Here is a 121,896-nt window from a genome sequence, read left to right on the forward strand (position 1 = left end):
TGAGTTTAAATTGTTTTCTTTTTCTAGAAGCAAAATGGTTCGTTGACTCAGAAATTTAGTTGATTTTATTTTATTCTCTTAAGAAAGTGGTAGGAACTTTTCATTAGGCGTCATGAAAAGATACTTTGACAGCAGAGGGGAAAATCTGTCTAACAAGTTGAGGGTACATAACGATGACCCCAACAGAGAATAATTATACAAAAGCTAAACGAAACCACTCTAATTGTGGTGATGGTAAGCGGCCGTATCATAAACTATTAGCAATTTTTGGGTTGCTATTTGTTGACATTTTGGGGCATTTTTTTAAAGAAGAATGTATGTATGTATATAAAACTTAGAATTTGCAAGTGTTTACAAAAACCATTCCAACTATTCTTGAACTTGCAGTTGCAAGTGATTTTAGAAAACATATAGAATTCGTATTTTCTTTTTGCATTGTACAGCTGAATAAGAGTTTGGAAGTTATCTCTTTTCTATTACCTCGCATTTATTGTTTAAAATAAAAATAAAATTTGTTTTTCTGATCAGCTAAAAACAGCAATCAGTCGTGCAACTTCACGAAATGATATATTGACAATTAGAGATGCCCTTGAGGTGTCTGGTGAAATGTTCAAGAAAGACCCCAATAATGTTCCCGATTACATCCAACGCCATCTTATTTCTCTATCTATATGGGAGGAGTTAAGGTGAGATTTACTTTCCAGTTTTGGTGGTATTTTTTGCTCCTTACGTCAGATTTCTAGTTTTCTGACATTTCTCCTCGTTTTTTTATTTATCAACAACCATATTCCTATTTCATATGTTGAGTTGAAGAAACTTCTTAATTACATTGGATTTTTTTTTCTGAAGCACCAATATGTGACATTGTAGATCTGTGGTTTTCCTTTTATTTTTTCAGTAGCATACCAGTATTCAGCTGGTTTATTCACGGAGTCCATCCTACCATGAAAAAGTTTATTTGTTATCAGGACTTTTGTTGGTTCAATCTCGATATTTGGTTTTGTGCAGGTTTTGGGAAGGTTATTTTGATTATTTGATGGAACGGTCTTCAAATAAGTAAGGATTTACATGGTTTATGCAAGAAAGTGCTGAATTAATTATTACTTCGCTGTTCTCTTATTATTTTGTATATGTGGCTGCTCTATATAATATTTTCGGCTAGGTGTACTTAAACCTCTGATTCGATTAATGGTTTCATTCCTTGAAGTTTCTCAAATACTTTTATTAGGACTTTATCTTTTGGGATGACATCATCGGTTGCTAACTTGCCACATCAAAGTTTCCCATGTGTTTCGATGCCAATCTGCCAGATTCTTCTTTAGTGATGTTTCTGTCTCCTCCTTATAAATTCCTTCCTTCAGATGATCTTTCAATTTTTTCCCAAATTTTGATGAGGCAGTTTAGACCCACCCAGGAGTTCTTTGTTTTTCACCAGAACTCCGTGGAATTCACAGTTTCGTTCCAGGGTCCACAAATATTAACATAAAAGGATGGAGTCCTCAAGATGAAATCCCATTTCTAATAGGATAGGAACATGGTCTTATACAATTCTTGATTCTTCGATAGTCTGAAGCCCATGAACTTCACTACCCATTTACTAGGTCCAACGTAGGGATTCCCTTCGGTTGGACCTAGTAAAGTTACCATTAATCATAAAATTTCCGCATAGTTCCAACTCGGCACAGTACTTTCTGAACATGCTTATACTCTTTGTTCTTCCTCCATCGAACTTCTCAAAGAACCAACTATCATCTCAAAATCGCCCCTTGATATTAGACCATCTACGGGCACTGGTTATTTGTATCTCCATACCATCTCCCAGATGTTCTCTAACTTGTTTTTATTCTATTTTATTTTGAATGCAGAAGCGCCAATTATGCATCTCAGGTTTCTGCACAGCTAATTGTTATGGCATCACATATGGTACTCCTCACCTTGACATTGTGTGTGAGAGTGAACAAAACGCTTGTTTACGCGATTTATCACTCGTTTTGAATTGAATCCCATCCCACCACACACACACAAAAGAATAAACAAAAACTTAATTCAGTTTTTTGCCTACTTGGAAGGCTGGACTTGGGCTTCCTGACACTGATGCTTGGTACATGATTGAGACAATTGCGGAGAAAAACAGCATTGGATACAAGCAACTCGTAAGTCAAATATCATTTTATCTGATTCATCATAATGTGCAAATGCATTCCAGAATTGTTCACATCGGCTACAACATGCATTCAATGTTTGCTTCAACGGCAATTAAGAAAAGTTCTGGAGATGGTTGGTTTTGCGTTACCGTACATATTTTCTCATTTACAAACCTACTTAATGATTTTCAGATAAAGCTCCGAGGTTTCTTATCCCATATCCAGCAGCTGCGCATTAGTTATTGGGGACTCTCTTCTGTTAAGTCTCAGTCCATATCTCCTCATGCATTGCCATCTCCACGCCCCAAAGATGGATCTGATCAGAATCAGCAACCTGCTGAGGCTTCTGTTGTTGGAAGAAGTTGGGTTCAGAGCATGTTCAGCAGGGATACATCTGCAAGGCTTAACTTGGGTCGTAGTGGCCGTTGGTCTTCTGATGGTGGGTGTCTCATATGTAGCTTTCATCAAGATTTTGTGGATTAATATTAGCGTGCAATCAAAGATTTTGTGTTGTTTGTTTTTTCCTTTTGCTTTTAGCCACAAGTGAGAGCGGTACTCCTCCACGACAAGATTTATCCTCAGCCGGGCAGAAAAAAGTTCAAAGCAATATTCGCGTTCTTAGGGGTCATAGTGGAGCTGTGACGGCACTTCACTGTGTTACGAAAAGGGAGGTGTGGGACTTGGTGGGAGACCGTGAGGATGCAGGTTTCTTCATTAGTGGTAGCACGGACTGCTCGGTAAAATCTTGATATCTCATTTTTCTCATCTTTGGGAAAACGATTTGTACTAGAGAGTTTGTATGGCATATGAATTATAAAGTGTTGAATCATATTGTTCAAAATTGCTCAGGTCAAGATATGGGATCCAAGTCTTCGTGGTTCTGAGTTGCGAGCAACTTTAAAGGGCCACACAGGGTACTTCGTCTAACTTCTTACATTTTCATTCTCAGGGATCAGTTTGATTTGCTTAGTCTTTTCACTATTCAATTTTACATATAGAATTCCTTTCTCTGTACCCATTTTTTGCAAGCCTACAGACCTGTTCGTGCGATTAACTCTGATCGAGTAAAAGTGGTTTCTGGGTCTGATGATCAGTCAGTGATTGTATGGGATAAGCAAACAACCCAGCTTCTAGAAGAGCTGAAAGGCCACGATGCACAGGTGTAATTCTATTTCTATTTTTATTTTTATTTTCAAAAAATTCCAATACAAGAGTTTACTAAAACGCTTGAATGAAATATATCGTAGTATGTTGATTTAGAAAAGAACTCATTTCAGTCTTTTTTAGGCTGGAACATTGAAATATTTGGAGGAATAAACTTGTGAAGACCAGTATAATTAACTAAGTAAATGGAGTCCGCAATGCCTGAATGTGTCATGTGTTGATCTTTGCAGGTCAGTTGTGTTCGTATGCTATCAGGTGAACGTGTCCTTACGGCTGCACATGATGGAACCGTGAAAATGTGGGATGTCAGAACTGATACTTGTGTGGCAACTGTTGGTCGTTGCTCTAGTGCAGTTCTATGCATGGAATATGATGACTCTACGGGAATACTGGCTGCTGGTGGTAGAGATACGTATGTCAATTCCTGAAACTATGTTGGTTTTGTGTATGTTGATTTAGAGGGTGGCAGAGCTATACTGTCAACTGTCTGAAATGAGATATAGTCTATAAAAATATTTTGAAATTGCATGGTCACTGACTTGTTATCTATGTACTGGATACTCGCATTTCAGAGTAGCAAATATCTGGGACATCCGTGCTGGCCGGCAAATGCACAAGCTTTTAGGTCATACAAAATGGATACGGTAAGTGGTGTAAAATAGACAGCAGTTTTTGTTTATTTGAAAAAAAATATCCATACAACCTTAAGGAACCAATATTTATAGGATCAAGATGTAGGAAATACAAGGCCCGAATAATAACTTTTGCAGGCTAGATAATAAAAATAATTAAAGAATAAGTAATTGTTTGAACCTAAATTGAAAAGCAAGTAGAACACTCCAGACACAGAGGGCAAGTGTCTTCAGCCACACTAGTGTAAAAATCACAATTTTTATTTTTCTTGGCTTCCTATTTTCACATCCTTAGGTAATTTAATGTGTGGGTCGGTCTAATACACATGGCATCCATGCAGCTCAATAAGAATGGTAGGAGACACCATAGTTACCGGTAGTGATGATTGGACCGCTAGATTGTGGTCTGTTTCTCGAGGAACATGTGATGCTGTTCTGGCATGCCATGCTGGCCCAATCTTGGCTGTCGAGTATTCTGCACTGGATAAAGGAATAATAACTGGTATTTAACTTAGCTACTTCACGTTACTAATGCAGTTAAAGTATATGGAAGTTTAAAATTAAAATAATGGCTACGTGTTTCCTTTCAGGTTCAACTGATGGACTTCTCCGTTTTTGGGAAAACGAGGATGGTAAATTATCTATATAAAATGTTGAAATTTATTGATGATATGATGTCTTTCACTCGTTTAACTTTCCTCCCACATCATCAAGTGTCAACTATAAACGTTCGTTCCTTGCAATGGAACTTTTTCCTTTTCTTGATCACGTGAAAGTGATGCAAAATTTTCTCGCTATATATGCAGGGGGTATTAGATGTGTGAAGAATGTCACCATTCACAGTGCTGCCATACTGTCAATCAGTGCTGGGGAACATTGGTTAGGAATTGGAGCGGCAGATAACTCTATGTCTCTCTTCCATCGGCCACAAGAGAGACTCGGAGGCTTCTCTAACACGGGTGCAAAAATGGCTGGGTGGCAGCTGTACAGAACCCCACAAAAGACTGCAGCCATGGTATAAAGTTCTTTTTTTTTTTTTTTAATTCTTAGGCGTTTTGGACTCTTTTGACAGCCTTTTTGTTATATTTATATATTTTTTCTTTTTATAATGTATCATTTTTATTCGATCCTAGGAAACGGTTTTTTTATCTTCTCTTTACTTAAATTGAGAAGACAGAAGGAAATTAGTAGTTGCCTAGTGACTCTCTTTACTCGGGACAATGAAGACAAAGCTAAAGAACTACATGCAATATTCAAATGTTAATTTTTTTTTTACCGTTGTACAACAATCTTTCTTGTCCACAGAGATCTTGTTTTTTCAGTTCTCTCTTGTTTCAATTTTGTTTTCCTTTTTTTTTAAAAAAAAAAGTTCTACATCTGAATGCACCTATTGCATGGATCCAGGTACGGTGTGCAGCTTCAGACCTCGAAAGGAAACGAATATGCACTGGTGGTCGTAATGGCCTTCTAAGGCTCTGGGAAGCAACGATCAACATCTGAGGCAACATTATCATTGTGAGTTCAAATCCTATGCTATAATATTCTGTATATCTCCTTCTTTTGCGTTCTTAAAATGTTTCCAAAAACCTTAGTGGTCTATGCCATTTGTTTGGTCCGCAGCATCTTTCAATTTGCATCATCAATTCATGCGGAAGTATGATTCAAAGAGTTGGCTAGCTTCACCTAAAAAGTATACTTGGTTGATGTAATATTTCAGCGGTGAAATGTACAGAAAAGTGAGTGCTCATTACAAGAAGGTGAAGCCAACCTCATGGAATGGAGAAGAAAGTGAATCAAAGCCCCAATATCAAGTGATTTTCTGTTTGGGGTAATAGCCAGATGTGGAATTTTGCAATCAACGGCTAACTTGATTAAATTAAGGATTTTAGATTTACTTTGTCTGTTTGTTCAAAATTTTCTTTGTTTTCATATTTACATATATTGGAATATACCGCAAGTATATAAGAGATAGGTGTGTTTGAAGGTGTAAGTGTGAGGTTTCAATCAAATTTTTGTAGCTATTGATGTCAAATTAGTGTGTTTGTTTAGAAAAGTGTTAAGACCTCTCATTCATAAAATCTATATACATTGGCATAGCACATTCTTCCCCCTCTTTACCCCTAAAGATATTGTATACTTTTCTTAACTCGACAATGGAGGTCATTTGGAGTTTTTACTGAGTAATAAAAGATTTACGAAGAATGGCATCATAAAACCTATCTTCACCTTTGCCTATTCCTCCACGATTTTTGTTTCTAGTAATTGTTCAAAAACATTAGGGGTCCATATCTAATACAAAGTTTGAAAGATTTCTATGATAGCTTGACAACCTAAAAGCATTGTGTTAAACTTTTATCGATACTCCCATATTTTCAAATGAGTTCGGCATTTCTATTATACCATATGAACTATAAAACAAGAGGAATATGAAACTCTATGAACTATATAAAACATGCAGTAAAATTTTTATCAATGTATTTTATAGATTATGAAATTTTGCATTAATTAATTATTAAATTTTCAAAGAAAAAATTGTTTCAATAATTTTCTAGAAATTGTTTCAACATTTTATCAAATTTGATTCCAAATTTTGTAAAATCAAGCCCATAAGTAAAACCCCAACGGCATATAAAAATTAGGTTAAATCTACATTACTTTTTCTCCCGCCATTTGTAAAGCTAAATCCTCTATCCATTACTTTCTCCTCCCGCCATTGTTGTCTCTTCCACTTTAATCCTTTTCCCAATTCTTCCACCATTTTTGAAATCTCTCCATTCCATTGAAGAAACACCACACGAAACACTATGAATATCGGTGCTTCTATATCTTCAGTCGCCGCCCTCCGCCTTCCTTTTTCCATCCATTCCTTTCGAACCTCCAGAACCCTCATTTCTTTCCCTTCTCTATCCCTCCTTCATTCTCCAACTTTCCATAACTTTTCTTCAATCACTTCTTCCATTACTGCGTCGATGTCCACTTCCTCGTCTCCGACCACAGACCAGCCGGCTTTAGATGACAAGAAGCCCGCGCCGCCGCCGAAGCCATGGCTCATCGTCGGCCTCGGAAATCCCGGGAAGAAGTACGATCGTACGCGCCATAATGTCCGTATGGTCCTTATCTCTGCTATATGAATTCGAAGTTTCTCTTATTGTTTATGTTTTGTTCATTTTTGCTTTTAGTGTGATTGCTTTTCCAGAAATTAGCCTTGATCTCGCTATAGAAGATTGTGCTTATTTTCTGTTTGATTTAATAAGTGTGGGGAAACCATTTAGGGGAGTTTCCGGAGCATGAACTTATTATTATCTTGGAGTAAATTAGGGTTTAATGTTGATTATGGATGTTATCTGGATGTTCTTTAAGAAGACGAATTGGAACACTATCAGTAGCTAATGCCATGACTGAATTTCCAGGTAGGTTTTGAGATGGTGGATGCTGTAGCTGAAGCTGAAGGGATATCCATCAGTAATGTTTCCTTCAAAGCTCTGATAGGGAAAGGTATGATGTATGCCAACAACATTTGGTTAGGACTTAGAAGTACATCTACCAGCAAGTCAGTTCGTTAGACTTAAACTAATTTGCTGGTAGATTATTGCCTCCAACCTTTCCTCTTTGAAGATTATATTTGGGACGAGATAGTCTGGTCATGAACTATAATTTGATAAAATAACAATTAGATTGTCTGTAATTAGACTTCCATTGAAATTTTAATTCGATTGCTGCATTCTCAATCCTTAATGAGCATGTTTCACTAAGATCCAGCTGGTTTTTCCTTTTTTGTTTGAAGGCTCCGTGGTTTGTGGTGTTTTCAATCAATGCTTTGCTTTTAGCTTTTGTTGATTGAAGATCTCTTGGAGTCCTCAGTGCTTTGGTCTTCAAGAAGCCTAAAAGTTTCTGTCTCTTTTGTTGTCTTTGTTCTTTCAAGCTGGTGTTCTTTTGTTCTTTCGGATACTTATTTTCTTTTCAGGCTCTTTGAAATTTTGTCGTCTTATTTTTTCATTGGGCACCTCGTTTCTTTTCTCTCCATTTGGGGGTTTGTATCCTCAAATATATATCTTCTTTTTGCATCTATCCGTTAGTTTGTTTCTTGTTAAGAAAGATAAAGCACGATTCACTTGTTGGAGTTTGTTTTACCAGAATTTTATTATAATGCAATTAAAATATATAGAAATAATCCAATGTTTCTTTCCCCCAAAAAATGAGTTATTGTCCAGGACAAAGTATTTGGGATCTTATTATTTTCCAGTCGTAGATTATTAAAATAGTGAAGAGCTTTTATGTTTACTTTTATTTCAGGTTTCATCGGGGATGTTCCGGTAATGCTAGCTAAGCCACAAACTTTCATGAATGCAAGTGGTGAGTCAGTAAGTAAGCTTTCTCGAGGATCTCATCCATTTTAGTTATTAGGTTTATCCTTCGGTCTCAATGATTGATTTATTATGCTATGCATTTAACCTTTGATCGCAGGTTGGTGCTATTGTTTCGTACTATAAGATTCCATTGAAGCAAGTACTTGTGGTAAATATTTTATTCCCCACGTACGACTATCAGTATTCTTGACGAGTGATATCTACTTTTGGGCTGTGGGGTTGGGATCTGTATGATTCAATTTTCCCCCTATCACATCTAATCCATGAATTGCGATCCATACAACAGATTTTTGATGACTTGGATTTGCCTTTTGCCAAGTTGCGGATGCTGCCGAAGGGTGGCCATGGAGGGCATAATGGGTAATTCCCTCTCTATCTCTCTGCAGAAAATATAATTCATTTTAATCCACAGTTTTGGTGTCTGCCTTCTGAGTTTTGTGGCATCTATTTTTCAATACCCTTAATAATACTAGGTAGAAAGTACAGCGGTGGATTTTCATATAATTTCTTCAGAGTTATGTTTCAGATCCTCTGCCTTGTTGTATATATATTAACAGAAGTTACATTCATTTAGTTAACGAGTGAGCTTCTACATAAAGTGTGAGAGTGGAGGAAGCTTGATTTACTACATGATGATAGTAGCTTTCTGTGGGCGTTTTGGCCAACCTGAGTCTATGCTCTGTATCTGAATAATTCTGACTTGTATTTTTTATTTTTTATTCTGCGAGGCAGTAGAGGCCGTGCATGTGTTTTCCATTCCGGAAAAAAAGAAGCATATTCCATTTCAATGAATTTTTGGTTGAAAGGTTGTGTTTTTTACAGAATTTTGTCCATACAAGGAAAAGTACACTTTCTTCAAATAAAATATTTACTCAAATAGTTTTGACCGCAAAAGTTTTTGTTCTATAAAGAATCATACTTTCTTCAAATCTGAAGATAGACTTTTGCTTTTGAATCTTTGCAGCTTTTAAGAGGAAGAAATAAAATTTAATTGAGTTGACTTGATAAGTAAATGTGAAAGTTGCCAAAAGATTAAAAGGTGCCATGTGTGCGCCTGATCCAAGAAAACTCAGTTCAAGGATCTAGGATTACTGGTTTTGATTGTATGATCAAGTTTGTAAATAAAATAATCATTAAGAAGTATAAACTTTAATTACTTTTGTGTCCGTGCCAGAATGAGGAGTATTATTGATCATTTCAAAGGCAGTCGTGATTTCCCTCGATTAAGAATTGGTACGTGTCTTAGGGCTCTGCTAACACCTCCACACTGCTTCTATATAATATCAGCTGTTAAATGGGTGAAAATATTCTAGGTATAGGAAGACCTCCCGGGAAAATGGATGCAGCGAATTTTGTTCTTCGCCCCTTCAACAAACAAGAACGAGAAGAGGTGTGTAAAATGGCATCATATTTCCACTAAATGAAGCTTGTTGATAATCGAACTGAGTTTAGTTTTAACCATCCAAGTGGAATCATCTCTTTTCAGTTGAACTTTACATTGCAAGTTGGCGCTGACGCAATACGGATTCTTTTGCTTGAGGGGTTCAACAAAAGCGCAACATTTGTCAATACCAACAAGCCTCTGGAACAAATAAGTTGAAAACATTCAATATTTAAACATTTTTATAGACTCTAAAAGGACTCCATTCTATTTATTGTATGTATCAAACTGCTTTATACACTGGCTGACTTCGCTACAGTTTCAACTACCAACTTCCGTGGGTGAAAAGCGTATTGCAGCAACAAAAACAATCAGTGTCGGATTTTGAACCCCATCTATGGTAATCACATTGTTTTTCTCTGTTTTCTTCCTTTTGGATTGAGATCTCTTAGACATAAAGTTGTGATCTTTGAAGATATCAATAAAGCTAAAAACCTCCCCCACCATGCAGAAAACCAACCGATAAAAGTTGAGCAAGGACATGAATTGATAAAAGGCAGAGCTACCTCTACCTAACTTTTATCGCTTTAATTATCTCATCTTAGCAATCACCAATGGACCAATGGTGTCTCTTTCTTTGCCCGTCTTGTCATCTTCTTCTATATGCATTTCGATGGTTGGCTGGCCATGTTATCTTCTCCAATTTAACAATTGATCTCATTCACATTCTCTTCTTCATGTTCGCCTGTGTTTTTCAGGTTTCTGTTGAATAGCTTCCCTATGGACTTACTTGCCTCATATGGAGTGCTTCCAAGTAGGTGAATCCCACAAAACTTTAAAATGTTGGTGATGGGTTTTAAAACGTAATAATTTCCTACTAACCATTTTCTACAATTCAATAGCACGTGGGGTTTAGGATTTGGAGTCGATGATTTAAATTTATAGCCTTTTGGCATATGATATAAACAAATGTTTCATGTTAGTTGTCTTTAGTTGGTTTTTATTATTTTGTGTCTTAATTTGGCTAAAGGTAGATCTTCTAAATGTGCAGCATTTTTTTTCCAAAATACTTTTCAGTTCAAATCTTTGTTTAAAAGAGTTGTCGGTTTTCAAGATATTGTTTGATTTTAAAAAAATGAGGTCTTTTGAAAAAAATTCAAGGGAACGTTTAGGGCACGAAGTTGGTTATAAAAGTCATAAGTTATGGTTGTGTTCTAATAATTTGTGTGTGAAATATGATTGTTTTAATTTGGATTAAAACAGTATGTGTTGAAGGTGTAATCTATTTTATTTTGAGAGTATAAAAATAGTATCTATCGTGTTAATGAAATGGTTATTATGGTTTTAGATAATTTTGGTCTCAAACATCTCAAAATAACTTTTTAAAACTATTTAAATAGAAACAATTTTCTTGAAAAACAATTCCTTTCTTTTTCTAGTTAATCTAAATAAATAGATTCTAGAATTGTAAATAGTAAATTTTTTACACTATATTTGAGAGATTTTGTCAGTCAGTCTGTGCGTTTTTATTTATTTTGAAGATTGTTTTTTTGAGTAGTTGTTTTAACTTAAGATCATTTTTGGATAACTAAACTAGTCCTTTTAAGTAAAACCCAGTCATCCAAAATTTATAGTCGTTACTCTTAAATAGGTGATGTAAATGATTATTATTTCAAAGGTTGGAGATAGAATAGGAAAAGATGTTTAATCATGCATGTTGGTAAATGTGAGTGTGAGTAGGTTCATGTTTGACTTTAAGCCCTCAATCCGTGAATTTGATACCATTTTCTTAAAGAGTAAAAAGAATATATCCAAATAGATATTTTGACACATGAACAAAATTGACCAAAGCTGACAAAGCCTACAATAAAAAATCAAATTAGTTTAGAACTGACAAGATGTATCAAAAATCAAATGGGGCAGATGGTCATAAATTTGACATTGTAGATTAAATCAGGTAGGCAATTATATGACGTATGCAACCTTGGAAAACTAACCTTTATGAAACTTTAATTTTCAGTCTTGTTTTTAGGTGGCGCAATTTTAACTTTTCACTCTAGACTTCATTTATTTTTGTCACCACTTCTAAAAATGCGTAAAGTAAAGTTTCCGATATCAATTTTAAGTCTACTAATATTAATGGTTAAAATTTTAATAAAGTATAATACTTCTTTTCTTTTGGAATGTGATTAAAGAAGAAGGGAGAATTGAATGTAAAATCAGTACGAACCTCTCCATCCCCAAATTTTAGACATTTGGGTAGCTCTTAGTTTGCATGCCTTCCTTCCTTCCTTCTCCTTTTTTTATATAAAATATCTTTTCAATTGATTTCATAAATGCAAAATTAATTTCCAACTTCAATGCTCTACTCTTTTATTTCTATCACAAATTTCTGGTACTATTTTTTCAATGCTAATTCATCCTTTCCTACTTTCTCATTTATGATTGATCTTTTCTCTCTTTCTATTATCTTGTAAGGTTAAAAATGTGTGAATTTTCAAAATATGAGTTCTCTCTCAATCCCATCCATATCTATGTTTTTGTTTTTCAAAAAATTGGATTAAAATGAGTAAAATTCATTGACAGAGAGATATAGCTTTTCCACCTTTTGTTGTAAAGAAAAAAGTGCTTACGACTTCCATACATAATATGACGTGTTATTGATTTATTATTTATTTCATGGAGTAATATGTTAATTTTTTCTAATATTTTTACTTAAGTTATATCAAATGGCTTTGAAGTTTTGAAGTTTAGAGCGTGGTAGGTTTTAATTTTTCTTTTGACCATTTAAAAACTTTATGTTTGTTAAATTTTAGATTGACTTCTTAAACAACTATTTCATTGACTTTTCTATCGATATGAAGTAAGAGAGATATAGCATGGGTAGAAATATAAGTAGAATTACATGGGGAATGACTCATTTTACTCTAGTAAAGTCTATTGGCATAATTGAGACTTATACCATTTTCACATGTATAATTTACTATTGTTGAAGTCTTATTCATACAATATTTCTCTTTCTTATTTCAACAACAAAAAAAAAAAAAGTTGACATAAGGTAAATTAATAACAAATATAAATTTAGAAGTGAAAATAAAAGGTCCAATATAGTGATATAACTGAAAAACCTACCCTAATCTATAGGTGTGTTTATATAATTGAACATGAACATTGTTCTTATACATAACACAAAGACTCTTTTAAGTTATATTCTAAGTCTTTCGAAGAATTTTAACAATGTCCTTTTATGCCTTATATTTCAAAAGTTTATAAGCAAGTGTAATATTACAAAATATAGGATAATAAAATTTAAAGCGATAAAGAAATTAATATAGTATTTGATTATTCAAGACATTCTAATTTTACCAACAATTTTGATAATAAAATAAACATGTAAAAGAAAAATATCAAAAAGAATTATACGAAGGGTTAAGAAAAAAGAAAAGTTATTATAAACGAAAAAACGGTTTGAAAAATTTATAAAATATATCAAAATTTTATATTTTATCAATGATAGATATTAATAAATATAAAAATTAGAAAAGGAAAAAAAATTGGGGAATGTCATTTTCTTTTCAAACATTCACATGAACCACCGCCCCCATTGTTGTCCTTTTCCAAACTGCAACTTGTATTTGTTCTTATTCATAATAAAATTTGGCATGTGCCCTATACTTTAATCAAATCAATCCAATCTAAGTTAATAACTTACCATTATTATCTAATTTCTTGTTTTGCAAAGAATATTTGGTTTTCTTCCCCACATGACGATGTTATCCCATGCAATTTTGTTTTACTTTTTGGAATAAATCAATTATAGCCTCTCTCAATTTCTTTTCTTTTTTAGAATTAAAATGAAGAATTGACATCCACATGCTTATTTTAGAACTTGTTTTCTATATGTTGCAAACTAGTGATGTGTAAAATGTCTTTCCAAAAGTTAAGAAGTTCCTTTTAACTTATTTAATAGCAATTTTAAGATTATAATATAATTTTGTTCCATTAGTTATTAAGTTATGTTTCATTTTAGTTTGCGAATTTGTTTAGGTATTTTTCCAATAAATATTAAAATTTGGTCCATTAAGTTAGTTCTTTTTTCTTTGTTGGTTTTTTTCTTCAAAGAATAGTCTTTACAAATACAATCTCCTTTATAGATTGTGAAAATATATCTATAATTTTATATAATACTAATATATTTTTTTAATACTACTTGGAGATGGAATAATTTGAATCCAAAGTATGGTTTAATTATAAGATTTCTAGTTCATTATGAATCATTATTATTACTTATATACACACTTCTTCCAAAAATTCCCTCCACTAGTGCGCCACTATTTCAAATATTAGTCGACATTACTTTTATTTTTAAATCTTTTACTTTTTATTTTTTATAAAAAATTGAAAATATATACCTAAAATATTTTCAAATATAACAAAATGAACCAAAATATTTAACAAACCTAACAACTTCGAAGATATCGATAGTCATTGATCGGTGTCCAATTTTCATCGATATCTGCCATTGACAAAATCTAAAGTTTTACGGTGTTTTATAAATATTTATTTTTACCGTTTTTTCAATTTATAGTAATTTTTCTATATATCTATAATTTTCATTAGCCTCAACTTAATTAAACTTTTTTCCTATATGTAGTTACGATAATTCTCGACTTTTCTTAGGTTAATTGACACATCTATTCATCTTCTATCTCTAATTTGTATTTAGAGAAGAAAACTCGTAAACTATATATATATATATATATATATATATATATATATATATATATATATATATATATATATATATATATATAATTTTCTTGTGAATTTTGCATCAAAACAAAGTTTAAATAATTGAATGAGAGTAGGAGTAGTGAAAGTAAATGAATTTACATTACTAAGTTAATTACTAACCATCTATTGAAGAAGAAAAATGAGTCAATAAATAAAGTTTTATTTAGGGTTGAGTTAGACCTCACCGACAATCACGCCACGTGGCCCCACACCCGATTTGAAATCGGTAGTCATTAATTCGTCCACAAAAAAACACTATCGTGGTCCTTGTTGCACCCTACCACTTTTTTACCTTTCTAAGTCATCCCTAACATTTTAGCATTTAATTATTCATTTATTATGGCTGTCTTCCACTCCAATTCAAAGTGAAAGTGTGGATCCCTCACTTTCCATTCTCCTAAGCTCCCCCCTTAGGTTTTTCTTCTTTGTTTTCATCTTTTCTTCTTCAATTTCTTCTTTTGTTTTTTTTCAATCCATAAATATATATCTCTTCTTCTAACCCCAGAAACATACTTTTACTAATTCTTTTCTTCCGTATAATTTAAATTTAGTATATTGATTACTTTACAAATTTGGTCATTTAGTTATTTTTGATACGTTGTTTTTTTTAAATAAGTTTATCTCGCTATTCGAGAACATAATAGTTTCTTTTTTGTTTTTTCTCTTTTTAACTACGAATACTATTATTGTTAATTATCGGTCAAGGTTCACTTGTATGACAAATTTATTTATAAAAGAAAATTTATAGCGTAAGTTTAGAGAGAGTACCTGCTAGTGTTAGAGTATTGAAAGAATGTCTCCTGTTTGACCTACCACAATGACCTAACAAAGTTTTATTAAATATACAATGTTTCATGTATGAAAATACTATAGTAACAAATATAAAATAAAAACATAATCAAAACTTTACCAACAATCTAGCTCAAACATCCCTAGTTTGAAACAACAAAGATTTGTTTCAAAAAAACAAAAAGTCAAACACGAAGTACGACAACTTATTTAAAAATCATTAGTCAATCACAAGAACTTTGGTACACGAAAACATCAAAATACCACAAAACACAACATAAAAGTTATAATCTATTAAATAAACAAATCATACCTCATCCCTTTTTCCATGTCAAATCCTCGAGATAACAACCCTTCTAATTCACCACTCTTCAATTAAATCATATGAAGATTAATCGATAAAACAGTAATTCTAGCTCACGTATCTTATAAACACAGTAATCAACATAGATTTATATATATAAGATGGTAATTGATACCTTTTAACAACTAATTAGGAATTGAAAGTTGCCCACAATTTTGTACTCTGGTTACTATACATGCCACTCAACAGAACCTTGAGAGTACAATTATGATTGATTTATGAAGAGCACATGGCCAAACCTTTCTCCAATTGATTTTTCCATGGCCCCATTTACTTATCCATATCCACCTGCCCCACCTTAAACAAACCCAAATTAATTTATAATTTCAATTCATCACAACCCTAATTTCGTAATTTCCCACACCCCCAAAAAAGAAGAGAGAAAAGAAAACCCTAATTTATAAATTTTCGAATTTCTAACATTTGTGGGGTGAAAAGCCTACGACCGAGTTTGCCAAATCGTAGTGGACACGTGTCCCTTGTTGCTGTACGTTCCCTATGATGGACAAAGACGACGTCGTTGGAGCGAACGCGAAGCAGAATGTTCCAACGGAATCCACCGGGATGAGGTAGTTCTTCGGCGGCAGCTGCAGAGACTTCCCGCCGGCAAATTCAAACGACACCGTCGGGATGGTGACTCGAGACTGTGACGACAGATCGTAACATGTGTCGAATAATGCGAATCCGTTTGTCTTCTTCAAGTACGGTGTGCGACTCACGAAGGCGTCACGGAGAGTGTTGTAGGCTTGAGTCTGTAGCCGAGTTATCGCAGTTCCTGAATCGACGATGATGCCGCCGTAACCGGAATCGTCCATTTGGAAGAGATTAGGAGGAATTGAGAGTAACTGACCGCCGACGCTCATTCCGGTGAGTCCGACGTAATAGAATGTATCGACTCTTCCGCTTTTGAGTAAAGGAGCATTCACCGAGTCAGTAGGTGCAGCGGAATTGAACTCGAGATCTGAAGACGAACTAGAGTCACGGTCGACGAGACAGTATGAAAACGACGACGCTTTCATCTGAGAAGTTAGGGATAATGATCCTCCGCCGAGTCCGAGCAATCCAGCCGATCCAACGAACAATCCTTCGTTGTCATGGCCGCAACCGACAGCAACATTTTTAATCATCCCGGAGTTACCAAACGTCAGCGTTTCAGTAACGAATTCGCCGACGGTGAACGAACCATCGCCATACGAGACCTGGTAAAGACACTTCGAAGCACGACAACCAGACGTTTCAAGAGCTTGACATTGCTGAGATTCACAAGGAAGTGAAGCGAAAGAAGACGAACTTCTGGGGTCAAAAATCGGGTCAGTTTGCTGATAACAATCCGTACAAGGCTGACATTGAAGCCAATTAATATCACTACCAGTATCAAGAACCATATAAAATGGCTTAGCCGGTTGTCCAACACCTAAGCGGGAGAAATACTCCCCGCTTCCTTGACTGGTACCAGAGACAATCGGAGTACTCAGATCCTCCGGCAGAATCTCTGTTTTCAACGGCTCAAGATCCGACCTCTTCAATTCACTGAGAGCAAATTCAAGCCTATCGTAGATCGATTTAACTCTAGAGGAATCTCGGGAGAGGCGGGAAAGAACGAGGCTCTTGTAGTCCTTATGTCCGGCATTGTGAAGAGAATCGCGAGGGTGAAGTTGAAGAGAGAAGGAGAAGGAAGAGTTGGAAGGAACAAGACGAACCTGCTGTTGGAAGGAAATGGAAGCCGTGGGGTCGAATTTGAGGACCTGGTTGGCTTGTTGGAGAGAAGCCGAAACGTCGAGAGAAGCAGAGGAGTGAGGAGAAAGATGTGAAGAGGAGCGGGAGAGAGCGAAGGGGAAGAGAGAGAAAAAGAAGAGGAAGAGGGAGAGGAGATTTGAAGTCGCCATTGTTAGGGAGAAAAAGTTTGAAGTGAGAAAGTAGAGTTTGAGAGATGGGGGTTTTAAAAAGGAAGTGAGGTTTTTATTAATTGGGAAGAAGATGGTTGAGTTTGGTTTGGGGTTGGAGGCAAAGGCACTGCTCCCTAGTTGGCATTATCTGTATAGAAAATTATTCAAAATTTTATATTTTCTTTTATTTATAAAATTTTCAAAAATTTGAGATCGCAACAGATTTAGTTTTTGAAAAATGTCGTTTTCGAAGTGAAAAATACATAAATAATTTCTTTTTTCTTTTCTGAAAAAAAAAAAAGAAGAGAAGAAAAAATATAAATATAAATTATAGACGTGATATATGCAGTCAATAATAAATGTCACCTACTCTAGTAGAGTCATGGACTTACCTTTCGATCACGAGGGCAAAAATAAATAACAATAAGGAAAACTGTGACAATTTTTTTTTTCAAAAAATCAATTTATAGCGCCTCTTATTTACATATTGCAAATATGATAAGTAATTAAATATATCATACATATCAAATGGTTGTCTATCGACTTTTTAAATTTTCTATTGTAGTTTAGAAAATGTAGTGACATGAATCTCTGTTATCATAATTTTTTTTTTGTTATTTTTACAAGTTCAAAATATTTGTGTTTTCTTTCTAAGAAAAAGAAAGTGAAGTGTGTTTGAAGTTGTTTAGAGTTTCTCGCTAATATGAAATCTTAGTATTGATTTTATGAAGTCAAGTGGATCAAACATCCCCTAAAGTATTTTTCTCAACATGTAAGTTAAGAGAGAGATGCATTTTTTCGGAAGGAACAATTTTGAGGTTTAGTTAGATAAATTTGTTTAGTTTAATTATAGCGTTTTATATATTTATGTGTTATTTTAGTCTGTATACTCTCAACTCAAGACTAACATGTTTACTTTTTCAAGGTACAGTGACCAAAATGCAAAATGTTGTATAAGGACAAAAATAAACATTATGAAATACAGAAATCAAAATGAACCAAAATCAAGAGTACATATCCTTTTGAGCAATTTTTTTATTAATAAAGTTTAAGAAGTTTAAAAGTGTGCATAGTTTGTTGAAAGTTATTAATATTCACCCACCATACTTAATAACGGATTCTTTTAAAAAGAATGATAAATACAATGGAGATACTTCGGTACCTTAGTTCACCTACTTCAATTATATGATAGAAAAGTCTATGATATTGCTCAACATTTTTCGAAGTTAATTTGTCATGCTATCATAAATAAGGAAAGAAATAATAGTAGTATAGGTTGGATATTGGACCTACCTGCAGCTGTTGCAGTAATTCAAGGGCAGTCCATGTTGAGTCCTGCAAGAGTTAGTGTAGCCCATTCATCTCTCTTTCAGCCCTGCGCCACTCTAGAAAATAAATTTCTCAATCTATTCGTATGATTTTATCTCATTAAATTCATAGGTGTATTGAAAAGCTTCGTAAAAGATGGAAAGCACTGTTATAGTCTCAAGAAAATGGTGAAGAATGCAACCTCTTAATCATGCACAAGAGTTCATAATTGATGTCTTCATCTACTAAGCTTGCTCAAATAGTATTCAAACCTTTCAAAAGTAGTTTATGTGAAAACAAGGTGATTTCTACAAACTGGAAACTCCAGCTGTTCTGAACTACTTCCCATAACTGGGAGGACTGGAACTGGAAAATCTGTAAATATAGAGTTAAAGCAACAGACGTCTCAATCTATATCAAGAAATCAAGCAACAGAGAGAACATTCTTAGGAATCTTCTCAAGGTATGCATGAGAGTGGGACCGAAGGAAGAACTTGCGAATATTTACTCAAACTAAGTCCTACCAAGTAAAAGTAAGATCCCACTCTATGCATTGCATCCATAAGAGCACAAAAAGCCACATGGAAGTCGAGTAAAGAAAAAGTTTAATGAAAGGAAGATGTGTTTGTGTACACAACTCATAACATAACTAGAGTGATAATTGTATTCATCAATTGAAGTTTGTTTGTTTATAAAGTATCTCTATTTATGTACATAGGTGCAACTTGCAACATTGTAGCAGTTGAGGACATGCAATTTTAATATGGCTGATAACTAAGGGGGGAAAAAGAGTACATTACACAATCTATGTTTCTTATTCAACAACCATCGCTTGCAGGCTCGATTGAACTGAGAAGGCCATTGCCTCTAAGCTGCATGCAGTGATCTTCTGCGTCTACTTGAGCGCAGATAATTACCACCGCCATCCCATTGTAATGGGCTTCCTGCATTATGTTGACTGCATTGTCAAGGGTCATTCCCGGAATCACCTTCATCAGAACTTGAACAACGTATTCCCGCTTGTTGAAATTGTCATTATGTAGCAACACTCGATAAGGCGGAGAAGTTTTCCTTGATTTTCTGAAGATCAAAATAATTTTGGAAGTTGAGACCTTCTCTAATGCATACAGATCTTTAGTTGCTTAGACGTGACAAACATTCAAAGGAGAAGTGTTTTGTACCTAACATCAAACTCAGATTCACGGCCCGGAGTTGTCTTCTCAATTGTTGGTTTTTCCAACAACCCCCCACCTTTTCCAAGCTCAGCAACTGATATCATCATTAAGGCACTCCGGTTTCTACATTGTTTATGAAAATAGTATTTATCCCCTATGACACAAGTAGCAATTATAAATGGGTAAAATTGTATGAAGATGTCATGCAAGTTCCAATGAATAATAAAATGAACAGCCTCCACAATTTTGCAGGTAAAACCACGTAACATGATTATGAATATTAATGTTTAGAATAGGCCATTGATATTTATCTCAAATTACAAATTTAAAGGTGTTTTGAAGAGTATATAAATAGGATCTAAGATCCTTGCAAATTTAGTTCTAACAATGAACCTCTTTTATGGTTATCCATTTGCATGATTCACCAACTAGTCAACAATAAGTAGGGTCAGAGACTTTGACCCTTTAACCTCTAAGTCAAGAGTATATGTCTTAACCAGTTGAATTTAAATAAGCATTTAATGCATTTTACTTTCCTAGGTCTTAGATGCAACATGGGTTTGATTGATATTAAATTATTTGCCTGCAGACTTGAAGTAAAAAGTTGGTGAATATCACCAAACATCCCAACTCTTTGCCACCAGAACAAGCCAAAGAGTAACAGGAATGTCAACAATTCGTGGATTTGATCTCTTGATCCCTCTAAAGCTTTCATGTACGTTTATTAATGAAAGATTCTATCCAAGCTAAGGACTCATCTCCAAAAAATCTTTATTCGTTGATTTGGAAGGAAGCTTATCCGAAGGGAATTTAAATCTTTTTTTGGGAGCTACTGATGGCCTTCAAAAGAGAACGTTCCACGTTTGCCTCTTTGCTTTTTGGTGTGTTTCCTTAACATCTATGCCATCTTTATGCTACGTTTCTCTTTTGCCTCTTGATATTGGATACTAATGTTGAATGCTTTTGGTTGGTCAATGATTATGTCTAGCAACATCTATGACATTCTTGCCTCCATTTTTTGGGTCATCCTTCCCATGGTGTGAAGATATCATTATAGCTTGCTGTCAACAGGGAAGATTTTTTAACCTTTGGTGTGAACGACATGGGAGAATGTTACCCTTCTTCGAATGTTGATAGTTTTTTATGATTAATTTTGTTGCAAGCTTTCTATTGATGCAAAAAGTAAACAGTTTTTTTTAAAGACGCTAGTCTTTCTACTCAAAGTTCCAATTGAAAAGCTTTATCATAATTCACCTTTTAGGTTTTACTTCTCGAAATACAATATTCGAGATAAAATTGTTGAGAATCCCCACATATATTGAAACTAGCAAATTAGAAGATCGACCGTCTCACAGTCGTAACAAGACAGATGAGCTACTCCTCTAACCTCTCATTGCCTATTGGTTTTAAGATAAACTTCATATTATCTAATATGTTAACATAACCCATAAAGCCCAAATAAATATTTTGTTAAAAAAATGATTCTAGAATGGAGAACCAAAAGAGGCATTAGCTTGGGGGACATGCTAAGGAACCTGCATCGAAATAAAAAACCTCACAATCTCAAATAATAGATAAGCAGCTCTTTTTATCCCAAATCGGTTTTGAAATTGAACTTCATATTATCTAATAAAAATGTCACTAAACGATTTGAAAATACCAGCTCCTGCTCTCGCACATGTTTGAATTACAATATATTTAAATATATCCATACTTCCACCCACACAAACAATATTTTACTAAACAACCACGAAAGCTTTAAACTACTGCAGCGTAAAATACAGACACAGACAAATAAAAAGCTTCAGATCTTCTAAACACCAATTAGACTCCATTTGTAGTTCTCCCCTCATAATGCAACACTTTATTCCCCTCAACGACAAAAATAAAATTCATACAAACAGGAAAGTAATCATTCTACACGCAGATTTTCCCGGTAAATAACATTAATTCTAATCATTCTAAGGAGCCAAAACCTTCAATCTCCACAAACCCATGAATTACGCAAATATTCATCAACAAAACCGAAATTTCTCAAAATCCTTCATCTGAATTTGGATTAAGAACATAGCACACACACCCAAAAGAAGTAGAGACAAATTGATTAAGGAAGAAGGAGTTAAAAGAGGAGGAAATTGAAAGAAGTTTGAATACCTGGCTTGGTTGAGGTGAAGAATTGGTTGGGTGAAAGAGGTACTCGACCGCAAATTGCAGCTTCCATGGCCTCTCTCGCCCTCTTCTCTCGGCGTGCTTGAAGAAGTGTTGAAGGATGAAGAGTGATTTGGTGCAGCAAGAGCAAGGTTCAGTGGTTCACAGAGAAAATGTAAAAGGAGCTTCGACTGAGTGGCTTAGTTGCTGACGCGTGGGTTGGCTCTTAGCTAAATGGTACTCGTCGCGGGTCCCATTCTCGCGATCTTTTAAGCCCTGTAATTAGCCACTCGTCTCAGCCATACATCTTATACGACGTCGTTTCAAACTTCTCCCGGTGAACCCTGGATTTTAATGTAAATTATAGAAAATAGTCGTATATTTTAAATTTATTTAAAAGGCTTAATTTAACTAATCTTTTAAGTCAAATATTTACATCATTAAAACTATTTCGAAATCGAAAAAAACTTAAACTAGAAAATATTGCCCCTGTCAACAACGCACCATATATTTGATACACGATATTTGGTTAAACGGTTTTTTTTTCCCATCAGCAACAGAAAATACTGCCCCGTCAACAACGTGTAATGTATTTGGTACACGATATTTGACTAATCGATTTTTTTCAAGATTCTTTGGTACACCATCATTTAGATTTGCCTACACGATCATTTAGAGAAAAAAAAATGTCAGAAGAGAAATAATGAAAGGAAGGACAAACTTTAAATTAATGGTATTAAAAAATTTACTAATATAAGTTGCTATCGACAAATAGAAGCATTAGTACAACATAGTTACCCACATCCAACAGTTGCATTCATGAATATAAGGTTATACAATCCATAGGCCTTTTTGTTATTTATAACCTCTTGACTCTTCTAAATTTTTTTACCGTGACAAAGTTATGGGATAGTTGCAAATTTAACAATTATATTCAAAATAATTAAGTATATAGCAATATTTTAAAAAAATTGTAAATATAGCAAAATCTGTCAAAATTTATCAATGATAAGAGTCTTCACTAATAGACCATGTAGTAAATGTTGGTCTATCAGTGATAAACCATAAGAGTCTATCAACGATAAAAGTCTATCGCTGATAGATTTTGCTATATTTGTAATTTTTTTAAAATATTGCTACATACTCAATGATTATTCTAAAAATTGTTACTTATTATAATTACCTCTAACTATATTAAGTAGGTTTTGAACTTTGTTTATGGGCTTAGGCCCAACCATCATTTTTAGCTTACTAATTTAAAAGAAAAAAAAAGTTAATAATACCAAAGTTTCTATTAATTAAAAATTTAAGACTTTTAAAAACATTAGGTAAATGCTTTTGAAATCTCTCTTTTGCAATAATAACAACAAAGTCAACAAACTTGGACAAAGTCTCCAAATTCATTGATTCATAACTTCACAATGGCCATGTTTATTTTTTTAACCATAGTCACCACTTTAATTATATTCAAATGAGCAAAGTTTGCAAGAAAACGTTTTTTTTTTTCCTATTTGTCAATTTTTTGTTGAAAAGACGCCATTGTGCTTTTATATAATTTATTTCAGCACTAAGCCAATAAGGAAATATGTTAGAAGATTGGATATGTCATTTTTTATTATTTTAAATATCGATAGTTTGATCTCTCGCTTTATAATGGTTAAACTAACATGAAAATTGTGTTCCCAATCAAACATTATTAAATACATGACAACCATTAAATGTTTGTCTTAAAGAAAAAATATATAGTAAATGTTTGTAAGTTAGACTTTTAGGATGTTTGGGACGAGAAGTTGTTACTATAATCCTAGGTTACAATAATTTGTGTTTAAATATAAAATATTTTAGTTTGAATTATAATAATATGTGTTTTAGGTGTAAACAATTTAAAGGGAGGTTTTTACGTGACAAGAACTATTTACAACTATAATAACTAGCTTTTACTAGTGTAAATACTGTTTGAAAGTTCTAGATTTTCGTTTGTTGGTATTTATTATCTTGTACGATTTTTACTATTTTACATTCATAATTTTTTTTGATTATTTACTATAGTGTTTACTATTTTGTTCTAAAACTAAAAGAGTTTACATCTCAAATACATACTATAACACGAACTAAAATAATTTATACCCATACAACTATTATAACCTAATTATAATAATCCAAGATAATTATAATAACTCATCACTTGCCCCTAACGTCTCCCTAGTTTGAGAAAAAATAGTAAACACTCTAACAAATAATAAAAATATGACAAAAGTAAGATAGTAAAACCTGCAACAAATATAAATTTTATAATAAATTAGAGTTTTGAAGTAGTGTTGACTGTAATTAATTTAAAACGATAAATAATATTTACTGTAACAGAATTGGGGGTTATTATGTAATGGATGCCCAAAATGTTTCTTTCTACAAATTTTATATTACATTTCATTACCACTCTTTGCCTAACCTTTGGGAAAAATAAATTTAAACACTATATCTTACATAACTCTTTGAATGATTTTAGACCATACAAATATTTCAAATTCTTTAAGACTAATTAAGAACCTATTTTGAAAAAAATACACTTTGTTATAAATAATATTTGGTCCATCCCTATGATCAAACTTAACGTTGCTTCTCTCTTCAATACTAATAATGTCTTTATATATTAAAACAAAATTGTAATCAATAATTACCAACACGAAAAGGAGTTCTCAAGACAATTAAATCACATGAAAAATTAGTCAACTACTCTATACAAAATTTAATTACATCCTATTCAACACAATTTACTTTCGTAAATTAAACACTAATATAAAAAAAAATTATCATTAATTAATGTATTTGATCCTACTATGTTCAAATTGATTCTGAAAATCATCTCAATGCATATTATTTTTCTTTAATCTGATTGAAATTTAACAATTTTCTTGATCTAATTGACTAATTTTAATATACAATAAGTAGAATTAAAAGTTATAAAAAATTTGAGAACATAGTATGAAATTTTACTTGACAATATTGTCAACATTCTTGTGTGATGAACATTAGAGAATAGACATTTTCAAACATAGTGGAATAAGTCAAAATATTTATAAAATATAATAAAGTTTTAGATTTTGTAAATGATATATATCATTAGACATACCTAAACTTTTATCGGTCACTAGTCATTGAATCTAAATCTTTTTTGCTATATTTTCTAAAACATTTTTAGCATTTTTTTTCAATTACGATATTTTTTTTGTAAATATACATTTATTTATGAAATTAAACATTCTATTGAAGTTTATTTTTGTAAAGGTCATAAATATAACAAAATACTCAAATATTTAAGACAACGTAACAAAATAAAAAATACTGGCTTTTTTTTTAAATATTAGCCTTTTTTTAAATCTTATTTGGTTCAAAATGCCAAATATAAAAGACCTTTAAAAAGTTGGATATCGGTACACGATGACAAATTCTAAAGGATCCAAATCTAAACTAGCTAAACCATCTTATCCAAATCTAAACCCAAATAATCTTAAAAAACAGTTTTATAATTTTAACTGTGATGGGTATTTTTTACATTTTCGGAATTGTTTTATACAAATACTTTAATTATATTTTTCAATAGATTATAATAAGCTAAAACATTTATAGACATAAATAATGATTTAATTTATGGTATATAGTTTTAATATTTTCACGAGTCTCGTGGTTTTAATAATTTCCCCTTCTATTGATAATGAATTTTAGTGTCAGCTTCCAATTTTCTAAAGTATTTTCAGCCAGGAACGGGTCGTCTAAGTCGCCCCAACCGCATCTGCGCCTTACAAACGCGAAGTGATCCCACCAGAATAAACGGTCAAGATTAAGCCGTAAGCACGTGTGTTAAAAAGCGAAGGGAGATACTCCACGTCATAAATACGTGTCATCCAAATCCGAAATGGGTGGGACACGTTGCTTGTTTCCCATTATGAGAAAGCTCACGCGCGAGCCATTACCTGACTGCCACAGTCACCACCGGCCTAAAGCAAACAAATAACCGACTTCCATTTTACGTCAAGAATCGCCGTTGTTTTTCTCTTTCAGTATATTCAATTCCCCCTTTGATTTGTCCTCTTTGCTATTTCCTAATTTTGTTCTTCAGGTTTTCCGCTTCTTTCTCCGATTCCTTGCCTGAATTTCCGCCTCTAATTAGGTTTGGATTTTGTTTAATCTCTCTCTTTTTCCGATTCCGTAATTTTTTTCGGATCGGAAAGAGATTGAAGTACCTTAATAAATGATTCAACGAGTTGTTGACGATGTGCTTGCTGTTACCAAAGAGTGAGTTCTCATCTTTCTTTCCTTTTCCAGTTTTTGATCGATTTTGTTTTCGGATTCGATTTTATTATTTTTTGCGGGAATTTTTGTTGTTGGCGGTTCATGATATGTGTTGTTTTCTCTAAGCTGATTTCGCGGTGGAAGATTTGTTTAAATTTCTAAAACAATCGTATCTCTCATCTCATTGTTATGCGAGAGGAAGGAAATTTTGGAAAATTAATTAGTGCAAGTTATAAGCCACGTACAATAGAACTGGTGTTGGATTTCGATATGGATGCCTTTACCTCTTTTGAATGTTGCAATAGTTTTTTGAAATCGGTGCTGTTTCACTTGAGGAATTTTTTCGGTTTTTATTTGATCGAGTTGTTTTTCTTTTTTCTTTTATCTGATTTAGTTCTTTGCTCTCTCTCTCTCTCTCTCTCTCTCTCTGTATTTTTGTTTCAATGGAGAAATGGTTGCTGTTTTTTATTGCTTAAGCTTCCTTTTATCTTTTTTTGTTGCCATTTTTAATTTGTAGGTGCTTTTTTAACTTGCGTCTTAGAATTTCTTTTTGTATGTCTACATTGATTTCCTCGTAAGATTGGGTTTCTTACTAGTTGAGCTTATCTCATTGTAGAAGTAACTTCTTTCCTTCGTGTATATATTTTTAGTGCAGGTCGGTGAAGACATTTACGTATGAGTCTTTGAATAATGTTGTGAGGTTGATCAACGGATTATCTGCGCTTCTGCTGACTCTTTTACCAGGGAAAGGTTCTGTACTCGAAGGTGTTAATGGCTGGGAGCTCAGACCAACGTTTCGAGGGCCTCGTTTTCCTCGTTGGATGGAGAAGTATGTCTATTGACCTGACCCCTGTGACATTAATTTGAACTTTTACATTCATGGTATAGATGAGACGGGAGGGTTTTCTGTTGTTTATTCGTTCCTACTATATTAGAAAAAAACATTCCTAATCCAGGAGGACTTGTATGGTATTGCAGTTGACTTACTTTTATTTATGTTATATTTTTTAGCTCTTTAGAAAATACCTTTAATGCTGGAATAGATTTGTAGGATGTAGGACGAATATAGACTTATGAATCTTGAGGATGGGAAAACCCTTCAAGTCACTATAGATGCAAGACAAGAGATTGAAATTTGTTTTTCTTATTTGTATGAAATCAAGTGCGTTAAAGACAATGTTGGAGCATGAAGTTTGGAATAGTATGTGAATTACATGAATCCGCAATTGCACATTGTTATAGTGAGATAGAAATGTTGTCCTTCACAATTCATTATTCTCTGAAGAACGATCTGTTAAGAGACAAAGGCAATAAAGAGGATTTGCCGTACCGCATTCACCTGTTTGCTACGCAAACATTGGCCTCTCCCTTCCCCTTCCAGCATGATTGTTTGCTGGTCGCCTGGCACCCTGGAAAGACCCTTCCTACAGTCATGGCTATGTTCTCCGTACAACCAGGTAGCTTTGAGAGTTGACAAAATCACTTAAACGATTGTGAACTTAGTTGTATTAAAACCAAACACACACAAAAAAAAAAAAAAAAAAAAAAACACAGAGGTAGGACTCCTTAAGGTTATACAAGTGCCTTTTTCTCCTGACACGAAGTGTGGAAATTCCCATACTGTAATTTTCATTTTCCATAATTTAAGTTCACTTCTTTGAATGGAATGGGTGTTTCTTTTATTTTATCCCTCCCTCTGGTAGTTTGAATTTCCGTAGATATAGAGGACATGCATCACATATAGTTTTTATGCTGTTTTGCTAAATGAGTAGTTGACATATCTATTTTTTCCTGGGATAAATAGTGGCGTGTCCTCTTTCAACCAGTTCATTCATGAGCTTTCTGTGGACTCTGATGATTCAAGCTTAGATTATTCCTCTGGGGAGGAAGATGGTTTTGGAAATGAATATCCTGCAACACCATCATCTCAGGGTTCACGAGGCTCCAGGTCCAGGGCTGGTTTTCATGCTAAGAATGTTTGGCACTGGACAGAAAGGATCAGAAGCATCATTTTTTGGATCCTCTTACCGGCAAGGTTCCTTTTTGGGATTCCATTGAGAATTTTTCACTTCTTTTTTATTAAATGGTCTGGGTCCACAACCACCCCTGGAAGTCCTTGGCCCTCGATTAGAAGAATACATAGCCATAAGGACCACGTTGTTCACACCACTGACAGGAGACGTGGAGTTATTGAGGTTTTTCCCTTATATCTACTTGTAGAGTGATTTCACTTAATACTAAAAAAGTTTTGTGCTGATACATTTAGATATGCTCCAATTGGCCTGATCTCTATTTATTAATTTCTCTGCCTTTACTTTTTGATTTAGGATCTTCATCTTGCGAGTGAAATCTTTATTGAATCTGTCTTTGAAATAGTCCATAAGGCTGCACATTTTATCCTCTCGCCATTGGATGCCCTTAGAACTTCGTTCAGATGGCTTTTTCCTCGGGACAGTTGCGAGAGCTATCATGATGCAGATGTTACCGTGCCCACTGCTACACTCGGGGATGATGATTCTGCGCCTAGCGAAAGGAGTTACACTTTTCATCAGTCTTTGAATACGGATGCCAGAACATGCCAAGATGTTATAACGGAGCTTGGGTAAGATAATTGGTAACTTCTCAATTTAGTTCCAGATGTCGGGATTGGCCTGGAGCTGTTTTGGTTTCTCATATTTTTCTTCTGTCTTCCTTCCTATCTCAGGTATCCATATGAAGCTATTCGTGTTGTGACTAATGATGGATATGTTCTTCTCCTGGAAAGAATTCCCAGGTACGTGCTAGTTAATTTGTTCTGGCCTATTTCAATTTTTATCCAAGCTTATGTGGTTAACACTTACACTGTGGTTTACAGGCGTGATGCACGTAAAGTTCTTTATCTGCAGCATGGAATATTTGATTCTTCAATGGGGTGAGGCTTCGTCTCCCATTTCTTTCCTGTTAAGTTTCAGGGTACTTTTGTTTATACTTGTGATGTTGGATAAGATGGGGAAATTATGACTTTATACTGCTTTTGTTAGGGTCCATGACATCCTCAAAAATAAAAAATTTGAAGTCGGATAACACAAAATAACATCTCAAGCATAAGGACACAGATTGTGTTATTTTGCACGAGTTATGTTAAATTCTGAACAATTCCCTCGCTCACCAAGTACACCTACACCCACACACAAACACAGACACAGATAAAAATTAGGTTGCGGTCATCAATTTTGTAATGTTTAGGTTGGATGGGTAAACACATTGTACGTTCTCTAATTGTGCTAATTCTTTTGTCTGATTAGTTGGGTGTCCAATGGGGTTGTTGGTTCTCCAGCCTTTGCAGCTTTCGACCAAGGTAATTCATGTTTGCTTCAGCGGTTCAAGCCTTTTGACTTTTGTATTGACAAAGTTGGCTTTGCCTTATCCACCCCTTTCCTTTTTTGTTATAATTTGTTAGGAATTCAAGATAATAAATAATTTACTTTTAAACTATTGCAGGGTATGATGTTTTTCTCGGCAATTTCCGTGGGCTGGTCTCTAGAGAACATATTGATAAGAATATATCTTCAAGACAGTAAGTATCTGCATTCTTCAATTTTACATGTATATTCCGTTCATTTAACACTATTCTCTAACCTAGGCATAATAACGTGAAGGCTTTATGCTCTCTAATGTGCTACTGGGATTTCATTTGACTGACTGATTTTGTGAACTATCCAGGTACTGGAAATATTCTATAAATGAACATGCCATGGAGGATATTCCAGCGATGATTGAGAAAATCTATGAAGTGAAAACTTCTGAATTGAAGCTCAGCCAACCTGAAATTGTGAAAGAAACCGACAATGATCAGCCATTCAAGCTTTGTGCACTATGCCACAGCATGGGAGGGGCTGGTATGTTGATGTATGTTATAACACGGAGGATTGAAGAGAAACCACATAGATTATCTAGATTGGTTTTACTATCTCCTGCTGGTTTCCACGACGATGCCCCATTCATATTCACCGTGATTGAGAATCTCTTGCTCCTGCTGGCTCCAATTTTAGCTCCATTTGTGCCTGGGTTGTACATACCAACAAGATTTTGCCGTATGCTTCTCAACAAATTGGCTCGCGACTTTCAGCACTATCCTGCTGTTGGAGGTTTGGTTCAAACCGTGGTGAGTTACTTTTTAGGTGGTGACAGTTCAAATTGGGTTGGAGTACTGGGTACCCCGCACTATAATATGAATGATATGCCTGGAGTTTCATTTCGAGTGGGTCTTCATCTTGCTCAGATGAAGCATGCTAAGAAATTTAGAATGTTCGATTATGGAAATCCATCCCTGAACATGGAAGCCTACGGATCACCAGAACCATTGGACTTGGGCGAATACTTCGGTCTTATAGATATCCCTGTAGATTTAGTTGCAGGACGGAAGGACCAGGTAATTAGACCAACCATGGTGAAAAGGTACTACAGTATGATGAAGGATGCTGGAGTTGATGTATCATTCAATGAATTTGAATACGCGCATCTGGACTTCACTTTCTCACACCGGGAGGAGCTTTTGTCTTATGTGATGTCTCGGCTACTTCTGGTCGATGAGCCTGGATCAAAACGGAAACCGAAGCTTTCACAGCAGAAGGTATCAAAAGTACCAAAATTGAAACGAAAGGAGACGCTGGATGGCTAGCCCTACAGACAAAGAAGAACCCACTTTTCCTAGGTTCCAGCATATGGCAACAGGGAAAAAGATAAAAGATGATTTTCTGTAGTTGCGGGTCGTGTAAATGTCTCTAATATCTCTTGAGTTCGGAATATAGTTGTATATTTTCAGTTAAGTGTCACCACGTCATGGATTTAATTATAGTCCCATTAAAAAAAAAATATCGTAGGGAACGAATTTCGGTGATCTTATCTGAACTCTATGATGTTCTTGAATTCTTTGTGCTTAAAGAAAAACAGACATTGGTGAGATTTGTAGCCTGTAAATTTAAATATGTAGGAATTGTTGATATATATTAGTGGGAGTTGGGAATTGAAGGCATTTATATGCCATATAGCGTGTTATTTCTCTTGTATGCGAGAATTGAGATCGTTTCTTCTATAATGCATTAGAGTTCCTCGTAATGTATGAAAATCATAAGAAGGTTAGGTTTCGATTTCCAGGTTTTAAGGGGCTTGAGTTCGCGTCTTGGAGGAGGAGTACACACCAATGTTCCAACCAGGTATAAACTCGCCATTGTAAAGTGTGAATGCTATTTTGCCTTTTGAGGAGAAATCTTCCGTTTGCTCTATTGATTTTAATCCATAAGATGGTACGCGTAGATATTTTGGTAGGTCAACGACGAAGAAATCGGCAAAAGATCAGGCGAGAGAAGCAAATTTAATCGAGGATTGTACTAATTCGGCGTTTTGGCGGAGCGACAATGGTGTGTGTCTATTTTCTCTATCTTGCTAAATTTACTGTAGTCTTGCCGACTTTCGGAGTTTCGATGAGAGTTTCGGTCTTGGATTCCAACTATTGCAAAGGCAACAAGCTAGTTTACAAGTTCAGTCCATTTTCTTGTCTAATTGGACGTCACGTTTCATAACTCACGTGAGGTCTTTTTTTTTTTTCCCTCTAATTGCTATTATTATTTTAATTTTTCTAATTTTTATTATTATTTTAGATCAACCTGATTTTATCTTACTTTAAAGAAAATTGGGAGAAGATATACACAAACTTCTCAATCAGAAAATATTCAAGATTTGCTCGACATATGTATAACGGGGAAGTTTGGGGTTGGAAGTTTCATTGGGAGTTTGATGGAATGCATTGTACACTGTGGTGTTATAGAAAGTTTAATTGAAAGTTTCATGAAATTCATGGAATGCGATGCATAATGGGGTAATAGAAATGGTAGGATTACTTATAGAATATCAGTACAATATTTCTATTAGAAGGGATATATTAGTAATTAGTAATTAGATAGTGGGATATATTCGTAATTAGGTAAAAAGTTGGCAAGAGTTTTTGGTTATAAACCGTTGATGAGACTGAGGTCAGATGTGCGAAAAATTTTATTGAATTTTTTTTCTTCTAAGAATTTGGGAGAACTAGTTCTCTTGAAAAGCTAGTGATTACCTTGCTACTCTTCGTATTATATTGTAGCTTTAAATATTTCCACGAGATGCTTTGGGAAGATCATTGAGTGGGTGAGATCTCTTTTTGTTATGTATCCTCGATTGTATCACTTGTCTCTCAACAATTATTTTGTTGTCAATTTTTTGGTGTGGGGGAGCTCTTGTTTCTTTTCGTTGGGATTCTATAGCCCTCTTTCCAATTAGAAAGCAATGGACATGGCTGCTTTTCTTTCTTTACCCGAGGATCACCCTTTAGGTTGGGGAAAATGGATGTTAAATTTTGGAGTCCTGATCCTCTGAAACAGTTATTGTGCAAGTCTTTCTTTCATTGTTTAGTTGGTCCTTTCCCCTTAGGTGATTTGATCTTTTCGATACTTCGGGGGATTAAGATTTCTAGAGCAGTGAGATTCTTTGTTTGACAAGTTATTTACAATTATGCAAACATGCTGGACAGGCTTGTTAGGAAGTTGCCTTTGCTTGTTGGGCTTCTTCGTTGTATTCTTTGTTGAAAAGGTGGAGGAAGATCTGAACCTATTTTTTGGCGATGTGACTTAGTGAGTGTCGTCTGGGATTTCTTTTTGAAGACGTTTGGCACGAACCGCATGATAGCCGTTTGTCATAAAGATGTCAAGTATTCTCCTCAATTTGCTTTTTGGGGGAAGACTGGTCTTTTGCCTTGCAGGATAGTGTTATCTTGTAAGTTTTGCTAGTAAGCGGGATGGTAGGGTGTTTAGGGATGGTCTCTTGTTCATTTCCATGTTTTTCTTCTCTTGTTTTAATTTCGGAAATCTCTTGTAACTATTCTATAGACTTGATTTCACATAGTTGAAGTTTGTAATGTAAGTTCCTTCTTTATCTCGTGGGCTTGGGTTATTTTTTAATGTTTGCGCGTTCTTTTCATTTCTTTCTTCAATGAAAGTCGTTATATTTATATATATGAAAAGTTTATGTTTTCACATTTCAGTGTATTTGAGATCTTCTGTGTTCTTGAATGTGTTCTTTGGTAGGTGGTATCCTAGCATACATTAAAGTATGAGATGGATGTTTGAACATTTACCGTTTCCGATTCAGCCTCTTTTGCATTTTATTTTCTATTTCTATTGCATCAATCTGAATATTCTTTCCAACTCCTTATACTCCTATAACTTATTGTTAATGCGGCTGATTCAAGGGACTTGTTTATTTATTTTTTAAATCAAGCTGAAATAAGGACTTATCTGAGTTTCTGGGGAAGCAATATTGGTTGTTTAATATGGAGCAAGACTGGCAGATGCTTTACAAGAATATATGACACGAGGTAGTTGGCCATTGTCCTTTTAACTATGGAATGATTGCGTTCTCAACTTTTTTTGTTTATGTGGTATGTAAAATGGCAAGTGTTCGAAATTTCTCCTCTTCTTTCCAACTTGGTTGAATGATATTATGAGTTCTAGTTGATTGGTATGGTGTGGTCTTAGTTGTCGTGTTGTGGTTGATGTGATAACTTTTGTTCATTTCTTGCGTTGAACTCCTTTTGTTTGGACATTTTTATTTTTAAACTACCATTTATGCTATTGGTTTACCATGATGGTTCTCTTGAATTTACTTTCACTTCTATTGGCACCAACGCATTTTCCTTTTCTCAATCCATTAACTGTGAAACCAGAGTAAAAAATAGTTTGGCCTGTGGGATTCTGTTTAGTCCTTGATTTTTGTTTTCTTGGGTCAAAATTGTACGATAAAATCAATCACTTTTCAGTTCTATTTCTGAATACTGTCTCCCATCATCAACAGATTGATGACATGGTATTCTAAAAGAGGGGGAATCTTTTATTTTCTTGTAGAGGGAGGGTGAAGAGATTAACATGATAGGAATTTAAGTGAGATTGGAGAAACGGGTAAAAGTGTATAATGATATGATTTGTGTCGTTACGATGATAGAGTGCATGTGTTTGAGGGCATTGTCCTTTATATATCTGTACCACTTATATGATATTTTCTGTTTTAAACATAATCCTTCTAATCCTTTTTTTGGAGTCGCTCAATAGAACTTGCATAATTGAAGATAATTATCTTCACTTAGATAATAGATCAATCTTTTCTTTCTCTATTCGATGTAAAACTTTGTTCTCTTATCCTACACATCTTGAATATTAGAGGACCCATGGTACCTGGATTTGTAAGAACCAGGAACTAAAGGTTTCTAGAATCTGAAATGAAAACTACAAAGATCATTTGTCTCGAGCAGTTATTTTTTCGTCTAAATTAAATTTCCTTTTTCCGTTTTTGAGGGTTTGAGCCAGAAGTTTTCCTAGTTTCTAGTTTTGAAAAATATAGTAATTCAACTAGATAAGGATATTCTAGATTGTTATTGGGAACAAACCGCTGTTGGCAGCTTTAACAAAAGCTTTGAAGTGTTTTTGAGTTTGGATATAGTTCTCTATGTTCAAACAATGGTGAAGGGATTGATTCACTATTTAATTTTGAGGTCGATTTGTTTTTGTTCAAGCCACATTTTTGTGTTTTTTCTAGAGAAAATCCGAGGTTGAGGTGAGCGATATGTAAACATACATACATTATGGGTAAAATTATGAAAAAATATCTTTGTACTTTATATTTTGTTTCAAAAGCACTCATATTTTTTCGGAAGTTTGCATTACCTTAATTCTTGACCTCACATTTAAATATTTCTAAATTAATTTGATGCAGAAGTTTCTTTTAGAATGTTGAGGGAAAACATACCTAACGGGTGTGGCAGTGACCTAGAACAAATATAATTTTTGCGTTCTATACTTCTTCTTTTTATTGGAAAATTGGAAGACTACAAACATAAAAACATAAAACGGTTTCTTCTTCTTCTTCTTCTTCTTCTTCTTCTTCTTCTTCTTCTTCTTCTTCTTCTTCTTCTTCTTTTTGGGTGCCTTAGTAGGTAGTATGGATTAACTATCATTTTTTGGTGTCCTGAAGAATCATTCAGAAACAGGTTTGGTTTCTGAATTTAGTGATAAAAAGAACCTCAGCCCAAAATTTATTGATTATCAACTTAATGAGTAATCTATCTTCCTTTTTCTGAACAATTGCAAACTTGGTAAAGATTTAAATTGTTGTCTCCTATTTACATATGTTAGTCCATTTATCTTTCTTATGACCTGTTATTAAAATAGAAATCCTTAATTCCCTTCGGAAACATTAGCCACTTTAGTGATAGGTAACCACTCTACTTTTTGTTATCCCGTTGTGGCTGGACTTGGAGTGTACACAAAAGAATGAGGAGTTTGTAGTTGGGGGTGCCTTAAATATCCATGGTCCAGGTGACATCCTAAAATAGCATAATGTCCATAACTGCCATTTCAAGATGTATATACAGTTCTTGAATAAGCCTCAGTACTCTTGTTGTAATATTGCATGCCAAAGAAAAACCAAACGACAGAAAGTTGGAGCATTGTACTTGTTCTTCATAGAAAAAAAAAAAAAAAAAAGTGTCCGAGTCCAAACAAGGACAATCGTAGAAATGGATTTCAGCTAAAAGTGTTCCTACTATTTTGAACAGAACAAGAAGATAGGAAAGTAACAGAGCGTAATGCAATTTGTGGGATGTGAAGGAACAAGTTTCTTCTGCCCAAGATGTAAACGTGGAGTCATTTTAACCACCTAATTTTTCACTAACTTTTCCCTTCATGTGGAAGGGAATCGGAGTATGTTTCTCATTAGGACAGAAAGTATGATGAGCATCAATGTTGTAGCAACCAATTATGCTTCCTTCAACTTCAAGTTCTGATAAGTCTTTTTTGTATGTGGACCAAAAGCTTAGCTTCCAAATATGGACCAGGAAATATCAGAGAAGGGGGTGTTCAGGGTAATGACAAGCTTTTGTAGTTCAGCCACACTTTCTTATCTGATGATAGGATTTTAAATCTTGCAATGGTTGGATGAGAACCCCTCAAAAGCCAAATGAAACTGTACAATTTTGATTTATGTTTTCAACTTTATCCTAAAGTTTCTGTATTTAGTAAAAGATTCATTATTTTTCTTTATCTTACCAGGAATGAGCTGGATGAGCAAACCCCTCTGGCGGGCTTGCCTCGTTTCACATTTTCCCTTTCAATTCATGTCAGGTACGAAACTCCTCTCCTCTCCACTCGTTTTTTGCCACTTCATCAGCAACACATGAACTAAAATTGGAATTTTGCTTACATTTCTTATCTGATTGACTCATCAACGAACACATAAACACAAAAGAGAAGTGAAGAAAAGTAGTCCACCACTCCTTTTAATTCTGCTGACTCCACTTTTAGATATTTCAAGATGGGACTTAAAATGTACAAAGCAGGCAATTGGGTTTTGGAAAGATGATTTACTTTAACGCCTCATATTGGAGTGCAATATGAGGCAGAAATTTCACTTCAGTAGTATATGATGGACCTACAGAAAAATAGTGACATTTAATTTAACATGATCTAGGAAGTTTAGAGTTTCTACAACCATACATCTAAAACTAAGGTTGTCCTCCTTGTTAGACATTTCCCATGCCCACCCGCGTGAACTTCACGTGTATGTTTTGAATTTCACGTGTACAATGTCTTTAATATGGCTTTTCCCTTTTAAGTCAATTGACCCAATAATCTGGGCCCCCCCCCCCTCCACTCTTTCCTTTGTTAATTTGGGTTCTTCCTTTTTCCCTGTGGAATCTGTATTGGGAATATTTTGGCTTCCTCACCTACCTGACTAGAGAAAAAAAAGGAAGAAAAAGCTGAGGAACTTTCTCTGTGATTGAGTTTTTTTTAAAACTTTGATGGGACCAAAAGCTCACTGATTAATCAAAGTTTAGATTATTTTATTGTCTGGTGGATTGTTATTTTTTTATTTTTAAGGTGGGACCCTTTTTTTTATTTGAAGCTTTGATAAGTTATGGCCTATGATTTTTGGATCTTGGGGTTGGTCCAAGTAAACAAGTATAAGCTGATCTCATCCATTCTTTCCCTTTAAGAACATTCAAAAAAGAAGTTTTTTCCTGCACTTTTCCATCACTTTCTTAGAGATTTTTGTTCCAACGAAAATGAATTTGAGTCATCTTAAAGAAGGATTGAGATTATGACGAGGCCCACAAAGAAGGGAATTGAAGAAGATATGAAGATTAGAAGTGGTTCTACAATAGAGAATTCTAAAACAAAATCTTCATGTAAAGGAGCTACTGGGTTTGTACAAGAAGGAAAAGGTAGGCTGTATATATTTGGTAGATGTGTTGCTATGCTTCTTTGTTGGCATGATTGAAGCATTTATTATTTTTATTTTGTAATGAGTTTTGGAATCCCCCATTCAACTATTTTTGTTCATTCTTTTCTTTGTGTTTTGTTCTCTCTTTTTTCCACTCTATATATCTCTACACCAATGTGTACATTTTAATGTAATCTTTTATATATGAAGAGGTTTCTGATTACAGTATCTCCACATTGAGGACGAGACTTTGTCTTCATTACCAAAAAAAGACTTTATGTTATAATTGGGACTATAATTGATATGATGAGGGAATGGTTGAGGTATAGTTATGACGTTTGTTTAAGAATCATTGGAATGATTAAATGAAATTTAGTTAAATTCAAGCTGAAGACAATCTTTTAAGCCTATTTGAGGTTCAAACGTTTGCCTTTTTATCAGTTAAAAATTTGAATTTCTCCATTTGAACTCGAATTAAAAAAAAAAGAGTGAGAATAATAAAATTAAATCATTCTTTTTTGTATTTTATAGGGTTTTTTACACCTTAAAAAAATCATACAATTGTCTAAATTTTATTATTTTTTGAGTGAGATTGTTATTGTGAAAAATTATTTTAAATGAACAAGAACTACAATTTATCTACCATTGGTTATTGAATTTTGGTTTATTTTGTTATATTTAAAATTAATACTATTATTTTACTTTATTTTTTCACCTCTTATCTTTTTTTTTTTCAAATATAATAATGACAATACCAAATGACATCAACTCTACTTTTCTCAACTTTTTTTTTCTAAAACTTAAAAATTGTCCTATAAAACGAATGGAAATCGATCAGAAATTTTGAAGTGAGTGCAAGACGAACATTTGTTCAAGACTTATAGTGTTTTTATAGTTATATTTAAACACATGACATATATGCTATTTGTATATTTAATAGATATACTTAAGAGATACGAAAGTAAATAAACAAAATCTTTGAAAGGATAACACGTAAATTACCTTTAATAATGAATGGAAATCCACCAAACCAAAATCAAAATTCATTCAATCTCTTAAAATTGAAATGATGGTGAAAATGTTAAATCTCTCCACAAATAGAGCTAAAAGCTTTTAGTAAAATAATTTAAATTTTATTCAAAAGGGATTTTAGATCGTTTGCCTCCACGCTCTTGTTTGGGCCCAAAACGGAAAGGCCCAAACGCAAACTTCGGTTGGTTTTCTGGATGAATGGTCAATGAACGTCAGCTCTATCAACACTTAAATTTAATCTTTCCGACGCAAAAAACAGTATTAGGTTATTGACTAATTGTTGACACTTTTTGTAACTTCTCTTAGTGATCATATTTTCTTATTATATGTTTCTCATGATATGCCTTTCAAAAAGAAAAGGGAAAGAATGGTAATTGTGAAAAACATTTACTACCTTCTCAGTTTAGATTGCTTAAATGTGTCTCCTTCAATTCCTCTGATATGGATATCAACAAAAGAAATGTAAGGTCTTTATATAGATCACAATGCACAAAAAGTGTCTCAATGTGACTTAAAAGAGTTATTAATCCGAATTTTCTAATTGATTCTAATCAAACCCAAGTTGGTGTGCTATAACTATCTATGACGTAGATCATGTATGTATGCATCTCTAGATTTTGATATGTGCTCAGTTGAGATATATGCGATTACCTGTCCTTTTACTAAGTGAGAATTATGAAACATCCTGCTCATATTGCTTCACACATGCTTTCTGAAAAGAATAATCGTAAGAAACAATATCATCTATGTTCTTAATCTTCAAAGATGAAGACAAAGCTTCCACTCATCTTTTAAAATATGTCTTAACAACGTCAAATTCTTGGCGCTATTTGGAAAGCTTTTCTCTGAGTTCTCTCCTTTCACCTCTCAATAAAGAGGGTGACACCATATATATCAATTTTTCCAATTTTCTTTTAATGTTGCAGATCGTCCTCATCTTTTTTCCTCTCTTTGGTTTATGCTGTAATTGATCTTTCTTGCTTTTTGTGAGCCTTCTGCTCTTGCTGCTATCTTGTACTTCATTATTCCAGGTAATGATATTCTTCTTTTGTGGTATGGATGAATGCTATAGTACCGAGTTGAGAAAAAGCCACTTAGCATTAAATTTTAGCTCTCTGAAATGCGATACATCAGCCTCCTTTTCAATGAGTTCATTCTTATTTTTTTAAAAAAATATATAGTTTCATATATATACGTACATACATATATTTTAATTATATCTTAATCAATTTACTTTAACATAAAAAAGAGTTCAATTAAGCTTTAATTCTTAGAACCATCCAATTACTCTCAAACACATATTTCAATTATGTTTAGCTCTGAAGACTAAAACTCTTGAGTTTATAGTTCAAACAATCATCAATGCAATATTCTTCCTTCATTTGATCCATAGACTTTTTCACAGGTTTAAACACACTTCTCAGTTGCCATTCCAAATAATAACAATAATTTTATATAAATAATGTTCATAATATTGAAACTCTACGACGAACATCAATCTCTTCCTCATGAAATTAATGATCGCTTTTCCTTTAGTAAATTAATATTTATAAATAGTTGATTATATCGACTGCTTTCTCTCGATCTAGAGGTTCACATATTTGTCTTTATCATTATGTCAATATATAAACATATATAATCGTCAATGTTAGCAAATCTATTAAAACCTAAAAAAATTAGAAGGAGTATTCTATGATAAGATAAAGCCAGGATAATAAAATAGTGAATATGAATTCTTTTTCATGTGTTTTTTCCCCTCAACGACAGATTGTACTGTTGAAGAAAACCATTATTAGATGGACATATAAAAAACCCACCCAGGCCCCTAGCTAAGGGCATCCCCTTATACTTTGACTCATCTTTCGCACGTGTAAAGTAAAACACATCAGAATCAGGTAACTTTTCTTCTTTCCATTTTAATTTCTTCCAAAATTAACTTCAATTCCAATTATTTCACATTAAAACAATTTAACTTTTAGACATAACATGAAGATTATCATCACTCCATTTTAAAAAAAGCAATTAGAATAATATGGATCAGGTAATTAACTCAAGTTTGTTTTACATTAAATTAGAAGTAAAGTGAATAAGTTTACTTTCATATATATATATATATATATTTCCAGGAAGTGATTTTTTTTTTTAAATAAAAGGTAAAAGGCAAACTATACTGACAAAAAAGAAGGAAAAGAAATGAGCTTTGGTAGAGAGAGCTCATTCATTGAAATCATATTCAATGAACAGACAATAAAGGCAACTTAAACCTATCTTTCTTTTCTTTTTCATGGTTTTCCTTTCATATTTTCCAAGTGATTAGTAAAAGATAATCTAATATAATTGTCCTTTTTCCATAAAGTTTGGATTATACTAAAATGAAATATAATATAAATATTATATATACACATCATTTGTGGAAAATTTCATGTCTTTTCAACACCAAAACGACCCCCCCCCCCCCTCTCCCTCCTCCCCAACCAAAAAGAATTAATAAAAAAAAAGAGAAGTAAAATAAAATAGATATAAACAATTGAAAAACTGTCCCCTTAAACATATATAGGGTGACAGTGACATATCATCAAAGCCAAAAGTCTAGTAATATATAATGAAGCCAAAATAAATAAATAAATAAATAAATCTTGAAAGATATAGAAAGTTGAAGCAATGGGAAATTAATGGCAATGGGCACTGAGTATAGTAATATAAGAAATAGATGTGAAGAGAGCACAGTAGAAAGAAAGAAAGAAAGGTCAATTGATACTTATAAAGTAGACATTGTCACATGAGAACCCCAATTGAATAGTTTGGAGTTGGAAAAAAAAAAAAAAGAAAACCATGGGTGTGGTCAATCTAGGGGTTGAGGGTTGTTTTAGTTGGATTGTGTATTTTTCAAAAAAAAAAAAATATACATAAAAAAAACCATATAATAAATAAGGGTTTACTAACATTTTTAAAATTAGGAGTATTACGAAACCATGGACGATAGACTACGTGGGATGGAACTGAAAATTGCTATATTTTACCTATTCTTTTGTTATGTCCTATATCGGTTAATAATTTGATCAGTCTGATTACTACTATTATTTGGCAAATTTTTAGGTTAAACTATTATTTCGGTTTGTACGTTTATGTTTGTTTAATTAAATTTAGTTTCGATACTCTTTTTTTTAAAGGATTATCCCTTCTTAAAAATCGTAAGATTCCGATTTTTAATATTAAATAAGTATGCTTAGATAAGAGTATAGTACTAAATTACACGACCACTTAAGAAGTCCTTGTGTTGCACCCCTTGTTATAAAACTAAATATTTGAAGCATTTTGCTTTTGTTCAAGTTTGTACTTATTTTAGTTCTATCACCATGTTAAAATGAAAAAGAAAAATATTCGAGTATTTTATGTAGTTATTGCATCTATTTTCAAATCATATTAAATTGTTTAACTATAATTTGTCACATGAAATTTTCTTATCTTTTTAATGTGATGAGAATAGGATATTTCAATATTCTTTGACAGAAAATATTATTCGAAGAAAGTCAAAAGATACCGACTATTCATTAATACCTGTCTTATTCATTAAGAATTCGTGTGATATTTTTTTAGGCATACAAAAAGGTCAATTTACTCTAAATTCATACACAAACTTCTATAAAATCATACCATCTTGTATTTTGCTTTCACAAAATAATTAATTGTATCAATTATATACTCAAAATAAAAAAGAAACACACACACACACAATACTTTAAGTGATAAAGATCTTATAAATTTTCAATTTCAATTCAAATTATAAATTCAATTTATGAAAATCAAAAAGTTGTGTTCTATTTCTTCCTTTTAGGTTTTCACAAATTTTCAAGCTAAGTGAAGTTTGGGAGAGAGTGAACGATATTATTTGGGTTGGTGGAATATATATATAAATCAGATATGATTGGAGATTATAACTATTGAGATTGTAATTTTATTGAGTAATTTTTAGTTTAAGAAGACACATGTTTATCTTTTATTATTATATATCCTTTTATATTATATAATATATTAACTTTCATTAAACCATAAATTTGTGAACTAAATAAAATTTTTTCACAATATATCCAATGTTTCTAAACGATGTTTTCTTTTTATCATGAGTTAAAAATAAATAATCACTAATTTAAGATAAGTTTTGTAACTTACAACAAATGGCCTATTAGCTCAGTTGGTTAGAGCGTCGTGCTAATAACGCGAAGGTCGCAGGTTCGAGACCTGCATGGGCCAATTAAATTTATTTTTAAAAATAGTTATTTTTTTGGTTTAAGAAAAAAAAATTGAAATAGTTATCGAATGTCTGTTTTTTTTTTAAATAAACAAATGAGTTACCAAAACAAACCATTAACAATTTGTATGGTACACTATTTACAATTTTCAATTTTGGATACTCAAAATAGCTAATGGATTGTAAATAGTGACAATACCAACTTTGATCATTGGTTAGATTTTTACTACTTTAATTTGTCTAACTTTTCAGGAAAAAAAAATGTGATAGTTAAATTGGATGACTTTTTGACTTTTCGAAGCCTTCTTCACTTGGAATCGAGGTGTGATGAAAGTGCTATAGATATGTCAACCTACTTGAGATATACCTAGCTCTTTCTTTTCTCTTTTGAATTATCTGTCCTAATGTTTGTAGTTTGATGTTTATATTTCATATACATACATATATATATATATATATATATATATATATATATATATATATATATATATATATATATATATATATATATATATATATATATACACGATTTCCATTTTTTAAGATGATCCCAGCAAACTATTTTTTTTTTTTAAAGCTTTATTATTAACAAACCTATACTGGATCACAATCGAGGATATTATGGATATATCAATCTAGTTGAGATACATTGAGTCACCTCCTAATATAATCCCCAATCGCATCAGACATATATTTTTGACATAGCCTCAAACACATTGATATAGTCATTAAAAGGTAAAAATGATTGGACTACCATAGTACTTTCACATTCTGCCAAGAATATTACATATATAAGATGGTCAAGAGTAACACCCACACACACACAAGATTCTTAAAGAAATTGAATACAATAGTGTGTTTACCATATTATTCCTTATAGCTAAGAATCAATGATGATTACAAATTTTGAAATTGGCCATGTTATATAGTACTACACGATATACAAACCAACAATATAATCGATCATAGGCAACAAAAAACTTATCATGGGTTTGAACAGAGAAAAAAAAAAGTATATAATTGCTTACACATTAAAAAGCTGAGAACTAAAGAGGGGGGGTAAAGAAAGTACATAAAATGTAATGATATTAGATTTTAATTTCTAGGGGTTACATCTGATATGTATGTGCATGAATTTGATACCTTGATGTAATTAAAATGAGCCCACTGTCACACCAAATTTGTACATTATGCAGCTCTTCCCACCCTTATCTTTTTAAGCAGTTTATCCTTTAAGAAAGTAACCCTTACAAAAAGAACACAACAACATAAAAAACAGCTAGCTTTGCATTATCTTGGGTGGTCCTTTTATAATTATGACAGTACAAAGCAGTCAATTTCATCTCTAGCTTATTAGTACACACAAACAGAAAAATAAAAATAAAATGAAATGAAAAATAAGTGGGTTTTGGGAAAGAGGAGAGGACGGCATGTAAAAATGGAAAAGAAAGATTATTGTTATTTTCTTTTAGTTTTAGAGGAAGCCATGGAATTAAAAAGAGGAAATGGAAAAGAAAAGAGAGAGAGAGAGAGAGACAGAGAGAATAGGGGGTTTTGATTGATGATAGGAATATTGCCATTTTTTTAGATGGTTTTGTGTGGTTATGGTAGTTGGTGATTGGCTAGGGTTTCAGAAGGTCTTTGTATGAACAGTGATCAAAGTACAAAGAGACTGTTTTTATGTTTATATTTATATAACAAAATATCTGTTTGGTCACTATTGTTTTGTTTGGCCTTTTAAATTTCAAAATGCTACACTTTTATGAATCTCTTTTCGAAATGGGATATATAGTGAGGGTGGAGAAAATTTCTATGTATCATCGTAGTATAAATGTTTTTTCATATTAAAAATTCTTTTTAACGAGGACACAACAGCGTGTTAATGTAGTTTATTTTGGTCCATCAAAATAGTATGTATTTTGTTTAGAAAATTGGTTGCTAGATTAAATTAGCTACAATTTTATATTTGAGATTTGAGTTGTTTTTTTAAACTAAATTTCTAGTGCATTTAATATTGATTTATTTATTTTTAGTATTTGATCTTCTATTAATTAATTTAAAATTTTAAAATTATTAAAAACTAAAATTTTAATTAAAGAAAATTAAAATTTGTGATCTTCTCGTGGTTTTTTATATGAAGGGTAAATAGTTTGTTCTTTTTTTTTTAAAAAAAAATATTTTTAATTAATAACAATGAAAAATATAAAAAATTAAATTTATTATAATTTTTAAATTAAGTAATAGACATTAACACCAAAAACAGAAAGAGTAATCAATGAGTCTCTTTTAACATAATGGCATGATGAGAGGACGTTATAGATGTATCAACTTAGTTGAGATATTTAGGTATATGTCTATAATTGATCCGATCTTTAGTATTTTATTTTGTTTAAAAAAAAGTATCTAAAAAAAATTAGTGCAAAAAGTACAAATCTTGAAACTTAGCGATCAAATTGAAACAAAACTAAAATCTATCTCAAGAGTACAAACTTGAAACATTATGAAATCGACAATGATTGAACTGAAACAAAACTCAAAATGTAATAACTAAAACTAACGTGTGTGTGTGTATATATATATATATATATATATATATCGAAACTAAGATACTCAAATAGAAACTAAACTTCAAACTTAGAAACCGAAAAAGAATATTTACTTTCTTTTAATTTCTTGTCAATGAAAGAGAAAGAAAGGAGAAAAGAAAGAGATAAGCACGCATGGAGGGAAAGGCAATAACAACGACAACATTCTCTTCTCCTCCTATGGCGAATTTGATTGATGGACACATAAGGGTGAAGATGAGAGAGAGAGAAAAAAAAAAAATAAAAGAAAAAAAGAAGAAGGTGTTTCTCCTTTTTGTAGAAAGTGACATTGGCTAACCTCACATACACAAACACACACACACACACACAAAAACAGTCAAAAATAATGTACATATATATTCCACCATTTTCATCTTCCCTTTCTCTCTACCACTAGCGTGCCCCTTTGAGTCAAATAATTGTCCTTTCACTTAAAAATCTTAGACATGGCCACGTGGACTACCTCTCGGTTCCCAACTTTATCGCACCCCCATCATCATAACTAAGTATAAGTTAATGATATCAGTACTTTACTATACTTCTGTTTATTACATAATATATATGTCTATCACTTTAATCTGTGGTTGTGAGACGTACTATGAGTTTAAGGTATAAAACTTTATTTAGTTAATCAAATGGGTGTGTGTTAAGTTCAATTTATTAGGCTTTTTGGTGGGGGGGAGTAGATGAATTTGCAATAAGAATACAGATAATGATAGTGATTAAATTGTTAGATAAAATTTAAGTCTTTAAATAGAGGACTATACAAATCTAGGCTTTTTAGCTTTAGGCTATATATATATTTATAAATTCAAAGGTTATTTTCAAAGATGGGAGATCTTTATTAGCTAGCTAGAATCTTGCCTAGATCATGTAGAGTGTGCTTACTTTTAAGTTAAAAATTACCCTTAGTGGTTATATAAACAGAACTAGATGTAGGCTTCTCGATCTTAATATTGAAGATGATAACAATTCAGAAATTAATAAAAGTTGAATTGGAATCAAATTAAAGAACAATTTCCAACTAACTCTCTTTGGTGTTTTGGTTGACTATCCATTTTTAGTACTCAACAAGATTCAATATATGAACAAGTTTAAAGATAGAAATTTGATAATGTGTAACTAAAATTTGTGATTAAAATCAATCTCAAATATATCACTATAACAAAAACAAATTAATCACGTTGATTAAACCAATAATAGGTTTTGTCAATTTAAACCATCACAAATAACGAGTCTTGGTAATTACTCAACCTAAACCCTAAAAAAAGTTATGCAAGGATTTGAACATTGTATAAAGCAATGGGTTTTTTTTAACAAAAATAAAAACTAGAGGAAAAGAAGGAATCACACACGAAAGCTATCATCTTAACTATGTTGACATATTCTTAACATTTTAATCCTCACAACCCAGCCCAAGAATAATGCGGTGTACTTGAGAGGCCATGAGAAGAAATATGTTTGGTGGGATAAAAAAAAGACCTAATTTCCCTTTGGTCTAACTTTGTTATTATATAATTAAATAGCTTGTATTTGTATTTTTTTTTTTCAACAACCCCACTCACTCAAACTCACATATAACTTCCCATAATATCACTCTAAAGATGCAAACTTTTAGCTCAAAAGGAAAGAGCTTTAGAAAGAGATGGATCCTTTTCCTTTGTCTTTCTTTACACATTAAATAAATTTTCAGCCTCCTCTTCGTTTTCTGTCTTTCTTTACAAAACTCAACCATTCTTTTTCTTTTTTGGTTCAAACTTCTCATTTTTCTCTGTCTGTCTCTTTCTAATTCAGCTCCTTCCAGTCTATATACAGTAATCTCCACTGTGCTGTCTTTCTCAAACTCTACTTGTAGCTTGTCCTTCAATTCCCCATTTATTTATTAAAAAAAGTGAATTTATTATACATTATCATTATTATTGTAGTTGGTTTTATTTCACTCTCAACACCTCAAAAATTACTGCAGAAAAGGAGAGAAATTTGAAAAGGATGTGAAGCTTTCTTTTATTCATCTTCAAAGTTTTGCACTTGTCATCAAATTCAAGCCATTCCCATCATCATATCTAGGTCTTTTTGTCCACACAGTTTTTCTCCCCCCCAAAAAAAAAAACATGTTCTTCTCCACAAATAGTAGTTGTAATACCAAAAATGTCCATGACCCATTTGGTAATTTGCCTCATGATCTTGACCATTCATTCCATCCTCCCATCTCTTCCTTCCCCTTTCCTTCTCCTTTTGAAGTTGATGATGATCATGATCTCAATTTCACTACTAATTCTTCTTCTAATTCTTCTCAAAATTATAATAATAATCCTCCTCCTATTATTTCCACTTGTAGTAGCCCTCCTATTGACAACATGAGCATGATGATGATGAATTCAGACCACAAGATGAAGAAGATGATGAAGAAAGTCCCACAAAGAAAAAGATTATCAAAAAAAGATAGGCATAGCAAAATCACAACAGCTAAAGGGGTAAGAGATAGAAGAATGAGGCTTTCTTTACCGGTGGCTAAGCAATTCTTTGGATTACAAGACATGTTGGGTGTTGATAAAGGTAGCAAAACAGTTGAATGGTTGTTGATTCAAGCCAAGCCTGAAATTTTGAAACTTGCTAGAGAAAAAAAAAACCATAATTGTTTCATGATCAGTAATTCTTCTTCTAATTATTCCAATTCTTCTGAGCTTGATAATGAAGCTGGAGTAATTATTGGTGATCAAAATTTGAATACCAAAGATAATAATATCAAAATTAATAAGAAGAAGATCAAGAAGAAGAAGATTATGAGAGCCAAACAACTGCCAATTAGAAAAACCATGGCCAAAGAATTGAGAGAAAAGGCAAGAGAAAGAGCAAGAGCAAGAACTTTGGAGAAGCAGAAAAATCAGTTGTTTATTAGGGATTCAGCTTGTTGTTCATATGATCATCAACCAAATTTTACCAACATCAATTCATCTTCTTCTTGGAGCAGTCCTTTTGAAACTACTGGTGGAGAGGAATCAGCTGGTACTACTCATCAAAGCTACAATAATAATAATCATCCAATCACTTCCCAGTTTGATTCTCAATTCCACCAAAATTTTTCTTCTTTTGATGCTATTTTGCCAAAGTGGAGTCCATCCGATGATTCAACTTTCAATTTTCTGCATCAACAGGTGAGTTTTGAAGTTAATTTACTATTATTTTTCCTCTTTAATCTTAATCAAACAGTCAAGTCTGCGAAAAAAAATTGTATCTTAGACAAAAATGAAGTGCATGGATATAGAAAATTTTATGATTCTGATCAAACCCATTTAACTTTTTCTTTTTTTTTTTTTAATTTATTTTGTAGCATGAATTTGAAGACTCTGATATCTTTGGATAAGGTATATGGGTTGGTTGCAAGCATGTTACAAGTCAACAACATGGGATTTTATTCTCAATTTTCTCAAGGGAATTAACCTAGTTAGGAAGTTTATCAAGTTGGAAAAACAAATATTGTCATATTATCGTTGTTATTATTATTATGAGATAATTTCATGTTGAGTGTATTGTTGTTCTTCTTCACTTTCTGTTTGAAATTAATGTGAAAAACATAGAAATATTTCTCAATTTATTTGCATGTACTTTCAATTAACAGCACCAAATTGTGCAAAATTTTTCTATGTTTCTCTCTTCATGCATGATCTTCTTGACTTTTGTAAATATTTCTTGAAGAACTTATGTCAAGAAATTGATGTCTAATTAACGAATAGAAAAGACTTGAAAATATTTAGAGATTTAAATTTGAAACTCATTATATTATTGGAATTACTATTGTGTTTCTTCCTTCTTCTTTTTCTTATCCATAATTTCTTTTATCCCAAAAGGATCATGTTTTTATTATTTCCCTCAAAAGTATATGCATGATGATGTTATAGTATGTGGATTACATTGAGGCCAGTAATGAGAGATTTAGAGGATACCTTTTAGGAAGTGATCGATGGAATAGACACAAGAGATAAATTTAAGCAGATCATCCACTTTCTCACAACGTGGATGATGCCAATTTTCTTAGAGTACTCTAATTAATGACACAATTTTTCGAAGTATGAATGATGGATTAACAATAAAAGTTCTTCCATTATTACCTTGTAAAACATAATATAACCCACTAAATCATGTCATAGGCAATCAAATTTAGGGAAACATCAGTTCATAGTTTTAATAATAAGATTATGAATAATTTATGGTATTGTTCATTAGATTCATGAGTTATAATGACTTGTACAAAGTTAATTTATTAATGTCTAGAGGCTTTAGAAAGTATGAGTTCATAATGTGTGTGAGATAAACATATTATATACGTAAGAATTACATACAAACAAAAACGACTAACTACAAATTCCAAGAACTATTGTACAATTAATGGAATATATGTTCAACATGTGGTGAATGTGTTGTGTGGTTGGGTGGGATTCGAGGGGAATACCCTCAAAACTGAAGTTATATAGAGATTGTGTTTCATCTTTTGTTTTGGACTTTTTATTTTAAGCCCATTTTGTTAATTAAGTAAATTTATTGCACGTTGGAGACAGTCCAAATATGACCATTATATCTGTTTAAAATTTAACAACACTATTAATGCATCTATTTAAGTAAATTTATTGCACTAGTTGTTGATAATTTTGTGGGTTAAAATTTTGGTGTGTAGTATTTGGGTGAGTGATTGTAATTGTAGTGGAATTGACTTTAAGAAGTACAAAGCTTAATATGTTGTTGTCATGTCAAAGGAAATGCGATCCCAGTTTTTCTCAACAATGTTTGAGTTCATCACTTACCTTTGAGTGTCTTTTTCAAATCAAATGTTATCCAAATGTCTGAAACACATCTAGCTTTAGTGTCTTCCTTAGCTTTATCTCAAAAACCAAATTAAAAATTCCTCATCAATTTTCCACAATTGACCCAACAACTTGGCAACTCAGACTCTATATGCTCATTGTTTTAACTATAATTCTGTCTTCTTATTAGTACCAAGAATCTTTGTAAAAAAGTTGTCAGCTCACCAATAAAATTTTCTTTAAACAATGTAGTTCAAGACTTTTTTTCTTAAACAAATTAAACCCTAATTTACCATGGATTAAACTTTTAGGTTTAATAGCAATTTTTCTAAAAATCATGCTAGAATATGATATGCATGTTAGACTATGCAGTATTACCTATTCCTCTGTCAAATATCACTGATATAGTATAATTGGAATGCAACAAAGTTACGTTCCACATTTGCTATTAAACCTAATATATGTTGATTAAGGAAAAATGGGCGACGCTACATATATAAGATTGGAGATATCTGAAGTATTGTCATTGTCCCGCACATATTGTATACTAATCTTAGTGGCAAAAATAATGTCAACCGTACCTTTAGACTTTGAAGTCCAATTAGAGACGGCCAAAAATGAGCAGTTGTTTTAGTGGTTCGTAACCCTTCTCAGCTCCCTCCTAAATAAAAATGTTCAATTAAAGGTGACATTAATATACTAACCTGTATACGATCGTCCATGTCATCCTATGAAAAACATTCCTAAAAAAGAAAAAAAAACATCGTACTAATCCCTCTCTTGTTAGTATTTTGTTAAAAAAAAATGAAACACTCATCAATGTTCAAGAGTTTTCAACCTATTTCGTTGGAAGAGGGTAAGGAACAGTTACCTAAAATTCAAAGCTCTGGTTATTTATCTCCCTTTGTTTCTCATTTTGCATCATTAAGAACAAAGTTGAGCTGCTGGGATCCTGCAGGCTAACACACTTATATTGTGAAAAATAATATGATTATCACTTTACGATGAAAGAATATATAGTCTATTTAAAGGTAATTCGAGCATAATTGAGTGAATAAGACATCCATCGTGGAAAAAAATATAACATCAATATCCCTCTAGAAAAAAAAAAGGAAAGGAAGAAAAAGAACTATGAATTTTTTTTTTTTTTCCTTTTAAGAATTGCAATTTAAATCAATTTTTTTAATGAATAATTAAGGAGACATTAAGATATAGTGGAGCTAGGCAATGTCATGTGATTTCAAAATGGAGAAAAAAAAGTTTAGATTAATGTGTTATATGTTTATTAGTTGTTTCAAAGAGCAAAAATTCTTAAAAAATTTGAAAACATGAACTCTTACAAATATTATTTTTTATTATTATTATTTTTTATTTACTCCATGTTTATAATCCTAACTATCCATTTTAATAACCTATATAATGTTCTAATTCAAGTAAAGATTAATTGAACAAAAATATACAAAACTACACTATTCAGGTAAGGTTCATTTTAAAATTGTTTAAAGGACAATTATATCGTTCAATAAAGTTAAAATTTTTATATTTGTTGGCGTCGAAGGCATATGATGGTATTAAGAATGAGCTAACTTAGTTAAGATAGTACATCTTATTGATCTCTTTGTCTCTAGTACCTAGTTAAAAATTATGTCTTTTAATACTATTTTTTTAAATCAACTTTTACTCTCAAATCTAACATGTCAAATTGAAATTGAAGAAGTTCAAAGTTATGAAGTATGATTTTGCTACTGCAAGAGTTTAATTTCAACCAAAATAAACATGATAAAAAGTTTTTACTGTTAACGACTTTGATATAAGAAAATCAATCTTACTACCCACATATTATATATACAAAAAAGTATGAGAATTTCAACTTCAGCCCAATTGGAGCACAGAAGTGTCGATTTTCAGCCATAAGTTTGTCGAATTTATATGGGAAAAAGTGGTAAAGAGAAACTTTTCAATTTTACAAAGTGCCTAATTAAACATCGATATCGTCCCTCGAATTAGCATGTTACTCTTCTTTTTCTTTGCAATATATGGGAATCGAACAACAAATGCTAATAGAGCTATGTTGTTTTTGCCATCAACATGTTACTCTTAATCATGAGTAAAATCTAGAAATTTATCAGAAAAGTTTCAAATATATATAGATAGACAGAACCAAACTGTACACCCCACCACAATATCCTATACGAAAAGCTTTTCAGAAAGATAAAATAAAAAATAAAAAATAAAGTTAGGAGTTGACGTTTATTGCTAATGAATAATTAAAATTGTTAGACTTGCCATTGATTTTCACACACACACACACATATGTATATATCAGACACATCACAACTACAATATCCAATACAAAACGTTATTTTTCAGAAAAGTAAAATTAATTAGGAGTTGACGTATGCTAATAATGAATTAAAATTGTGTTAAACTTACTAATGATTCTAAACTTTGGTTAGTTGTGGATATAATGGATTGAGGAACATGACATTTGAAAAGCAACAAAAAAAAAAAAAGTATAAATCTGTCTTGTCATAATGAGTGTCCTCTTGGAAAAAGATAAAAATAAACTTATATATTATTCTAAAAAAAAAGTACTGCTCCTTCCTAGGGTTCTTTAAGCAAAAAGATGAATGATATTATCACACAATAAATGTCAGATTATCACAGTTATAAAAAATATTCTATCCAACCAATATATATTATAGAGCACTTACACTACTAGTGCTTCCAAATTCACTGTCATCATCCTAAATATTGTTATTCTAACTCGCAATCAACGATTATTTTGATGAAATGATAAGTTGTTTTTGAAGTGTTTGATTATCATTTTGAAAATAATAATGATAGAAGTTTTCAAATTTGTGATTGGATTTTTAGTTTTGGATGTTTATTAAAGTCCAGTTTACTACTTATTTTAGTCTAATAGTAACTGTTAAAAGCATAGATTTGTGTAACCTAGCTAGATAGAACAGCTAGTCGATCAGATCACAATTATGTCGTAACATTCATCTCTTTTGGTTCCATTATTCCCTTTGATTTAAAGGAAGTCATTGCTCCACCTGTACTTCAATACTAACTTTTAAATTCCTCTCCTTCAAAAAAATGAAACGAAATTAAATTAAATTCCTCAAATCAGTCATAAAGAATTTGCTTCTTCACCAATAATAACCAAAACCAGTGAGTTCTTAACACCAAATTTCTCGAAAGATTTCTGCACTTTACCCTCCCAAAAACTGGGGAAAAATTGAAGAGGGAGAGAAACAATAGTTCCAATTTGTTTCTTAGGAAAAAGAAACATTTTAGCAGTAAACCCATTTCCTTCACATGTAGCTGAAAATCTGAGTTTTATTTATTTTATGAAGAAATGAAACAGATGAAAAAAAAATGTCCAACAAAAGATTAAAAATATATATATAATGTTTCTTTCTATAAAAAATATGGGAAGTTGAACATTCCACCCCTAAAAAGGAAGATGTCAAGTACGGTTCCTATAAATTAATGTTATACATAAATCCAGAAAAAATTTCACAATACAGAAAATAAAACATTTTATTAGGGGAAAAACAGCTAGCAACAAATTAAAAACCCATGAGAAAAAAAAAATAGAAAGATGCCATCTTGAGACTCTCCTAAAATTTAAATCAGAAATTAGGCGAAATTTTGTTCTTGATCAAATCTGAAGCAATTTAGAAAAGAGATAAAAGCAAACCTAGAGAGTTAGATCTGTGTTCATATGAAGAAAAATAAAAATAAATTAAAAATTCTAAACTTGAAATAAGCTTAAGATACCTTTAAGAAGATGGAAATTTTAGTATAAATAAAGGAGAGAGAAGGAAATAACTTTCTGATATGATCTTCACTTGAAGGAAACTTACAGATCAAAGATCCCATTTCTTTGATGGATCTTATAAAGTCTGGCCGTGAATAATCAAATCGCAAAAAAATAAATCAATAAAAAAGGACTAAAGAGAGGAGAAAAATGAAAGAAGAAGTTAAGGAGATGAGGAGCGTTTTTTCGGACAGTGCCGCCGCACCCAGAAGGGAAATGTAAACCCTAACGGCAACGGAGAACACGGTTAAATAGGGTTAAAAAGTGGAAGCAGGTTAACGATAATCGTTTAAAATTGTGGCTGTTAGCTACCAGATTCAATTGATAGATTTCTCAATGACTTGGCCATCACAATAACCATTGGATTTCTTTTTTTCATCTTTAATTTCTTTTTATTTCATCATCTTTTTATTGCTACAACACTGAGCAGAAAGATTTCTACATTGATTTTAAAAAAAAATTCTACATGTCAATATAATATATCAATGACATTGATAAACACCATTAGAGTTGATATATTCTAAAATTTTGCCATATTTATAATTAAATATATGTTTTTATTAATTTTGACATTTACAATAATTTCACTAAATAAATTTCTATTTACTGATCATGAGATAATTAGTATAGATTTTTCTTTCCATTACACATTTTTGTTGTTGATGATTACACAATCAAAATTTCTACCCAATTTATAGTAGAATTTTGTAGGGAAAACAATCTAACTCTACTCTTCACTCGAAATACTTCCGACTTACTATTTAGAAATGTTATTGAATCTATGTTTATCTCTGTTTTCTTTTCTTTTCTTTTCTTTTCTTTTTTTTTTTTTTTGTAGAAAATATATGTTTCACTTTTCTTTCAATACTTTATGGGATCAAAATTATAAAACTTAGAGATGAATAGATCATTTTTTTTGATTGAAAAAGAAACTGTACTGTTGTACAGTTTGTTTCATTTTTTTGTCTTTTTCTGTTTTAGGCAACATAAACTGTTCGTATTATTTTATCCAAATAATAATAATAATAACAAAGAACTGTTCATATTTCATAGCATATTTGATTTTCTAAATCTTAAATTCAACTAACAAAGTTTTATTATTGTTGTTGTTAAGACCCTATTATGACTTCCTCCAAAAAGAAAAGTGTCCTTATGAACTTATTTTAGTTTTTCAGAACTTGATCAATTTTTAAATAAAAATATATATATTTTGAAAAGTATATAACATAAAAGAGAGTCTGCCAACTAAATAAACACAATTAAAAACTAATAAAGTATATATATATTTAATACAAAAACACAAAGAGAGCAGAGAAAGTTCCCATTTCCCAGAACAGTTATGGGCCATCTTTTTCACATAATTTAGGTCAGGAAAATTATTCTCTTTCTTATGTTATTCAAAACTTTTAAAATATTAAGATAATGGGCTTTCTTCTATAAGACATTCCCTAAGCTCTATCCCAAAAACATAAAATTAAACAAATTCATACCCATATTTGTTATAATTTGTGTTCCTTAAATTGATACGACAAACATGATCAATAATTCATTAATTTGTTGGTTGAATTTTTGTTAGTACAATCCAGAAAACAATTGTGTATAAGTTCATTTTTGTATAAATTTGAGGATTAATTTTAAGATATATTGCAACCTGCAAGTGTATTTCTCCCAATTAAATTTATAGAGCTCATGAACCAACAAGGCGAAATTAAAAAATATATATGGAATTCCAATATGAAGCAACCCATTTGCATGTAACAGTAAATAAAACAGAAGGAAAGGAAATTAAACCAAAATTCAACACATAAATAAAAAAGAGGGAAAGAAAAAAGAAAAAGAAAAAAAAAACTATAGACAAAGTTTTCTTTCAATGAACACTGATCCAATTTGTAATTTAGAAAAAAAATAGTTCAGAAGAGAAGAAGAGAAGTTAAAAGAGTACCTGAAAATATAAGATAGAGCCAATGCTTTGAACATTATAAGAACTTGAAGGAACACTTCCATGGCCAACCAAAAACAAAAATGAAAAAAGCACGACAATTATTTTGGAAATTACAAAACAACAACGTAGTACTTCTACATATAAAAACTTTGCTTTGATGGACAAGATTTATGGGTCTCTCTAATAAAAGAAAATTAATTAAAAGTATTTCAACTTTTGTAACGTGTCACTTATTCATACTAGTCTAAATCAATTTGAATTGTCCATGTGCCAATTTTAAATATTCTTTTAAAGAAAAAAAATGTGTATTGATATATAAATATAATTATTTCTTAGATTTAATTATATGACTAGAGAATATAGATTAAGAAATAGACATATGTGAGAGATGGTTCTATGTATTCTCATTTTCATTGTTGGGTTTATGAGAATTGAACATAATCTTTCGAGGGTTTGGTTAAGAATTAAACTTGCCCTCTATTTTGTTATATTTAATTCGATTAATTGAGCTAATTAAGCTTAGTTAAGTTGGACAACTATAATAGTATATAGATGGTTATCAAATTTAGTTAAATTGAAAACATGTTATTATTTCTTCAAATAGTCAGCAAGAAATCTTTGGTTGTCTGATTGATTGAAATATTTGAATTCTTTATGAACCTCACAAGAACTGTAGAAATAGTTTGAACAAAATAATAAAAAGAAAAGTGGAAGAAAAAGAAGAAGAAATTAAGGAGGAGTTTATTTAATTACTTTTGCAGACAAAATTATACCGAAATCGAAGGCTGCAATCTTGGGAGGATAGGTCAGATCAGTATTATTAAATTTGGATTTATGGAAAATTCAATTTTGATTTTAAAGTTGTTATCTCATAAAAGTTTTTAAATTTCAACTCTCAAATTATTACACTTAAAACTTCAATAATTGTTTGTGGCAATCTTGTATTGCAATTTCAACTTTTCTGGTAAGTGTTTGATTGGAATAACATTAAACACATTATTGAGAATGAACTTTAATTTTCAAAAACAAAAATGAAATAATTACGAAATAAGGTCTGATAAATAATTTTTATTATTTATTTATTCTTCTTAAGATTTCAACTCTTTGCTTTTACTTATGATGCTAGCTTAGTTTTCAAAACTAGAAAAAGGAAATGGTTACATAACCTAAATATGCAAATCCATCCACTTAGAAGAGACCATTTATTACTTAAATATAAAACCATTTTCCAATTTGTACATATGTGATCAAAAAATCCTTGGGAACTTGGACAAAAATTTAAAACTTAGCTGAAGCTATGCTATAAAACTAAGTTGAAAAAAAAAACAGGAAACAGCAGTATCTTCTGTATCCAAAGGCTAAGAAAGCAATGGACAAAAGGGGAATACCTACAAACAAATAGAGTCTCTTAGCTTTAATTTCAAATGAAGAACAGAAACAAAACTGGCATAATACATTTTTTATGTATTTTTTAAAATTCATGTGTATAAATCATATAGTTTCACATTTGTATAAATTAATACATGTCACTAAAAATGTAACGCACGCACCGGATATTGACCAATCATGAGCCAAACTTATTTGGTAGACAAATTATTAGTCACACTATGATAAAAGAGTAGAGATAGGAAAAGGAGAATCTGTTTGCCAAGATCCAAATCTGTGGAAGAAACAGCAAAATCTAAAAATGTGGTTGGAAGAATTAGGGATGTTTTGTTGGAGAAGGGTTTGTTACTGTCAGATGTCAGTTGTGTGTAATATAATGTAGTTTGTTCCTAACCTAACATCTCTTTTTTGTCCCTCATTTGTCTTCAAGGAAAAAAAAAAAAAAAAACAGTCAGTTGCTCTTTCTGATCTTGAAGGTTCTTCAATTTTATTGGTCCATAAGGATGTTCTCAAATAATAATTATGCAACTAATTTTAACTTTTTCGTGTTAACTTCATCCCTACTAAATATCATCATCTCCAGGTTAAACAATCATCACCGTTCTTAAGCCTAGACTTTTTGGGGGCTCTCCTGAATGCCCTGAATGCCCTCCTCCGTCTATGAGATCGTCACGTTTTCCCTCGTAAATGCGCACCCCTCCCAAACTGAATTCGTATATTGGATTTTTTTGGCCCTGTATGGGGTGCAGTTTGCGATCTCCTACGTAAACATATTTCATTTTTACCTATGCAGTGTGATGTATGCTTCTGTAACCTATCCATCCAACCCAAAGAAATATGACCTCTCTCAGATATACGGTTTATGCTGGGAAGGAAATTATGTTTGTACATAAAGTTGAACTATGACATTGTACTTTGTATATGGGTCACGACCCTACACCGAAAATTCAACATTGTATATATGACATACATAAAATCAGAGTTTATAAGTGTTACAATTACAGTTATAAAAGGGATGATAGTAGGCTCTATCATAGATCTATGTAAAATGTAGTCAAAGATTGAGGGCATGGGAAAGGAAAAAGTTAGATTTCGTGGGATATGTATTCAAATTATATATATTTATCAGGGCATGCAAGTCAAACCCACGACTGAAATTGTGCAATAACTTTGGCTCATATTTCAAATGCCTGTCAACTGATCTATTATCTATATCTTTCATATTCCTTTTTATATAACAGCCAACAGTTTAAGGAATAGTTTTATATACAGATTAAAATTGTGCACATTAATGGCAAGAAAAGAGTCTCTTTAATAGTCACATTTCATAAAATCTGTGTACCTTAACAGGTGAAACCATGAAATAACGTTGATGGAATGCCCTATGATGACATGGGAGAAAAACCAATGGACAAAAGAAATTAGGAGATACATCCGAATTAGGTTAACACATTCATAGCACACTCATCCTACTCTCCAACAGAAACCAAATTACATTAAAAAAGTACAAATGAACTCAAAAAGAGCAAGAGATCGACTTGAAATACAAAACAAAGTCTCCCTACTTTGTATTACATATTTCATATGTATAACTCAAACTCATTATATATATGGAAGCTTATCTATTATTTTCTAAAGTAAAGAAGAGATTGCAAGCACTTAAAGACGACAATCTTGCTACCAAAGCAACATTTCACAATCATACATAACCGTTGATATAAAACAATATACAAGCTCTTCTTAGAGAACTAGTAATTATTACTTCAATTGAAACCTAAAGAAGTGATTTTTAGGATACTTATACATTCTTAAGAAATGGGTTGTTAAAAAATCATTACCTTGGAAGAGGGATTGAACAAAGGGAAAACTTTTTATTTGATTTGTTCAAAGGTTTGAACCAGGGCCCTCAAGTTGAAAGTTGACACGTACGTTTTATGGCAGAAAAGTAATGGGATAAGAGAATTAGGTTGGCTGCTGCTGCTTCAATGCAGCGGCCAATGGGAACAAACAACAAAATCTATAAAACTGATTTTGTATTAATTTATGATTTTATTTATTTTACCAATTTATTTTTGTTTTTGTGATGTGTGAGATAGTCACAGAGAGAGTATAGTAGCCTAACCATCAATATTTATTGTAAAACTCAACAGTCTACTAAAAGATTTCTGTAAACCTAACACGTCTCTTTTGTCCTTTTGTTTTGACTAAATCATCACTGTTTTTTTTCTTGTTGCTGTTGTTTTAGCACCTTCTTTGCTATTTTTGTTCTTTTTTGCGCATGAAACTAATGTTTATTCCTTCACTTCTACTGTCACTTTACTTTTTGAATCTTGTTTTGATTTTTTGTCCAGTGAGAAGAATGTTCTAGTCTATATAATCTATATACATATATATATGAACAAATTGAAAAATCACCATTAAAATATGATAGTTATAATTACACTCACGGACTTTTAATTATAAAAATGAACGATTGAACTTAAATAAAACACCCAAGTGATCTTATATAATTTTACTTCTATATATGTATAAATTTGAGGAACCAAATTTAACTTTTGTAAAAGTCAGTAAAATTGTGAGAGTTTAGCTTTTACAATTAAACTTTGACGATATAATTATGATTTACAACTACCTCTATACTTTTACTTTCAGCAATTTTCCCATTAAATAAATGTAGAAAAAAAAGAGGACAAAGGAAGGGGAGAGGAAATTTCCTCTTCCATAAAAAGGATGAATAATTGAGGCTTGTGATTATAGCTTTATGCAGGCTTGAGAATATCACATCTCATTTTGCTCATTAGTTAATTTAATGGTGTGGAATACTAGAGTTAGTTGTTTTAGAAAGCAGGATAATTTATCTTTTCGTATACAGAAAAATAACTTTGAGAATCTTTTAGCTTGGACTAAAAGTTGTGAACTCCCTTTCTTATTTGGTCTAAAGAGTTCGTGAATCCAAGACTAAAAGAACAGACTTGGTAGCATACGAAAGGAATTAATAGCCAAAAGTGGCCTAATATGCTAAACCGTGTACTTGAAACACCTCTCCAGCCTGATTTTAGTATTCCATTATCATTCATTTAAGCGGAATCTAAGGTTGTTCGCAGCCACCATACATATTTGACATGGGTAATTATTGAGAAATGAGAACGTCACTGATTGATTCAGTTTTGGATATTCGACATGGGATCTCTACACCCCAAGCTCTTTGCTCTTTCCGCCCTGCATTTACTTCAAAAATTTAGATGCTAATGGCCGCATTCAAGCCCAGATTCACTCAAATTACAAGTCCTTTGCTTTGGATCTGCATAAAACTCTCCCCTCTTACAGGTTCGTCTTTCCTTCAGAGGAACCAAGCAAATCTAGGTTCCATTTCATCCTTCTCTTAACAAGATTAGATTAGGTTCATCATTTAGGTAAGCAGATACTAACAAAAGGAATGATCATTTCTGTACGACTTTGAGATGGAGGGTAAAGAACGTCAAGCGTAACTCACAATGAAGAACTGTGACAAAGAAGGGGCTTTGAATTGATTGAATTTCATTGTGTTATGTCGTGGAGCTCAGATTATATACCTAGCCTCGAAGAGGACCGAGGATGAAAGCCAACAATTTGTAGGGATTTCAACTGACATAAGAAGAGCTGAATACAACCATTATGAATTGTTCAACGTTCGGTTTTTAAATTTAATTCTAAGTTTGGGGGCAGCAGAAGTCGTACCTTCTGATGCCTCCGGCTTACTTTGAACTCCTATGATTAATCTTGATCCACTAGGTTCATTTGTTTCCAATTGCATGGGAGTTGACTTCGTTGGTGGTTCTTTTATACGAGGCATTGCAAGTGGCTGTGGCTTCACCTCTTCATTCAATAGCTTTGCCATCTCTTTTTCTTTTTGTTTCTTCTCTTTCTTTAGTCGCTTGCGCTCGATGTATTCAGGATCATTGCGATGTTCTTTATGACTTTCTCGCTTACGTTTCTTTTCTTTATCTTTCTTCTTTTCCTTTTTCCCATGGCGAGAGTGCGAAGAGGCTAAGCCATGATCATTCTGTGGTAAAGAAAGCGTCTGAAGACTTGCATACTTCTGTGCATCAGCATCAATATTGTTATCTTGTATGATGCTCGATGATGAAGGATCTTCTGGCTGAAAATGTCCAAAAGCTCGACTGCTGGAATCAGCAGTGCACTGGAATTCCTTCCCAAGTTCATCACCATAACTTGCAAGTTTTGCACTGCCAATGCTGGCTGTCATATGAGACCCGTGATCATGACAGGAGTTTACCTCCTCCAGAATACGGTTGCTGATACTTGTAGCCTCAGCAATATTTCTTGGGGGTGCATCAACAGAAACAGAACTACTAGGACCAACATCTGTTTCACGAGGCACAGCATGCGATCTTTCAGTGGTTAGATTATCGGCATCTGCTCTACTTGTAGCAGCAGATGATCTGACTTTGATCTTAACGACTGGCAACTTCCTCTCATGACTACTGGAAACAGAGGCTGCTTCTCTCGGAGCTTCTACTATTGCCATAGCTTGCTTAGGAACCTCTGCAATTTCTCCTCCTTCCTTGGAAAGCTCGGGAACTGCCAAGCTGTCAGGCCTCGGAGTGGGAGCATGAAGCGGCTCTGATGAAAGACTTGCTGGAATACATGGCATAGGCGCAACTGCAGAGACTGATGATTGCTCTGGCGGATTGAATTCAGGAATGAGAGAAGTTAACATCCTTTTCTGTTCACTGCAAGTTCCCGTGTCTCCCATATGCAATGTTTTATATTCTCTTGGAACTCCATAAAGTGTTGGGGGCCTGAAAATGAAGTAAAAAGAGAGTTTATACAAGAATAGATAATAAAATCCATACCGTCACAGGAACATTAAGGTCAGACTAATGAACAACAAACATTAGCATGACCGTACAAATACAGTAGAGGAATGTAACAAAAATGTCAACAACAGAGAACAGTAATGTGCCCTCTCATGAAGAATATTGGGGAAGCCGGTGAACACTTATCCCCAAAGATCCACTGTGAGGCAAGCTTGGATATATGGTAGTATTGAAGAAGCACAACTTAAACCTATTAGACCTATCAACAATTATAAGCATTACTACTTAACACGTCAAGTCCATTTGTCTTCTATTTGCCAGAGGCATGGTCGGGGGGTTTAAAAAATAGAAAACAAAAGAATACAATGATCAAGCAGAAAATAGCAAAGCATGCATTGAACTATAAGACAACAATTATGTATTCCCATATCTACTTAATTCAACCTAGCATTACCAGGAAAAGGGGTACCTACCTCCCTGCAAGGACTTGTAAAATACAGAACAAGTAGTGACGAAGACAGACATTGTTAAACGCCATATTGCCTTCCAATAGGAGGAGCAAAGCAACAAGGGTGTCATTATTGACTACATCATTTGAACCAGATCTTCTCATTATCTGACATAAACGCATAACATGGACCGCCAGCTTCGCTTGCCCTGCAATATGAGAACTTCTTTCCTTAAGCTCAGAGAAAACCCAAGGAACAAATAAAGAATAGTCATACAAGGAACGAAAGATTAAACAAAAGAAGAGGCCAAAAGCACAGACGACCAAGGATAACTTGAAGAGTAATATGAGGGGAAAAACAGAAAGGTAAATGGCAGAAACAAACCTCGCAAGGAATTCTCTTCTTCTAGATATTTAATAAACAATAACAATGTTGCATCAATTCCGTTGCAGTGGTACTCAAGATCGAGAAGTGATCGGGTTGCCTCAATTCGAACTTGCCATATGGAATTAAAATCTCGAAAAGGTCTTATCAGTTCGATGATACGATCCTGTAGGAAGTTTAAAATGCAATATAGTCATTCTCGAGGAATAAAATATTAATTGAAGTGCACCTCTTGACTAATAATATGAAGACAAGAAAAAACTTACAAGAGAGAGAAGTCCAGATAGTTTCAGTGCAATCTGGGTCAAGGTTCTGATGCAGCTAATAGTCAATATCCCATTATAGCTAGGCATCAGCCTGTCAGGTATCATTTAAAAAAGAATAAGATCTAGTTTCTTCATAAACATAATCCATTTAGTCAAATACCAGTGGATTAGCCAACCTGTCAAACTGCAGAAGTCTATCAATCCTTTTAAGAAGCGATGCTAAAAAGAGAATGCTCTGCAATTTATCAGGGAAGAAAAAGAAAAGAAATCAGAACAGGGGTCTTAGAGAAAAAAACATTGCCAATAAAAGCAGCGGCAATATACTTGTCTAACAAATATAAGGCCTAAGAGCTCAATGGAAACACTCGTGAAAGACCACACAGATGTACAGTAAATCCCATTACTATAAAGGAATAGGGATTGCAGAACAAGTCTATGATGAATGGGTTTAGGGAGTGTAGCCATTTATATTTTAGAGCAAGTAGATTTTCTTGAAATGGTGGTGTCCGTATATTGGCAAGAATGTTCTGGTGGTTTCAGAAGACGAGAAATTTCCTCTTAAATTGAGAAATTGTAGAGCTAATCTTCATGAGAGGATGAAGAAGACGAGGGTTTAGGAAACAAACTTCAATTTTTAAAACCGAAAACAGAAAGTGCGGTCAAATAGAACTTTTACATGATGCCAACCATCCATTAGACTTGAAATAGGTAAAATTTTAAAAAGTTTTGTATGGGGTGCAGTCATATAAACATCAACTAAGATATCAAAAATTAAACTTTGCAACTTATCACATCAAGAAACTACCAAATGATAAAAGCAGAGGAGAACATTCCAACCTGTTGTCCAAATTCAAGCTCACCAACTGACTGGACTAGTGCAGCCAACCAGAAAACATCAGAGTAAGGATTCCCATTGTTGTCATTGTACTACCGAAATACAAAGGTATTCAAAAAAATGGATCACAAACAAGATTTTCAAGTAACAAAGTAGCAGAAAAGAAGCATAATATCAGAAGAAAATTAAGTTAAAAAGTTTTAAAAAAACAAGCAGAAGTGGTTTTAAAAACAAAAAACAAAAAAAACTGTGGTTGTCATAAGATAACGATTCTCCTTTTGACATTCCCTGAGAAAAATCTAAAAGTTACCCAAAATTTTAAGTTTATATTCCCCTAGTGATTTTTGAAGTACTAGGGGGCATTTTTATGATGTAGCATAGTTTTGAAATGTTGTATAGATGTAATAGAATTGGGATGTATCGTCATATTACAACACGTATGTTCATATTCCTTAGAGCCACATCAAGCAAGGTGAAAATCAAGATTTTTTTGGTATAGCATATTGTCCCACTTATGAAACAAGCAGAAAGAACACTACCTTCAAAAGTTGCAAAACAAACTCAACGGCTTCTCTAGGGCTTTTTTGGTCGGTGCCCCTGACCATAGCAACAGCATGAGGAATGGCCTATAAGAACCCCCCCAAAAAAGAATCACACATGCGAACATAAGGAGAAATACAGCACCTTAGTTTTGAGTGTCAACCAAAAATAGTATGAAATAAAAGTATATAGAAATTTTCACTCAAATAAAGTAAAATCAACCCAACAACTCTTGATTTCCAATATCTGTACGAGATTGAAGAAGGATTCATTCAATACAGTGATGCACTTTGTTACTTCACACGTCACATTTAACCCAAACAATAGTCATGCTACTAACTATGGGGATGTACCAGGAACTGCCTTGTAATGTCATTAAGTAAGAGCACAAACAGTATCAAATATATTCTGAAATCATCAATGACCACACCACAAACTGACAAAAAAGTCCTCTTAGATCATCGGATGCATACTCTGAAAATGCTCATAAAATAAGAATAAACCACTACTTATTATGCATTGTTTAAGGCAAACTCTATATAGAAAAGGACTGCAGAGACAGACTGTAGAAATTACACAATGAAGTCATCTTTTAAACAATCTGGAGATTCCGCAAAGCTTTCAAGATTATATGGACTTGAGAGTATCTGATTTGATTGGAATTATGTATCAGCATAGTATCAGGTTGTTTTGCATGAGAATTATCTGAATAACTGACGCCCACATCAGATATCCAGAAAGGGTATGCAGCAAATTGTAACAATTTTATGGATTCATATGGTTTATATAAGAACCATACTCTGAACTGTGGAAACCAAATAGGCAATTCCACAACACATTACAAATCCTACCTCATTGCATTACCTCAAGAACAAAATATTCAGGAAAATCACGAAATTCATTTGGCCTGGTAAGAATATCAGAACAAGCAAGAGTCATAATAGGTGATCCAAGATTAAACTCACTGAAAGAGAACTCTTATGGATCTTACTTGGGGAGTCCAGTATCAGCATCAAACCTCTGACTTTTAAAAAATTTAATCAAATTAAGCAAACCAGCCCAATCAGTATCCTGCAGAGGAAAGTCAAATTTAACCAAAAGAATGAGTAACCTGCGTTACTTTACACAGGTTAAGTGACAAATTTATAGCTCCTGAATGTCTATGTTCCACTTGGTTGGAAAAATGAGGAACCACCATTTAACCTTCCAACATTTCATGGCCAATAAATAAGTAGAAAATTTGCTGTAAGATCAATTTGGATAAAGAAATGAAGGTTTTAGTTAGGTGTTCAAGTCTGAAATAAAATAACTGCAATAATACCTCTGAGGCTGTTTTGGCCATTGCCAATGCTGCTTCAATTCTTACTCTCCAGAAGGCCTTCATAGGAAAGTTCAGCTACTCACAATCCATTGTAAGTTTAACACATAATAAAAAAGAACCGTGTCTCAAAAAGATGTGTAACCTTGGGGTCTCTTAGGAAATTGTTAAGAGCATTAACAATAGAAAAAGACGGTTGAGGCAACATCTCTAATGTCGCAATTGCTTGTGCTTGGGCAATGACATCCTTGTCCTTCTCTAATTGATTGATCTGATAGTAAAAGACAAACTAGAGTAAATATTTCACACAAAAATGCTTATATACAATTGTTAAACCATCATTTCAAGTCTTACATCGGCGGTCTAGGTAGTCACTCTGAAACCAAATTGATCGTAGCTTAAGTAGCCTCAAGGAGTAATCCTCCAAGAAGTAAGCTCTTGATTCTTTTATTAGAATAATAATATGTTTCAAACATTAGTTTTATAAATCCTGATAAATCTCTGTATCAGAGCCCACTTTTCAAACATTAGTTTTAGCTTCTCCTATTTTAGGTTTATAACCGGTTAAAGCTGAGAAGAGAAATGAAAATGACCAATAATAGTTCCCACCAAACAACATGAATAGACAACATCTGAATGATAATGAAATCCTAGTGATTGTCCCCCTAAAATGCCACAAAACAAAATTGAAAGACCAGAAATGAAATACAGGCAAACATGTAGCCTACCAATGAAAATATTATGGATAACAAAATTCGGTCTTACCCACATCTGAACAGGCTGATGAAAATGAATTTCAGCAAGGTATTCCATCTCAGGGTCTGCTCTCAACCATAACAAAGGAGATTCCACACTGAAATGAGACAATATAGTGCATTCAAGCAAATGATAAGCAGATTGCCTAATCACTGATAAAATCAAATAAATCAAATGATGAGGGAATTATAAACCTAGAGCGAATGTCGAGTGCAGGTATATCAGCATTGTCGTCAGAACCATCAGGTTTTGACCCTTTTTTAGTTTTCTGGAGGCGCCTAGCAGCAAGTTTGGAGTGGCATTGTATTTCTAGTAGTTGCCAAGACTCTCCAGTCATTGGAAGAACTGGATGATCAAAGACACCATCAAGTTCATAAATCCTGATACTCATCATGCCAGGCCATCCAGCATCACTGTCCCGATTTTCTACACTTGTGGCTGGTGTAGCTGTGCATTCCCGTGAAACCGCCATTTCAACCATATTTTTCCGCTTGTTGTAGGAAAACCCCATCCTGGTATTACATACAAACCAAGGTAAGCAAAATAAACAGACATAAGAGCATAAAAGATGGTATATTGTATACCTCAGCAGTGGACAACCACAAGATTCAACCCATCGAGGAAAGAACTCTTTAAGAAATGGTCGCTCTAGGTTTCCAATCTTATTGGCTAATTGACGAAACTGCATCGCAAAATTATAGAGAAGTTTGACATTAGACGTCATTCTCGTTCACCTTGTCCATGAACCAAAACTTCTAATTAAATTACGTAAAATTAATAATAATATAATTTTAGATCTATTTTTTGCTTGTTTTGTTCTTCCATCTTTCTCCTTTTTCTCATGGCTGCCACAAACCATTGTCAACCATCAGTGGACATCGTCAGGGACCTTTTTTCTTCTTCATCCTCTTCTGCTTCTTGTTCCCCCTCCTTTTTTTCCTATTTTTCTCCCATTTGGAGGGAAAATTTTTGTTCTTTAAACACACACTGAAATGAAGTTTTAAATTGGTTTGTTTCAGTTCAAATGTCAGAGAATGCTCAATGGAAACAGTCAAAGAGACCTTGGAGAATGTTGGAGAAGAGAATATTTGTAGTTTTGTTGCGTCGGCAGTTTCCACTGAAGGTTTGTAATCGTTTCACATTGGGTTCGTGATAGAAAAGTTTGTCACAAGTTTGTAGATCGTGGGTATCCTGGCTGAGCCAGTGAGTCTATGAAAGTGGACTCGCCAAATTTAGTGCTTGTGGGTCAATCGATTGGTGGGGGTCTACTTGTTCTTGTTTGAATTGTTCAGATGATCTTCAACATGCAACCAGTCGAATTTGAGCTCTGGGTTAGCTTGGCAGCAACAAGAGGCAGCAGCCGGCATCGAAAGGGAGAATGGATGGAGACGAGGGAGAAAGGAGGAAATAAAATGAAACAAATATTTCTTTTAATTTTAATAATAAAAATATAAAAATATGTATCGCCAGTTTTCTGTTTGTAAATGAAGAACTTAACAAGGTGAAAGAATGCTACCATTGCAAACTTAGAGGTAAAATTGTAGAGTTCGAAAACACAAGCCTAATGCAACCTAGACCATTCAGTATTCTAAAACAATCTTAGTAAATGGATGTTCCAAAACAAAAGGCCCTCGTAAAGTATCATCATACAAGAAAATTAGTACCTCTTTCGTGCTGAGTAATTGTGACGCAGAACCAGTATCTTTAGCATGAGAAACAATATTTTGTAGAATCTGGCACAGTAGAATAAACATAAATCAACATGAAAATCATTACCAAGAGAAGAAATAAAAAGGAGGGAAGTCTGGAGAGATGATATATCCCCAAACACCGGTTAAAAAAAATGCCCAAATGGTGTAAATACGAGCTTGCATAGCAAAAAGGGTGACCAAATGTCAAAAAATATGCCCATGTAAGTTTCTTGGCCATGAAAAATTCTAGAACTACTTTCAAACCATAATCTCAAAAGGAGGACGAAGAAATCAATACAAGGATCAAGAAAGAAACTTATCTTCTATAAATAGTAGGTCTTTGTAGCACAGTGTGTTCTCAAACATACAAGGAAAATTAATTGGCAAAATCGAGCCACACAGTATATGTAATGTCAGAATGAACTACAGCTCAACAAGAAGCAAGAAGAGAGTTCACTATGGCTGGACAAAGTTAAATGGTCAGAATGTGGGAAGAAACTATCAAAGTGTACCAATGGGAACATGGATTGGTGAGAGCTAGGGGATGGCTTTCAGCCCAAGGCTCTGAGTCCCCAGTGGAGAAGATATTTTGGTCGTTTGATATTGTGATGTAGTCTAAGTAGCTCAAGGATTAATCCTCCAAAAAACAAAATTGTGAATCTTTTGTTAGGATGATTATAATTGTTTCATAAAAGAGGAGAAGACTCCTATTTATAGAATTTTATTACAAGCGGGGTCAAAGGGAATTAAACTAGAATATTACCCAGTTGCCTAATGGAAATCATACTGAGGCACTACGTAATGTGTTTTAAGGAGTAATGTGTTCGACCAAATCCACAAATGTTAAGGAAATAAATAGAGAAGAAAACACTTCTATCTTATCCAACCGAAAGAAGTTAAAATGCAAACCAATGGCACAATCTATAATCATCCTTACATCCTTGTACTTGATATCTTCATAATTTTCATGAACCCAAAACATTACCTTGCGGAAAGATTCAGGCCCCATCTGCTTTTCCAACATTTGAAGGATTGCCACCTTGTTGAAGGAAAAAAAAAACATTAGAAGGCTGAATGAGAAGTAAAGACCTAAATAAGGAAAGTGAACTTACAGACTTCCATGATCTTATTTTTCCATATATACCAATACATTGGGTCCCATGCAAATCTTTACAAGCAGCGGAGGAACTCAAGGTGGTCAAACCACTATCATCTGCTCTACAAACAGCACAATTTGCCTGCATAACAGAGTTTTCTCACTGTAAATTGATATTTGAAAATGTGAAATATTTTTAACAAGAAACTAGTATGGTGGATTTAACCAGAGGACTAATGACAAACGGCACCACTGGTAGGATTAATAAATTAATATCAGATCTATACATGATTCTAATCGCTAAATGGGCAAGGTACAGAGGTACAAATTGCAATTATCCCTCATTTTATGCTTGGTGACACCAGAAATAGAAAAACTACTTTGGATAACCAACAGAGAGAAAAGTAACTCCAAGCCCTCAAGAAGAAAAGAAGGAAAGGAAAGATGAAGAAATCTCATGCAGAATAACTGCAAGCAACCAAGAGCATGGTGGAGCAAACCTTGTATCTCTGGTAGCGTGCCTCATTATTTCCCAAGTTCTTCTTAATAAATAAATCAGTCAAAAAACCAGCAAGACCATCCAACAACCACTCTAGCAATAAAAATCAAACATGCCTAATCAAAAAAAGACGAAAGAAATGAAACAGTAAATGTAATGAGAACATGTGATAACCATTTACCATCATTTGGGGCTTCAGGTGTAATATAAATGCCAAACCACTGTCTTGCCAGAGCATAAGCAAGTTTAATCCTCGTATCAATGGTCTGTGAGAAAGAATGTTAATCAAAACTCACAAGTATTAAAGAAGCAAACCAACCGAGATTTTAGCATTCAAGTCATTTATGTAATTTCTCTTGGTTTCTTACCTACACACAACACATGTTATTGTTATAGTTATTATCATCATTGTTGTGGTTGTTGTTGTTAAAAAGACAAAAAAACAAATTATTAATGTGTGCATTGCGGAGCCAGACACCTTACCAACAAAAGTTGGCAGTTACTTGGACAGACCCGGACCCAAAAAAACGAAAGAGGGGGAGGGAGAGAGAGAGAAATTGGTGTTTCGCATCTTTTTTCCTTTTCTATATCAAGAGATTGTTTTTGGACCAACTTGTACATAGTTCGACTAATATCATAGGATAGTCCTCAAACCCTCCAATATTTGGCTGACCAAGAAATTCACCCTTTACTTGGCCCTAATAACCACCAGGTTTGTGGATATTTGCAAGCGCTAGAGTATTGCTTGTGTGGGACTCGTATTGATGCATTTCCATCATTGATACACAAGAAAAGTGTCATGGTTCGAACATATTACACACACACACGAAACTGAATGTCCACCTACAACAGATATAAACTCCAATAACAATTCCAACAGATATAAACTCCAAAACAAATGAATTGTTAAGCCAATGCTATACAAGCCCTATAAATAAACAAACCTGATCAATGATTTTCTCATCAAACAAAAGATGAGAACTAAATATACACATGGAAACTCCCAAACATGCTGATGATACTGCAATCTCCGGCTCTATGAAGATTTGTTTATATGACCCAAATGGGAAGTCCACCGAGAGGTAATCCTTATAGCAGCTGCGCAAAGTAAATTCCAAAGAGAGACATTATTTACACACATAAAACTTATCTTTTGTAATCATTACAGCAGCATTCAAAAAGTTGAAAAACAAACCTGAATGCACCATGAAAAAAATCCACCGTATGCTTGAGCTTTAAAGAATTAACAGGCGAGCACATGTGTGATATCAGTACATTTTGGTGATCAGCAAGGATTTCAAATGGTCCAACGGCAAGTGATATCCAACGTGCATTGACAGGGATGTCTACCCTATACACATAAGTTTTGCGGGGAGGATTGTCTTTGCTCAAGACCTGAAAGGAATGGTGATACATGGAAAGTCAAAATATCCAAAATGCTTGAAGCTGATTTGATATGTAGAGAGAAACTTGATATATATACATTAAAACATCAACTGCCCCCTGCTTATGAAATGCAAACAAGAAACAAGATTCCCCAAGACAAGAAAGCGTATACGCAAGTCAGATTAGAGGCACCTTGCAGCAAGATGTAATATGCTGCCCCTTACCAAGCTTTGAATTCCAAGATTTCTATTTGAGGGGATCTCCGTACTGATGTATCTCTTAAGAAAAACAAAATGCAATCAAGAGGAAGACGATAAAAACCAGACCCCCCATGGTTGTACAAGGCTAACATTACAAATCCACGTGTGTGTGCAGCGCATCTTAATGTCAGCTACATTGATTTATTCAGTGATACCACCTTTACACGATAAAGAAACAGAGTACGGAAGATGGTGATTTTGGATGAGATATTTGAGATAATCATCCGAATCAAAATGATATTTCAACATACACAAGTTGTGTAGTCCAAAGCATTTGAAAGCACAGTACATAGTTTCAATTCTTTTGTGGTTGTTAGATGAACATGTACAAAAACGAAATCCTCCCTGTAAGAGTGGATATAATTAATACAAATTCAAATTCATAGTTCAATATTATTTTTTTTATATCTACGAGTGTCCAGACCAGCTTATGTGCATCTCAACTAATTTCACAAGAAAACCTGTCTGCGCCCTAGAACATTTGATTGTCAAGAAAACTCGTAGGAAATTAATTCCTAAGTAGGTGGTCGCCATGGATTGAACTCATGACCTCTTGGTTAGAGGTTGAGACAATGTCTCCTTTTTAGGACTAGACTAGTTTACGATGGTTTTTATAGTTTAGTATTAACTTAACGTTTTTTCATTTATTAAATAATGTAGTATAACATGGTTTTGCCTTGACCCAGATAGGACAAATAATATCATTAGCTAATAATATTCTAGTACAATATGGGAAGGAGATATGTTTTGAAGCAGAACATATAAGATAATGATAATAAGGCCATTTTCTTTATTAAAAAAATCATAAAATTAACTACGTCCAAACAGAATATTGTTCCAGGTGAGACCTTTTGCCCAACCATTGGTTCAAAACATGGAGAAAGGATAGCTTTGATCCCAGAGATAAGTGCGGTGAGCGTGGATTGAACACGCGACCTTCAGATTAAAATCTGATGCTCTCCCAATTGAGCTATCCCCGCAAATAGGCACCAACCGGGATCGAGGCACAGTTGTACTCAATAAAGAGGCCAATCTAGGAGGTATTTAACTCAAACACATACACAAAAAAACCCTACTCTGCCATAAAAACATATTATATTGACCCCTCACCCTCAGAAGCACATTCAAGATAAGAGCATTGAAACGGATGGAGTGAGCTTAAATTAAAATAAGTTTAATTCTCTACAATCATTTCAATATTCTCAAACGTAAATTAGTCCTGACAAAAACTTTTGAATAAAAACTAGACCACTAGTGATTTGGCAATATTGAGCAACTTTATTGTAATCTTTTTTTTTTAATAATGAATGAACAACTTTCATGGAGAAAAAATGAAGAATACATAAACGTCCAAAAAATACAATCCCACAATAAAAGGGAGCCAAAAAAGAAAAGGCCTCCGATCCTGAAATTTTTCCATGAGAACAAGTACATTAAAAGATTCATTTAAGTGGGTTGATGGTTACCTTGTCTAGAAATAGATTTTTAGCTAAATGTCAAAAAGAATGAACTTTTGTTCACAAAACCCTTTCACTTTCCTCAATGAAAGCTTGGTTCATTAACAAAAATAACACTTCATTCATGACATTGCCAAAGTACTCGAAAGTACTGAATAGCTTGAACGAGTGTATCTTTAGTCACAAGTCCCTATTCCAGATAACATTTAGAACGACATTTCGATTGATTTTACCCTTATCTCCCGCAATCATAAAAGAGGAGTTAATTTTGAAATCATGATTTGGATAAATTTAGCAAGATACCGCATTTTATCGTCAATAGTATCTAATGTAATTACGATAGTGAACTTTCTCTTTCAAGAGGTCATTCAACTTCATGAAATTCAATTTGTAATTCAAATGGAGACGCAATTTTTCTTAGTCACTTAGGAAAGATTTTATGGAGAATATTCAATACTATGTGTTAGAATTAGTACTTTTGGAAAGAATAAAATATACTTTTGGAAAAAATAAAATATAAGGGTGCGTTTGGGGGAGGGAAAGAGTTATGGGGCAAAAGGATTATAATAATCCTAGGATTATGATAATCCTAGTGTTATGATAATATATGTTTGGGGGAAAGAATATAAAAGGTAGTATTATAATAGTATGTGTTTGGGGGAGAGATTATGATAGTAGTGTTATAGTAATATGTGTTTGGGAGAAGGATTATGATTGTAGTAATTTAAAAAATAATAATAGAATTTAGATTGGGTTATTTAGGTAGGGTAATGTAGGGTTGTAAGAAAGTAAAAATAGGATAAGATAGGGTTATTTAGGGATTAGGATTATTTATCATATTCCTTGGGCCAAACACGGTTTGGCCCAATTTCCTAATCCTTTTCCCTCTAAAACCCCACCCCAAACACGCCCTAAGATTTTATTTCCTAAATATTTCCTAAATCTTTTCCTTTCTTATTCCTATTGTACTCTATTTATACTCCCTTTGTACCTATTGTTTTTGTTCATAAGAAAATAATAAAAACTAAAGTATCGTGGTTTTTCTCCCGGTTCTCGGGTTTCCACGTAAGTCTCGGGTTGTTGTTAATTGCTTTCAATATGGTATCAGAGCAAAGCAATAACGAAACCTTAGAAAATAACCTAGGAGAAACCCAGATCAAAACTGAACCCGTCACCGCCGCCGCCGCCATGGAGAAACTGCTCCAGAACCTACAGAAACCGCCGATCTACCCAACGGGAGTGGTTCCGCAGCCGTACGCGCCGCCGTCTGACCAGAAGTTGATTCACGCGCCGCTTGTGTCCGGCGCGTAGGCCCACGCGCCGCCGCCGTTTCACGTCACCGCCCATCCCGTTCCCTTCTACGCGCCGTCGGATGTCCAGCCGTCAAACCCTTCCGGCCATCCGCATCCTCATGCGCCATCTACGAGCTCCGGACAGCATCCCTCAACCGTAAATCTGTCAAATCAGTACAGTAAGCAGCAGCTGTACGTTGACCCTTTACAGCAACCGCTGTTTTCTGGTAACGGAATTGATCAACCCCAAAACAGATCGGACATTGAAGCGGGCGAATCTTCAACGCATTCCAAACCAACCGAGTTGCCGATGTATTCCAAGAACCCGGTAACTTCGTTCCCTAATTCACAGTCAAATTATATAACTGGCTCTTTGGGTTCGTCTACAGGGAATTTTTCAGGCGAAAAATTAAATGGTCAAAATTATTTTTCTTGGTCACAATCAATAAAGATGTTCCTCGAAGGTCGATACCAGTTCGGATTCTTAACTGGAGAGACTGTACGTCCTCCACCAGGAGACGCCTTGGAACGACTCTGGAAAGGAGAGGACTCACTTATTCGGTCCATGCTGATTAATAGTATGGAACCACAGATCGGCAAGCCTTTACTATATGCAGCCACAGCAAAAGATTTGTGGGATACAACTCAGACCCTTTACTCGAAACGACAGAATGCCTCTCGGTTATATACACTGCGAAAACAGGTCCATAATTGCAAACAAGGGACCCTGGACGTAACTACCTATTTTAACAAGCTCTCTCTCCTCTGGCAAGAGATGGATTTGTGCAGAGAGACAGTTTCGGACACACCAAATGACAGTACACAATATGCTAAACTTGAAGAGGCTGACCGTGTTTATAACTTCCTTGCAGGACTTAATCCCAAATTTGATAATGTTTGTGGTCGTATACTCGGACAAAGACCTCTTCCCTCCCTAATGGAAGTTTGTTTTGAAGTCCGCCTGGAAGAGGATCGCACTAATGCCATGGGTGTATTGACTACCCCTACCATCGACTCCGCAGCCTTTAACGCTCGGTCCTCAAATCATGACAGTGACAAGAATAATGGGAAGTCAATTCCTGTGTGTGAGCACTGCAAGAAACAATGGCACACCAAGGATCAGTGTTGGAAACTCCACGGTCGTCCCCCAGGAGGTAAGAAACGATCCTCCAACGAGAAACAGAACTCAGGACGTGCCTACATTAGTGAGACTACACCTGCTAGCACTTCTCAATCAACTGATCCTACTGTGAGCCAGACCAAGACTCCGACTCTGGGTGCCATTGCTCAGTCAGGTATGCCTCAGTCCCTTGGGCTTATTAGTGTTGATGGGAAGAATCCCTGGATCTTAGACTCGGGGGCTACAGATCACTTGACAGGTTCTTCAGAACACTTTATCTCATATGCCCCGTGTGCCGGTAATGAAAAAATCCGAATAGCCGATGGCTCTCTAGCTCCGATCGCTGGCAAAGGACAAATAGTTCCCTTTGACGGTTTTGCTCTCCAGAATGTTTTGCATGTCCCTAAACTGTCTTACAATTTGTTATCTATAAGCAAGATCACTCGTGAGTTGCATTGTAAAGCTATCTTCTTACCTGAATCGGTTTATTTTCAGGACATGAGCTCGGGGAGGACGATTGGCACTGCCCGGTATAGCAGGGGACTTTACATCCTTGATGATGATACCTCATGTAGTAGTTTGTCTAGGGTTAGTTTACTGTCATCCTACTTTAGCACTCCTGAACAAGACTGTATGTTGTGGCATTTTCGACTGGGCCACCCAAACTTTACATATATGCAACATTTATTTCCCCACCTTTTTTCTAAAGTTGATGTCTCTTCTCTATCTTGTGATGTGTGTATCCGGGCAAAACAACATCGAGTCTCTTTTCCCTCACAACCATATAAACCTACACAACCGTTTAACCTCATCCGTAGTGACGTTTGGGGTCCTTCCAAGGTCACCACCTCCTCGGGAAAGCGGTGGTTTGTAACTTTCATTGATGACCATACCCGTCTCACCTGGGTCTACCTTATCTCAGATAAATCCGAGGTTCCATCCATTTTCCAAAACTTCTATCATACTATCAAAACACAATTTCATACAAAAATTGCAATTCTTCGAAGTGATAATGGTCGGGAATTCCAAAACCATAACCTTAGTGAATTTCTAGCCTCCAAGGGGATTGTTCACCAAACCTCATGTGCCTACACTCCTCAACAAAATGGAGTGGCCGAACGAAAAAACCGACACCTTGTGGAAGTAGCCCGTTCACTTATGCTTTCCACTTCCCTTCCATCATACCTGTGGGGAGATGCTATTCTTACAGCTGCTCACTTAATCAATAGAATGCCTTCTCGTATCCTCCACCTTCAGACTCCCTTAGATTGTCTTAAGGAGTCTTACCCCTCTACTCGTCTTGTTTCTGAGGTTCCTCTTCGTGTGTTTGGGTGCACCGCCTATGTCCATAATTTCGGCCCTAATCAGACCAAATTTACCCCTCGGGCTCAGGCCTGTGTGTTTGTTGGGTATCCCCTTCACCAACACGGTTATAAATGTTTTCACCCGCCGTCTAGGAAATATTTTGTCACTATGGACGTTACTTTCTGTGAAAACCGACCCTACTTTCCTGTTAACCATCTTCAGGGGGAGAATGTGAGTGAAGAGTCTAACAACACCTTTGAATTTGTTGAACCTACTCTTATTACCGTGTCTGACATTGATCCTCATCCCATAATCTTACCCACAAACCAAGTTCCCTGGAAAACATATTACAGGAGGAATCTCAGAAAGGAAGTTGGGTCCCCTACTAGTCAACCGCCGGCTCCAGTCCAAAATTTCGAACCTCCTCGAGACCAAGGTATGGAAAACCCTACAAAACCTTGTACTAATAATACAATGAGTGAGAATGACAAGTCTGATATTGCTGTTCTTGAAAATATGGAAGAAAAGAACTGTGATGATGAGACTGAGGTTAGAATAGAAACCAGTAACGATGAAGCTGAACAGGGTCATACAAGAAAACTTGATGAGTATGATCCCTCTCTTGACATTCCAATTGCATTGAGAAAAGGTACCAGATCATGCACTAAACATCCCATTTGCAACTATGTTTCCTATGATAATCTCTCTCCACAGTTTAGAGCGTTTACAGCAAACCTTGACTCTACCATAATACCGAAAAATATCTACACTGCTCTAGAGTGTCCTGAATGGAAGAATGCTGTTATGGAAGAGATGAAGGCTCTCGAAAAGAATAGAACTTGGGAGATCTGTGCTCTACCCAAGGGACATAAAACTGTAGGATGCAAATGGGTATTCTCTCTCAAATACAAAGCAGATGGTACGCTTGATAGACACAAGGCAAGGTTAGTTGCAAAGGGGTTCACTCAAACCTATGGTATTGACTATTCGGAAACTTTTTCTCCAGTTGCTAAATTGAATACTGTTAGAGTCCTGCTATCTGTTGCTGTGAACAAAGATTGGCCTCTATACCAGCTGGATGTTAAGAATGCTTTTTTGAATGGAGACCTTGTGGAGGAAGTCTACATGAGCCCCCCACCAGGATTTGAAGCCCAATTTGGTCAGGAGGTGTGTAAACTCCAAAAATCTCTATATGGTCTGAAACAGTCTCCGAGAGCATGGTTTGACAGATTCACTACCTTTGTCAAGTCCCAAGGGTACAGTCAAGGGCACTCTGACCATACTTTATTTACAAAGGCTTCCAAAACAGGAAAGATAGCTATTCTAATTGTTTATGTGGATGACATTGTTTTGACTGGAGATGATCAAACAGAAATCAGTCAACTAAAGCAGAGAATGGGTGATGAATTTGAAATCAAAGACTTGGGCAATCTGAAATATTTCCTTGGAATGGAGGTGGCTAGATCAAAAGAAGGTATTTCCGTGTCTCAGAGAAAATACACCCTTGATTTGCTAACCGAGACAGGTATGTTGGGATGTCGTCCTGCTGATACTCCTATTGAATTCAACTGTAAACTAGGAAACTCTGATGATCAAGTTCCAGTTGATAAAGAACAATATCAGCGCCTTGTAGGTAAATTAATTTACTTATCCCATACTCGTCCGGATATTTCCTTTGCTGTGAGTGTTGTCAGCCAGTTTATGCAGGCTCCCTATGAGAAACATATGGAAGCTGTTAACAGAATCCTGAGATACTTGAAAAATACACCTGGTAAAGGGTTGATGTTTAGAAAAACAAATAGAAAGACCATTGAGGCATATACTGACTCAGATTGGGCAGGATCTGTTATTGATAGAAAGTCTACATCCGGTTATTGTACCTTTGTTTGGGGCAATCTTGTAACTTGGAGGAGTAAGAAGCAAAGTGTTGTGGCCAGGAGCAGTGCTGAGGCTGAATACAGAGCTATGAGTCTGGGAATATGTGAGGAAATTTGGCTCCAGAAAGTCTTGTCAGATCTTCATCAGGAATGTGAGACACCATTGAAGCTTTTTTGTGATAATAAAGCCGCTATTAGTATTGCTAACAACCCAGTGCAACATGATAGAACTAAACATGTTGAGATTGATCGGCATTTCATCAAAGAAAGACTTGACAGTGGAAGCATATGCATTCCGTACATTCCTTCAAGCCAACAGATTGCTGATGTTCTTACCAAGGGGCTTCTCCGACCACACTTCGACCTTTGCGTTAGCAAGTTGGGACTCATTGATATTTACCTCCCAACTTGAGGGGGAGTGTTAGAATTAGTACTTTTGGAAAGAATAAAATATACTTTTGGAAAAAATAAAATATAAGATTTTATTTCCTAAATATTTCCTAAATCTTTTCCTTTCTTGTTCCTATTGTACTCTATTTATACTCCCTTTGTACCTATTGTTTTTGTTCATAAGAAAATAATAAAAACTAAAGTATCGTGGTTTTTCTCCCGGTTCTCGGGTTTCCACGTAAGTCTCGGGTTGTTGTTAATTGCTTTCAATACTATGAAGTAATGTACTACTTGTTATCTCCAAAAAGTGGCCAGATAGAACCTACTTGAACACTATTATCATCCTTCAAGGAGATGTTGCTCTCCTTCAAGCCAAATTTGCAATCAACTCCATGAAAAAAAATCAATAAAGAGGCCAACACTTGAGATCATTTACACTACACACCATTCAACATTGAATCTCGTCAACTACTAAACGTTCCAAGTTTTCATCAATATCCTGACCAATAGACTACTGATTTCATTAAAATTCAGCAAAGAGTGAATGAGCATTTAAAATCAGGTATAATAAGGCTAAAAATTACAAAGAACGAACTTAGCTGATTGAAGCAATTTGAGATTTTATAACTTTGTAGTTCTTTACCTAGGGATTAAGAGAACAGCTAATGAAGATCAATACGAGAAACCTCAAGGAAAATGATTATTGTACCTTAACAAACTTCGTTAATTTAAGCAATTTGAAATTCCACAACTTTGTTGTTCTTTATCTAGGGAATGACAACTACTGAAGATCAATACAATAAACGTCAAGAAAAAAGATGGTGCTTTTTTCTTTTGGATATTCATGAGTGTTCAAGTTAGCTTACGTGAACCTCGACTAATCTCATGAGACAACATGCATGGCCCTAACATCTGGGTGCAATAGAACTTGTTAAAATTAAATTTTAGGTAGGTGGCCATGGATTGAATACATTCCCTCTAGGTCCTTTACTAAACCCAGGGTACCACTAGGCCAGATTTAAGATCTTGCCTTATTAGATGGTCCAAAAAAAGTCCTAAAAAACCAACAGCAAAGATGCATTGGAAATACATCTTGAACCAACGGGGATTCTTTTACAGCCACATACAGTGCATTGTTGGTGATGGAAAACCTACATCACTTTGGTTTCATCAATGGACTGTTGCAATATCAGAGTCTAAATCTGCCCCTACATCAGAAGTTTGGAGTACAGAAAACATTTCATGGATTTAGATAACAGTTGTGTCTTTTCCACAAAATCTTTGCTCATACACCTCCCCTCTGATGGGTCCTCTCTTAATGCTGATTTTTAAAGGAAATTGTGGGGATTCCATTGCCCAAAGAGAGTAAAAGTTCTTATTTGGGAAATTGGCCACTATTGTCTCAACACTAAGGATCGGTTGCTGCCTCTGTCAGAATGATCATGAATGTCAAAGTCATATTTTCATTCACTGCCTATTTGCTACTCATATACGAGGCGAATTACTCTCTACCTTTGTTAGTCTATAGCACCTCCGCACGGCTCTATAGATTGGTTGGGAATGATGTTGAACAAACACCTGTCAAAAGTACCAAGGGTCTCCAATGGAAAAATATTGTCAATGCCGTTTTGAGGAAATTGTGTGATGAGAGAAATGCTAGGCTTTTCAAATTCAAAGATAGATCCTCCATGGAAATCTTAGATCTACCAATCTTGCATTTTTTTGGTGGAAAAATACGTCCCCTTTAACATTTTTGAGTTTAAATTTTCTTGTTGCAAATTGGAGACATCTTTTTAATCCCTTGAGGGCCCTCATTTACCTCTTTAGATTATTTTGTCCAAACAAAGAAATTGTTTATCATCTAATAAAATAAGAGGAATAAAAATAACATATGGTACACATTACTCAACAAAATTGCTTTACACCACAGAACTGATAAACAAACATCTCATTTCAGAGTATTTCTCACCTGGTACAACAAAATTCCATTACTGACAGCCACAAGATTTTGAGAGACAGTAAACTCGAGGTCATACCTGAACATAAGACAGCATATAGAATATAAATGGGTTGTGAAAAGTTAAAATTGTCTAACCCAGTCGGATCATGGTATCCTTACTTGCATCGTTGTAGACCATCATCCATACAAGGGAACCAGCACCTTGCACGCCTTATTTGGTTGTCAGTGTGAGCCAGACGATTATAGAAGTGAATACCTACCTCTGATTTCTCTACCCAGTAATCAATACGAACCAGCCTTACATTCTGCATAAAAAATTGTCCTTCATGAGAAGCCACAAAAGAAATAATAAACATGACTTACGATAGAGCTTCAGCACCTTCACAAGCAATTACATATCAATAAGAGAACCTGGTTCCTTGGTTTTCACAAAAGTATGTAAAGTTACGTTAAGTATAACTGCCTAACTCGGTTAGTGATATGCACGCGGCTTTATGTGAAAAAATATTCCGCAGTTTGAACTAAGCAAGAATTATACTGATTTCTTTCTGCTCGTGATAAAATTGGATGCTTAAACAAAGATAACTACTTCATTTCCAAATCTACCACAGTAAACGGATGATTGGTTCTGCTCATTACATATAGATGCTTCAAAACAGTTGCACCAAGCTTGCAAGAGATAGGAACTGAATGAAAAATAAATGTACCAGAGACCATTTCCAAAGAGAGACAAATTATAATATACTTCATAACATCAACATTTACATGCCAGAATACATGGAATACAAATAAATAACTAGTATAACATTTCGCATCCATGTACATATCTCCCCCATATAAAAGACTGACATCGTGATAATAGCTAACAGCTACAACCTGCTTGTCCTCGTCCGCAGGTTGCACTCCATTCTCCAGAAATGGCTGGTCTTGCTGCTCGCTTCCACTCTTGAAAGCCTTGCAGCAGTTTATCAACAAATTAGGAACCAATTCCTTCTCGATTGAAGACATATAAATTGACCCTGCAGCATCTGCAGCAGAGCTCGGCGACGCAACTGCTTTAAAACTCCTCTCACTTTCCACATGCTGAGGCCGCGGATAATACTCAAATTCAGTTGGGTCACCATCCACTGAAACACTCAAAATCCCAAGATTCTCCGCGTGCAACCCAACTATACCAATATCAGGAACCGCAATTTCCAACTCGGTGAACCTAAAATCCAGCAACAAGAACCGTGAGTTATCTGTGGCCAAGATTCATCAAAGCAAACTCATACGCATACAGGCAAGAAAAATAAAACAAACCCATAAATCCACCAAGAAATTAAGCAAATGGGGAGATGGGTAGAGTGAGCTAGAGATCAGAATTAAAGAAGGTCGAGGTAAGACGAACCCATAAACGCGACGATTATCAATGTCGATGGAAAGACAGAGCTTCTGGTGACGAACTACAGCTCCGGAGTTATCAGGTGGCTTGGCGTCGTCGGTGTTTTTGGGCTTGCGAGGCTTGGCCATAGCAAGCACATAGCCTGAGCGGGGCACTAGAAGGTTGGAGCGAAGAAACGCGATCCAAATCCGAAGACGGACACAAGAGATTTATATGGTCGACTTCTACCAGCTGTTTTATATGGGACGGGTTTTGCTTGCCAGCGGTGTATCCTATTTTAGTTGCCCTAGCCTTGTAATCATAACCGTGCACTTCTCCCACTGATCTAATCCAACGATCATCGTAGTTTGGAAGCTACACAGACAACGGGAATTTCTTTTAATTAAAATCAATTTTGATCGGAAAAATCAGTTATATAAAGTCGAATGTAACGATAAATCACAACGTGAGCATATATACATATATAATGCCATATTTTTAGCCAAGTCGATACAAGTTGCCACCTTAACATAGTATAGTCATTTTGTTACTTTTAGAACATTGTTTTCCATGATTAAACATCTACAATGGCAATCTATATATATTGTACTTCACAATTATGAGAATAAAAATGCCTCTTTTCACATTTTTTTTTATTTCTTGAAAATTGTTCAAAGTAAAATACAAATTTCATACAAGAACATGAGTTCAAGAGATTGAGAGGCGACATGGAGGAATATACCTTTCACTCTTATTAGTTTGGATATTAACACTTTGTAACCTTTAATATTATGTGCATAACGCACAACCTCGACGGATCTAAAATAAAAAACTTTATAAAAACCCTACGAGAGATAGATAAGTATAAATCTAACTTTCTTCCATGTGTTTTATTTTTCCCTTCAAAGGACGGTGTATGTAGTTGCCAACCAACTGTAGAAACAAAATATTTTCCCAGCCCAATATGGCGAAGCTACAACAGTGAGCCCGTTTTAAGTATGGGCCGAGTGGAATCCTATTGGCCCAAATCATCCAAACTTGCATGTAGCGTATAATTATTTAAAATTTTACTTTTTGTTGAGTACCGCATAATTTTGAAGTAATTAGACTGGCGTCTGCGGTAGTTGGAGAGTTAAATTTAGACCTTAAAGGTAAAAAAGATTTGTTAATTTGCCAAGGAATTAACCTATCTTTGATATAAAGTTCGTAATATCACCGAGATTAGAGGTTTAATTCTTACTTACTTCGACCTATGTGTTTAACTCCATGGAACCAATAATATAATCTTCGTACTTCGTTATTTGAATATAGAAGATAAAAAAAGTTAAAAACATATAGTAATTCGAAAGCAAAAATGAGTATCGTTCACTGATAATAATTAACATTTACTACCTCTATTGAGATTAGTAGTTCAAATAATTTCTACCTCATTTTCGTTAATGTAATAAGAAAGATGCTAGTTTATCATACATTCCTATTTACTTTTAATTTTTACCAATCTACATCACAATACATAAGCTAGCTTAAGAAAACATTCACATTTGTAAGTGTCTCTAATTGTATAAGAGACGATATAAAACACTGACTGATTATTTATTGTTTATGTGAGAGTAACATAAGCTTTTTTTAATAAGAAGTTAAGGAGGTTTTAATCAAAGACCTCATGATTGCTAACATACAGTCTATATGTCATTAAGCGATTAATAATCGACATATTAGATGTCATATGAGTTATATATGCTCACTTTTTTCAGTCTATCCTCACTAGTTAGATATGAAAGCAAGAAACAATAGTCTTAACTATACAAATATGTAATTATATGCATGTGTTTGAGATGCACACAGTTCATAAGGGATTTATGTGGTCCAAATGAGAAAAGTCAAGACCTCGAATTTTGGGTCAACCAGTGGAGCTCTTGGAGTTTCATCAAAGAAGAAAATTAAACAAAGTATTACATTAATTATGCTCAAGTTCAATTTGTAGGTCATTTTCACTCTCTAGAGTTAGAAAATTTGTAGTGAAATTTATCAAACATTTGTACCTGATTTAGTCATTTCCAAGGATACAAAACACAAAGGTGGACGACTTGTCATGGGGCCATGGGTGGGCTAACAAGAAATAAACAAACAATCAATGATAATTCAATTACTACATGTTATTCATCGTTAAATTCGAACACGTTTTGAATAAAAACTATAGTATATTTTCAATATCATGGTAATATACATATATATATATATATATATATATATATACACTAACACATACGCAAAGACTATCAAACATTAGAAAGTACATTTGAAAATAAGTTTTTAGTGCGACAAACAAAATAAATGGAATAAAATCGTACAAAAAAAATAAATTTTGAAATCGCTTTAGAACATGCTTGATAATGAAAACTAGACTTTTTTCCACTATAAAAAAGTCAACATCTTCCATTAGATGCATTTCATGCCCTTTTTTTTCCTTGTCCCCATTTGTGTTTTATTTTAGATGGCAATTTTGTTTGACTTTGTTGGAAAATAACAGCTCGTGCATGTTATCGACTATTTCTTCGGTATGTGCAATAATCTTCTCTCATTCAATCATACATATATAGATTGAATGTATGCATTAATTTCTAAATATAATAACTATTTAGTTTTGATTTTTTATTTTTATTTGATATTGTCGTAAAAATTTAATATAAGTTTCGAAAGCTAAAAAAATAATTTAAACAAAAAATTGAAAAGTTTTGACTAACAACTTAAATAAAATAAATGTAAAACTCAAAATAACCGAATAGAACAATCACGATTTTAATCACTGTTAAATCATCGTCAACTGTAATTTTTGTCAAGCTATAGAAACATTTGTAATTCCTTAACTTCCATAGTAATCATTTTATCTCTCTATATATTAAATTATAAATCCACACAAACTTTTAATTTGCCACAATTTAGAATACATCTTACTGGGGAGCACAAGAAACCCACACACGTTCTTCGTCGTCGCATGCTTCTTGTGAAATTGTCCGTTGGACTGTTTTTTCTTTTGTCTTCCAAGTTGACTTGTAAGAGATTTCCTCGCACTAGTTTAGTACACAAAATATAATTTAGTTAAACACTCACAAATAAAGTCAAAATTCCAGAGATTATTTACGACACGTGGTGTATAAGAATTTTAACCTAACACATTTAGTTTAAAAGTTCCAAAATTTTTGGAAGGCTCAAAAGACAACTAGTTCTAAGTAATCTCAATTAGGCAGCATAAGTGAAGGGCAATGTCTTTTAGGTGGGAGAAAGAGCCAAATCAATTGCAATAATATCCCAAACTCAACCTACCAAGTTGTGTTTGATTTAAAAATTTCCTTAAATTGCATGAGGCACAGCCGCAATAAGTGCTTTAGAAGGATTAATTTGTTAACAAATTAATGAAGACAGTGACAAGGTAGAGAGAGATTTAATTAGCAGATAGCTGACCTAATTAATTAAGCCATGCATATGACTTTTCAACTATTGTCCAACAAATAATGTAACCTAATAACGTCCCAACCAACATGCGTCATATGGGTTTGAGTCATTTTCAACATTAAATTATAAATTTATAATTTCTTTAAGGAAAAATGGCAAAGTACGAGAATGTTAATTTGTCTATAAAAGATGTATAGGTTAATTAATCATCAATGAATTATTTTTGCATCGAACGATAAAAAAAACGTATAGAATTGAAAATTTTCAATCACGTAATAAGTTGTACTCCTATTCAATTCGTGTTTAAACCTAGTATTATTTATTAATAGGATACTAATATCAAATAGATAGAGAATGTTGGGTGTCTTGCAAGGATGGTTTAGATTTAGGTCTTAATATATGCACTCAAGTGTTTGGGTTGTGATTTTGATGTCTAACTAATTATTTTTTAAATGAAAATTCCCTTTTAGCTCTAAGAGTTCCTAAACATTAAAAACATTGATGTATAAGAAAATATTAAAAAGGAAAATTTTAAGGCAATGTCTATTAATACATATTACAAACATTATAATGAAAATAATTATGCAAAATTCAATAGCGTCGAAAAATATGGAAAAATTAATTTTTTTTTATAAATATGCAAAATTTAATAGTATTAATTATTTAAGTTTAATAAAGATTTTATCTTGTGAGAAGTAATGTATTACATAAAATTACAATTTATGAAATCGACAAGTCCAACGACATGTGAATTTGCAATTTTTCATGTTATTAATATCATGTTACCCACTTCAAATATATTCCAAAGAGCAAAGATTTGGAATTACACACCACCTAATTAATTAGGACAATCTTTTGTATTTTGGCAGAATTACAAAAAGATTGAATTATTTAATATTTAATGAAGCCACTAATATAAATATAAAATAGTTCCAAAAATAGAAGATAGGTGAAGAAGTTGATCAACAAAGATCTTGCCCAACAAAGAAAAAAATTGCATACCTAATCAAAATGATAATGATAAAAGCTTTGAAGGCAATCAAAATATTGGAGTTGAAGTGCAAGCCAAATTGGAAAGACCTTCTTCTCCTATCAAACTTGCTGGATTCCATTATAATTAATATGCCATCTGGGTCATGTTTTACATGTTTTTTAACATTTTATTTTATTTCGTAAGTATAAGATTTGATTCGTAGTGAACAGATTAAAATTTGAAATTTTAAACTACAAATTTCTTGGTATTGAACATACACTACTATTAATTAAGCTTTGTTCTTTATAACGATTGGAACATTTTCTAATATATATTATTCACCATCTTTCTTATTTTACACATGCTTCTTAAGAGAATTTCAAAAAGTCTAAGAAAAACATAAATATTCAAAAGGAATATTTGAGTTTTTTTTTCAATTGAATTAAATGACTCGAGATTTGGAACAAACACAAAGGTTGAAAAACTAAAAGGATTATCGTAAACTTCCTTTATGTACAGAACTACAGAATCACAACTTAGTTAGTTCTTAGTTTTAAAAATGGTGTCCTCTTTTTTTATTTTAGTTTTTCTAAATATTCCTTTATGATCATCCTTATCTCAAATATATAATTTAAAATCATTTTATTTTATTCATACTTCAATATTTGATTTTATTCCTTAGCTTTATAAATACTTTTCTCTAAGTGCTTTATATATTCTTATAACTTACTTTGTGCAAAATTTTGACCTATGTCTAAGGAAAAAAAAACTCTCTAAAAAAATATAGAAATAAACGTTACAAAACATTTAAACGGGAAATAGTTAATTTTAGCATATTATCGAAGGATAAATTTAATGTTAAAAATATCCTCTTTAAAAAATGTAGTGTGGTGTTTGATCAAAGTATCATTAAACAAAACCTTATTTTATTCCTTGTATAAAAAGGGGGCATTTTTTGTATGGTGTGACAGTATTCTCTAATGTCGACCTTATATTAAAATTTAACTTTAAATGTGGTAGCATTTTGAAATACCGAAAGTGGTGGGGTCCAATAAAATACGAAACACCAAAAATGCCAAGTTGCACGCTGAGTCAACGTACGACTCCACCTCCCCACCCACTTTCTACCACTTCATTTAAATTCCTTTTTGTTTACACACATCTACGTGGCAACTTTCCCTTACTTGACTTCTCAAACTGTTTTATTGCAATCTCTCTTCTCCCTGCCTGACACGTGGCAATCACGATTAAGTGCTCCTTTTCCATTTTTATCCGCTGTATTTAGTGGAAAACCTGAAAATCCACCACGATTTTCACATCAACACAAATCCTATAATCAAACAATAAATAACCTCATTGATTTGCCTTATTAATTTTAAATCATTTCTCCACTATCTCTTTTTAATATATACACGTTTTGTATTTCTCCACTATCGATATGTGAATATTACAAGGCAACTTAAATTTTAAATTATGGCCATTTATTTAGAAGTAAATGCTTTTTCAAATTTCAAATTTCGAAATTTATATTACAAGTAAGGTTTAAGCTCTTGGGCTTCTAGGTGAGGTGACCAGTAGAGTCTAAAACTACTTTGAAAGATTCAAGATATCAAATATTTGATTGAATTATATAAATACTTAAAGTCTTCGACCCTTTATAATTATGTTATTTTATTTGTACATATATATTTTTAAAATTCAATGAAGATTCCATCTTTTGAGTTTTTTTATCACAAAAAATCAAATGTGGTTTACTTCAACAATTTATTTATTTTTCAATATATCCTTAGCCATATCTTCAAATCTGGTCCGTTGAAATATAGAAAAAGAAATTTGAAAAATGAAAAATAACGCACTTTCCGTTAATTATAAAAATTAAACTACGGAGGTCATACGGTGTCGTTTCTTTCTAGATGTTCTAATTAACGATGACCAAGGCCACTATAAATACAAACCAAAGTTCTCAAATTCAAAAACTTCACTTCTTCTCAAACAATAATATCCCTAAATCGAAATTGTTTATTTAACCTTTCCCATTTCCGGTTTTCTTCAAGCATGAGTCAATCCACTCCGGAACGCGGCGGCTCCACTTCCATCTCCGGCGGTGGCTCTGTCCTAGCAACGCCAAGGCGAGCGGCGGCGACTTTGCTCGTCTCTTTATCGACTCTGGTGGCGCTCTGTGCGAAACAAGCAAACCGAGCATCAAAAAAGCTTCAAATCAAACTGAAATCGAAGCAATTGCCGCGATTAGAGCTACGATCACCGCAGCTCCGCCCGAAGCGGTTTCTGAAGAACATAAGTAACACGGCGATCACGTTAATTCACAAGAAGAAGAACAAGCGCGGCGGCGGCGGCGATGCGGAGGAGGAGTGGGGAGATGGCGGAGTATGGCAGAAGGCGATCTTGATGGGGGATAAGTGTGAGCCGTTGGATTTCTCGGGCGTAATTTATTACGATAGTAACGGGAAACAGCTGAACGAAGTCCCGTTACGGTCGCCACGTGCCAGCCCGTTGCCCGCCTTTCTTGCAACCAGTCACCGCCAGGTATACTGAGTTGAATGGAGCTTTAGTACCTCTAAACGTCACGCGCGGGTGATGTCAGGTAGGTCACCTAAGCATGTGAATGGATGAGAATTGGTGCCGTTTTTCCAAATTTCTCCTTTGTATAGTTTATATATATAGAGTGAAAGTAATTTTGTTGAGTGCATGTAAAATATTCTATATGTTTCATTCCATGATCTACTTCATCTAGCCATGCCCATCCCAGCATATATTGGATAAATTTACTCCATAGTTCCATCTCTCACCTCCGTTCGCTTCTTAAATTACTAAAATGTTTTGATCATAACAAAAATGAAATTTGTGTATGGTAAACAATGAGTAATTATTAACTCAAGAAGTATTTAATTACGAAATGAATTCTCTTGATGTCTACATCTGAATAAATAATTCAAATTTCAAAACATTGGGTTACCATAAATTGGGCCATTGATATGATCTTTTAGAAATTATATGGTTCACCCACTTGGTATGAGATCAGCTCATAATAATTCCAAGCAGACTTTTGGTTTGTTTATTTATAGAAAAGAAAAACAATTACAGAAAGACTTGGATACTACTAATTAATGATAATATAAATAATCAACTTATTTAAAATAATGACATCGTTGAACCTTCTGAAATGATGATAATTTAATATCTCATTTTAATTCATAAACTTAGTTGGTCGGTAGTCTTTTTAAACTTTTATTTTTTATCCATAAACGATTGAAATATTTGTTTTAACATCCATAAGTTTTAAAAACAATCCTTAGATTCTTGTTGCACTACGTGCCGTAAATAATCTACATTATCTAGTCATTATCACTAGTTAATTTCACATTGTTATGACACGACAATATTCAAGTGGATCAAAATAGATATTTTTTAATTAAATGGCTAAAATATACATTTAAAAGTTTGAAGCTAATTAAAACGAAATTAAAAGCTCAAAAATCATTGACCAACATAGAATAAAGGTTTTAGGAGATCAATTGAAGCTACCAAAAATCGTAGTCCACTTGTTTTGGATGAATATTTAAACAAGTGATTAAAAAATTAGAGATAACTTAAGAAAGAAAGGAAAGTAACGGTTAAACTGTTTGAAGCACAAGCAATGCTATCGTTTAGGTTATTTATTTTATCTTTTGTTTTGAATAGTTAAACTTCTCCTTTACAATCCTACCTGTTCTTTTTGAAAACTAAAGCAAAAGTTACCAAATGTTAGGATTTTGTTTTAGAATATATAATGACTCTGCTAAATATATATATATATATATATATATATATATATATATATATATATATATATATTCTTAAAAAGAGAAAAAAATGAAGAAGAAGAAGAGGAAACTCGAATTAATTGATATACAAAACATATAAATTGTTGACTAGCGAACGAACTTAACCTTGACTATTTGATACTAGGGTTCTCAAATTATCGATTAATCAAGAAACTTAAGTTAATGGATGAAACTAAATTTAACATGTATCTTATAATTCAACATTCGTTCTTACTCGTAGGCTTGAATTTGAAACACACCAAGAGGAAATGAAAATAAAAGAGAGCAAACAATATTGGAAGAATAATATGTTTAGGCTCTTTCAATAGGCCCGGGTTCACATCCTATACTATAGATTTCCCACGAGCTCAACTACATTTCAAACCTACATTAACAACCTTTGTTATATTAAATAAAAAGTCTCGAGAGTGCAAAGAGGTCAGGGTAAAAAGTAATTGTACAGCAACACAGAAAGAAAAACTGCAAAACTTATATATATATATCAGATAAAATGGATTACAATTGTAGTGCACTTCTTTTTCATCTACTCTGGATGTGTGGTGTACAAGGGCATACGTTGTTGTTGACAATGACAAAAAAAAAAAAAAAACTCCATTATTGGCAAGGTCTAAAAAGAAGTGTGGGAAAGAGATAGAACAGAAAAGAGCATTAGTGGAATGAATGAAGCTAAGGTTGAGATAAATAAAGAAGGTCTGGGTCTGAGTCTGGTTGTTTGTCACAAAGTCCATCTTCTCGTTGATTTCCTCGATCTCCAAATAATAGCATAAGGGTCGGGGCAAATTCTGTATGGAATTTTCTGCATAGGAGTTTCAGGAGCTCTGCAATATATATATGTGTGTGTGTATAGTTATATAATAATATATCACGTTCAAATTCAAATAAAGAATAAGAAATATTTCCAGTAATATAATGGTATTTAAATTCAGTGATTAGCTTAATGAGCTTACTGTAATTTGGTAATCTCGATCTGTGAAAATTCCATATTGGTTGAGACGTTCGTAGTTGCAGCTATAACTTCCACATTCTTGGTCTTTTGTGATTCTTGATCCGCTGTGTTCGTTGCTTGCTTGATTGCCAGAACTTTGCAATTGAAAATTCTGGTTAAATCTTCTTCCTCCATAGCCATCCTATTAACAAACAAAATTCTAGTTATTGTTATTTTTTCCTTTTTGATTTAGAAAATGGAGAGAAAAAACAATCTCCCGAAAATGAAATCGCTTAAACTTTTGGATCAATGGCTAATGTAATATAAAGGGTCAATCATTAGTTTAAACTTTTGAGCGATTTAACTATCTTTTTTTTATAAAATAACTTAATCTATTCAGTCATTTATGTCCAGAGCAAATACAAATCTCATGTAATTTTTGACCAATACTTTATTAACTAATATTAGGTACAGTATAACGTTCACATCTCCTAAAACGAAAGGAAAGAAACATAAATATATTTTTTTTCTCTAGAAGGTGTCTTATTAGGTAAAATTTCACCTAATAGTTAACCACTCAATTTATGCAAGAAAAATAATTGAGTGCATTATATGTTGCACCCATTTTCTTTTTGCTTACACATTTATACAATACATTATTGTGTATTGATTTTTTTATTTTTAATTTCTTTTGACATCATATTGAAATGAACTTAAAAAAGAACATGGACATATGGATAGAGTTAAGGCTAAAACAACACCTAACATTAGTTTCATGAACCATATTCTCACACAAAAGACATACCCATATGATTCACAATCCCAAGTTAAGGAAAGGAAAATTCTCTCCCACCACACCAAGTCATATCAGAAGATGACATATTTTGGGTGGATGATAAGAAAGAGTGACACTGACTGTTGTTAAATGGGTCCCATCCAACTATCACAAAAAAAATTTGGTACTTATGGTTTTGGCTTATAATAAAGATTTGTAGGTAAGAGGCATTTTTGTAATGAAAAGCACAAAATCCCAATTAGACAATGATCATGATAATAGCATAACAAAACAAAGAGTCAAAGATTAAAAAATTCTAAACCGATTGAAGCACTCTCTTAACCTAACACAGTTGACCAATTTCTTGAGCAATTTCCCAGGAAGTTTCTCTTTTCCATCCTCTGTTCTTAACTTCTAAACATGGGGAAGAGAAAATCTCTCTGGCTCTGATCCATTCAGTACAAAAAGTTGTAAACAGACAGGACAGGACCCCATTCATTAATGGCAGATCAGGACCATAAATTTCATAATAGTTAATGAAGATTCCCAGAGTGCTAATGAAAAAAATAATCCATCAACACAGTGAACTAATTGATTAATTTTGAAAAAACTTACTTGTATAGAAAGCTATGGCTATGGAGTCCAACTACAAGCACAGAAGCTCCAATTTCTCTAACAATGGCCGCGGTCTTTCTACCTTCTTGATCGCCTTCCGTCACAATGATTTCTACCTTTGTCTGTAACATAATCCTATAAAATGATTATCGTTACTCAAATCATCAGTATAACAAAAGGAATGAAGAAACAAGAAAAATTTGTAATTGGAAAACTTACATTAGGGAAAGTGTTACAGAGGTCTCTGAAAGTTAGGGCTAATTGATAGCCATTCAATCGGCGATTACGAACTTTGGAGCTACTTTTGGATCTTGTAGAAGGAAATACATGAAGAAGAGTAATCAAATCGCCATAGCGCATTAGGTTATTAAGCGCCCATTTCAACGCTGTTCTTGCTACTTCAACGTCCTCAACAATCACCACGATTTTCCTCAAATCCATCTCTCTTTTCAACAAGAAACTCGCGATTCTTCGCGTAGCTATCTCTGTTAATCGAATCTCGCCATAGATGTATCGACAGAGACAAAGACACACACACACACACAGAGAGAGAGAGAGAGAGAGAGAGAGAGAGAGAGAGGATTATGAAATGCAATTAATTGAGACACCCGAATGAAAATAGATGGGAGGAAATTCTGCAGTGATTTGACTGGGATTTTGCTGTCTCTGAAATATGAATTTCTCTTCTCTCTGCTCTGTTTTCGTGGGCCTCTGGATATGGTGTGTAATGATAATACTGTGTTTCGTTTCGCTCCAAAATTTTTGTGATCAAATCTCTGGCGAGTCCGCCATTGAAGAGACAAAAGTAAAAGCTTGTTTAATGTGTCGATGGATAATTTGGAATTTGATACGCTCTGTTTTAAAGAAAGCCATAGAAGCTGACTTTATATTTGGAAAGAGATTGAAAGAGAGTGACAAGCAAAGCATTAATAATCTCCTAAGTAAATTATTGTTATCTTTTCTTTTTATTTTCCATTGAAGCATTTTCTTATCTTACTTTCTCTTTTTTGCTTTCATGTTTCCATTTTTCAAGCCTCCATTTTCCCTTATTTTTTAACTCGCTTCTATTCACTTTCTTGGTGTTTATATAAATCCTTTACTTCACTCATCCATCATTATTTTTCTATCCTATCATCTACTATCTTGTTTTACCAATTTGATACGTTGATATAAATATTTATTAATAGTATGTTAGCTAGATCTACAAACAAACAAAAACATTAAAATTATAGTAGAGAAAAGTATTATATAATAACGGTGCTAGTAGAACTATAAAGTTCATATGGTCTCCAAGTTAATAATATGAATGTTCGAAGAGTAGACATTGTAACAGTATTTACACTCATAAACAGTAGACCCTACTTTATTTTAAAAGTAAGTTGACGTGACAGACAATAAATCAGAAGACATAATATACTATATATTTACTATTACACATTAAAGAAATTAGAAAATTAAGAAGAATTTATTATGATCCATGTATTCCAATTTGAAAATCACTTTTAATAGGTGATGATCTCACCTCTAAAACTCGATATCTACCACGTGTACGGTGGAAATAATTTTGAATAAATAAATAGATGATGATGCATAAATAATTCATACACCCTGCCCACATCTTTATTGTATTAAAATTATATTTTAGAAGGAAAACAGAGAATATGGGACGTGCGGTCACATAGTTTGTTTGTTTTTGTTTTGTTTTGGTTATTTATTCATTTAGTTCATAGTTTGTTTGCTTTTGTTTGTTTCATGTTTCTTTCATATTATTGTCATGAAGTTTAAGACAAAAACAATTTCATTAAAAGAAAAAGAAACTTTAAATTGTTTTTTGTTACATGTTTTGCTCCCATTCTTGTATGGATGGAAGTTGATACTTTGCTTTAAATAATATACTGCTTTTTTTTTTGTTTCTTTCTCCATTTGTTTTAGAATAATGGAGAAATTCGTATTTGGTGAAAAGATAGACAATACCTTATATCTACCAAATTAACTAACAAGTTTTAAATGTACACCGTTACATCATCATCTAATTTTGAAACACTGTGTGATTTTTAATGTTATGTGGGTGTTTGAGGCGCTGAGTTAGTTATTATAGTTATTGGATTGTAATAGTTAGTGCTTTAAAGTTGATACAATTTTAATCTTGGTTATAATAGTTTTTGTTTGAAGTGTAAATAAACAATTTCTATTTGGATAGAGAGCAACAAACACTATAGCAGTTGAGCCATGTTTCAGTCTTATATAGGGGTATGTCTGTTGACAATTGTATTCTCCATCAACCTCCAACACCTCACCAAGACCCGCCTAGCAGTTGAGCCATGTTGCGTGACATACATGCAAACGGTAGATTATGGATTTGAATCTAAAAGGATAAAAATTGAAACGATAGAGACTAAATACCGATCCACCGCTTTATATAAGATTCCATAACAACTAAACTATCATCGAAGGACCATGGTCCATTATTTATTGTACGTAATATATCTTTGTCTAGACTTGAATCGAATTGAGATTAGGTTATCCCTACGAACATCCATTTGTGTACTTTGATGGACTCTCCAAACAGATTTCATTGCAGACTTAAAGGCTTCAATATTGATCTAAAATAAAATAGCATGAAAAAAAAAAAAATTGAAAACACGAACCGATCCGAACCTCAACCCGCATCACCATCCAGACTACGGTTCGGGCGGGTTCGACTATCTGAAGGGTTCTAGCTTTCTAGGGTTTAAGCAATGCGCTAAATTTCTGAGTTTCTCTACAGATTGTCAATTACGAAGACGATGACCTCCACGGTAGCACTGTCAAGAAGGCTTTGCCGCTCTCTCCTATCGAATTCAAAAGCTTCTCATCATCACGACATCCTCCCCGTAACCTATTGTACTAATAACCTTTCCTTCCGCTCGGTATCAGATATCACTGAGTCCGGTATTGAATCGGACTTGTACTCGGAGTTGGACTCAAATTCGGTAACTAATCAACCTTCTTTCTCACCGTCCTCGTCCCAATCACCCACCCAATCGAGAAAGGTCTATGATCGACCTCTTGAAAATGGCCTCGATGCTGGCATTTTTAAGGTACGTTGGATGATGTATAGGTGCTTTGGGACTTTCGATTCTCGATGTTTTGTTGCTTATATTTTCATCTTATTGACATTTCGTGTTTGCTTGAAGGCTATATTGGTGGGTAAGGTGGGGCAAAGTCCATTGCAGAAACAGCTGAAGAGTGGAAGAACAGTGACGCTGTTATCAGTTGGGACAGGGGGTATTCGTAATAATCGGAGGCCCTTGGCTAACGAGGAACCCAGAGAGTATGCAAATCGGTGCGCAGTTCAATGGCATCGGGTTTCGATTTATCCTCAGAGACTGGGCAATATCGTCATGAAGCATGCTGTGCCTGGGTAAGCATTTCAGTCTTGATCATTTACCTGAGGTACATGGAGATAATATCATAGAAATTTGTTTGTATTCTTCCATCAGTTCTTAATAACGAGCTTATGTTTGATTAGTATAATGCTGGGAAGCTATATCGATTAATTTGAATTCCAAACTGTGCCCATTATTAACTTTGTAGCTACCGTTTTTTTCTGGTTCATGTTACCCCGTTGCCCACAAAAGACAATGTAGTAGTCTTAGTTTCCTCATTCTTTGTTGCAGCTTCATACTTACTGTGTAAATTTGTCCTTGTCAGTTCAATTATGTATTTGGAAGGAAACTTGGAGACCAAAATCTTCACCGATCAAGTCACTGGTCTTGTTCGACGTATTAGAGAAGTTGCGATTCGTGGCAATGGTACAACACTTACCCTTTCCTTCTTTAAAGCGGTCTTTTGTGGTTTTTCTAATCATATGTTCTTTCAAACGGTTTCTTCTACAAGAGAAAATGGTACAACACTTGTTATGTTTTAGCACCCTGCTTATGAATATAGAGTTCCTCATGTATTATGGCTACTTAATTAAACTACATACCATTTGTGTCATCTTTAATAAAAAAAAATCGGCAAGTTTTGTTCTGAACTGTGACGAAGGTACAGCCTCTTTATGATGTGAATGTTCTTTCTTGGACGTGATATGTATTTTAATAATAAAAAAAAAGCGAATTTATTTTCTTCTGTAGGCTGAAAAACCTATATGGATTCGGACTGACTGGTGTTTGAATTATAATGTTGGGTCCTTGGTTTTTCCATTTGTTTTTTCATGGTCTGATCCTTTGTGAATCGGAGGAATTATAAAGAATTTGATTGCTTTTGTGCTGACTTGACATTCATGCATGTTGAAACAAATGGCCCTAGGATCACCACATATGACCTCCGTTGATAAAGTTTGGTTGTTATGTAGGACGGCTTGTATTTTTGGGGAAGGAAGAAGGTAATGCTCAGGAGTCCACCTCATCAGAACTCAGAGGTGTTGGCTATTACTAAGAGATGTTTGCAGTTTTGTCATCTGAAGATTTGAATCGCCCACTTTTCGATGTAAATGCTGTTATTTCACTTCACAGAGTTGCAATAAGGCATTCTGAAATCTATTGCATGGCCTAGCGATGATTCACTTCCCCCCACCCTCTGTCAAGCGACAAATGTCTTTGATATTTATACGATTTAAATGAATTCGATTGAGAGAGAATTAAAATCAGCTTCCTCATTGCAACTTATTGTTTTTCAACTTGGTAGACGGCTTGCTGGTTCTTTTGAGATGTTTATTTGCAGGGGTCATGGGCATAGTTATGGTTAGACAGAGTAAATGCTGTCTTTTTGTGAAACAAGCATCGGTACTTTCAAAGCGCAAGACAAACTTTGATGGGTTGCTAGAGGCACATGTGTGAGCAATGGAGCCACATAATGTATGAGTATGAGTTGGTAGATTGAAGATTGAAATTCAAATGCCATAATTGGGAATGATTGAGTTTCGTACATTGTGATGCCACAGATTTTTCAATAATAGACGATGAATGAAATTGGGATTTTCTAGAAAATAGATACTAAAAATATGACAGAAGATTGTCTCTGGTTCGTAATGGTGCAGAAAGGGATAATAAGGTGACGGATAATCTACAAAAAGCAATGTGAAGGTGACTAAGATTATTGCTGGAGAGAAACTTGCTCTCATCAAACTGCTTCTTTTGGTGTAGAAAAATTGTTCAAATGTTTAGAAGAAAAGTTATGTATTTGAATGCCTTTTTCTGAAACTCAATTTATGTCTTAGTCCTTGTCACGTTGATTTTGAAAGTTAATTCATTTGCTAATTCAAAATGTGAAGAATTTCAATCTTCGTACATGATTTTGAAAGTTAAGTTTATAAATATTTTGTTAAAAGATCCGAACAAATTCTCAAAACTATTTAAAAAAAACAAATTTTACTGAAGTTATTAACAAATACAAGACCAACTAAAACAAAACAAAATAAAAACAAACAGATTAGAAACAAAAATATTATCAAATAATAAGAATACATAGTTTGACCCACATTACTCTGTTATGATTGGTGGGCAAATGCCACAAGAAAATCGCACTCTATCGTCTGTGGCCACCATTTTACACATTGCTTATCCACAAAATCTTCTTCCCCAAAACACATGAAATTCACAGTGAATGAAAATCAACAAACCCAAAAACAACAGGACATGTTGCGAACCCCCAAATTTCTTCATTCCCCAAACCTTTCTTCTCAAACCCAAACCCAAAACATCCCCACTTCCCCAAAATTTCCATTCATCAAACAATGTTGCAAAATCTCCCGCCGGAATCTCACCATTGGAACCAATTCCCTCTTACTTCTTCTCTTTAACTCTCAAATTCAAGACCCATTTTTCATGTCCTCCAAAGCAGAGGTTGAAGAAGAAGAATTACAGAGTCCTAAAAATGATGACTTTCTTTGCACTGGAAAGATCCCCACAAAACGTGCATTTCTTGATATCTCCATTGATGGAGTTCCTGCTGGTCGCATTATCGTTGGCCTTTATGGCAATGATTCCCCAGCAGGAGTTGCAAGGTTTAGCAATCTTGTAAGCGGAGCTGCTGGCATTTCTTATAGAAGAAAAGACTTTGTAAAGATCACTTCAAATTATGTTCAACATAGTGGAGTTAGATCTTATGGTGTGGATTTTGAGCTTGCAAAGAGGAATGGGAATGAATTAGTGTCTGAAACTCTTAAGGATGAATGGGAGAGAGCGAATGAGAAATGTTCTGGGACTAAGAATTTGGCTTCAACTGTGGGCATCATTGTGAGAGACCCTTTAAAACCACCTCCTAAGTTGAAGTTGGTAGCTAGGAAAGGGAAGCTGGAGGTTGATCAGGAACAGGTCGGCATCGAACCGAACGGGACGGAGTTCACGATATCGGTTAAAGATTCACCAGAGCTTGATGATTCAGCTTTAGTGATTGGAATTGTTTTGGATGGAATGGAAGTTGTGGAGAAGATTGCACAAGTGAAGACTGTTAAAGATAATACTACTTCTCCTTACTTCAGGTAAAGTTTTATGATCTTTTCTATGATAAAATTATGGTTTTGTTATGAAGGGTAATCTCATTTTCATGTTCTTGTCTGTTAATGGCTACCTATTATTTATGAAAAGAAATCAATTTCTTTCGATTTCATTCGACTCTCGATTTTTTTCTTTTTTTTGGCTCATTTACCTAATTTGAATAGATAATATTTTTGTTGAATTATTTAGCAATTTTATTTTATAATTTCATGAAAGCGTAAATAGAAAACCCTTTTCAACCACATTTGGAACAAACACTTTGAATTACTTTTTAAAGCTTAAGGTTTAGATTTCAACGCTATTCTTTCTAAGCTTACAAGTTTAGGATCAAAATTGATTTATTTTTTTCTATTATTTATCAATTTAGTCCGATGATGTCAATGAATTAGAGAAATTGACATAGAGGTTTGGATTTGATGAGCAGGGTGGCAAAGCTAATAGGTGATAAAAGAGCTGTTGTTGCAGAAAGAGGATTCAACCGTCCTTATTCTAAAGTGATTGTCACAAACTGTGGGTTGCTAGAGAAATGACTTCTTAATACTTGTACCGATTGAGTTATGCTTATGTTTATGTTGGCTACAATAACTTGATTGTGCTCACAGTTTTGTCATTTTTTTTTTCAATTGAATTGTTTAAATGTAACTATATTCACGATGAGGTATATTATATCATTTCAAAATTTTGAAATATTATAACATAAATATTCTTCTAAATCAAATTTATTGTATAATAAGATCTACGTAAGAATGTATTGTACTTCAACAAATTAGAATTTGTAGATTCAATCTCTCACCTTATAACTTTAAGGTTCTAAAACATGTGCATGTTAATTTGTCATTCCATTCTGCGTAACATGATCAATGAATTTTAGATCGTGAAATATGAAAATTAGGTAATGGTCAATGTAGACAAATTTATAATAGTGGCCACCGTCGTCATCTTAGTACAACAAAGACAGAAGTACGAAAACATGAGGTGTGCATGTTAATTACCATTTAGTTATACTCAGGTTGGTAACGCTCAAAATCATTACCTTACAAATTTATGACTATGTTTCGATAACTCTCTAAATTAATAGCCACGACCAAACTCGTCAATCTTAACCTCAAACTAAATTCCAAAAATTGCAAGCTACAAATAGAGACCGAGTCAAAATTACTGTACTATTACAAAACCCCATAATAACTAGTTTGAGAACAAATAGATACTAATACGGCCACAGATACATTCATTTGAGAATTTACTCAATAGGGAACGGCATGACATGAAAAATCCTTCTTCAAAGGGTGTGTATCTCATACCTTAGAAGAGGCAGAAACTCAACCCTGGAAGCTCTGTCAGGTTCACATGTGACCGATAGTGTCTAGTGCTTGGTTCTTTCGTTAGAAATTAGTCTGCTTTTCAATTTCTTTGCAGAAGACGTAAATAGATTTCGAACCGATGTAACGGGGTCATTGACCTGGAAAAGTAAACACAATTTTCAGTGGGAATTCACTTGAGAAAGAAAATCCCCTATGCGTGGCACGGGAGGGGAAAACTACAACAGGGGATTTAAGAGCAGGAGGTTGAAAATCCAAGAACAGAATATATGGATAAATCATATCCCATAGAATGAGAACTACTGATCCAATCATTATCAATGAATGCAAAGGATTAACTACTTGGGAACCAGTTTAATGAATTTGTTCCAACAAAACTTCAATCTATTCAAAATTAGGTTACCATTTCTCACGGCCAGAATGGTATTGCAAAAAACCAATATACTGTGCCATGCCACCACTATTCTAGCATTAAAATGGAGTGAATCTACATTACTTGACTATTGAACGTTCTTACGTACCTTAATGAGGGACGCTGATGGAGAGTTCTTAGGTGAATGTGGTGAAGAACTTTTTTCACGCTGTAGAGCAGTTAGGGTTTGTTTCCATCCAGGTGCGACATTTCCTGTGGCAATCCAAGGGCAAAAGTATCTGTGCTGCCTGATTGGATCGAACTCCAATGCACTACCCAATGATACACCCTTGGAATAATCCTCTGCAAGGAATAAGGTAAAATAATGAAATACGATTCATCATATAATTTAAATTTATCATTTAAAAATAATGAATTGGGAAGGATAGCAGAGAAGATACGAACTTGGCAGAAAAAAAAAAATACACATGCCGGGTTGATTCTTTTAATTGACTTGTTCTCTAGCCAGCTGCTAGAATAGTTTACGATACATTATAGAGAATTATTATTCAATTAATCTAACATTTGTGTAACAAATAAGCCAACTATCGTTCAGAAATCATAATATATTTGCTCACAGACAACTTACGACTCCATTTATTCCCACACAAATTTTCATGTAAACAATTGAACTTTAATAATTATTGCGCTTAGATCTACCAATACCGCTGAACTAAAGCATGAAGCCACTGAATATCTTAGGGGCTTTCTTACCTAAGGCTACGATAACTAGTGAATCTATAAATATGCTGCACCATTCATGGAAAGAGAAGGATTAACAGGGTTTGATAAATGGTACCTCCACCATGGGCAAGATGCATGCTGTTCACTGAGGTATGCACTTTGTCATTGGGGTCACCTCCTTCACGGGCCTGGTTTTCTGAAGTGGTGCGGTTATCAGAACGAAGTTTGTCTTTCATTGATTCTTCCATACCAGCAACATCGGTATTTGTATCATCTTCAAGGCGCGAAGATTTACATGGGGTCACCTGCGAGTCAGCCAAAGAAACCTCTTTGCTATTTGAATTATCATTTTCTGAAACCTGTTGGGAATCACATTGGTCAGAGACATCAGAAGGTAGCTCCTTTTCACTGCATTCACTACTTGTGATCATAACAGCATCTGTTGACATCAAAGGATTTTCGACTGGAGAAGCTAGGGGATAGAGATCTGCTACTTTATTACCAGAATCCGACTTTATTGAATTCTCAGCATTCTCCAACGCTTCAATTTTCTGTGCAGGAACACACTCTGTGCTCTTTACTTGAGTTTCTTCAGTTGAACCATTCAAACTAGATTGAGGTAAGGTTCCCTGATCAGTAACACTCGTACCTTCCAACAAAGAAGTCTGATCATCACCAGAAGTACCGCATCCAGGATCAATTGTTTGATTCTGTAACAATCTTCCGTCTTCTGGCTGATCTGTTTGTCCACTTGGGGTGGTATCTTCATTGCTTTTGCTGTTTTCTGACATTTTTCTATCCGAGGAATCAGCTTGGACCATTTCTTGGTCATTATACACCTGATCACTAAATTTTTCATCATTAAATAGCCTAGCCCTTAAACTTTGGCCAATTACAGGCAAAGTGATGGTGGCCTTGAAACTCTGTCGTGCAGGGGTAGGCCCCCCTGCAATTGTTGAAGTTAATTTTGATATTCCAACATTACCAATACCTGCATGATTGATGATACTTTTATTGCCTGAGTCATGAGTGCCTGACTCACTGTTTAACTCAGTGGGTCCAACCAATCTGATGATTTCCACAGGCCTAGGAATAGTATGGAAAGTCCATAATCCAACACTAGCTCCACAGAGCCGGCAATCTAAAACAACAGAATTAGGCTGAGATTGCAATTCACTTGAAAGCTCAGCAATTCTATTTCCATCTACATTTTCTTTGGTGGCAGTAGTGAAGAGACTGACTGTAGGATGTGAATCAAAAGTGGTGGATTTCTTGAGAGATTGATCTGACCCTCCTGACTTGCAATTAACTATATAGGGCAGTGAACGGGGTTCCCATCCAAACAAGCTAATTAGCTTTAGAGCCTGCAATATTTTAAATTTAGTTAATTATGCAAAGAGCCAGAAAGTGAACTTTTACTAAGAATTATGGGGGAAAATCTGATACATTTAAGGGAAATTGCAAGTACTTATACCATTTTATCACGAGTATAGATCCTAGATTTTAATAAAATACAAAGCCAACATCAGAAATATTGGCAAAGGTTAATAACATAAATGATAATGATAAACATCTCCTAAGAGGATTTGTAATTACGAATTGTAGAGATCGATGGAGCAAGAGAAAAACCTGATAATATACTTTAGGAGTATCTGAGTCATGTCCATCTCCAAGGTACTCCATTTCAGATTTGTCAAGAGACTCGTTGCCAAAATTCCCCAAGGTTAATTCTTCAATAAATTGCATGAGATGAGGACTGTTCATCCATTTGAGAAATGAAGACGAAATAACAGGGAGAGCTGAAAGATGTAGTAACATTGAATAACGCTCCCTAAATTTATTAACTAAAACTGGAGGAGGGGTAGGAGGAAAATCAGCCAATGCTTCATCACAGGCATTATCTATCCAGGGACATAGTAACTTGTGCCCATTGTCCAACTTTAAGCTAAATACCAATGCGGCCTTCTCAACTGAGAGAGAAAAACACAACAATTTATCTTTAGTGAAAAAAAATGGAAAGGAAGCAAACTGGGGTCAAAACGTGTCACATTCTTTCAGTACTACATGTACATAGTAGAGAGTCATACCTTGTTGCTGATTCCAGGAAGATGGGGTAGAGAAAAGAAGACGTGCTCCACACGATTCACAGGCAATAGTATCCGTATCTACATTGACCCAACCTCTTCTAGCACAATTTATAGCATTCACTACCTATGAAAGATTTAAAAGTTTCTAATATTACAATTAAAGAATAGCCAAACTGTACATATAGAACCCATATACTCTCCAAATTCATTGATATGGAAATACCGAATAACTAGGAAAATCAAATAAAAATCTAATGAAACAAATCACTACTCATAGAGAAACAGAGCAAGAATACAGAAACGCATCATAGAGATATTATACAGCATGAAAGACCGATCAAATATAGACATTAAAAAGAGAGAACTTGTAGGGAAAGAAACAGAACATTTATCCGGACAAAAAAAATGATGTTTGTGATAAAAGATACTACTAAAGATTTGGCATCCAGCGATTGTTTTATATGAAGGCAAAAAGTAGTGATAGGTTCTCTGAGAACTTTGTACAGAAGAATGTTGTAAACTATTAGGTGTGCAGGAGAATATGAGATAATAGAAAAATGAGAACACGGATGAAGTAAGATAGAGCAAATCATGTGAATAATTCAACCTAATGAAAAACATGTGAAATAACAGCCTTTGGCCAACAAAATACCGTTTCCAATTGCCAGAGAGAATGGTTGAGTTCTAAAATATTTTTATTTTGACCCTGCTTGCTCTAATATTTATTTCCTAGCCAGAGAATAAATGAATCCATTTCTGATAGTTAGATGATGCACTTAAATCACCAAACATGGTCATTGACAATGACTTGAATAGGCTTAATCTTTTAGAAAGAATCAAAAGACACTCTAAACCTGATCCTCTTTTCCCTTGCCCAAACAGACATTTCCTAAAATTGTACCATCACCACAACTTTAAACTGTGATCAAAGGGGAGAAGAGACAGTGCACTAAATCCAAAAAAGGTAATTCAGCTGAAAGCCAAAATATCAACAGAAAACAAAACTAAATAGCATATATTTCCAAGTAAAACCCTAGACAATGAACCGAGTAAAATATCCTCTAACCAATCGAATAAGCACAAACTCTACATAATTGAAAATTGAAATTACAAGAAATATTCATAAAATGTTTAAGAAGAAAGTGAAACATCTGGAACAAACCTTAGGTTTACCAAACCATGTCATTGACTTGAATGTGGCTAGTCTTTTCAAAAGATCTCCACGGTCCCAAGGCCTGCACAATGGAGCATCAGAGGATCCAACAGAAGCTGAAGAATGCTTCTGCAATGCCTCAATAACATCACTTTTTGACCTCAGCTCTCCCACTACCAAAGCAGACGAAGAATACGGCCGTTTTTTCCCTCTCGACAATTGTACTCCGGATGGACTAGCATTGAAACAAAAAATATTCATGTTAAACAATTTAAGAACATCACTCACGAGACGATGAACAATCACAAAGCTTTAGCTACCCTATTTACAAACGAAAAAAACACATAAACTAGCTAAAATTCAGCTCATACTTTCATGTTCTCAAAAACTAACACAAACGAAAAACACATTGAGCTAAGAAAAGCGAGAAAACCTGGAGGAGGAGGAGGCGGAAGATGCGGAATTTGAGTTAGGACTGGATTGTGCATTCTGAAAGAGCTTGTCCATGATGGAATGAAATCTCTTCTCTGAATCCTGCGACATGGGTTGATTCGCAAAATCAGAATCTCGAAGGAAAATTGGAAGTTTGTGTGCGGAAGAGAGACGAAACAGCAAATCGAGGGCTCCGGCGAAATTCTTTGGTGCCGCGTTTTCTTGTGTTTGTGTGTTGGGCGTCGAGGAGTGGAGGAAGTATCAATCGGTCTGTATCTCCGTCTCCGACTTGGCCCTGAGTTTAGAGATGAACGGCAATGGCACCATCTGTAATTTGCATCAACACCATTGATTTGATGATGGTGAATCGATGATGATCTTTAAGGTATGTTCTTATTGTTTCACAATATTTCTTTTTGAGATTTTTGAGTTTAAATACAATTCCAACCTCAAAATCAATTTGATTAATATGGAATTTACTATCTAACTTCAAACTTATTTTAATTCATTCATTCACATATTAAAAAAGAAAAAAAACTCAATTAAAAATTTAAAATATACTTAACTAAACCAATATTTGTTTTTTTTTTTTAATTTAAAAAAGAAAAAAGATCGATATAATTATATCGTGATTTTCTTTTCAAATATAAACTTTAATATAATATAATGATTAGGTGCGTTATAAGATGCGATTAGAATTTTCCTTTAGTATATATATGAGAAAAGAATTACTAAAATGAAAATTATATTATATAATATCGTAGAACTCCTATATAGTTGTTTTTTTAGATCCATAAACAGAATTTGATTACAAGAAGAGAAGATCATTATGAAAGGAAAAAGTTTTCAAAAGTTTAGTAAAAGTGTTAACATATAATACTTTTTCTATTACAATTTTAATGGCTTCTTGTTTCATTTTGGAGAAATTTGAAAGGCTACAAACACTTCTACTCTCTTTAGGGTTCTATGCTTTATTATACCTTAAATTGGTTTAAGAAAAAATAAGGGGAAAAAACCCATTTTTGAAAAAGAGAAAAAAAAAAAAAAAAAAACAGTTATAGCAATTCAAAAGGAATCCCATTCTTCACGCTGACCGCCAAAATCTCTTCACTTTCTCCACGTCTCTCTACTTCCAACAAACTCATTCCTTCTTCTTCTTTCTATTTAACCCTTTTCAATATTTCACTTCTCCAAAATCCTCCATTTTCACTATTTCATTTCTCATTTAACTCAAAACACCATGTCTTTTCTCCTCTGCTATTCACCCTTCAAACCTCTCCCACTTGCTTTCTTCTTCCTCATCCTCCTCTCCTTCCATTTCCTCCCAGCAATCAGCACTGATTTCCTTGTCGGCGACAGCGATGGCTGGTCAGTCCCTAAACCAAAAGAAGCTGACAAATACAACAAATGGGCTTCCCACAACAGATTCAATGTCGATGACACTGTCCGTAAGTACCCAAAAAGTTGCTTCTTTTTAGAAAATTTTGAACAAAAACTTGTTTTTTTTTTCTTTTTCCGATAACCATCTTAGAATTTTTGTTGATTCGATTGATGGTTGTGTTAGATTTCAAGTACGAGAAAGATTCAGTGATGATGGTGACGGAGGAAGAGTACAAACAATGCGTTTCACCAAAGCCTCTGTTTTATGAAAACAATGGAGATAGTGTGGTAAAGCTTGACAGAGCAGGATTGTTCTATTTCATTAGTGGAGTTTCAGGGCATTGTCAGAAAGGTCAAAGAATGATAATCAAAGTGTTGGAACCTATGAGTCCTCCACAGCCATCCACCGTTCCACCTGAAGAAAAAAATGGTGCTGCACATTCCAAATTAGTCTCTGTTTCATCTTCATTCTTGGGGATGTTCTTCATGTTGTTCATTGCTCTGTTTTTGTCCATTTGAAGTAGGGGTGTCTTAGGGAATTGGTTTGGTTTGTTCATTTATTAGGATTTCTGTTTTTGTTGTTAATTTTTATTTCTAGTATTATGAATGAATGGTTGGTTTTGTTTGGAGATGTTGGATGAGGTTGAATAATAACAAAATTACAAAAAGAAAAGTGGAATACGTTTGAAATTCTTCTACGTGAGGATTAAGGTGTTCTTGATTGACTACTGATAGTTCGAGGGTTTTGCAACTTTGAGTTTAGTTTTATTTTAAGGAACTATAAGTTTTGATGCTCTAATTTAAAAGTTGGTCACATAAAAAATATAAATTTTGTGCACATGTTTTAGGAAAAACAAAAAATTTATAAAAAAAAAAAAAAAACAATTTCATTATGGCATAGTATAAAATGAAAAATAATATTATATATAGAGAGCCTCATATAAGAAATTACAATAAACTTTTTCGGATTTTGACAAGTATAAAAAACTATTTATCCAATTGCCTTTTCTGTGATTTATTATTGTTTTTTTTAAAAAAAAAATAGGAAAAGGGTATATTCACCTCTTATTTCGACTAATAGAAAAATATGGATGAAAACGATCAAGAGTTCGATTACCAAAAATGTACATTCACAGTGTAATTCAATAAGTCACTCTCATTAAATAGGGTATGAATATTAGGATACAAAATCGCATCTGGGTTGCCAGACTATTGAAGGAACAACATCAAATAAATGTAAAAATTTCCTCAACTACGAAGAAATTTAAAGTGAAATTTCATCGACTAACAGCAGTTGAGTTGAACTTAGTATCTTACGAATTGTCTGTCATCTCCCTCTCTCTTGCTCTTACTGAATCTGTTGTTGACGCCTTCTACTTTACGCGTTTTCTTCCTGAATTTTGAGGCACTGCTGTCAATGTTAAGGTTCACCTTCGGAGGGTTGGAAAAGCAGAATGAAGCAGCAATACCCTGTATTCACATACACATTTATTTATAAGGTGAGAAAGTATATAGTAACCTTCCTCGAGACACAAATTCTAACAGGGAAAACTTCAAGATGTGATATAATATTTGAGAGTGATTTTAAAACTAGAAAATTGCATTTATAAGCGTATAATTAAATATTAGATTAATTTCAAGTCGATCAAGGTGTGTTATGGAGTGACTTTGAATATGACATAAGCGATTTTAACAATTTTAAAACCATTCCCAAACATGCACTCACTTTCACATGCGCAAAGGCTTGTTTGTTGAACTATTTTAGTTTGCTAAGATTTAGGTAGAAAATGACGTAGCATAAGTGAATTATCTTGATATGCATGCAAGTTGAGATGAGAAAAAATTAGTTAGTACCTGCAGATCAAGGCGGTGGACATTGAAAATATCTTTCATTGAGTGTGAATTGTAAGCTAATATATAGGATCTATAAGCATCCTTAGCCGACTTGTTCAAATAATAATTGCTCCCAACCAGTTTCTCCTGGCATCATTCAAAAAAGTCCAGAATTAGAATCAATGGATGAGTAATAAATATTTCATAATGCATGCCTGTGCTCCAGAAGACAAGGGAATCACCAGATGAGATTGCACGTTGGCCAGTTTCTTATCGCTGAACTCATACTCTTTGACTGGAACTTTTGCTGCCTGCCAATAGAACATGAACCATCAAACTATTAATAAGACGGTAGAACACTATGAAACTATGTATGTTAATCCCTCCTATCAAACAAGCTCCTATATACAGTTAGGTTTAGTTAAGAGAAACTCTGAAATTAGCAAAACTGTATGGAATTCTGAGCTTCGTTTGTTTATGCTTTTTCTCTAATACTAAACCTCTGTGTGAAGAAGATAATTTAAATCCTACGGTGCTTACAATTCAACATAAATTTATAGGGAGAATACCAGACCTTCAGATAGCGAAGAAATTGAAGCTCTTCAGGAATCAAGAAAAGCAGGGCATTTCCTTTGCTACCTTCCCCTCGAGCTGTTCGACCAACTCTGTGAATATATTCCTAAACTCATTGATTTCATACAACATTAAACTCAATTAGTATAGGAATGACCTATTTTTAAAAATATAATATAGGAATTACAACGATACTAAATGAGACGTGAACATAATTAAGGAGCAAGAGGCACCTTGGGTTCATCTGGAGGATCGTATTGCACAATCCAATCCTGAGACATTTGAAATGAGCATAGAGAATCAATGAGAATTACATGGTAAGCTAAACGGCTCTAAGAAATGTAAAACCATTGTTATCCTTAAACTCGGTAAATTTAATATGCAGTTTCTAACAAAAGTAAATCAAGGAAAAAAAAAAAAAGAAGATAACTTACGACAGCAGGTATATCAAGTCCACGTGCAGCAACATCAGTACATAGTAGGATACCAGTCTGGGCCTTGATGAAGGAAAAGAAGGTAGAAGTTCTCTTCTGCTGCTTTTGCTTTCCATGGATATCCATGCATTCGACCTTAATATATCTAAGAAGGTCCGCATGGAATTTCACAGAGTTACAAGATGAGAAGAAGACCATTACTTTCTTAGATAAATTTTTCTTCAAGAAGGAATATAGAAGAATGAATCTCTTAGAGCTGGGGACAACACAATAACCTTGTTGCAACCCCTCATTGGTGACCTACAACAACACATGCAATTAAATCAATCAGAAGCAAGGACTTGCATATTAAATTAACATATATACATAATACAACAGTAGATTATGTTACCTTTGTTCTTCCATCGTCCACATCAATATAAATAGGAGTTGACTGAAATGACAAGCGAACAAGATCTTCCACCTGAACCAAAATCAATCCACATGAACAAAGAAATAGAAATTCATAAACTGATAGCTGTTTGTACATTATGGTACAAGAAAAGAAAACCCAAGGAGAGAAGAAGTATAAAAGTTGAATGCAATGCACAAACCTTTTGTGTTTGGGTTGCTGAGAATAAAGCAGTTTGCCTATTCTGCAAATGACAAATTGAAATACCATCAGATTACAGTATCACACGAGGAAAAGAATATTCCCACCATAATAATAGAACAACTATAGTAGTGACAGTGCATTCCTACCCAAACAAACACAAATTTAACCCCATTTGCAAAGTTACTCCAGAAGATGTGGCAACTTCTAATAACTAATTCTACAGTATTGAAAAAGCTCAATTATCGTAAAAGACACACGACAACAGTCAATTACCTTTGGGAGAAGATTTATAATTTGTTTCATTTCCTCCTCAAAATTGGTTTCCAATATCCTGTCTGCTTCATCGATTATGAGGCACTGCAAAAGGCGTTTAGACAGGAAAGAATTATATGACATGTTATATGATTGAGGATTACATAGAGGAGATTACTAACATAATTCAATGAGTTACTCAAATGCAAATTCAAGTCGTTGAGAATGAAAACAAAAGATTCAGATTATTTGGAGGTCATAAAAACCAACTTAATTAATACATAAGCCCATTATCCATGAAATAGTTTCTCATCCAAAAACCGAGAACATGTGGAGCAGACCACACGTTGGCTGCAACAAGTTCAAAGAGGAAGTCGCTAGCAACAAAATTTCAAAAATGTAATCTTCACATATCATTGCTAAAAATATTTTCCAATATATATAAATAATGGCAAGCAAATGAAAGATAGGCCACATTACCTTCAGATTTTTGAACACAAAATTCTTGGTGTGCTGAAGATGGTCGAGAAGACGACCAGGGGTTGCTATTAATAGATTGACCCCCTTTGTAATACGATCAGCCTCAGCTTGTCGGCTAGAACCACCAGTAACAAGGCCAAGTGTCTGTGAATGATATTTGAGAAGCTCTTTTGCTACTTCATGTGTCTGAATTATTAAAAATGGTAAGTCAGTAATAATATCAAGAGAGCTGATGAGATTGACGGAAGGTTGGAAAAAATGAGAAAATAGTAAGCTCATTCAGCATCAATAACTAAATAATTATAAGAGAAATACGGGTTAGGGGGAATAATCGACCAACCTGCATTGCAAGCTCCCGTGTTGGGCAAATAACTATAACGCCGGTTCCATTACGAGGAGTAAAGCAAATGTGATGTAGCAACTCCACAGCTGGTATAAGAAAAGCAAGAGTTTTCCCGGATCCAGTCCTTGCAGCTCCTAGAATATCTTTCCCAATTAGAGAAGGCGGAATTGCTCTGGCTTGAATCTGCATTCATAATGTCGAGAAAATTTAAGAATATGCAAGTCAATGTATTAGTAAGGTTCAAATCCACAAACATGATACACCATTTATCGTACTAATAAAAACAAAAAACAAAACCAGCTCAAGATTCATTAAAAGAACTCCAACCATTTTCAAGTTTCAACTTACTCCATTAAAAACTATTTATAGATATCATCAAGGTTAATACCATTAGTCCCGCGCTGACATTAAACAAATCCAGCAAACTAAAACTTCTCAAGAATATTTGACAATAAACCCTCTAATCAGAAATCTCACCTGAGTCATATGCTCAAAACCCATGTCTTTAATCGCCCGGAGAGTTTTCTCCGACAATTCAAGCGAATCAAATGAAACGGAACTCATAATTCCTGACCCACCAGTCTTAACCTTATTTTTCTTATCCTCATCCTCCTCATCCTCCTCACCCTCCGCTTCCACGCCATCCTCACCCTCGCCATCATTAACATCATCGTTCCCTTCTTCTTCCAACTCGCCCTTCACCTTTGTTTTCGTCTTCGTCTTCCTCTTCTTCTTCATCTCATTTTTTTTCACTTTCTCCTCCGGTTCATGGCTTCCACCATCTTCTTCTACGCCTTGCATTGAATTTTGAAGTTCCGATTCATCCGTAGCAGTTGAAGGAAGATTTTTCTTGGGTCTCTTCCTCTTGCGCTTTTTGTTCATTGCCTCAACCTCAGATGAGGAGGGAACTTTCTCATCCAATTCTACCATGGCATTAACTTCTTCCAAGTGATGATTGCCGCAACAATTTCGAACAGGAATAATGAAGGAGAAGAGGTTGATACCAAGCAAGTGGGGACTAAGCCGCCCAGCTCTTCTAGGGTTTATCTGCTAAACCCACCGGCGTTACAGAAAGATTCGACGACTTCAACGACTAAACGACGTGAGTCTCAGTTAACCCGCGCTCATATTTGGGCCGACAAGTTGACCCGTTTAAATAAAGAAAATTATGGGCTCTCTGGGCCTTATTGAATCGACAAGTCGACGACTTCTCATCTCAAGCTCTATCAACGTTTAAGTTAATTAATTAATTAACTTAGAATTAAACCAAATTTATTCGTTTAGCTATTTTTACAAAGATCCATTTAAACATTTTTCAAAACAAAAAAAAAAAAAATTATTTTGGCTATGTCTAATTTGAAACTTCAACCAATGTTGTACATCTTATCAAACTTACTGAAATGTCACTTTTTCTAGACAATTTGGCAAGCATGAGATAGATTACATGATTATTAAAAATTAGTGTCTTCAAGACATATAACAATGTAAATGTGATTTGGAACGAGTGACATATGGCAATGAACACTTTTCAAGACATATGACAACATATAGATGGAGTATGGGGGAGTGACACGTGACAATAGATACTAAGCATAATAGACAATTTAGTAATATTTCTAACCATGAATACATTCTAACTATTATTATATGTCTCTATATTTCTAATCAATTGATAGCCACTTGTGTCAGAAAATAAGTATTTAGTGAAAAATCAATGTTAAATATGTAACGTTTGAAATACATGGACTAAAGTTAAACAAAACTTAAATCTTAATGGTAAAATTATAATATATTGAGACTTATAGACTAAATTGAAATTAAACTCAAACTTGAACTAAAAACATAATGTTTTAAAACTTAGAGATCAAATAGAAAATATACTTACACCCAACCCAACTGTCTTGTTTTTTTAGTAAGGCTTTGATTTATGACATAAATATGTTTAGTACGTTTAGATTGACCTTTCCAAGTGTTTATAAACATTTTTTTTACATTTATAAATACTCAAAAGGTCAATTAAAATACAAAGGTGAAATACTCTGTATTCATTTTATTTTAATCTAAAACTTAGTTATCAATTTTAAGATTAATCCTTACGGTTGACTTGAAGTTATTATTATACTTTTTATATAAAAATTGGTAAAACAACAGCAGTTGTTTCCATAAAAAAAATACAAATACAATGTTAATATATTCCCAAAATTCATTGTGGGAAAGTTAATCACACACACACATATATATATATAGTTAACAAAGAATTAAAATTAAAACTAGTTTTGAGATACATCGGAAGTAAATAGAGATATTTGAAGACACATAATAATTTAAACTAAGAACCAATTTGGTGGATTAGACATGTGGGTTGCAACTTGTAACACAACACTTGTAAAGACAAGCGGGGCATGCCAAGGCAAATTGGGAAACATTTAGCCGGACTAGATGGCAAGTCTTCATCACCAGCGTGTGGCACTTTAAACAGACAAATGTCAATTTATATCACCATCCAAACCCACACAAATGAGCTCTAGTTCAACTCATCTTTCTTAGCAATCTCTACGCACTTTAGAAACTAAGATATCAAATTATTATGCCAAATATTGATGACTTACTTGAGTTAAAAGAACTATAATTTTCGTCAATATTAGGTGAGGAAGCCAAATTAACAAACATTTGGAGACTACATGAAACAATCGAAGGTCTATCCGTGTTAGGAAGGATTTTCTTTTTTGCTGGGATATATAATGAGGTGAAAGTCTATATTAATTGGTGCAATGATGGTATAATGAAGCAGGCTAGCCACTATTCTTTTGCAGAATGATTGATTGGATACACAAAGTTTGTAAAGGGAGTGAACAATGTTTTTTAGGGATAATCATAAGCACATTGTTTTCTTTCTTTTTGTTCTCTTTTTTTTTCTTTCTTTTTGTTCTCTTTTTTCACATGTTATAGATCATACTTGTCGAAAAAATTAACATTTAAATGCATTTCAAGATGTATTTATCTTTGTGCATCTCTCTCATCACACACATAAAAATAGTAATAAGACATTTGAAGAAAAAAAGAAGTATAGATAATTTACTACGTGACAAACTATAACTAAAGATACACAACAATAGGCGAGAGTAGGATGCGTCTAAGAATTTCTCTTTCCGTGCTCGTTCTCCCCTTTTCTATAAATATGGGGGGAGAGAGAGAGCTAATCAAAGCCATGAAACCAGGAAGAGAAAAAGAGGCCCCTACAAAGTGGCTACATCGAGCCCACTAGCCCAATCGTCCATGTGAAATTAGATCCGTTTCTTTCGACTAGACCCAGTTTTGGCGATTTATGTTGTTGTAATTTCCTATACTCTGTCTATAATAGAACCAAAGCTTTCCCCCGTGTTCATTGATTAGATTCATGTATCATTGAAACTATGTCCCGTTTGATCTTTCGCTGTAAATATAGGAAATCAATCTATGAAATTATGATGAAGTGATGATCCCAAAACTACGAGAAAAGAATCAAGCCAGAAACTTAAGAGATGTGAAAGTAGAGACTTGGTAATTTGAAGAAGAGTAAAAAGCAGTCAACAAAAGGAGGAAAAGCTCATCAGTGGTGTCAGGGATGCGAGTTGCAATTCCTTAGGATAATTCTTTGCCCTTTTGATGACTTCTATGAACTGGCTTTATTTTAAAAACATATTGAGATTAATTTGAAAAGAAAGAAAAAAGCAATGATTGGAATATCTTAGTCTAAAGCCAATAGATCAAGGGATGAAATTTTGAGGGAAGGTTTTGTGGACATAAGTTGCTAGATGATTGAAACCTCACAAGGAAAGATGAAGGAAGAAGACATGTAACTAATGATCGTTGGTGAATTTATTGAGGAAAGGTTGCGGGTGGAGGAGACATCCTTACCTTAGAGCACCCCACCATTCTGAAAAAGAAGGCAACAGCAAGAATAATCTCTTTTCCTTCTTTACTTATCTTTCAACTTTAATCTCTAATCAAAGCATGACTGCGTTTAGGAGCTTTCACAAAATGCATCTCCATCCAAATAAGTATCTCTCTTATCTCTAGTTCGAAATTTCCTACAAATGGACTTGGTGAAATCCGGTACTTCGTTTAGAAAGAAAAGGAAAGATCTCATAGGTTTAGGATTGATCAAACGCGTCAGATCTCACCAATATCAATCAATCAAATTTTTCTATTAATTCCAAGACAAGGTTCGACAGTCAAAATGAAGGAACTATGGGTAGGATATATCAACCAAAAGAGAGAATGGAAATATGTCTAAATCCTCTTAAATATGGAGAAATTTGGCTTTAAGTCGTTCTGCTCAACGGTCTAATGGTTCGATATGTAGCTCATAAACACACAAAAGTAAGACAAGAAATTGACTCAAATTTACCAGAGCATAAAGCATCCTCATTATGTTGGTTTACAGACAAACAAGCTATGTTAGATCCACATGACATGATTAAATAAGATGATGCAAGTATGGTTAGATCATAGATGTCATTTTTGGAAAGAGAGCAAGAGTGGAAACAAATAGGAAAAGCACTTGCCTGCAATAAGTAATAGCATTGATTTAAATCCCTCTTTCTTTTGCTCCAGTAAACATGTTGTTGATTGGGGAGTCTCTGTTATTGGCAAACAAGAAGGATTTAACCAAAATGCAAAGACAATCATTTGATTGCAACACCCACCTTGTCTTATCAAATATAAAGGACTGAACAAAAAACTATACATATACACCTTCATGGCCCCTCCTCCCATCATGTTATAATGTATTGCCCCCCCACCTACTCTAACAAAATACAATAAACCCACTAACCATTTTCCCAAAAGATCAGAAAGGAAAAAGGAAAATTAAAAACAAAAGTAAGGTTATGGAGAAATGTAGCTAGCTAGGCTCCATCAAGGCTTGACTAAATTCTTTTGCAAATGAGCAAGACCCAGAGCTTTCATGGCTGCACCTTAATTAGACTCTAAGAAGATAGATACTGAGTTCAGGAGTTCCATTGCTATCTGGGTTCATCATGTAGAAAGCTTCAGAATCTCTAGAACCCACAATTCTCTCAAATTTGGCTCTCATGTACATAATTTCATTATCAGAACAGGCTTCAGATTCAGGCGATTCAGCTCCCGCGGATTCGGTTTCCGCTTCATAGTTTCCTGGTAGAACACCCGCACCCATAGAAATTGGCTCCACGGCCTTGAGGATTTTCATCTCTTTAACACCACAATCCTTCCTTGTAGCAAAACCACTCTTCTTTCCATTGCAAAATGTCCTCCAGAGAGGCTGTTCTAGAAGTCTCATTGCTTTCTTTTCTCCTTCTTTCTCTTTATCACATTCCAACGCAATTCGGACTAACCCAGACGCCATTTCTTTAACCAAGCCACTAATAGGCGTCGCAAGTTCTACCAAAAACGCAGGTTCCGAGTTAGGGTCCCTTTGAAATGCGAAGTGAACATGGCCACGCCGAGAGCCGAAAAGGGTTCCGATGACCCGAGAACCCAGTCCTGGTGAAAGGGTCGACCGATTTTTGGCAAAAACCGTGAGAACCGAACGCAACCGCGCAACTGCAACGGCCGGCATCTTCCTCCTTTGTGGTTGGGCTGCGGTATGCGGTCGCTGCGACTGCGGCTCTGGAGAGACGACTCTGTTTTTTTTCTTCACCTCTTCCAGCTCGGCCGGTTCGGAGGAGGGCTTGAGAGTTGGGAGTGGGCATTGATCGTCTTCTTCTTCACTACCTACCTTCTGGGTCCAGTGGAAATGTCTTCTGGAGGAGGAGGAATCCATGACCGTCTTCATATGAAAAGCAAAGAAAGATAGCAGGAAATATTGGAGAAGAGAGTGAGTGAGAGAATATAAAAGAATGAAAGAGATTCTGCGCTCTTCTCTTTAATTTGGTATGTGGGGGCAGTACTCAAAATTCTTTATTTTCTAGGCAGCGCAAGAGAATCCTGACAAAAGAAACACACACTGACCCACCAGCTGACATACGAAATATGGAAGAGAGAGACATAAAAATGGAAAAGAAAGGAATCTGAGGCGACAAAGTGAGTGTTCTTTCACTTTCTTGTGGGTAGTGAGAAGGGATTGGTAGGGATTTTAATTGACCGACCCTTTTACATTTTGACCCAAAAATCTCAGACGAGTAAAATTATGGGAGCCGAGGATCGAGAAAAAGAGTGGAGACAACACTGTTCACAGTGAACATTGGTCGGAAAATGCAACCTCTGAATAATTCTGTGATGTGTCTTATGAAGATGCAAAGTATCATAAGAGATGACGTAATGCTTATCTGATAGTGTTGCTGAAATCTCATGGCCTTTGCTGGTTGTAGAGTATACATTCTACCAACTTCTGTAACTGACACCTCCTAGTTTAATGAGCCACAAGGATGAAGAAAGAGGGAAACTTCAAATTTTTGAAAAAAATATATTAGCCGTTATATGATTTGACCTCCTTAACATAAACTAAATCTTAGTCACCTTTCAACTGCATTATGGCATTGACTCCCCTTTTGATTTATATCGTTCAAAATCTCGTTAGAATGCAGGCGGTGAGGTTATCTGCTCTAACTACTTGCCCTCATGTATTGACAAAGCTGGGAAGCTCAAAAGATAAAATCCACTCAATGGAAAGAGACAAAAACAAGAAAGTAAAAACTTGAGCAAAAATGTACACCAATGAGTTGTAAACCCCCATACCCTTTTTTTATTTCGTTGACCGACCGATGTGAACTCATTGTAATGATGTAGTTGGATCTCAACTGGGGGATGTAACTCAAGCTCGATCAGCGCATTATCTGAAATGCACAAATCAAAAGCAGATTGACTGTGTTAAGCAGAAAACAAACGAGTCAGGGAGTATAAAAGGCAAGAGAATTTATTTATATTAAATATATAATGATGATTTGATACAAAACATTTCAGGAGGGAGACGTACAAGATCAGAAACTGCAAACTGATTTCGTACAGTTTTTTCCAAGTATTTGCATAATCTGTTAAACTCCTTTAGTTAACTCTCTAAATTTTGATCAAGCTCTGGCTCTCAAGTACTAGGAGCAGGGGCTCCACCGATTATTATTGCATGTGCCCTCCTGCAAACATTCTCTGCTGCTCAGGCAATGCTTCTTCCTCTCGGTCCACACAACTGCAATACTGCAGTGCTCCACTTCACCCTCGCAGAACCCTGTTGGAGAAAAATAAAAATAACTAGATCAATAATTGAATGGTTTCTAAAAATTATGGCGGTAGTTTGATTTGATGACTCTGGCAATTTTCATTCTAATCACTATTAAGAGGAGTTACGATTAATATTATCAGAATACTATTCACATGTTTTGTAATTTTGAAAGGAATTACTTCAAATTTTTAAGAAAAATAAAAAAAGAGAGTAACTGTGAAAAGAAATACAGTAATAAAAGAAAATTACTTTTAAAAAGTGACTCCAAGCCCATTTTTACAGATTTTTATTGTTTAAAACAGAAAACCATTTTGAAAACAGTTTCCAAACAATTCCCATGTAATTTTTATATAATATATATTCATTTTCAAAACTCAACTTCTTTTTAAAGGTTATGGCGGTATTTACATTGAAAAGATGCTAAAGTTGAACGGATGGATCTGCACGGAGATTATAGACAGGTATCGACAAAATAGTTAACCACAATCGAAAAAAAACCATAGGTTTGAAACGGTACTGTTCATATGCCAACCATCGAATCATAAAGCATGCCTCACATCTAGATGAAATTGTTTGCAGAATAAACCCATCACTAGTTTTTTCCAAGTGATTTACAAATTTTCTCCAAGGAAGTCTCCCTGTTCCCTAAAACTCTCTCACTTGAATCATGTTTTTCCTGCCTTAAATGTATCATTCTTTAAAAAAATTGAAAAGATGTTGCTCGTTCTAAAACTACTCTTTGATGAAATCAAAAGTACCAAAAACTATTATTAGATCCTCTTCATTGAAGTAGTACTTACAAATTACAACAACAATAATGATCAAGCCGTAGAAAACTGTTTTTTGAAAACACTCTCCACACATGTCCTGAAGCCTATGGGTCACAGAAAAGGCCTCGAATTAGTATTAAGAAAGAAAAGTAGGGTGAGAAAACTATATCAGGAGAAAAGAAACAAAGAAATTGCAAAAGTGAACAAATTAAGCAACTCCAAAAAATATTCCTCGTGCTTGTCTTCAAAATAAGTTTAAGGCAAATATTCCATAGAAATATCTTGCTGAGTGTTTTACGAAATAACTTTACCATTTCCAGAGTAACAGAACAAGGAGATCTACAGTATCTTCGGACGTAGACCAGTAATTACCAAGAGACCGAAAATGTGAAAATTATATAGGATTTCATCTCACAACCAACCAATGACAAGAAAATTAGTCTATCTATCTTTAAAGAGTAAGATGTCCCTTATTTTTTTCCAATATATGCAAGATGCTCGACAAATCCATATACGAAAAAAACTGAGAATAGAGAGGGGGAGAACAATTTAGACGTAGTATAATTTAGCAAATTACAACACTGCACACACAAACAAAAGAAGAAAGAAAAGAAGAGAATGAGTTCTAGCAGCTCTCTCGTCCTCTAATCTTTCTTTCTTTGACGATTTTGGTCATGGTTCTGATTTAATAGAAGAAGAACATATTGCATCACCCATAATATATAATTTTAATCCCAAACTAAGATTATGAACATGAATTGGCAAAAAGAAAGGGGAGCTAATTGTCACAATCGCAACTCTCGTGACACTAATCACACCAAACACCAAACTGCAAGTGCTATTAACTGGTAATAGAATCAATCAATCTTGTAATATAGATGATAGAATCACTTCAGCTCAAAATTTATTTCTCGTGTTACTTTTTCAACTAAAAGCATTCTATCACAATTCTAGAATCCGGAAAAAAAAATCAAGAAATCTTAATCACACTACAATCCAAGAAAGAGAAAGCATCTACAGTGTGAGTTAATTCGTTGATCAACCGTAGACAGCGCATTAACAACTCCAATTCCAATGATCAACAAAAGATATCCTTCATGTTACCGATTTCAATCAATAAACCAAAACTAAGTAGACGAATTGAGAACTCCAGGAAAAAAAAAGAAAATCTAAAAATAATCAGCATTCACCATTGTAAATCGTAGAGTGATTACAGTACCTTTGAGCATCCTCTCCTCTCTGAAAACTTTCTCACGGTGTGCACTGCAGTGTCCATCATTTCTACAGCAATCGAGCATCAACAAACTTCCAACTGAGAAGCCTTACAAAACCAATACATTTCTGAATCAAGAACACAACAAATAATCACAAGTCCAGAACAGAACAAAAGCAGAAGTCGGATAAACGATCGCGCTCACCATAGGTTACTGAATCGAATCGGAAAGAACAAAGTACAGAGACCCGGCGGATTGAACAAGTCACTGTTGATTTGGCGCCAAGGAAAGGCCTTACTGAAGTCCGTTCTATCACGCGCCAACTAGACGCGTCGGAACAAGCTGATCGTTAGAGAACCTCCAACTTTTGGGCTTTGAATCGAATTGGGCCGTGAGCTGTGGGCCGTGGTCTGTCCGCTCGAACTTTTTCTCATGTGTCGTTAGGTTGGTTTAACCTTCGCCTCCCATGAACAACCGAAACAACCGATACATATACGTACTCAAGGACAAGAGGTTCTAGATTCATCTTCCTTATTTGTAGTTATATTATTTTTGAATTACGAAGATAGCAAATAATTGGTTAAATTATAAGTTTTTCTAAAAAAAAACTACATATAGGTTAGCGATCGATGATATATTCAATAAATAAAGTAAAATTGAAAACTCAAATGTCAAATAGAATTAATAGTTTAATTTATATAGATTACTTCTCTAAACTATAATTAGTTAATATTTAATACAAACCTAAAGGTTTAAAAAATAAAACGTGTAATTCAAAGTCTAAATAACAAAGACATTCAACCATGGAAAGACTTTTAAAACTAAAGTACACATAATAATTCAAAGTGTAGATATAACAAGAGATTCAACCATGAAAAGACTTTGAAGGGTAAAAGTAAACCTAAAATGAAGAATGGAGTGCAAAAGTGGGGTCCGAGTAAGTGTGAGAAAAGCATAATTATTTGATTTTCGTGCCACGCTTTTAGCTTGTGGCTATTATATATACACTATGATTATCCACAAACCCTAAACTTTATATTATAAATTATTGATCATATGATATACTATTCATCAAACAC

General features: G+C 34.0%; 15 protein-coding genes, 1 long non-coding RNA gene and 1 other non-coding gene across 22 annotated transcripts in view; 9 read left to right on the forward strand and 8 right to left on the reverse strand.

The window, feature by feature from the left end:
* The window catches only part of LOC103497299 (DENN domain and WD repeat-containing protein SCD1), a 12,775-nt gene extending 6,736 nt beyond the window's left edge, over nt 1-6,039 (forward strand). Inside the window, exons 17-31 of one of the 3 annotated variants that reach the window (XM_008459548.3) lie at nt 529-686; nt 1,009-1,056; nt 1,866-1,923; nt 2,070-2,153; nt 2,337-2,583; nt 2,682-2,881; nt 2,994-3,058; nt 3,181-3,304; nt 3,539-3,720; nt 3,881-3,952; nt 4,282-4,442; nt 4,531-4,572; nt 4,747-4,955; nt 5,345-5,455; nt 5,658-6,039. In XM_008459548.3, the coding sequence (XP_008457770.2) occupies nt 529-686; nt 1,009-1,056; nt 1,866-1,923; nt 2,070-2,153; nt 2,337-2,583; nt 2,682-2,881; nt 2,994-3,058; nt 3,181-3,304; nt 3,539-3,720; nt 3,881-3,952; nt 4,282-4,442; nt 4,531-4,572; nt 4,747-4,955; nt 5,345-5,440 (1,746 nt within the window). In that variant the 3' untranslated portion in view covers nt 5,441-5,455; nt 5,658-6,039. Of the gene's footprint in view, nt 1-528; nt 687-1,008; nt 1,057-1,865; nt 1,924-2,069; nt 2,154-2,336; nt 2,584-2,681; nt 2,882-2,993; nt 3,059-3,173; nt 3,305-3,538; nt 3,721-3,880; nt 3,953-4,281; nt 4,443-4,530; nt 4,573-4,746; nt 4,956-5,344; nt 5,456-5,560 lie in introns of those variants that run through there. The other 2 variants (XM_008459467.3, XR_001761887.2) reach the window with 2 other exon arrangements.
* Nucleotides 6,040-6,582: 543 nt separating this feature from the next.
* On the forward strand, nt 6,583-10,670 carry LOC103496915 (peptidyl-tRNA hydrolase, chloroplastic). 2 transcript variants are annotated; one of them, XR_539285.2, is made up of 9 exons: nt 6,583-7,041; nt 7,351-7,435; nt 8,234-8,301; nt 8,405-8,455; nt 8,594-8,667; nt 9,482-9,540; nt 9,621-9,697; nt 9,794-10,088; nt 10,447-10,670. XR_539285.2 is itself a non-coding variant. In XM_008459021.3 (8 exons), the coding sequence occupies exons 1-8, from the start codon at nt 6,745-6,747 to the stop codon at nt 9,905-9,907; spliced, it is 825 nt and encodes a 274-aa protein (XP_008457243.1). In that variant the 5' UTR covers nt 6,583-6,744; the 3' UTR covers nt 9,908-10,108. The 2 variants fall into 2 exon arrangements, 1 of the variants encoding a protein (XP_008457243.1); XM_008459021.3 differs by lacking the exon at nt 10,447-10,670 and having other exon boundaries at nt 9,794-10,108.
* Nucleotides 10,671-15,697: 5,027 nt separating this feature from the next.
* Nucleotides 15,698-17,817, reverse strand: LOC103496838 (protein ASPARTIC PROTEASE IN GUARD CELL 1-like). Its single transcript, XM_008458885.3, has one exon. It carries the CDS (start codon nt 17,519-17,521, stop codon nt 16,052-16,054), a length of 1,470 nt encoding a protein of 489 aa, XP_008457107.3. The 5' UTR covers nt 17,522-17,817; the 3' UTR covers nt 15,698-16,051.
* A 1,653-nt stretch (nt 17,818-19,470) lies between these two features.
* Nucleotides 19,471-22,504, reverse strand: LOC103496767 (ATP-dependent Clp protease adapter protein CLPS1, chloroplastic-like). Its single transcript, XM_008458775.3, has 3 exons — nt 22,159-22,504; nt 20,011-20,158; nt 19,471-19,909 (listed from the first exon to the last, which is right to left on the reverse strand). Exons 1-3 carry the CDS (start codon nt 22,223-22,225, stop codon nt 19,648-19,650), a joined length of 477 nt encoding a protein of 158 aa, XP_008456997.1. The 5' UTR covers nt 22,226-22,504; the 3' UTR covers nt 19,471-19,647.
* Nucleotides 22,505-26,087: 3,583 nt separating this feature from the next.
* LOC103496491 (uncharacterized) lies at nt 26,088-33,491 on the forward strand. Of its 2 annotated transcripts, XR_007816001.1 has the most exons (10): nt 26,088-26,445; nt 27,098-27,271; nt 28,247-28,637; nt 28,770-29,044; nt 29,147-29,215; nt 29,297-29,353; nt 29,727-29,779; nt 29,923-29,998; nt 30,145-31,637; nt 31,738-33,491. XR_007816001.1 is itself a non-coding variant. In XM_008458396.3 (9 exons), exons 1-9 carry the CDS (start codon nt 26,402-26,404, stop codon nt 31,100-31,102), a joined length of 2,097 nt encoding a protein of 698 aa, XP_008456618.2. In that variant the 5' UTR covers nt 26,088-26,401; the 3' UTR covers nt 31,103-33,491. The 2 variants fall into 2 exon arrangements, 1 of the variants encoding a protein (XP_008456618.2); XM_008458396.3 differs by having other exon boundaries at nt 30,145-33,491.
* A 9,446-nt stretch (nt 33,492-42,937) lies between these two features.
* Nucleotides 42,938-43,011, forward strand: TRNAI-AAU (transfer RNA isoleucine (anticodon AAU)). Its single transcript has one exon. It is a non-coding gene; the product is annotated as a tRNA-Ile (tRNA).
* A 4,578-nt stretch (nt 43,012-47,589) lies between these two features.
* LOC103496407 (transcription factor TCP18-like) lies at nt 47,590-49,185 on the forward strand. Its single transcript, XM_008458279.3, has 2 exons — nt 47,590-48,749; nt 48,926-49,185. The coding sequence occupies exons 1-2, from the start codon at nt 47,706-47,708 to the stop codon at nt 48,956-48,958; spliced, it is 1,077 nt and encodes a 358-aa protein (XP_008456501.2). The 5' UTR covers nt 47,590-47,705; the 3' UTR covers nt 48,959-49,185.
* LOC107990446 (uncharacterized) lies at nt 48,646-53,752 on the reverse strand. Its single transcript, XR_001761997.2, has 4 exons — nt 53,349-53,752; nt 51,265-51,345; nt 50,975-51,054; nt 48,646-48,737 (listed from the first exon to the last, which is right to left on the reverse strand). It is a non-coding gene; the product is annotated as an uncharacterized LOC107990446 (long non-coding RNA).
* Nucleotides 53,753-61,053: 7,301 nt separating this feature from the next.
* On the reverse strand, nt 61,054-82,846 carry LOC103496328 (transcription initiation factor TFIID subunit 2). Its single transcript, XM_008458184.3, has 25 exons — nt 82,642-82,846; nt 82,128-82,461; nt 81,411-81,556; nt 81,261-81,327; nt 71,400-71,599; nt 71,149-71,302; nt 70,386-70,470; nt 70,206-70,297; nt 69,722-69,847; nt 69,595-69,648; nt 68,583-68,651; nt 67,503-67,600; nt 67,113-67,430; nt 66,928-67,015; nt 66,308-66,433; nt 66,166-66,222; nt 65,836-65,915; nt 65,709-65,751; nt 64,844-64,930; nt 64,307-64,396; nt 63,646-63,704; nt 63,470-63,560; nt 63,204-63,369; nt 62,844-63,027; nt 61,054-62,352 (listed from the first exon to the last, which is right to left on the reverse strand). The coding sequence occupies exons 1-25, from the start codon at nt 82,761-82,763 to the stop codon at nt 61,203-61,205; spliced, it is 4,086 nt and encodes a 1,361-aa protein (XP_008456406.1). The 5' UTR covers nt 82,764-82,846; the 3' UTR covers nt 61,054-61,202.
* A 6,158-nt stretch (nt 82,847-89,004) lies between these two features.
* LOC103496246 (uncharacterized) lies at nt 89,005-89,593 on the forward strand. The gene has a single exon (XM_008458064.3). It carries the CDS (start codon nt 89,096-89,098, stop codon nt 89,591-89,593), a length of 498 nt encoding a protein of 165 aa, XP_008456286.1. The 5' UTR covers nt 89,005-89,095.
* A 1,738-nt stretch (nt 89,594-91,331) lies between these two features.
* On the reverse strand, nt 91,332-94,066 carry LOC103496179 (uncharacterized). Its single transcript, XM_051080225.1, has 4 exons — nt 93,417-94,066; nt 93,198-93,319; nt 91,830-92,009; nt 91,332-91,700 (listed from the first exon to the last, which is right to left on the reverse strand). Exons 1-4 carry the CDS (start codon nt 93,636-93,638, stop codon nt 91,598-91,600), a joined length of 627 nt encoding a protein of 208 aa, XP_050936182.1. The 5' UTR covers nt 93,639-94,066; the 3' UTR covers nt 91,332-91,597.
* A 1,763-nt stretch (nt 94,067-95,829) lies between these two features.
* Nucleotides 95,830-97,845, forward strand: LOC103495996 (single-stranded DNA-binding protein, mitochondrial). The gene is made up of 4 exons (XM_008457738.3): nt 95,830-96,277; nt 96,374-96,600; nt 96,891-96,991; nt 97,537-97,845. Exons 1-4 carry the CDS (start codon nt 95,984-95,986, stop codon nt 97,617-97,619), a joined length of 705 nt encoding a protein of 234 aa, XP_008455960.1. The 5' UTR covers nt 95,830-95,983; the 3' UTR covers nt 97,620-97,845.
* Nucleotides 97,846-98,587: 742 nt separating this feature from the next.
* Nucleotides 98,588-100,397, forward strand: LOC103495917 (peptidyl-prolyl cis-trans isomerase CYP26-2, chloroplastic). The gene is made up of 2 exons (XM_008457630.3): nt 98,588-99,663; nt 100,104-100,397. Exons 1-2 carry the CDS (start codon nt 98,771-98,773, stop codon nt 100,207-100,209), a joined length of 999 nt encoding a protein of 332 aa, XP_008455852.1. The 5' UTR covers nt 98,588-98,770; the 3' UTR covers nt 100,210-100,397.
* A 243-nt stretch (nt 100,398-100,640) lies between these two features.
* LOC103495850 (uncharacterized) lies at nt 100,641-106,215 on the reverse strand. Its single transcript, XM_008457553.3, has 7 exons — nt 105,768-106,215; nt 105,344-105,569; nt 104,182-104,305; nt 103,724-104,064; nt 102,210-103,458; nt 101,520-101,713; nt 100,641-101,138 (listed from the first exon to the last, which is right to left on the reverse strand). Exons 1-7 carry the CDS (start codon nt 105,875-105,877, stop codon nt 101,043-101,045), a joined length of 2,340 nt encoding a protein of 779 aa, XP_008455775.2. The 5' UTR covers nt 105,878-106,215; the 3' UTR covers nt 100,641-101,042.
* A 666-nt stretch (nt 106,216-106,881) lies between these two features.
* On the forward strand, nt 106,882-107,827 carry LOC103495780 (mavicyanin-like). Its single transcript, XM_008457467.3, has 2 exons — nt 106,882-107,214; nt 107,331-107,827. Exons 1-2 carry the CDS (start codon nt 107,007-107,009, stop codon nt 107,663-107,665), a joined length of 543 nt encoding a protein of 180 aa, XP_008455689.1. The 5' UTR covers nt 106,882-107,006; the 3' UTR covers nt 107,666-107,827.
* A 457-nt stretch (nt 107,828-108,284) lies between these two features.
* Nucleotides 108,285-112,777, reverse strand: LOC103495709 (DEAD-box ATP-dependent RNA helicase 51). The gene is made up of 12 exons (XM_008457372.3): nt 112,134-112,777; nt 111,654-111,839; nt 111,314-111,499; nt 110,855-110,938; nt 110,580-110,621; nt 110,378-110,449; nt 109,987-110,286; nt 109,786-109,824; nt 109,554-109,658; nt 109,222-109,290; nt 109,001-109,126; nt 108,285-108,616 (listed from the first exon to the last, which is right to left on the reverse strand). The coding sequence occupies exons 1-12, from the start codon at nt 112,584-112,586 to the stop codon at nt 108,452-108,454; spliced, it is 1,827 nt and encodes a 608-aa protein (XP_008455594.2). The 5' UTR covers nt 112,587-112,777; the 3' UTR covers nt 108,285-108,451.
* A 3,524-nt stretch (nt 112,778-116,301) lies between these two features.
* On the reverse strand, nt 116,302-121,078 carry LOC107992009 (protein MIZU-KUSSEI 1-like). 2 transcript variants are annotated; one of them, XM_051080226.1, is made up of 7 exons: nt 121,022-121,078; nt 120,823-120,924; nt 119,634-119,707; nt 118,594-118,839; nt 118,356-118,453; nt 118,137-118,252; nt 116,302-118,024 (listed from the first exon to the last, which is right to left on the reverse strand). In XM_051080226.1, exon 7 carries the CDS (start codon nt 117,451-117,453, stop codon nt 116,620-116,622), a length of 834 nt encoding a protein of 277 aa, XP_050936183.1. In that variant the 5' UTR covers nt 117,454-118,024; nt 118,137-118,252; nt 118,356-118,453; nt 118,594-118,839; nt 119,634-119,707; nt 120,823-120,924; nt 121,022-121,078; the 3' UTR covers nt 116,302-116,619. The 2 variants fall into 2 exon arrangements, with proteins under 2 accessions (XP_050936183.1, XP_050936184.1); XM_051080227.1 differs by lacking the exon at nt 119,634-119,707 and having other exon boundaries at nt 121,022-121,077.
* Between the last annotated feature and the right edge of the window lie 818 nt (nt 121,079-121,896).

This window comes from Cucumis melo, chromosome 12, assembly GCF_025177605.1.
Source record: "Cucumis melo cultivar AY chromosome 12, USDA_Cmelo_AY_1.0, whole genome shotgun sequence".
In the NCBI taxonomy this organism is placed as follows: domain Eukaryota; kingdom Viridiplantae; phylum Streptophyta; class Magnoliopsida; order Cucurbitales; family Cucurbitaceae; genus Cucumis; species Cucumis melo.

Excerpts from the sequence above, each read along its gene's own strand:
- LOC103496915 (XM_008459021.3), top strand. The coding sequence starts at position 6,745 with ATGAATATCGGTGCTTCTATATCTTCAGTCGCCGCCCTCCGCCTTCCT. Across the intron at positions 7,436-8,233 it reads CAAAGCTCTGATAGGGAAAG|GTTTCATCGGGGATGTTCCG; the intron begins GTATGATGTATG and ends CTTTTATTTCAG. Across the intron at positions 8,302-8,404 it reads TGAATGCAAGTGGTGAGTCA|GTTGGTGCTATTGTTTCGTA; the intron begins GTAAGTAAGCTT and ends CTTTGATCGCAG.
- LOC103496838 (XM_008458885.3), bottom strand. The coding sequence starts at position 17,521 with ATGGCGACTTCAAATCTCCTCTCCCTCTTCCTCTTCTTTTTCTCTCTC.
- LOC103496767 (XM_008458775.3), bottom strand. The coding sequence starts at position 22,225 with ATGGAAGCTGCAATTTGCGGTCGAGTACCTCTTTCACCCAACCAATTC. Across the intron at positions 20,159-22,158 it reads CTTCACCTCAACCAAGCCAG|GGGATAAATACTATTTTCAT; the intron begins GTATTCAAACTT and ends CTTGTGTCATAG. Across the intron at positions 19,910-20,010 it reads GAATCTGAGTTTGATGTTAG|AAAATCAAGGAAAACTTCTC; the intron begins GTACAAAACACT and ends TTTGATCTTCAG.
- LOC103496491 (XM_008458396.3), top strand. The coding sequence starts at position 26,402 with ATGATTCAACGAGTTGTTGACGATGTGCTTGCTGTTACCAAAGA. Across the intron at positions 27,272-28,246 it reads TTTCCTCGTTGGATGGAGAA|TGGCGTGTCCTCTTTCAACC; the intron begins GTATGTCTATTG and ends TGGGATAAATAG. Across the intron at positions 29,999-30,144 it reads AAGAATATATCTTCAAGACA|GTACTGGAAATATTCTATAA; the intron begins GTAAGTATCTGC and ends TGAACTATCCAG.
- LOC103496407 (XM_008458279.3), top strand. The coding sequence starts at position 47,706 with ATGTTCTTCTCCACAAATAGTAGTTGTAATACCAAAAATGTCCATGAC. Across the intron at positions 48,750-48,925 it reads TCAATTTTCTGCATCAACAG|CATGAATTTGAAGACTCTGA; the intron begins GTGAGTTTTGAA and ends TTTATTTTGTAG.
- LOC103496328 (XM_008458184.3), bottom strand. The coding sequence starts at position 82,763 with ATGGCCAAGCCTCGCAAGCCCAAAAACACCGACGACGCCAAGCCACCT. Across the intron at positions 69,848-70,205 it reads CACGCTACCAGAGATACAAG|GCAAATTGTGCTGTTTGTAG; the intron begins GTTTGCTCCACC and ends TCTGTTATGCAG. Across the intron at positions 63,561-63,645 it reads AGACTTCTGCAGTTTGACAG|GCTGATGCCTAGCTATAATG; the intron begins GTTGGCTAATCC and ends GATACCTGACAG.
- LOC103496246 (XM_008458064.3), top strand. The coding sequence starts at position 89,096 with ATGAGTCAATCCACTCCGGAACGCGGCGGCTCCACTTCCATCTCCGGC.
- LOC103496179 (XM_051080225.1), bottom strand. The coding sequence starts at position 93,638 with ATGGATTTGAGGAAAATCGTGGTGATTGTTGAGGACGTTGAAGTAGCA. Across the intron at positions 93,320-93,416 it reads TCTGTAACACTTTCCCTAAT|ACAAAGGTAGAAATCATTGT; the intron begins GTAAGTTTTCCA and ends ATTATGTTACAG. Across the intron at positions 91,701-91,829 it reads ATCGAGATTACCAAATTACA|AGCTCCTGAAACTCCTATGC; the intron begins GTAAGCTCATTA and ends TATATATTGCAG.
- LOC103495996 (XM_008457738.3), top strand. The coding sequence starts at position 95,984 with ATGACCTCCACGGTAGCACTGTCAAGAAGGCTTTGCCGCTCTCTCCTA. Across the intron at positions 96,278-96,373 it reads TCGATGCTGGCATTTTTAAG|GCTATATTGGTGGGTAAGGT; the intron begins GTACGTTGGATG and ends GTTTGCTTGAAG. Across the intron at positions 96,992-97,536 it reads AGTTGCGATTCGTGGCAATG|GACGGCTTGTATTTTTGGGG; the intron begins GTACAACACTTA and ends GTTGTTATGTAG.
- LOC103495917 (XM_008457630.3), top strand. The coding sequence starts at position 98,771 with ATGAAATTCACAGTGAATGAAAATCAACAAACCCAAAAACAACAGGAC. Across the intron at positions 99,664-100,103 it reads ACTACTTCTCCTTACTTCAG|GGTGGCAAAGCTAATAGGTG; the intron begins GTAAAGTTTTAT and ends TTTGATGAGCAG.
- LOC103495850 (XM_008457553.3), bottom strand. The coding sequence starts at position 105,877 with ATGTCGCAGGATTCAGAGAAGAGATTTCATTCCATCATGGACAAGCTC. Across the intron at positions 105,570-105,767 it reads TCCGCCTCCTCCTCCTCCAG|TCCATCCGGAGTACAATTGT; the intron begins GTTTTCTCGCTT and ends TTTCAATGCTAG. Across the intron at positions 104,306-105,343 it reads CATGGTTTGGTAAACCTAAG|GTAGTGAATGCTATAAATTG; the intron begins GTTTGTTCCAGA and ends AATCTTTCATAG.
- LOC103495780 (XM_008457467.3), top strand. The coding sequence starts at position 107,007 with ATGTCTTTTCTCCTCTGCTATTCACCCTTCAAACCTCTCCCACTTGCT. Across the intron at positions 107,215-107,330 it reads CAATGTCGATGACACTGTCC|ATTTCAAGTACGAGAAAGAT; the intron begins GTAAGTACCCAA and ends TGGTTGTGTTAG.
- LOC103495709 (XM_008457372.3), bottom strand. The coding sequence starts at position 112,586 with ATGGTAGAATTGGATGAGAAAGTTCCCTCCTCATCTGAGGTTGAGGCA. Across the intron at positions 110,939-111,313 it reads TTGTGTTCAAAAATCTGAAG|TGCCTCATAATCGATGAAGC; the intron begins GTAATGTGGCCT and ends CGCCTTTTGCAG. Across the intron at positions 109,291-109,553 it reads AATTTCTTCGCTATCTGAAG|GCAGCAAAAGTTCCAGTCAA; the intron begins GTCTGGTATTCT and ends TTCTATTGGCAG.
- LOC107992009 (XM_051080226.1), bottom strand. The coding sequence starts at position 117,453 with ATGAAGACGGTCATGGATTCCTCCTCCTCCAGAAGACATTTCCACTGG.